Here is a 144,179-nt window from a genome sequence, read left to right as displayed (position 1 = left end):
CTCTTTCCCCCACCATGTTGGTGTTCTGGGAGACTCTTCGAGGGAAAAGGAGCAGTGCAGAGCCTCATATTCAGAGAGCTCCATGCTGAGCCCTTCTGCCCAGAGACAGCAGTCAAGGGAAAACAAGTCCCCAATCTGGGAAGGCAATGAGTGCTCGATAGATTTGCACTGTGAAGAGCTGAAGCCTACAGGACTGACCCTCTGCTAAACTGTGCAGCTTCTGAGACCCTCAGCTTTGTCCTATAAAAGGAAAGGAATGGGCAGGATGGCTTCCTAAGCCCCTTTCAGCGTGACTCTTTGCCTTGGGGTGTCCCCACCCCACACTCCTGCCTGGGAGGAGAGGGCAGCAGATTTCCAGAAGGACCATCGGCCCTCCGATTCCTCCTCAGCTGATGAGTTCAGGGCTCCCCCAGACCCTAGAGACTGGCCCCCCTGCCAGCATTATCTTGCACCTGTTTCTAATCTCCTTTCCTGGCTTAACAGAGTTATCAAGTTGGTAGGGTGAGGAAGTGCCCTGCCAAGTCTTTCTCTGGGCCTGAAGGCTGATGGAGATGTCCCCAAACTTTGCTTGCATGAAAGGAGACCAAGTGCCTAGGATTGGGCTCAGGAGTCCAGAAGCGGGAAGGGAGCCCCCACTCCCTACTATTCTTCTTATTCTTCTTCATTTTTCTCAATTCGTTTTCTCTCACCTACGTGGTAAAAACAACACAAACCTTGTAACGGATCTGCAGTTGGGTGATAGCATGCCCGTGTTGGCCACAATAAATACCGTCAAACCCTATTTTTACTTCCTCCATCTCATTAGTCCCTCAGCATAATGGTGCCAGTCTGTGCAGGATGCCCTTGATCACACCCATTTGATGGGTATGGCAAGTGAAAGCTGGACAGACTTTTCCTTGATCACATGGCTACAAGGTTCTGGCACCAAGACTTGGACCAAATGGAGCTCTTTATACCCTGTTACACTGCCTCTGCTTCCCAACTGGGCAAGTCACCAGTAGATGGAACAGTGGACTTGTAATCAGAAAGCCCTGAGTTCAGTTCCTGCCTCCAAGGCTCTACACCCTGAGCAAACCATTCATTTCCCTCAGTCTGGATTTCCTAGGAAAGCAGCAGGGGCCCAGGCCTCTGGCAGTGGAAGTCATTGGTAGCAGGCGAGCCTAAATTGTTGAATTCAAAGATTAGAAGAGATCCGGCTCTCTGAAGAGGGAGCAGCTGTGGAATGAACCGAGGCTGGAGCAGTGGTAGATGTGAAATATGGCACGTCCCTCCTGGAAGCCATTTCTCCATTCCATGCCATGGAACCAAAAAGAAGGATTGAGGCTCCGTGGAAGAATCTGCAGAGCACTCGTGCTCCTTTAAGGAATGATGCTTCCCTCAAGGGAGTGTCTTACACGAGGGATGCACAGAGAGCTGCCTGTGAGTGAGGCGGCAGAGGGTAATGGAAATCACCAGCACTACAGTCACTGGAGAATCCCCCTGCAGCTCTCCTAGGAGGGGCCATATGCGAGGCTGTCAGTACCCTGAGACAGAAAACTTATTGATCACCGAGGCCCATTAGCACTAACAAGGCTGCTCACTCCAGTGGAGGATCTGGGCAGAAGAATTAGAGAACTTGAGAATCTCAGAGCAAGAAGGGATCTGAGACTACAAAGTCTGACCTAAAGTGAAACAAGAATGTTCTCAGCAGCATTCTAGGCAAGTGAGCATCCAGTCTTTCTTAGAATCCCTCCAGTGATGGGGACCTCACTACTTTGCCTTGAGGAAGTTCTCATCCTATGTGCCTTTTCTTTCTGAGATCAGGGTTTTTTCAGTCACCTGGCTGGCAACAAAGGTTAACTCCTCCACATGCCTCCAGAGGCTCAGGGATATCTGAAGAACAAGAGGAAAGAAACTGGCAGAGAAATTAAACTGTACAAAGCCAGAGAGAGCTTCTGGCATACTGAGCTGTCTTCCTCTTAGTACCATGGTATACTGCATGCCATGGTCCAGGCAGGAGAACTGCTGAGCATTGTTGGCTCAGCTTTTCACCCTCCCTCTCCCCTCTTGAGCTTAGGAAGGCGAGGGCATGTGGGCAAATGACTGCCCTTTGTGCAAAACACGCAATGCTGGTTCTGTGAGTATTTTGGAAAGAACACTGACTCTACAGTCAGCAGATCTGAAATCCAATCCAGCCTCTTTCACTAATCACACATATGACAAGAGACACATCTCTTAATATTTCTGCCCTTAATATCCTTCTCTATAAAAGAATAGTCTTGGGCTAGATTGCCTTGTTGATCCCTTCCAGCTCTGAATCAAGGATCTTGTGATTCTGGAGAGGAATTCATTCCTCTGGTTTATTTTGCAGCTGAGGAGACCACAGTCCAGGGGCCGGATATGTCTTGATCTAGTCCCATCACTGACTATGGGCAGAGCCAGGACTAGAACCATGGCTTCCTGAATGCTAAGCCAGGACATCTACCTAAGGGGGTCCTTCCACATCCTGACACCCTTAGCTACAGTTTATCAATGTCCTTCCTACACAAAGTGCCAGAACAGAACGCAGTCCTCCAGATGAGATCTGACCACAGATGAATCTAGAGGGACAGTGACCTCCCCATTCATGGAAGCCGTGCCTCTCCTAATACCATCAAAGTGGCTTTCACTTCTATGACTGTTACACCACTCAGTAGAAACTCCTTGAGCATGTAATAGTTTCTTTGTCTTTTTCCCAGAACTACACATGGATCCTGGAACTTAGTAGGTGCTCAATAAATGTATGTTGCTTAATGGTTGCTTGGATCATGACACAATTTATTTTAAACAATATTTTACTTTCCCCAATTACTTGTAAATCAATTTTAATGTTAGCTTTTCTTTTTTTTTTGAAATCCAAATTATTTCCCTCTTTCCTACCCTCCCTTCTTCACTTCCTCTCATCCTTCCTCCTTCCCTGAAATGGCAAACAATCTGATATATATTTTATGTGTGTAATCATGTAAAACAGTTTTTCCATATTAGCCATTTTGTGAAAGAGATCTTAAGAAAAAAAGGGAAAAAAGAAGAAAGTGAAATATTGGATGTTGTGGTCTGCATTCAGACTCCATCAGTTCTTTCTCTGAAGGCAAATGGCATTTTTCATCCTAAGTCCCTGGGATTCTTAGATTACTGTGTTGCTGAAAATAACTAGGTCATTCACAGTTGCCTGTGAAAAAACTGTCATTACTGTGTCCAATATTCTTCAGGGTCTGCTCACTTCTCTTTGCATTAGTTCATGGAAAGTCTTCCAGATTTTCCCAAAATCATCCTGCTCATCATTTCTTATAAAACCAACATATCCCACAACTTGTTCAGCCTTTCCCCAATTGATAGACGGCTCCTCAATTTCCAATTCTTTGCTACCACAAAAAGAGCTACAATGACTACTTTTGTATAAATATGTCCTTCTTCCTTTCTTTCTCTCTGGGATACTGACCTAGTAGTGGTAGTGTTGGGTCAAAGGGCAGGTTCAGTTTTAGAGCCCTTTGGGCATAGTTCCAACTTGCTCTCCAGAATGGTTGGATTAGATCACAAATCCACCAACAATGGTTTGGTGCTCCAATTTTCCCACCTTCCTTCCAACATTTAATTTTCCTTCTCTGTCATATTGGCCAATCTGATAGGTATGAAGTGGTACCTCAGGTTTTTAATTTGCATTTATCTAATTGAGAGTGATTTATAGCATTTTCCATAACTATAGATGGCTTTGATTTCTTCTTCTGAAAACTTCCTATTCATATCATTTAACCATTTATCAATTATGGAATGACCTTTTTATGAATTTGATTTAGTTGAGAAAGAAAACCTTTTTCAGAGATATTTCAGGTAAATTTTCCTCCAGATTTTTGCTTTCCTTCTCATCTTGCTTGCATTGGTTTCATTTGTACAAAAACTTCTTAATTTAATGTCATCAAAATTATCCACTTTGCATCCTATAATCATCTCTAGAGTGATGACATTATTGATTTCGTTTGAATTTGCAATCCACTGACCATTCTCCCAACCAGATCATTTTCTAATACAAGATGCTGAATATCCATGCCTTCACGAGGTTAGCTTCATGCTATATAACAGCAGGTTCAGATGACAGAGCTCAGGATTTGTGGACCTAGTTCAGAAGATCTTTGAATCCTGGCTCTGCCGCTTCCTGCCTGGGATATCCTAGGCCGATCATTCATCTCCAATAAGCTTGGGAGGGGGAAGGGGGAGTAAAAGTGAACACGCATTTATTAACTGCTTACTGTATGCCAAGTATTGTGCTAAGCATTTTACAAATGTGATTCAGTTTCCTTATAAGGTGTTGGTGAGGGAGCTTTAGATGGCATCTAAAGTTCTTTATATCTTAAATCTAAGGGGATGACCATCAATAAATGCATCCTGTCAATGAATAAATGAATGTCAATGACATATAAATAAAACAGAATACCACTATTGAGCTGAAAGAAATGAAAAGATGTTTTCAGAGAAACCTCAGAAGATTTAGAGGAGTAAGAATTTATACAATGACAATATCACTGTAAAAGAATTCTGATTATTGTATCAAACAAGCACAATCCCAGAAGATGAGGATGAAATAGACATCCACCTCCTGTCAGAGAGGGGATGGATGACCTCCTTTTGCACAATGAGATGCATATTTTTGGATATGGTCAATATGGGAATATGTTTTGTTTCTTATTTGTTAAAAAGTTCCCCTCTTTAATTGTGGTTGGACTCTGAATATTTAATTTTGTGGTCACCAGGGATTTAATTTATAAATCCCAAAATGATTTACTAAAGTAAAATGAATTTAGGGTAGTTTTATTTACAGTAGAGAGAAGATATTAAGGAGAGAGAGAGAGAGAGAGAGAGAGAGAGAGAGAGAGAGAGAGAGAGAGAGAGAGAGAGAGAGAGAGAGAGAGAGGAAACTCCAGCTTCCTCTGAGCCAGGTAGAAATACTAAGACCCAAATCAGGGAAAAGAGTCTCAAGATGATGGCCCTTTCCTAGAGGTTTTATGCCTCCAGAAAGGCGGGATCACTAAGTCAGCCTTTCACTCACCAACGATGACCCATCTAAAAGGAAAGAAGTCTGGGTGTCTGGCTTCCGGTTGCTCCTCAAGTGTCTGTCTTCCAGTCTCTCCTCCAACTCAGAGAGCTCTTCAATCTCCTCGAATTGAATATGAATATATCTTCTTCTGGTCTCTCATCCTCTTTTTAAAGATCTTTTTCTCTTGTGTCACCTCCCCTAAATTTCACGTCTACCAATCACAGCAGATGCTTTTCTCCAGGAATGCCCACTCTTTAGTTCACACTTTCTTTGGTTAAATTATAACTTTTGGGGTTACTTAACACCCTTTTCAGTTAGTTCACCTTTTATAGTTACTTAATACCTTTTTGAAGTTAAAATGGGCAGATCTACTTAAAATACTGAGTTATCACCTTTTTGTAGATTAAAATCTAAAATAGACTGTGGATTACAATTCAATCTTCCCAATAAAGTACACTCATTACAATCAGGAGATTACAATTTAATCATCACAATAAAGGAAGAGCTAAGTATCTTCATTGTTACAATCAGGAGATAGCTAAATCCAATCTTCACAAAGGAAAGTGGGAAGGAGAGACAAAATGCTTTTTAATAAAAAAATATGTAATTCAATCAAAAATATATCATCCAATTTAAAAAATGTCTCAACAAATGTAACACTGATAGTCAAAGCTGGAAGGGGTCAATGGAAGACATCCAGTCTGTTACTGAAATGGAATCCTACTGTATTCCATTGGGACTGTGGAAGAAAGAGCATTGAGCCTAAGCCCAGACAAGTCATTAACCTTTATTTAGCTTTGAGGGTGGCATGTTAACTTGTGACTATGCCTCATTGAAACAAGAAATCCATTCTTAGGTTGGCTGCATAAAACATTTCTATTTGAAAAAAGCCACAAGACAGTTAAGCTTGGAGTATGAGGAGCTTGTTTGAATTTCACCTCAGTTATTCACTATCCCTGTGATTTGTGGCAAGTCACTCCCTTTCTCTGGGCTTCAGTTACCTCATTTGCAAATAGGAGAGGGAGGTTCTTGCTTGCATTGGTTTTATTTGTACAGACCCTGACTAGCTCTTGTTCTCTGATATGTTTTCAAATCATATCAATCCATATATAAGCATGAACCCAATGCCTCCCCCAAATTGGTCATCTCAGTTTCACGTGAAGTCTTTCAAAGGGGGAAACCCACCACTTCTTGAGGCATCTCATTCTGCTTTGGAAAATCTCTCCTTATTAGGAAGGGAGTTTGTTTCTTTGTTCGTTTACTCCCTGACATAAAGCTTACATGTATGTCTTTGCAATTCCAATCCCTTGGTCAGCAGTCCAACAGAAGAGAAACTTTGATTTGACGAGTGGGCAGCATTGCCAGCTCCCCAAACATGAAGACGAAAACAGAGAGGTTGAGGATGAGGATGATAGTTCCTAACTAAGCTCTGGGGAATCAAAGATGAAAGGAATGCCAATAATGACTTCAACTCAGTCACTAATATATTGGCAAAGAGTTGTCAAATAAATAACTCAGTGAGGCACATTTGTGTGTCTGGATAAATAATGAGGGTTAGAAGCCAAGTCAGGACTAGGTCCCTGCCTCAATAAGCTGCAGGAGGGTTGTTTTTAAGGAGTCTGTTCTTAATAATTGGAACAAGGAAATAGTAGAAATTATGCAACACATTGCTGCAGACTGCAAACATTTAGCATCTACTGAATACATATGGGAAATGTGGCCGGGCACCTATAATCTGGCATCAGAAGTTCAAAGTCTTCCATGTGTGAATGACCGACAAATCCCTACACTACAAATACAGATTTCAAAATATTTTGGAGACAAGAACCAAGAAACTGTCCTGGGAACTGACTGTGATCAAAGGCTGACCATCCACAGTCATCCAAACATAACACCATCGATTCACACATGCACAGATACACAAAACAAAGGATAGTATTCTTAAAAATGTCACCATCCAAAGCACTCCTAATCTCTAGAGTTCATAGAACTAAAAGCTTTCACAGTCTATTGATGAATCCAAGGAGACCAAACCAATGAAGGAACAGAATGAGTCACACCCTATCCCTGGTGCCCTGTCTAATACTAAGGAGGGCCTGTCTGTCTCTAGGTGCCTATAGAGCATGAGCGTACTTCTATGCTTTTATCTGGCTACAAAAAACTTGCATTTTATCTACCTGAGCACCAGCAACCAGAACATGAAACAAAAGAATAACCCCAGGTTAGTGACTTATCCCTTCACTGTATCTGAACATCATTAAAAGATTGAAGGAAAAGGAAAATACCAGCTGCCATGTCTATAGTGCTTATGATTTCCAAAGTCCTTTCCTTGGGGTGCTGCCACTTTTTAGGCACCCAGACGACTCTGCCAGAACTCACCTTCGAAGTGTTCTCTCAGTGGCCCTCGTCTAGGGCCTCCCTTGCCCACAAGGGCCATGTCCAGCTCAGGGTCACACAGTTCTGTGAGGGCAGGAGGACTAAAACCCAGGTTCCTGATTTCCCATGCCCGACGTCTTCCTGGTATCCACTTGGCTTCTCGGGAACAGTAGTTTTCAATTAGTTATGTAAAAGTCACAGTTGACTGGAATTTTTCATCTGGGTGAAAATGCCCAAGTTAATTGGCTTATCACAACAGAGATAAGCTTCCCTTGCCTGGGGCCTGAAGTTTGTACAATCTAATCAGGCTGTGGGTTCAGCACCTGTAACGGAACAGCGACCTTGCACACAATCTCTAATGAGCCCTGCGCAGACATCACGTGATAGAATATCCTTTCCCCCAGTAATAGGTGAAGACCTTACCTCATCTTATGGTACAGAGCAAAATGGATGTTCACCATCATCTTCTCTTCTCCACTTTTAATCCTTCCATCCCCTTAGCATTGCCCTTCTTAGCATCTCTCCTCTGCTGATGTGGTAGACAGAGCCTTGGCTCTAGAATAAGGAACATTGGGCTCATATCCACCTCCAACACTACCTGTGTGACTCTTTGGGTCTCAATTTGAAGGAAGAAGAGAGGGAGTCAGCATGAATCATATAACTTTGGAACACTTTTGTGGAAATTTGTTATTAAAATTAAATAAATATAAAACATTAAAAATTGAGAGAGGGAGAGAATGTGAGAGAAAAAGAGAGAGAGAGGATAGAGAGGGAGAGGGAGAGGGAGAGGGGGGAGAGAGGGAGAGGGAGAGAGAGGGAGAGAACGAGAGACAGAGAGAGATACAGAGAGACAGACAGACAGAGACATAGAGAGAGGGAGAGAGAGGGAGAGAGACAGTCAGAGACATAGAGAGAGGGAGAGAGAGGGAGAGACAGAGACAGAGAGAGAACGAGAGACAGAGAGAGAGACACAGAGAGAGAAAGAGAGAGAGAGAGAATAGTAAGGAGAGAGGGGGAAGAGGGAGAGAAACAGAGAGAGGGAGAGAGACAGACAGAGACATAGAGAGACAGAGAGAGAAGAGAGAGAGAGGGAGAGAGAGAGGGAGAGAGGGAGAAAGAGAGGAAGAAAGAGAGAGACAGAGACAGAGAGAGAACGAGAGACACAGAGAGAGACACAGAGAGAGAAAGAGAGAGAGAGAGAGAATAGTAAGGAGAGAGGGGGAAGAGGGAGAGAAACAGAGAGAGGGAGAGAGACAGACAGACAAAGACATAGAGAGACAGAGAGAGAAGAGAGAGAGAGAGAGAGAGAGAGAGAGAGAGAGAGAGAGAGAGAGAGAGAGAGAGAGGGAGAGGGAGAGAGAGAGAGAGAGAGAGAGAGAGAGAGAGAGAGAGAGAGAGAGAGAGAGAGGAGAGAGAGAGAGAGAGACAGAGAGAGACAGAGAGAGACAGAGAGAGACAGAGAGAGACAGAGAGAGAGAGGGAGAGGGAGAGACAGAGAGAGAGAGAGGGAGAGGGAGAGAGAGAGAGAGAGAGAGAGAGAGAGAGAGAGAGAGAGAGAGAGAGAGAGGGAGAGAGAGAGAGGGAGAGAGATCAGATGCTACCAAAGGAAAATGATGTCCCTAGTGTGCTCTGCTAGGCCTTGATAAGACCCAATATGGAGTGTGTGTGTGTGTGTGTGTGTGTGTTTATTTTTAGCTCAATTCAGCAAGCACGGGTACACAGGAACGTGTGTCGCTATTTGGGGCCCCGCCAGGGGCTGAAGGGCAGGTCCGCTTCGGGCAGAGGGCTCGGGGATCTTTCGGAGAGATCCAGGTCGCCAGTGGCTGTCATTTCGGGCGGAGCCTGTCTTCCTGGGGATTCCTGAGAATTGGGCCGGGATGAGCCGCATCTCGAGGGGCCTCGGGCTCTCTGGGCAGCTCCTCCCTGCCTCCAAGCCCCCTTTGAAGCGTGCACCATTAGTCTCGGACGGGGGCTCTCCTGGTCTAAGCCCGGTCCTGTTCCTGGGAGTTTCTAAGCCAGCTGGCTCCCTCCAGGTCTGGAGCTCCCGAGCCAGTCAAGGCGTTCATCCCTTCCAAAGAGAGAGGCCCTTCCTCAAGACTGCGGAGCCTGCTGCCGCTGCCGCCGCCGCCCACAGGTCCCGGCTTGGCTTCCGTCCGCTCTTCTCTGGAGCTTCCCGGCCCTGGTTGGAGCCCCTCCGGCCTCCGTGGAAGCCGGCGGCCGCTCCACCCGCTATTTTTAGGACTCGATTGATTCAAGCATCTTCCAAGCTTTGGAGGAAAGACTCAAGCGGGGATGCCATCAATCATGGCGCGGTTTGCCTGCTTATTTAGTCGGTTAGTAATTAAAGGCGGCTAAAAATACCGGCAGGCTCGGGTGGTGGCTTTCTACGTGCTCCTTCCCAGGGAAGACCCGGGGCCCATCAATCAAGCTCTTGGTAGCGGGAGTCATTATCGCTGGAATAAAGGCAATTATACACAAATGAATATTAATGAGGCATCCCGGCAGAGTGAGGGTCAGCTCTTAACACTGACGGGGAAATTGGGGGAAGCGCTCAGCCTCCGCGCCTCCGGACCCGCCTCCAGTTAGGCGGCTGCCGCGGACAAAGGCCACGATTTCGGCGGGCTTCCTGGCCTCCCTGCTCTGGCCCGACTCCCCTGAGAGGCCTTCCGGGAAGGCGGGGGCTGGCGCGGCTTTTAATTTAAAAACAATGTTTGCTAATTGAAAGAATGTTTTCAAGCAATTGGAAGAGCCAGGCGGGCCACCAGGTGATGAGGACCGCAGGGCTCTGCTCATGCTGGGGGCCACCCTGTCTTGCTCTGCAAACCCGTCGGCAGGGACAGTCTTAGTCCCAAATGGTTTGGGTGGCTTATCTAGCTGTAAAAGGGGGCGGGTGGGGGAGGAGCTAGAGAAATGGCTGTTTGTCGTGGGAAGAGGACCAGTTTTGGTATCAAAAAGCCCCAAGTTCAAGTCCTGCTTCTAAAATCTATTGGAGTAATCATGGGTGAAATATGTAACTTTTTTTTTTTTTTTATTAAAACCCTTACCTTCCGTCTTGGAGTCAATACTGTATATTGGCTCCAAGGCAGAAGAGTGGTAAGGGCTAGGCAATGGGGGTCAAGTGACTTGCCCAGGGTCACCCAGCTAGGAAGTGGCTGAGACCAGATTTGAACCTAGGACCTCCCGTCTCTAGGCCCGGCTATTGATCCACTGAGCTACCCAGCTGCCCCCTTAACTTCTTAAAAAACAACAAACCTCCAAGTCTGTCCGTTGCTATGGTTTGCTATGTGTTTTGGTGGAGACTTTCCAGAGGGGTTCCTAGAACAGTCACAGCACCGGAATGGACACAAGGCTAAAATGGCGCTATTCCTTTCTTCCTCGGGAAGTTTGGAGAAAAGGGCTGTCTAAAACCCGAAGGGCTCCACTCATCCGAAGGATTACTCTCACCCCAGGGCTGAGTGGCTGCATGGTCTTAGGGAAGGCCTGAAGACCCTTTAAACCTCAGTTTCTTCACTTGTAAAATGGGACAATCTGACACACTTGCACCAGCGACCACTCGACAAGCTCCAGATATTTGCCGTGTCCCCTCCATGCATCCACGGGCTCCCTCATGCCGGATGTGGAGAAAAGCATTGCTTGGACGTTGGCAGTCCAGCCCCCCTCCGTCTAAGTGGCTCTTTTTGCTATTTGGAGATGGCGTCAGAGCATGGCTCAGCTCCCCTCCCTGTCCTACACCTGGGCAACTAGCCCAGAAGGTTCTGCCGGCCCGCCCATTCCACATGGAATCAGCGCAGGTGATCCGAGGCAGGAGGTGAGCAGGGCGTCTGGACTCCACTCAGCCCTCTACCTCATGCACGGGGTCTCGATAACTTAGAGGAAATGCAGAAGCTCGGAGGCAGCTCGGGACTGGCGTTGGCCATGGTCACCAGAGGAGATTCGCCTCTGCACAATAGAACGCAGACTCCTAAAGGCCAGCGACTGCCCCCTGGGCCTTGCACAGTGTCCAGCACGCTGGAGTGACTCATCACACTTCTGCTGACAGATGGATGGATGGACCAAGAGCCAATGAAGAGCAGGAGGGCAGGCTTGGCTACCGCTGTGGGAAAGCAGACATGCAAACCCCACGTCCTTGGAGGGAGAGACGCCCATTGGGACACCCTCCCAGCCCCAGCTTCTCCCTCTCACGCAGACGGACTGATGCCCCAGTGCAGAAGCTGGCTGATGGCTTCTCTCTGCTTGAGTGGGAATTGACTGCCCAGAGAGGGTTCTCGAGTAGATCAGGAATGGAGGAATCAACCTCATCCTCTAGAGCTTGTGCACAGCCCTCAGGCCCTGCTTGTTCGTTCTGGACCGATTTTGTCCGTCTCCATCTTGACCTCCTCCCAGCAGCAGCAGCAGCAGCCAGCCAGCCCTCTGTGAGTGAAGAGACGATGGCACCCTCCACCAGAGGCCCTTCGTTGTCCAGCACTGACAAGAAGCACCCAGACAGGTCTGGGGATGCCTGTGTCTCCCCAGTAAGAGGGGGGACTCCGTGGAAGGGCGGCTCTCCAAACGGAAATGTTATGGATGGCTTTTGCGATTCGCTCACCAGGTTTGGATCGTCAAGCTGGCACAAACTCAGGAAGAAGGTTTACCGGAATTGAGCTTTGGAGGATGCTGCCGAGACAGCCCCAATCAATGGGAATCTTTCTTTCCACAAGCCCGTTTCTCTGTCCTTTGTGCCATTGACTACTCTGCGTGAAGACCCTACAGGGATAATCCATTGGACTCCTGAGACCTGCCCACCATCCCCAAACTCCAGGTGGGTGGAGAGAAGATTCCTGCTCTCCAGTTTGGCCCCCAAAGTCTCTCCTAACTCACACTGAGGAATTCTGGGAAGGGCAGCTTGCTCTGGGGGGAGCCGACCGCTTCAAGAGCTGGGCTCCACTGGACCAGAGAACTTGGGCAAAGGCACTGTGGCCCTTGTCAGGAGTCTAGTCCTGTTGAATGCGGGATAGAGTCTTGCCCAGGCATGGCTTAGGATGGTGGACTTTGAGGTCCCTTCCAACTCGGAGAGTTTTACCAGGGAGGAGAGGCTTCGCCTGGGCCAGGCTGGGCTAGGCTCTGCCCTCAAGAGACTGCTTCTCTTGAAGAGGAAGTGGATACAGATGAGGAGATTCGAGGAAGGGGAGAGCACAGACAATTCAGGGGACCAGAGAAGGCTCCTAGGGAAGGAAGAGACAGAGTAGAGGTCCACAAGGAGATAGCAGATGCAGAAAGAGACAGAGAGATCGAGACAAAGAAAAGAAAGTTTCTGCCTGCTAAGCTCAGAGAAGCGAGGGAGAAGAAATGATCCAGAAACATCTAGTTGGGTCTTTGAATGCCCTGCAAGCCCCTACGAGGGCAGAGCTGCGTCTTTTAGGAAGAGCAACGATCTAACAGGTGAAGCTGAGGGGGACGGGGAGGACATTCACATATGAGCCAAAGCCTGCCTGGATAACGACACCTAAACAGGGGGGAGGGAGGGGTGGCATTGGGTGGATGGCCAGGAGGCCAGGAGGCCAGGAGTTGGGCGGGGGACAGAGGCACAAAAGAATGTGGGCAGTGTGGGGCGGTGAGTCCAGCTGGTGTGCCTGGAACTGCTCTGTGAAACAAGCAGATTGTCCTGTGGCCCCGAGGGAGCCTGGCCACCCAAAGTGCCTGACAAAAGCCCAAGTGAGCTGCTTAATAAGATTCCAGATCTGGACAGAACTTTGGAGGATATACCTGTTTCCCACCGTTCCTGAGAATGACGATGGTCAGAAGCCCCTGGTCCTTTGATTCCACTTGGTAAACCACAGAGCCTGGATCTTTACTGAGAGATCAGACACTGGGCAATGCCTGACTTCCCTCCCATGTGCAAGTGAGGAAGTGTTTGGGAAACTCAGATGCAAGTTCGTAGGAAGGCGCGCTCGCTTCCAGGGCCAGCATCCATGGTACGCTCAGGGCCTCTGCCCATCTCAGTCCTCCTCACTCCCGACACCTGAAGCACCATCCCTCCCCCATCTGTTGGAATTCTGCCCATCCTACAAAGCCATTCGGATGCTACGTGCTTCTGGCATCAGCTCAGACCCACGATAGGTCTATCAGTGTCTTCCATGAACCTTGGATCACCCTCATGCCAGCCTCGGGCTCTGGCACATTAAGTGGCTGGCAAACATTTGTGCACAAAATGATAGTGATGGGCCCAGTGAAGGAGTTCTCAGGTTACCTCGGGATATAACTAGAAGAGGCATGCTGGCTCCCTGATTTCTCTGGGATTAGCAGCTAGATACTTTTTTCTGTTTCTAGCTGTCTTTATCTCTATTTCCGCCTCTTTATCTGCCTCTTTCTACATCTGTTGCCTCTGTCTAACTATATGTTTTCTGCCTCTCTCTGTTTTTGTCCTCTTTGCTGTCTTCCTTTTTGTCTCTTTCTCCACCTCTGTATCACCACGTCTCTATCTCTGTCAGTCTCTGTGTCTCCCGTCGTCTCTTTGACTTTGAATTGCTGTCCCCCCTTCTCCCCCCTTCTCCCTCTGCCTCTCTCTTTCTCCTCCCTTTCTATACCTTCATATTCCTGTGTCTCTCTCTGTCTCTCTTTCTGTACCTTTATCTCTCTCTCTCTCTGTTCTCTGTCTCTGCCTGTCTGTCTTTCTATCTCTCTTTCTCTGTCTCTGAGCCCTCCCTCTCTGTTTCCCCACCTTTCCCTGTGTGTCTCTGCCTGCTTGCCTCTATCTTAATGTCTCTCCATCTCTCTCTCTCTCACCTGGGCTCACAATTCCAGCCTTTAGTCTTTCCTTCTTCCATGTTCACAACGTAGACATCAATTGGCCTTTAGGTATTACAGCATCAACGGGACCATCCATAGGGGACGTCTTGTTGTGTGGGCTGGGGAGATCAGACCACAGTGTTTTCTGCCGAGGGGAGAGCTCTCTTTTCAGCTGTGAGGCTTCATGATGTGGAGGAGAGAGTAAAGCATCTGGAGCCGGATGACCTGGAGAGCTAGGAGAAGGGCAGCCTCTTCCCGCACTATGGCTCGCTACCTACATGCTCTCCGAGTCTGAAAATTAAGTGATTGAGCAGAACCCCCTGGAGTCCTTTTCAGCTCCAAATCTGTGATTCTAGAACCTGGGCTCCCAGTCCCACAGCCGCTTCTATTTACCTCCTCACCAAGCCTCTCCTGAAATAGAAAGAGAGGGGCGCCATGTATCCCTGGGTCCACTAGAAACTGAGCTGGTCCTCATAAACGTATTTCCTGGAACCCTGAAATCCTGCTCCTTTTGGCACCTTGCCTTGCTTCATCAATCTCTCTGAGATCTATCTACTGCCCCTGCTGGCTCCTCTCACAGAGGACAGTGGACACAATGTGACCTCTGGTGATGACTCAGAGGCAGGCCACCACTATAAACATTAATGATGGCACTGAGCTGCCATCCCATTACGCCCTCGTGGCCATTAAGCTGTCGAGGACCCAGACTTCTTGGGTTTTATGGCTCTTTGTCTCTGTTCACATATTCTTCTGTCTCCTTCCTGGCTGCCAGACTAGCAGCTTTCTCCTGGCCTTATTGCTGGTGTCTGTCTCCCTCAGTCACTCTCTCTTGTCTAATGTTGTGCCTCTAATATACTTTGGACCAGGCAGGGGGGAGCAAATACCCAGCTTGTTAGAGGGATGTCAAATGTAAGGCTAAAACACGCTGCTTCTCCTGGGCAGTAAAGTATGTGGGTCTGGGGGGGGGGCAGTGGCTGATACTCCCATCCTGAAGCCTTGTCCACTTACTCACAGAGCCGTAGACACATGTCAGAAGGGTGACGTTGACTAAAGCTTTACCTGAACATGGGGGGAGTGTTGGAATAATACACCGATCTGTTGGGGCTCCGTGAGCTTTCTGATGTGAGCTCCTCCCTCAAACACGATCTGCCACACTCCCTGTCTTCTGTATATATAATCCTGACCCATGCCTACCACGATTTGCCGAGAGACAGAGAGACAGAGAGAGACGGAGAGACAGAGACACATAGAGACAGAGACAGAGATAGAAACACACACAGAGAGAGAAAGAGACAGAGACATAGTGAGAGACAGAGACAGACAGACAGATAGTGAGAGAGAGACAGAGACAGAGAGACACAGTAAGAGAGAGACAGAGACGGAAAGACAGACAGATAGAGACAGAGAGACAGTGAGAGACAGAGAGACATAGTAAGAGAGAGACAGAGACAGAGAGACAGTGAGAGAGAGACAGAGACATAGTGAGAGAGAGACAGAGACAGAAAGACAGACAGATAGACAGAGACAGAGAGACAGTGAGAGAGAGACAGTGAGAGAGAGACAGAGACACATAGCAAGAGAGAGACAGAGACAGAAACATAGGCAGATAGAGACAGAGAGACAGTGAGAGAGAGACAGAGACAGAGAGACATAGTAAGAGAGAGACAGAAAGACAGACAGATAGACAGAGACAGAGAGATAGTGAGAGAGAGACAGAGACAGAGAGACATAGTAAGAGAGACAGACAGAAAGACAGATACAGAGACAGAGAGACAGTGAGGGAGAAACAGAGAGACATAGTGAGAGAGAAACAGAGACAGAAAGACAGACAGAGAGACAGAGACAGAGAGACAGTGAGAGACAGAAATACAGAGAGAGACAGAGAGAGAGGGAGAGAGGGAGGGAGACAGAGACAGAGACAGAGACAGAGAGACATAGTAAGAGAGAGACAGAGACAGAAACACAGAGACAGACAGACAGAGAGGTACACGTTGGAGCCCTCCCTTGGAGTGGGGAAAACTTGGACTACTCGTCTTCATGGACAGAACATGGTATGGATCCATCATGCTGAAAGATGAAGGGAAGGCAGTTGGGCTCATGAGTTGCTCTCCTAATAAGCTCTTGGTGAAGCTTTACTAAGCCTTTCTACATTTCAAGACCTCTTCGTAGATGTCATCCCATTTGATCTTTGAAATGACTCTGAAGGAGATACCAAAGTTACTATTCAGTGCTTTACAGTTGAGGAATTAATGGGCAGAGAGGCTAAGCTATATGCCCAGGACCAAGAAACCAGCAGAGGCAGAGCCAAAACGGATTCTTTCCCCTCCTTCTACTTTCGCTCCACTTAGCCCTTTTGGTGGTTACCTGGTTGACTATTTAAACTAAAGGAGGAAAGAGTGGAGAAGAAACGAGAGCATCTCTGAGGCGAGTCACTCATTTACTTCAGGAAGAGGACCATCATGTCCAGAGAAGGTGGAGGGCTCAGCCTCATGGGGACAGCCCACATCTGGGTCCTTAGCATGGTGTTGGGATCTTTGGAAGGAGAGTGACCTGCACTCCCATAAGCGCATCACTCCCTCCCTATTCTCAAGGATCTCCCATATCCTCTTAACCAGAGCCCATATGCCTGAGGGGGTCATTCTCCTCATCTCCATTGGAAAAGGGACCCCCCCTCCACTCTTCTCTCTGAGCACCTGGTTCAGAGCACTCGTGGGAGAGAACTGCACCCAGCCTTGTTCTGTTTGTCTGGGCATCAGCTTTATCTCCTCTACTGGGCTCAGGTCTCCTAGATGTTTGCACCTCTCTCAGAGCTTAGTGCCGTTGTTTGAGCAGACTTGTCTTTTAGTGTTGTGGTTGAAGAGGGAGAGAGGGAGGGAGGGACAAATGAATGAACAAATAAAAGAAAGAAGGAAGGAAGGGAGGGGAGGAGGGAGGAAAGAGAGGGAGGGAGAAGGGAAGGAAGGAAGAAGGTATATAATAGACTGTAAACCTCCTCATGGCTTTGTGCCTTGGACAGCTCCCTGCCTAACAGGTGCTCAATAAATGATTGCTGGATCAATGACTCTAACAACTGACATGTGACTTAGTGAGAAAATCAATGCCTTTGAGGGGGGCGGAACACGGCTGCGAGACAGGACTTCACACCAGCCTAAGGGCCAGTAACTAATGAGAATCCTGGCTCCGACTGGAGGCCAAGGTCTTCAGAAGGCCAATGCCACAGGCCAGCCCCAGCCCAGGGCAGTTAGACCTTGGCAACAGTGTCCGATAGAAGGAGCCGGAGATGAATTATCCACACTTGCACATTCATCTCTGACAAACTGCAGGGTTTCCATTTATCTTTCCAAGTCCACAATTAGTTTCCCAGAACATCCTTGGGGGAGAGAACCCAAAGCTGACAAGCCAATGATCCCTTCACAGGCACCACTCAAGGTAAAGCATACATCATTGATTTTCAAAGAGGGAACGACAGGAAGTTCCCACATACTCCACCGCCGTTCTGCTTGTGGCTCTTTTCTCTCCAGTCCCCACAGGGGCAGAGAAGGTCAGATCTCACAGGAAGCTTAGCCTGCCCCGGTCCACCCAGCTGAAGCCAAGGAGGAGAGAGAACAAACCCAGGTCAATAGGGCCCAGGAGAGGAGACCGTTCTTCAGGATTGGTTTACAGATGCCTTCTGTTGGGGGAAAGAAGGAAAAATGTAATGGGAAAAGTTCTGGCTGGGGAGCTGCAGGTCCTGGGTTCCAATCCTGCCTCAGATGTGTCCTATCTGCAACACCTTGGCCTCATCTGTTACTCTCACCAGGCCACAGTTGCTTCATCTATCAAATGGCTCAGTTGGGCTGGAGGACCTCTGAGGTCACTGCCATGGAGAACCGCTGAGATCCGATGATGGTGAAAACAGAAAAGGGAGGGCAGTAGAGAGAGATGAGCTGCCACAGATGACCTGTGGAGTGGGGGGGGGGGGGGAGGGTCAAAGGAAGGACGGGGAACAGATGGAGTTCAGGGGGAGGGGACCTTTGCTCTACTGTCCCCCTCCTCTCTTCCTCCGGCCTTCCCAGCTAGCACGCCGTCTTCTGCAGGAAGCCATTCTTGCCTCTGCTTTTTCTAGGGCTTTTGTTTTTCAGCCACTTCAGTCGTTCTGACTCTTCCTGATCCCACCTGGGCTTTTGGCAGAGATACTGGGATGGTCGGCCATTTCTTTCTCCAGCTCCTTTTACCGATGAAGAAACTGAGGCAAAAAAGCCACATTGACTTGCCCGGGATGCCACACTCTTAGTGGTTGCTTGTTTATCCTGTATATGTCGTGTGGCCTGCTTGGCTCTTCCATTCCAATGGGGGCTCCTCTAGGGCCCACCGCCACGCGCTAGCACACAAGAGGCGCTTCATAGGCGTCTCTGGGGAAGAAGGTGGAGAATTTCATTGGAAGCCCCGTGAAGGCACTGACCAGAAGTGTGGGCTGGACGTTCCCCAATCCTGAGTCCAGCTGGCTGGACCCGAGGGCTGAAGGGTCAGTCACTGAGCACGGGCTAAGCACCAGCTCTGTGTCGGCCTCTGAGCCGTGTGGAAGCCTGTTGCACTCAGGTGTTCAGGGCCATCATTTGTTTAGCTGGCCCCTTCTAGAAGTTCAGGGCCTTGAGAGGGACCGATCCCCAGGGAGGCCCCGGGGAGGCCCCAGAGAGGCTGTGGAGAGGCCCAGCTCACTTCGCCCACCTCCCGTTTCTTGCCAGAGGTGGAACGTTGAACCTGGTGCCAGGGGCTGCCCTGCCAGGAGGGGGCCTCTGGGAAGGGCTTCTCCAGGCTCCTCAGAGGAGGAGGAGGGTTTGTAGAGGCGCTTCTCCTCCAGGTGACCCCAGATAAAACAGCGAGCAGGAGCAGAGGCATTTGGAGAAGAGCCTCGGGGAGAGAAAGGGGCCGCTCAGCAGGCAAGCCTGAGCTACCAGTGCCGAGGAGGAAGCAGGTGCTAAAAATCGGGAAAATGAGAGAAAACGAAGACCAACAACTTGGGCTCCTCCTGGGTGGGGGGAGGGGTCTTTGGTCCCTTTATTAGTGCGCTCCCCAAAGGCACAGCATCTCCAGTGGAACTTCAGAGACCTTCGGGCCAACCTTATCTGAAAGAGCCGCCCAAGGGGGAGTCGAAGCTCTGGATGGAGCCCCGAGCAAGAAGAGCCACCCCCAAAGCAGCCCTTCCTAAGGGCCAAGCGGAGGCTCCTTTCCCTTCTCGGAAGCCCAGAGGGCCTCCTTAGGCCTCCTCGTCGCTCCTGACTCTGCCCTCCTCACAGAAGGGCCCTTCAAACGGCTCAGGGAACCCTCGGCTCTCCCAGCCACCTTCTGCTCCAAACTCGGCTCCCCCAGAGCATGCTCCAGGCCCTCCCGGCCCCGCGGTCACCTCTGGGCCCTCGATGACGTCCATTGGACTCCTTCGGCCTCAGATGCTGAGGGAGGGGCTCCCGACGTGCTCTGGAAGGGACAAATGCGCTCAGCTCTGGGGGAGACCCGCCGGGTGTGCCGGAGCTCAGGCAGGGAGGTGGCTGCCTTGAGGGCCCCGAGTTCGAATTCACGCCTCCATACCGCCCTTCTCACTCCTTTCCTGGGGTCAGACTGAGCCAAGGCCGTCCCTCTTCTGCAAGCCCTCCCAGGCTTCTCTACGTCTGCCCGCTGACAGCCCCCTTCCAGCCGCTGGCGCCCAGCACGGACACGTGACGGCAGGTGGAGGAGGAGGAGGAGGGACCCGGTGCTGGATGAGGGCGTGGCCGGGGGCCGGAGAGCTGCCGCGGAGCCTCGGACGCCTCCTCCAGGGGGCTGCCCGACGCCGCGGCCCCTCCGTGCTCCTCCCTTTGGCTGTGCTCGCTCTTCCTTGTCGTCTCTGGGCCGGAATCAGGATGGCTTCCTCGGCCCAGCTGCTGCTGCTGCTGCTGCTGGCCCCAGACCTGGCCGCTGGGAATGGCTCCCGGAGGCTTTCTTGGGCTCCAGAGCGGCTGGCCGAGGCCTGGGTCCTGTCTGTCCACAGCCACCCCGCAGACTCCCTGCCGAGACGGCTGACGTCCAGCCAAGCCCCGCCCTGTGGCCTGGACGGCTTTACGGAGCCGGAGCCGCCCACCCCCGCCCCCGCTCAGCGGCAGCCTCGTTCCGAGGGTCTTGTCAGGGGCGGGCTGTGATCAGGCTGCAGCCCCAGCCCGGAGGCTCAGCACAAATGAACCGCTGAGCTCAGCTTAAAGTGTTAATTACCCAAATCCAGAACGCGGGTGGGGGGGGGCGGGGGGGGCAGAAATTACAAATTAATGAGGGGATTTAGGAGGAAAGCAGGAGACGTTCCCCTCCTCCCTCCACCAGCTGCCCACTGGCCTGAGCACCCGCTCCTGCCCCCAGGCGCCCTCCTGCCCTCAGCCCCTCCGGAGCTCCTTTAGGTGCACCCTTCAAGGCCCGCCCCAGCCATCCCAGTGTCACAAGGGCAACGCTCGGCTCAGAGCGACCTTCGGACGTCTAATTTGCAGTGAAAAGATACACAGTTTAGAAGGAATCCCCAGCCCGCCCTGTTCTGGCCCTTCTGAAGGGCCCTCCAACCCTGGTCAGCGCCAGAAGTCCTCCGTGGGTGAGCTTCCGGCTCAGCCCCTCGGCGGCTCCCTCCCACCCTCCTGTCCAGCCCTGCCCCTGAAGGCCAGCTAAGCGCCCCAGGGGCCTCCCCGGCCGCCCCTTTCCTCAGTCTCTGGTCCTGGCGCCAATCAAGGCGCAGCCCAGGCACCACTTCATCCTCGGAGCCCCCCCCCCCCCTCGTCTCTTCCCTATCCCTGCCCTCTGTGCCTGCAGCCTACATTGTGCAGTGGAAATAGTGGACCGACTGTGTGCCCAGGCCGTGCCTCTTAGACTCCCCAAGGAGCCTCCCATCTGCCCCCACCTGAGTCCAGAAGCTCCAGAGCCCCGAGATGACTCCACCAGGGACCTTCGAGGCGAATTTAAATCTCCTGATGAAGAAACCGAGGCACAGTGAGGCGGGTGATGGGCCAAGATCAAGAGGAGCGGCAGAAGGATGCCCCGTGGGTGGGCCTCCGACTCACTCGCTTCTTCCCATCACTCCAAGGCCTTCTCCAGCCACCACAGACTGGGAAAGAGGGGAGGGACGCCGGGGCCATGTAGCCAGCCCTCCCTGTGGGCCAGGCAGATGGGAAAGAGCTCCAGCCAAGGCTGCGGTGGGGGCCTCACCCAACTCCCCCCTCATGGCTCCTCCCTTCGGAGGAAACGGGGCCTCCAAATGCCCTGCCATGGGGGGTGATGTGGGCAGAGCAGGGAGCTCCGGGGCCTGAGCCAGAGCCCCTCGGTCCCCTCCAGCCACCGAGCAGGGGCCGAGAGAAGGTTTGCCCACGGTCAGGACCACAACCCGGGCTGCCTTTCTCTGAAGTGGCCCCTGAGCAGTGGAGCCTCCTCTGGACCAGGGCGGAAGAAACGGCACTTTTCGCCCTCTGCCATGGCTTCCAGGCAGCAACCCCAGCAGCTCCCGCTCCCGTGCCAGTGAGCCGGGCTCCTTCTCATTCCGCCTGCCGGGCCGGGCCGCAAACCACGGAGAAGCCAGAAGAGCCCGGCACTGGGTCCCGCTGCTTTGTGCCTCCAGTGCCTGCTGGCTGCTGGGACTCAAGTAGGTCCCTTCTAGTCACCATGGCAATGAGGCAGGAAACTGGGAGGGGCAAGCTGCCTTCTAGGAGGGGGAGGGGCCGGAAAGAGGCCAGAAAAGCCTGACCCCCCACCCCCCACCCCAGCTTCTCAGTGTTGCTCTTCATGTTTCGGTCCTGCCCAGCTATGACCCCATGTGAGGTTTGGCCTGGAGGGGTTGGCCATCTCCTTCTCCAGCTCATTTTACAGATAAAGAAACTGAGGCAGAATGAAGTGACTAGAGCAGGGCTGCGTGTCTAGTGGGTGTCCAGGTCAGACTTGAACTCAAAAAGAGGAGTCTTCCCAGAGCGTGTGCACACCCACGACTGCTCGCTCACTAGTGCTCTTGCACTAGCACGCTCCCTCCTATGTCACGTCCACGAGGGCGTCAGATCACTCCCTCCAGCGACTCCCGGGTACCTCCAGAAACAAGCCCAGCCTTCCTAGCCTGGTCCCTGCCTTCCTTCGATCCACAAGCCCTCCCGAGGCCCTGCTTCGGGTCTAGCATGTGAGCCCGACCTCGTTGCCGCCCCCTCTCGTGCTCCCCCTGCGGAAGGCTCTCCCTCCCCCTCGGTGCAGTGCGGTGCGGCTGGGGGCGCCTGGCGAGCAGGGCCTGGCTCACTGGTGCTGCTGGAGCTTTTATTGGGCATCACCAGAGCCTAGCCGAGGCCCAGCCCAAGAGGCACTGAAGAAACCGGACTGGAGCTGAGTCCAATGTATGCGGGCATCAGCTCAACCTCCGCCCCTTCCGTGGGGAGGGAGCTGCCACCACGGGAAGACGTCCAGGGCAAACAAAGGCTCTTCTTTGTTGCCCATCAAGACCAAGTGGAGTCCAAGGGCAATGGAGGAGTCCTGGGCCTGAGGCAGAGGCCAGCTCCTCCTCCCCAGCGCGGTGTGATCTTGGATAAGTCCTTTACCGCCTCTTCCTCTGCCCACCACGCGGGGTTTCACCCCACGTTCTCTGACGCTCGCCCTCCGCCGTTCTCTGGTTCTGGCCTCCCCTCTGCAGACTCGGGATTCTTTACTGAGCTGCAGCAGCCTCCCAGCCTCTTCCTGGGGACGCCTCCCTCCTAAGAGGCAGCCAGATGCTGATGGGGCACAGCCTCGAACTCGGGCTGGAAACTTGCAGGAAGGGGGTTTTACCTCCTCCAAACGCTTCTCCATCCTTTAGCTGTCCGTCTACACTCCCGCGTGGGACCGGAGCCCTGGGTCCCAGGGCTGGATCACGAGCTCCTGGCCCGAGTCAGGGGTCTCACGTGGCCCCTTCTTCCCTGTGGCCCTTCCCACAGCAGCTTGGCTTAATGAACAATGAGCTAACGGGCCTCTCCGCAGAGCAGTCATCTCTGCTCAGGCAGCTTTGCCCGAGGAGAGGAATGGAGGGGGGGAGGGGCAGGCCTCGGACTCTGGAGAGCCAAGTCTGGGAATGAGAAGCAGGTCGGCTTGGCAGGAAGAACATCATTTCCTGCCTCCCACACCGGGACCTCTTCGAGCCTCAGCGCCACCAATCCAGAATCTGAGAAGCGCCACTTGAACTCGCTCCATCCCAGGTCGGCAATGAGGAAAGGCCTCTAAGCACTGAGAGGTGAGGCTTAGTCCTGGGGTACCAGCACCCCATGGGCCAGGAAGCCCGGATTCCCCACGGCCTGGAAGCAGCGCCTCGGCCATCTCTACCCTCTACCGGCCCCTTTCCCTGCCGGGGCAGCCTTGAAAACTTGGCTGAAGTGGAGGCTGACTGGCCACGTGACTCTCCTTCTCTGTATTAGGCCCCTCCCAGGAAGCCGCAGCAGCGCCGCCGGGCTGCCATCATCAGCCTCCTTCGTCTCCTCCAGTCTAGCCTGCCGGAGCGTTCGCAGTTGGCTAATGACTAAAGAATCAACCCAGTGAACCCCCCCAGCTGCCTACTGAAGGCAGCAAGAACCCGAGTTGTGTGTGGAAGCCCGGAAGTGACACTGGGCGGCGGAGGAGCCCCGGCACGGCGCGCTGCCAGGGATTGCCCCAGCCGGCACGTGGGAAGGCTATACTCAGCCTCTCAGGAAGGGGGTGGGGCTTCGAGTCCTCTGGCAGCTCCAAGGGCCGAAGTCGGGGCTGTCCATGGAGCGATGGGGCCTGGGCCACCGCTCCGCGTTCTCGCTCTTCTCCTACTAACAGCCAAGCCAACTGGCATTGGGCCTGGAGCAAACGCCCCGTCTGCCTGGCAAGGATCTCCGAGGACATACTCGGCCGGGGTGGGGTGCCAAGGATCCTGGGACCCAGACCGGGCCAGGGCGGATGCCCGCTTAGATCCAGGTCGCCAGGCTGAAGGTCCCAGAAAAAAGGACAGTCCTGTCTAGTGGGAAGCTTTCAAAGCGGAGGCCAAGAGTAAGAAAGGACGCCAATAGCTTGCGTTTCCACCCCATCAACCCAAAGGAAGGCTTCAAAAGGGAATGGATTCTGACCGCCTAAAGCCTGCGCTTTGGCCCCAGGGCAGACGGGAAGGGGGGCTTCCTCCCTACGCTTAAAGGACTGGTGAAGGGGGGCACCCACCACCCACCCACACATACCCCAGACAGTCTTTAATGATTTCGCTCCTTGGTTTTCTCTTGTGCCCGGGGCATGGGTGCTTCGCTAGCTTCTCCCTGGAGTTCCTGTACGTGTGAGGGAAAGGGAGGGGGCAGACAATCCCCACCCTTCTTCCTTCCCCCTCAGCCCCGGCAGCCTTAGCAGCTGCTCTTACGCCATTGGGAGCCCAGATGTGGACCAGGGTAGACTGAGCCTTGGGTGCTTTCTACTTCTTTCCCTGAGCACGGGTGACAGAATAAGAACCATGAGATGGGCTTTCCCCAGTGACTGCCTTCCCAGAGGTGAAAGGCAAGTTAGCCTCTCGGGTGGAGTCCGCAGCCAAACCTGCCTCCAGTGCCTGCAGAGGCGGAGGCAGGGCTGTAAAATAGAATGGAAACAGCTGAGGACCAGGACCTGCACTTTCTGCTCACCGCCAAGGCTCCTGGCGCCTCTTCAGCTCTGACGTTCCCTTCTGGGCTCTTTCCTGGAGGTTATATGAGGATAAATGCGCTCTGGATGAAGGACAAAGTCCGATGGCAGAATTAAACTCTGCCTCCTGATCGAGGTAGGGAAAAGAAAGCCGAGTCCAAAAAGGAAGGGCCGCAGGACACGCCATCTGCTCTCTCGTCTTCAGGGAAGGATTCAATTAGGTACAAGAAGTTATTATGGAGCACATCCCGTGTGCCAAGACAAAAACACATTAGCCCTGCCTACGAGGAGAAGCCATTCTCATGGAGGATTCCATCGATCGGCACAGAAACGAAACCCATTTGCAGAGGGGGAAAGCATTACTGACTAACATGATCGGGGAACATTTCCCATCACAAGGGTGACCTGCACCAGTCCAGGAAGAAGGTTTAGGACGCTCCAAGGAAGAGTGAGAAGGAAGTGCGTCTCAGACCCGGAGAGCGGACCGTCTTCCAAAGGCATGGAGGTGAGAAACGGGATGCTGAGCAAGCCGCAGAGTGAGAGCTAGAAGACGGGCTTGGCAGAAACAGAGAGCACATCCGCAAGAAGAATGCAAATGAAAGTGAGGGGGGAGGCTTCCCGGGGAAGTGGATTGTGATGGACCCAAGAGTTCTCTCCATATCCTAGGCACATAGGGAGGCCCTGGAGAGTTCTGAGTAGGGAGATGACAAGGTCAGCCCCATGTATGCCTTAGTTAGGTGCTTTTGGCAGCTGGATGGAGGTGGCCAGGAGAGAGAAAATGATGAAAGCTGGGACATAAATGAGGAGAAGAAGCATCTGCCCCTGAAATCAGCTTCACTCCCTCAACTCTCCCTGGCTGGCCTCACCACTCCTGGCTGCCTTCACAGGACAAAGAGAGCCAAACCCCGCCTTCCACCACGAAGTCACCCAGAGGAGAGTCTGGGTCTGCCACAAATCTGAAAAGGCCACTCGCAATGTCCTCTCTGTATCTCCAGTACTTAATACAGTCCCCGGTATGTACATTAGAGATTGTTAATTGGCCAGTATAGGATCAAGGTAGGGCTAGAGGGGAGAACAGCGAGCTTAAGAAGTATCCCCTTGTCAATACGTTAGAGATCTCGATGTGCACTGGTGTGAGAAGTCTCTGCACCAGCCCAGGTGCCAGTGAGGATGATGATGATGATGATGATGCCGATGATGATGATGATGATGATGATGCCGATGATGATGATGATGATGATGATGCCGATGATGATGATGATGATGATGCCGATGATGATGATGTCACCATTTATATAGCTCTGACTATGTTGATGATGATGATGATGCCGATGATGATGATGATGATGATGCCGATGATGATGATGTCACCATTTATATAGCTCTGACTATGTGCCAGGCTAGGCTAAACATTTTACAAATATGATCTCATTGATCCTCACAATAACCCTGGAAGGGAAATGCTATTATTATTACCATTTTATAGATGAGGAAACCAAGAGAAGCAGAGGCTAAATGACTTGCCCAGGGTCACAAAGAAAGTAAGGGTCTGAGATCAAATTTGAACTCAGGTCTTTCTGATTTCTGGTCCAATGTTCTTTCCACTGAGCTACCTCACTGTTCCAGACTACTGTACATGCACATTATAAAAGATAAGTCTTAGCCTCAGAGAGGTGACGCTATGGGTACATTTATACACAAAACTATTAGATGGTACAGCAGCATTTGAACCCAGGCTCTCCTGACCTCATTTCTGCATCATTCTTCCCTCTGAATTGTGCTGCCTCTCTGTGGTCTGTCACATTCCAGAACAGATGCCAAACACCCTCATGTGTGAATACCTCCTACTTGTTTTCCTCCAACTTTAACCACCTGTGAAAGTCATTTCTGGTGGCCAAAACAACAATGTGCTAATGCTCAGCATCTCATCCTATCCAAAAGAGAAGTTTGTTCTATTCCCCCCAATCTGTCACTCCCCTGACTTTTCCTGTTTTGAGTGAGGGGACCACCACGCTTGTCCCCTACCAGGTGTAGAGCATCAGAGCCATGCTTGCCTTTTCCCTGCTCCTCAGTAACACCCCCTTACACACACACACACACACCCCTTCACAGACACAGTCACATATACTCACACACCTAAGGACATGCATACAAACATGCACTGTGCCATACATACACCTACACTCACACATCCAGCTTAGTGCTGAACGGCTCAATTCTATCTCCATAGCGTCCTCTGGATCTATCTCATCCTAGTTTAGCCCCCGCTTTCAGTTCTCCTTCTCCCCAGGATGCCCCTTCAAATATCTGAAGATGGCTTTTGTGCACCCCTCAAGCCTTCTCTTGACTTAGCACGTCTCCCTCTCCTTCAGTCACTCTTCATATATCATGAGCTCAACCATTCTCTTCCCTCGTTGTCTTCCCAGACAAGCTCCAAAATTTCCCATGTGCAGACCCAGGACTGGATCCTCAAGAGAGATTTGATGAGGGTGCAGTGAATCAGGGCTCTCCCATCTCTGTCCCTGACAGCTCTGTCTCTCATCAGGTATCCAAGGCCACCTAAGCTCTGGGCATCACACGGCTGATTCATATTGAGCTTGTGGTCCACTCAGACCCTAAGATCCTGACCTGTCCCTCCACTTGTATATCTAAATGCCAGCTAGACAAGAGCCGAACACAAGACTTGTCTTCCCCATAGACTGTCCTGTGGGAAGGAGGAGGAAGATGGGGAGGAAGAAGAGGAAGGGGGAGGGGAGAGAGAGGAAGAGGAGGGATAGCTTATATGTTATCTCCCCAGGAGTGTATTGGCTTGTCTACAGCATAGCACAGGCTGCCTCCTTTTGGTCTCCAGAGCCAGAACACCTGGTGAATAGTGAGATCTGAATAAATGTTTGCTCATTGATCAATTGATTGCCAGGAAGGGCTTCTGGGAAATAGGGCTAGAAGTGAGCTAGCTTGCAGAGAAGGCACCCAGCTTGCAGGGTTTTCTCTTCAGGGTCAGACTGCAGGTATGTCCTCAGTGGGATTTCCTTCCCAGCAGGAAATCAGGAAGGCAGCTCTCATGCTTTCCCCTGCTAACAGCCCATCCTAGCCAAGTCAGGCTCTCCAAGGGCCAAAAGGACCAGGCCATCACCTCCTGCTGAAAAAAGCACCTTCTTTAAGCCAACATCCTGAGAAGGGGAACAAGTGCTGGGAGATTTGCCTCCTATTTATGAAGTATGCTAGAAATGTGGGTTAAGTCAGGATTGTAGGAGATCCATTGACCGCAGGGGACTGCAGATAGCAGCCCCCCTGCCTCTTAAGTCTTCCACAAATCTTCATCCCTAATTGCCTCTTCTTTCAAAGCCGAGCCCCCTCTCCTTGCTGGCTATTCAAGGAGAGAGCCCCATTGCCCGCTGCTTAATTCCCTTTCAGAGAGAAAAGCAAAATGATTCTCAGCATTTGTTTGTCAGGTTGTCTCCAAGAGAGGACAATTTACAGACCCTCAACATGTCACAAATAAGATGTGATGTCACTGGGGAACTGGCTTCCCTCATTTCAGAAAAGTAGATGGTCCAGAGCCCTGATCTTTGGGGCCTTCTCTGAAGTCCCTGCCAGCCCTCTATATGCGCACTCACACGGGCACTGGCACCCCTAGAAAAACGCCTTCTTTGTCTACCTTCAGCATCCCGCCAACTCCTATTCCCATTCTCTTTGTCTTTCTGAATATCTGCGAGCTGACTGGCCAGGTCTCTGTGATATTGAAATCACTTTAAAAGACTGATACATATTAATTTAAAGTCACCAAGGAATGCATTTATGTAATTCCTAAATGAAACACTCAAGTCAGCTGCCAAACTTTTATGGTGTTTTAATTACAAACAGGAGGAAGAAAATATGAGGAGAGAGAGAGAGAGAGAGAGAGAGAGAGAGAGAGAGAGAGAGAGAGAGAGAGAGAGAGAGAGAGAAGGATAACAGAGAGAAGGAAATAAGTTTCATCCAGACCCACTCTGGCTCAGGCTGAGCCAAAGTGGGCTTTAAGGCCTTGGATAGCCAAGGCAAGGAAAGGGATTAGTCCACATGACCAATCTGAAAGAAAGCAGTCTGCAGGGCTCCTCCAACTCCCAGCACCAGCCTCGAACTGACTAGCCCTCCTCACAGGAAGTCCCGAGAAATCCAGAGGCTATTCTCTACCTCACTTCCTGTGTCCCACATGTGCCAATGGTGGCTCTAGTTTGACCTAGGACCACCCAGAGGTCTGTTATTTTTTTACACATGTCTGTTGAAGGCCATATTCTCAAATAATTAAATCTTGAGTTTGCTGCAGCCCTTCCTAATCTTGTTACACTGAGTAGGGTGGAAAATGTAGTTTCTAAGATCTGATTCTGTTATTCCAAGTATCTCTATTGTTATTGATCAGGAAAAAGCTAAATCTGATCTTCTAAAGAATGGTCTGAATAGGGTGGAGTAGTTTTGAAATTCACGATTTCCCCCTGAGGCCCGAGGAAGACTAGTCTCTCAGAGGGGTCTTGTAAACATAGCAGCTATGAAATTACAATATTTAGAGATAAGGGGAAAATAGGAGAGATAGATAGAGAGAGAGACAAACCAATGTTTTGCTGGGCACATTGACAAAAGGCAATTAGGGGGCAGTCCCCTTTGGCAGGATTCTGTACATTCAAAATAAATTCAATCAACCTTCAGTTCAATCAACCACACCCCAAGGTTCATTCTTGATCTTGATGTAATGTAGGTTTTCTGGCATCTTTCTGCAACAGTTCTTTCTCTGGATTTAGTAGTTAGCAAACTTCTTCCTTGAAGATCTTTCTCAAACAAAAAAAAAAACTTTTCAAAATCTTGGATTTTTACTAAAATACAACCCCCCCTTGAAGTGGGTGTTAAAAAAATCCACTTCAGCTCAGGATGCATTGTTCCATTATGGGGTGTATTCGTCACTTATTAAAAGAATTCAAAAACAATAAAAACAAAACAAACAAAAAACAAAACAAAATATATAAAGGGAAAAATATGGAAGAAAGTTAAACTTTTGGGAGAAAGGGAAGAAAAAAATTCAAAATCAGAATCAAAATACCAACATCTATGTATAAAATGTTGAGTAAACAAGAATAACTTCATAATGGGCTCTTTTAAGGTCCAATTTAAAGTAATTTTGATCCCACAAGTCTGTAGGACAGAATGCAGTAATATTTCACTTACCCATCAGCAGCCAAACTACAGGAAGTTGCCATACTATAAGAAGGAAAGGGAACTAGAATTCTATTTTGATAGGGAAGCATCATTCCCTGGTCTGACTTTTTTCATTCTCAGGGATATACGGAGCCAGCATGATAGTCAAATTTTGGTACTTGTATGAGTACTTCATAAAGAGTGTAGATACGAGGAAGTCCTACAACTTAACATATGTCATGCGTCGCAACCTCGAGTCCACATTAGTATTTCCTGTGTGCTCTTTTGGCACTATTCAGGTTAAGTCTGTGCTCCTTGTTTTTATCCCATTTCCTGGAATCAGACACAAACATTAATCATAGTCCCATAACATTTTATCAATAAATGGCAGGTTTCCACAGTCTAAAGCTTTTTGGGTACGTATTAATAATATAGCAAGTATGTATATTTAAACTTATATTACTGCAGAGAGATAGAAAAAAAATTTAATTGTATGTACCTTTTGTATAAGAAGGGGGGAAATCAAATATTCAAAAGAAAAACAATAATAAAAAAATAAGGGAAAGAGAAGAAAAAAATCAGGAATTCAATGTGTTTTTGAAAAACAACATCCACTTGTCAATGGATTATTATCTTCAATGCATGTGATAGGATACAGTCAATCAGTGTCAACAGAAGATGCTCTCTTTACATGTGAGCAATGAATTCAAGAGTCCTTCTCTCCAACCTTTATAGATGTTGGATTAGTTAGCAATATTTGCAATGGTCCCTCCCAGGAAGGCTGAGTTGCTCCAGTTCGCTTGAAATTCTTAATAGACACCTTGTCTCCTGGGTTCAGGTCGTGAAGGTCAAAGTCTAGTGGCCCGGCTTGTACTGCAGTTCCGCATTCATGGAGTTCATGCATTTTTTGCTGTAATTCCTGTATATAGGAAGCAATAATAGTATCCCCACCCCCAATAGTGATGTATATGCCGGGGATAGGCTGATGTCCAAAAAGCATCTCAAATGGTGAAATATATAAGTCTCCTCTAGGCCTGCTTCTAAGATAAGATAGGGCCAGAGGGAGAATTTCAGGCCATTTTAAATGGGTCTCAGTGCATAATTTGCCAATCATAGTCTTAAGTTCTTTGTTCATCCTCTCAACTTGGCCTGAGCTCTGGGGATGATATGGAACATGGAATTTGGTAGTTATCCCCAAGCAAGAATATATTTGGTTTAAGACAGAATCAGTAAAATGACTTCTATCTGAATCAATATGTGCTGGCAGGCCAAAACGAGGAATAATTTCTTTTAAAAGTGCCTTAGCAACAAAAGCCATTGTGGCTCAGGTCACAGGAAATGCTTCTGGTCATCTGGTCAGTTGATCTACTATGACTACACAAAATTTATAATATCTGGGCTTTGACATTGTTATGAAATCTATCTGTAGGTGCTCAAAAGGTGTGTAAGCCAGAGGACGCCCACCAAAAGCTTTGCCACGATATGCATGTTGGTTATATGCCTGGCAGGTAGAACAAGATGAACACACTTTAGAGGCTATGGTAGTTATACCAGGGGCTATCCATACTCTCTTGACAGAGTCCACGATGCCCTGGGTACCAAAGGGACCACTTTTGTGAACAGATTGGCAAATTTGGTGATAGAAACTTCTAGGGAGCAGGGGTTTCCCTTCAGACGACACCCATACTCCATTAATTTGTTTTGCTTTGAATTTTTGTTTCCATTTTCCACTTCCTTTTCATTATAGGAAAGTGATAAATTTAAATCATCAGTGGTTGTTAATGTTAAAATTAATTCAGGCCCTTCTGTGGCTGCTAGTTTTGTAGCAGCATCTGCTCGGGCATTTCCCCTAGAGACAGGGTCAGAGCCACCTGTCTGGTGGCTAGTTTTGTAGCAGCATCTGCTCGGGCATTTCCCCTAGAGACAGGGCAGAGCAATGAACTACAGCTAGGGCTTCAGGCAGTTTAAGAGCAGAAAGAACTTCATTAATAATTTCTGCATTAGCTATGGATTTTCCAGCTGAGGTTAAAAATCCTCTCTGGAGCCACAGCATCCCGACTGAGTGACAAATGCCAAAAGCATATCTAGAATCCGTATAAATTGTTGCCTTTTTATCCTTGGCAATTATTCAGGCATGTTTCAGAGCTATGAGTTCTACTCCTTGAGCGCTAATATTAGAGGGCAGCGAAGCTGACCACTCAGTGGCAAATTCTGTGACTACAGCAACTCCAGTGTAGTGTATGCCATCTCTTATAAAAGAAGAACCATCAGTAAATAAGACCAGATCTGAGTTGTTTAATGGAGTGTCCAAGAGATCATCTCAAGGTTTTTCTGCCATGGACACTAGTGTTTCACAACTATGTAATGGTTCTCCTGAAGTTGGTAAATCTGGAAGCAACGTGGCAGAGTTAAAAGTTGAACAGCTCTTCAAGGTAATGTTTTCATTGTTTAACAAGGTTATTTCATACCTTGTAATTCGCTGATCAGAAAGTGCCTGTGTTCCATGTCTTAGCAACAATGCTTCTACCTCATTTGGGCATATAATTGTTAATGGGCATCCCGATACTAGATCAACAGTTTTTTTCACTAGTAAGGCTGTAGCAGCTACTCCTCTAAGACATGGTGGTGCTCCTGATGCTACTGGGTCCAGTTGGGCAGAATAATAAGCAATTGAGCACTGAGAAGGTCACAAAGTCTGAGGTAAAACACCTGAAGCTACCCCTCTTCACTCATGTACATACAAAGTAAATGTCTTGTTGTAATCTGGGATGCCTAGATAGAGCTGACAGGTGTTCTGGTTATAATTTGAGGGGTTCAGGGACTGAATCCCTTGTTAGTGCTATAAGGGGTTTAGTAATTTCCCCATAGCAAGGAATCTATTGTCTACAAAAAAAACTGTTGCTCCCAGAATTGCTCTTAACTGTTTTTTAGTGGCAGGAGCACTCAATTTTTGAATATTTTCAATTCCCTTGGGAGAAATAGAATGGGCACCAGCTATCAGAATCAACCCCAAATATTCTACATTGGAGAGGCACCAATGAAGCTTATCCTTCAAGATCTTATGCTCTCTTTTGTGAAATTCCAAAAGAAGGTGTTTACTATCTTCATGACATGTGTCTGCATCTGTTGAAGCCAAGAATAGATGATCTACATATTTGATTAATTGTCTGGTTTTTAAAATTTTATATTATCTGTATATTGGCTCAAAATTTGTGCAAATATACTCAGGCTTTCTATGAAACCCTGTGGCAGCCAACTCCAGGAGTTCTTGCAGCCCTTCCAGGTGAAAGCAAAGATATGCCTGGAGTTCTCATGTATGGGTATGGAAAATAATGCTGAGCACAAGTCCACTACTGTAAAGTATGTAGCTGTGCTAGGAATAGAAGAAATAATAGTATTGATGTTGGAAACTATGGAGTGTCTCCTTATAATGTGATTGTTCACAGCCCTGGAGTAATTCCCTCAATTGCTTCTTTTGAGAGGGGATACTGAGGAATGGAAGGAGGTGGGCTAGATTTAGTTTTTATCTGCACAGGAACAGCCGACTTAAGTAAGCCTACATCGGAAGAAGATGTGGCCCAAAGAGACTCTGGTATATCTTCAGGTATTGCAAAGGTGGAATGCTCTTTTTCCTCCTGACTCTCTGAGAGAATTACAGGGAGTAAATTTAAAGATTCCTCCAGTACTTCTAATGATAAGGAACCATCTGGGGAACAAGTTATTGTGGCTCTGAGTTTGCATAGAATGTCCCTCCCCAGCAAATTTAAAGGGGAGTCAGGCATCAAAAGGAAGGAATTTTGTACCTCTAGGGGCCCTACAGACACCATTCTAGGGGGAAGTCTTTTAACTCTTTGGGGTATTCCTGATACTCCCATTACATTCCCTGAGCCAACAGAATAACATTGTAAATCAGGTGTTCTCTTTAATACAGACCAAGAAGCTCCAGTGTCTAATAGACAATCATAATAGGCTTTACACACCTTTAAAGTGACATGGGATTCATTAGTATTGGGGGATAGTGGATAGGGACAAAGGGTAGTAGGACATCAGGGTCCAGAAAATCAAAGGTTGTATCCTCTGTGCCCCAGCCCCCCCCCAACACCTTCATTGTGTTTGGGAAGTTCCTTGGGCACCCCTCTGAAAGGTGCCCCCTGAAGGGTACCCCCAAGGTGCATTAGCACCTCAAGTATTTTTTGGACGAGCACCATTTTTTATATATTGTTGTGGAGTCGTTTGATTTGAGTTATCATTTTCCCAATATCTATTCTTATACTCATCATTCCTAAAGTTGTGGTTTGCATTGTCATAATTATATTTATTTCTATAAATATCACTTCTGTAGTTGTTATTAAACTGTGTATTCCTTCCTATAAACTTGAGAAAGGCTCTACACTCTACTGTATTGTAGCCCTTCTTACCACAGAAGTGACAGGTAATGGACTGATAATTAGATTTCTGGAGAGGGGCAAGTGTCATTGGTTCATTATCATGCCCACTTTCTGGTTTAGCTATCTTATCTTTTAAACATCTCATTTCTCTCTTTATTTCCTCCATGGCATCATTATTTTCTTCCTCCTTTTCTTTGTTTCCCTTTAAAACATATATAGTTGTTTTTCGCAGTTCTTCAAGGTTCATCTTTGACCATCTTGGACAATGTGTTCTAAAATAATTCTTAATCATTTTGCACGAGTTATTGACAAAGACCCTTCTAACTTGTCTTAAGCTATTCTCTTTAGTTAGGCCTGAATCTGGAGGGTGTTTCTTCCTCCTTTTGCTTAATTTTTTCAAGTTCCATCCACTTATCTGTACTGTCTGCACATTCCCTCATTGCTGTAAGGATGGGCTCTCTACAACAATATAGTTGTAGATAATCCTCAGGGTTGTTATAGTCCCATTCAGGATCCTGAGATGGCCAATGTGCTGCATTGCACCCCCAAGTTTTGTTGACATGAGCAATTATTTTACTTTTTCACATTCACTTAAAAAAGCCTGTAGCAAGTTCTCAACGTCCTTGTAAGATGGATTATACTGAAAAAAATATGTCTCCCATCTTTTTTGTTACTAGAAAGGGATCTTGTTCATATGTGGGGATATTTTGTGTAAATTCATTTATTTCTTGGGGAGTAAACCATATCCTGTGTCTTAAAGTCACCACATCCCCATTCCTTCCTATTTCAGGTACTTCTCTTAGAGGAAACAGGCCTCTAGTTGAATTTCGTACCTGTGGGCCAGTTTGACTAGGACAAGTTTCTCTAGGACGAGATCTTCTTTGGGCTGGATTTTGGTTTTCTGTAGGAGAGGGAACATGAGAAACTGGGATTGCAGGGAAAGGGTTTGGGGGATTAAATTCAGTCAAAATTTGCACTACACGAGAGAAGCAATCTGTTAACTGAGCTATAGGGAAGGTGTTTTCCATCTCTATTTCAGGAAAGGAAATTTCCTCATTCAAAGGTTCTGAAACAGGTCTGTTTCTGGTAGAGTGGGTGTTTGTCATTTGATCCTGTAAGAAACATTTTAAGGTTTCAAACTGGGCTTGTCTGTTCTCTTGCATCTTTTTTATGTCCTCAATTTTTGAGTGTTTTTCTGAATTTCAGCTTCAATTAATTTTTTTATGTTAGCATCTCTAAACACAGTGCTGAGGAGTACAAAAATGATATTACCTATTAATATAAAAAATTGGAGGTATGCTGTATTCCTCAATGTCCCTAATTCTTCAACCACCATATAAATGTCAAGGAATGCAGTATTCATTTTTATATATATATAAATTATTTTCTAACAGTCTTCACAAAACATTTGGGGAGCAGGACAAAGCCAAAACTTTCCACAGGTTTTTTTTTTCTACTCCTAATCTAGGCAGTTGTTCCATAAGGGAAAGAAGATTTAGAAACAGCTCTCCCAGCCAGGACCTTAAGGTTGCTAAAATTTAAAACAGCTGTGTTCTATCTTATTTAAGGAGAAAAGCCCTAAAGCAGGAAAATGGGCTTTGTACTCTGGTGGTCTAGCTGTTTTTGTTGCGAGAGATCAAAGCAAGGGCTCCATTTTCCAGAGTTTCCTCACTGCTAATCAACTAGGGTCAGCTAACTATATTTAGCTATCTATATAGCTATCAGACTCACACAGTTTGGAAGTATCTGAGGTCAGATTTGAATCTAGGACCTTCTGTCTCTAGGCCTGGATCTCAATCCACTGAGCCACCCAGCTGCCCCTTAAGATTAAAAGGAAAAAAAACTGCTGATTCCAATTTAACTTAAGGAGAAAAGAGAAGAGAGAAGAAGTTTTTTATACTCACCTGTTCTAGCAGCTGTGTCTCTAAGCCTAGTTAGCTGTTAAAAAGGACTGACTGAGTGAAGAGAAAGCAGAGTGAAAGGCAAGGAAATTCAGGAAATTTATTGAGGGGACTCATTAGACTTTCGTGGTCAGCCAAACTGTGATATTGAAATCACTTTAAAAGACTGATATATATTAATTTAAGGTCACCAAGGAATTCAATTATGTAATTCCTAAATGAAACACTCAAGTCAGCTGCCAAATTTTTATGGTGTTTTAATTACAAACAGGAGAAAGAAAATATGAGGGGGAGAGAGAGAGAGAGAGAGAAGGATAAGAAGGAGAGAAGTAAATTAGTTTAACCCAGACCCACTCTGGCTCAGGCTGAGCCAAAGTGGGCTTTAAGGCCTTGGATAGCCAAGGCAAGGAAAGGGATTAGTCCACATGACCAATCTGAAGGAAAGCAGTCTGCAGGGCTCCTCCAACTCCAAGCACCAGCCTCGAACTGACTCTAGCCCTCCTTACAGGAAGTCCCGAGAACTCCAGAGGCTGTTCTCTACCTCACTTTCTGCATCTCACATGTGCCAATGGTGGCTCTAGCTTTACCTAGGTCCACCCAGAGGTCTGTCTTTTTTTTTACACATGTCTGTTGAAGGCCATATTCTCAAATAATTAAATCTTGAGTTTGCTGCAGCCCTTCTTAATCTTGTTACACTGAGTAGGGTGGAAAATGTAGTTTCCAAGACCTGATTCTGTTATTCCAAATATCTCTATTGTTATTGATCGGGAAGTAGCTAAATCTGATCTTCTAAAGAATGGTCTGAATAGGGTGGAGTAGTTTTGAAATTCACACCTCCTGGGATTGGGGGAAAGGGATGAGGGATGGAAGATGCCTTGGACATTAGCTAGTCTAAGAGTACAGGGATATCATGACCAGAGAGAGCTCTGTGAACCCTAAAGTACCATGGAAGTGGGAACTGTTATCATCAATTTGGTCCCTGGTTTGTACAGGAAGACCTGTGAGGCCCAATGAGATCTGGAGGAACTTGCCCATAGCCAAGTAGTCGGGAGGATGCCAAAGCAGGATTCGAATTTTGGTTCTTGACTCCCAGGTGCATCCTTTTTCATTCTTCTGCTCCAGGGAGGGTCCACTCTTGGTCTTCGACTCTGTTGCCATGACATGAATCTGAAAGGCTGGGATCTGAATATTTGGGATGTGAAAGCCTCTTAGGGCACAGGCACACCCAGAATGTTTCCTTGAACAGAATCTGTGCCCCTAGGTCCATCGTTCTGTGGCTACTGAAGCTCCTCTGGCTTCACATTCCATAAATGTTTGATGAATCCCTTATTGTCTACAAAGGCTTCTCCACTGTTCCCTCTAAGTGTAATTCTTCTAGCTTCCCAGGTGATAATAACAATTTTTAAGAGTTACCAGTGACCTCTTTTCTTATGGGGATACATACCATTTTAACTTATTGCGTCTCTTTAAAAAGTTTTTTGTTTTGTTTTGTTTTTCTTTTTTCCTTCTTTTTTAAATTACCTTTTAATGATTCTCTTGAGTTCTGTGTTTGGGCATCAAATTTTCTGTTCAGGTCTGGTCTTTTCTTTACAAATACTTGGAATTCTTCTATTTTGTTAAATGTCCATACTTTCCCCCGTAAGAATATACTCAGTTTTGCTGGGTAGTTCATTCTTGGTTGCAGACCCAGTTCCCTTGCTTTCCAGAATCTCATATTCCATGCCTTTTGTTCCTTCAGTGTAGATGCAGCCAGATCCTGTGTTATCCTCACTGTGGTTCCATGGTATCTGAATGACTTCTTCTTAGCAGCTTGTAATATTTTTCCTTGGTCTGATAGTTCTTGAATTTGGCTATAACATTCCTGGGTGTTGTCAATAGGGGATTAAGTACAACAGGTGATCTGATTCTTTCAATCTCCACTTTTCCCTCTTGTTCTAGAATATCAGGGTAGTTTTCTTGAATAATTTCCTGTAGTATGGTATCCAGGCTTTTTCTTTTGTCATGGTCTTAAGTTGTCTCTCCTGGAATGATTTTCTAAATCTTCCGTTTTGTGAATGAGGTGCTTCATACTTTCCTCAATTTTTTCATTCTTTTGATTTTGCTTTATAGTGTCCTGCTGCCTTGTGAAGTCACTTGATTCTAGTTGTTTTATTCTGGTTCTTAAAGACTGGATTTCATCCCTGGTTTTTGGTCATCTTTTTCCTTCTGGTCTGATTTTCTTTGGAGGTTATCTTTCATCTTCTTTGCCTCATCTTTCATCTTCTTTGCTTCATCTTTAATCTCCTTTGCCTCATTTTCAATCTGGTTGATTTTGGCTTTCAAGACACTATTTTCTTGTTTTAGTTCAAGTGCCTCTGTTTCCAGATGACTCATCTTAGTTTTTAAGTTCTTTTCCCAGTTGTCTTCAGTCTCTCTTAATTGTGTTTTGAATTGTATTTTGAGGTCTTCCAGAGGCTGTATCCAATTCACTGGTGTTAAGGTCCGAGTGGCAGACCACCCCAAGGAACACATGGAAACAATGCAATTCAGGCAAGGGGAAGTTTATTACTAGCATGCTAGGGGAAGCTCAGCAAGTGAGTTCCGAAGAGGCAGAGGCAGAGTGGAGTTTATATTGGTTAAAGCAGTCATATTTAGGGACCTTGCATGGAATGTTCTGTCATCTCAGACATACCATAGTGGAGGTTTGTTTATTTATTTTTTACAGCATAACAGCTGGGTTTTCTGCTTCTTTGTTTGGTGTTCCCTCATCCTTCTCAGTTCCATTTGCTCTTTGTTCATTGTCTGTATAGAAGCCATAGTTTGTAATTTCTTTTTTCTTTTTTTGTTGTTTGCTCATATTTAGCCCTTCTTTACTCCATGCAGTTGCCTGAGCTCTTGCTCCTCTCATTTTTTTTGTGTGAGTTCTTGGGCTTTTCTTTGTGCCTTCACCCTTGGAGTTTTGTCAGTAAGTTTCTCACTGCAGTCTGTGGAGGAGGGGTGTTGGAGCTTGAGCTTCCCTGCCCTCTGAAGGCTTTGATGGGATTAAGACCAGCTGGGTTGCTGGATGTGCCCTGAAGCCAAAACCTCAGGAAGGGGGTGGCAATATGGAGTGTCTCTGCTGCTGCAACTATGCCTCCTGCTCTGGGCTCTGTATTTCTCCTCTATCTGCTTCCCCACTGCCTGTGTTAGATGCTCTGACCCTGGCACAGATCTGCCCACAAGGTACTCCCTCTAGACTGGCATCTTTGCCCACCCAGAGGTTCCAGCTGCTGCTAGATGCTTAGCATTCTAGGTGGGGGAGGGGTCCAGGGACCTTCCTTCTTCCTTTCCCTTAAACTGGAGTGTTCTTGAATTCTGGCTTTGGGGGGCATACCTTTTAAGTTGAGTCTAGCAGGAGGGTTCCTTGGCTCTGTCTTGTTGTTAGGTTTGATTTTCAGTCTCCTAGAAGCATTTAGTTTGCAATCAGTAAGCAAGGGTTTTCAGAGGTCTGAACTTTCGCTGCCTCTATGCTGACATCTTGACTCCACCTCTCTAATTATTCAAAGGTTTATCCAAAGGGCAAACCCACTAGACTAAAAAACTACCCAAGTCAAAGCTGCCAGCTCTGTCCTATGCTCAGGTAGGGCATCAGACCCAGGGACCATTCAATGTGCTATTAAGTTCTGAGCTCGGCACTGGGAAATTGTAGCAAGTCACAAAGTCTGGGAGCAGGATAGAGAGGTTGGCCAAAATAGGAGAGCAGCACTTGGGAACAGAGACAGTTAACCTGGAGTGGGGGAGTGATGGAAAAGGATATCTTTTGTCATCATGTAGGACTATGTCTCCTTTCCCTACCCAGCACCTATGATTTGGATTTTCCGGAGCCTGGCATACACTGGGTGCTTTGTAAGTGCTTTTGGAGTGACCAACATTCCCTGCCATTGATAGGTAGCAACTATTGGCAAATCTAGCTGGGCAGAACCACCTTTGGAAGCAAAAAGGCAGGCAGAAATCTGGCTTAGTTCTACTGTGCACATGACACAAAAGGCATCCTGACCCTGCCTCAGAATTCAATGGCTCCTCATCCCCCCCGGACAGAGAGGCCTTGCCCAGGACAGGGTCCTGCCAGATTTACCGCACCCTCTCCACTGTCTTTCTCTTCTTGGGCCATCTTCTGGTTGCCCTAATTCCTTGGTTTTCTCAGGCAGTTATCATCCTACCCCCATGTTTCTGGGACTATCCTGGGATTTCTGCCCCAGAAAAGAGATATTCCAGGAAGACCTGAAATCCCAGGTATAACTCTGAGAGTCTGGAGCCTGGAGTCCAGAAGCCATCATTGTCTATTGCAGTCAAGTGTAGGTCTTACTCTTGTCTACCCCGCTTGACTTTTCCCTCTGGGCACCATACTAAGCTCTTGAACTGCCTGGAATGTAATTTACTTCAAAATGCAAGTCAGTTTTTTGTCTCTCTGACTCTGCTTTTGTCTCTGTGTCTCTATCTTTGTCTGTTTCTCTGTCTCTCTCTCCCCTTCTCTACTTCCACTCTCCTCTCTCCCTCTCCTCCTCCCTCCTCCTTTCTCTCTCCTTCCCCCTTCCTCCCTCTCCTCTCTCTCTCTCCCCCCTCTCTTTTTCTCTCTCCCTCTCTCTGTCTTTCTCCCCCTCCTTCTCCCTCCCTCTCCACTTCTCCCCCTCCTCTCTCTCTCTCTCTCCCTCTCCTCTCTCTCCCTCTCTTCCTCCCTCTTTCCCTCTCTCTCTCTTCTTCTCCCTCCCACCATTCTCCATTAAATAAATCTGTTCACCAAAGCTAAATATACAGAACTCTGAACATGACAATGAAGCTATTTTTAATTCATCCTTTCATTTGAATGATGCTCCGCACTGTGCAGACATTTAATCACATTGTTGCTGCCATCTACAGGACAGCCCAGGGACCAGCCTGCTATCTGGAGAAGGTTCTGCTGCCTGTTGGGTGCCAGTAGGCAGGGGTGGCAGCTGCTGTCGAATGGGGCTAGGAGGGGGTTCACTGCGAAGGGCTCCTCCAAACAATACCCACCTAGTTATTTATGGCACAGAAATAAAAATATCTGCAAAGTCCCCATAAAGACAGTAAATTCCCCAGCCCTCGTAAACAGGAAATTCGCTCGGGGATTCTGCGGGAGAAATCTGACACAAATGCTTTTTTAATCGTTTCTATAAGTAATAAAATCAGCATGTTTATGAAAAACCTAAATACATAATTGATCAAAGCAATTTTCACAGTTTAAAATGTATTAGCAAGGAGAATAACTGATGCCAAAGAAGGTTGGGGGAGGATCTTCGACCTCTGCCAAGGAAGGTTTGCTCATCCTGCCGGGGCGCCCAAGTGCCCAGAGAAGGTCTTCAGAGGAAGGTGCCCCTCGCCTGGAGAGCAGAGGAAGGGGAGCTTTGGCCCCGACCACACGCTCTCTCCATCCTCCATCCCGGCTCACCTTCCACCTCTTCTGCAGATGGGGAGCAACTTGGGAGCAAGGATGCTTTTTCACGACCTTGAACTCTACGAGCCTTCCAAGAAGGGGGCATTTCTAGTGCATGAGGGAGTCCTGGGGGAAAAGAAGTCTCCCGTGGCTGCTCTCATGCTTGGGACTAGCACCGAGTTCAAGTTTAGCACCAATGCTCACCTCAAGATGCTCCCACTTCAGTCTACTCTGTTCAGCTGCTAAAGTGATTTTCCTAAAACGCTGGTTTCTTCCACTTAAGAGCTCCAGTGACTCCCCATTGCCTCCAGGAGCAATTACAAAGCACTCTGTTTGGCATTCAAAGCCCTTCTTAGGCTAACTTCCTTCAACCTTTCCAGGTGTCTCACATGGGACTCCCCAACGTATACCATTCACTGACCTCCAGGCCAGCCCACAGACAGCACCCGCCATCCCTCCCTCTGCCATTCTCTCTGCCCATCGCAACTTCCTTTAAGTAAAACCTCCCCTTGGAGAGGAAGCCTTTCCCGAGCCGTCCCCCAGTGCGGTGCCGTCTTCCCTTTATCCCGCAGCTACTCTGTGTACACATTTGTTGGCCGGGGCTGCCCTTTGCCCTCTTCTAGCCCCAGGGCTTAGCACAGTGCCTGGCACACAGGAGCTTATGTTTATTGAGCATGAGGCCAAGTGCAAGCATGCCAGCGCCGGCAAGACCTTGGGCTTTGTTGTCTTCAGCGCTCTTTTCTCATGGAAAGGGAAGAAAAGCTTGAGAGCTGCTGCCGACGCTGTCCAATTCTCTGTGATCGCCTCCCATCGGCACGCTCTGGGGTCGTGTGGAGGAGACCAGAAAGGTGGGAAGCCTCGTGTCCTCATTCTGTGCAAAAGGAGCTCAAAATGGCCCCTTCTCCAGGGAAATGGCAGGCACTTCGGTTAGGGAGGGGCCAGAAAAGAGCAGAAATCGCAAAACGAAGACGCTGCGTTTAGAGCACGTGCCGTGGCCCAGGCAGACATCTAGGCAATTTAAACTATAATCGCAAACCCTCCCAGTGACCCTGAGAAATAGGGCCTATTATGGTCCTCAGTTTGCAGATGAGGAAACTGAGGCAGACAGAGTTTAAGGGACTTGTCCAAGGCCCCCAGTCTTCCTGACTCCAGGCCCACAGCTTCATCTACATGGCTGCTTAGCAGTCTTCATGGTACAGCAGTCAGAGCCACCAACGTAAGGTCTTCAGGACCCGAAATCAAATTCTCTCCGACACTAAATTTGCTCTTTGAGTCTAGGTATGTCATTAAGCCTTAGTTTTACCATCTATAAAATGGGAATAATAATAGAGCCTCCCTCCCCAGGTGGCGATGAGGATTAAATATATGAAAAGCGCTTTGCAAACTTTAAAGAGCTACCTCAGTGCTGTGATCATATTATTATTGGTCCACATCCGTTGTAGGCTTGGAGCATCCCACGCTTTGAAGCTCAGAGAGCATCCAGAGGAGGATAGCCAAAATATGGAAGAGCCTTGAATTCATGCCACATAAGGGCCATTTTAGGAAATTAGGGGAAATGAACCAGGAGGGGCTCGCTGGCAGCCATTTTCTGGGATATTCTGGGCAGTCACAGGGACAAGGGAGTTGGTCGTGGAACTTGCTTACTGCTCTGGTTTTCTCATACCGGGATGGACCTCCTCAGAAGACGGTGGTGTTCCTCTCGGATGACTTCAAATAGGGACTGAATAACCTTTTCTGGGAAGGATGGAGGAGCTTCTCTTTCCGCCAAGAGTCAGGCGAGATGGATGCTAGATTACCCTTCAGTTCTGCTGGGCTGGGAATCAAGAGCTGGAAAATGTCCCGAAGAGTATGGGCTCTCCCAGCCACCAGGGACCAAGCAGCCCCCTCGTCTGTTCTCCTTCCTCTAACGTTGGGGGAGTCTTCTAGACATCCAGGGAGGCCATCCTTGCTGAAGACATCCTAGACTACTGCAGAGGATTATCTGGCCTGGGTCCCCCCACAGCGGACCCCATGCTTTTCCCAGACTAAATTTAGTTAGATTGAATTGGGTTGGCTGTAGTATATGGCAGACATCCCTCCCCAAGACTCATAATTCCTCAAACAAGATCGGCACAGAGTCCCACGCACAGGCAAGTGGAGGAGAAGTTCACCTTGCTTGGGCTGCCATTGGGATGGCCTTTGAACAGAGTCAGTTGGTCCATTCATATACAGGTGTGTGGAACCACGCAGAACCTCTGGGTGGATCTTGGGTGAAATGTTGAACAGGATGCATGAACTGGGCTGGATGACCCTCAGCTGTGGGATGCTCAGCTGCTCCCTTCAGCCTCACAAAGTTCTCTCTGTCAAAACAGCGTTTACCCAGAGCTGCTCTGGGTCAGGAAGTCGTGGAACCCCGAGATCTCAGAGGAATCTGCCTCAAGCCTCAAGGCGTCTGTTCCTGTCCCCAAACGTTCAGAGCTGAGACTAGCCTTGGGTTCAGAATTGGAGAGAACTCCTAGAAGGACATGGGGAGGGGCTACATGGGAGGAGAATGTGGGTCCAAGTTGCTCCTGGCTTGGTGCTAACTAAGGTATGATGCTTGGTCGCCCATCTCCCTGGAGCAATGGAGGAAATGAAGCACGGCAGCGCCATGTCCTGAATGAGAGAGCTGGGCTTACCCAAAGCCGACGGCCAAGGCCCACTGTTCCCATTCCTGGTCAGTGGAAAAGGTCACACGAATAAGGCCTTGCTCAGGCTGGACTCCTGGGAGAACAGTGGAATCCTTCACAGGAATGGTGGTCCCTGGAGGGCGCTTGGTTTAGTGTTTTCTGCATCTCTTTGATCTGAATTCACTGCAATGCACCCTTCCCAGGGATGCAACAAGGAAAAGTGTTTTTAGTAAATCTAATTTGCCCATCGCCTGCTCGGAGGCTTAAGGTCTCCGAAGGACCAATGGCTCCCTCCAGAAACTGCTGTCTCCGGCACACGGGTCCAAGGGGAGGCTCTAAGTATAGCTCTTGGGCGGGTCTCTATAATCAGACTCAGCTGAGGCCCTGGAAGAGGTCATTGACTGGCAGGAAGATAATGTGTGAAAGTGGCTCCTTTTGGACACCCAGGGCTCGGACTGCCAGGTTCGGAAGTGGCTGCTGCTGGGGATGTACGCGTGTCATGTGGCCAGAAGGAGCAGAGGCCAGAGATGCTGCCAAAGCTTAGAGCTCCTGCCCAGCTGCTGGGCTGTCAAGATTTGGTTTGACAAGCCACCGGAAGAGCAAGCCATTTGTCGACTTCCTCGGGAAAGGGGCCTCATCAGCCGTTGTCGCCCAGTCAGCAGAGCCCCGGGGTGACTTGGGTGCCCTGCTCTGCTCACCCGTAGTTTCTGAGTCCTGCAGCTCCTTCCTGCTTGCTGTTCGAGGCAGCGGGGAGCCTTCCCCAAAACGTGCATAGGAATGAGCCATTGATAAGGGCTTCTGAAGTGCCAGAGTGCCAAGTTCTAGATTTAGGCTCCCCACATCAGCTGGATGAGTATGAGCCAGCGACAGCTGCTTATAAAGCTAAGACAAAGCCCTCTCGATGGGTCTGCAAGCTGCAAAGGAGGCCATGATGGGGCCTGGCAGCCAAAACAGTCAAGGCGTCTGAATGAATGTCGGGGAGGTGTGGCACCCCAGTGGGCACCTCCCTCATTCCTCTGCCTCACCAGAATCCCAAGTTCTGGAAGGACAGGGCCTGGATGCGATTGAAAAGCAATTCTATTAACAAGAAAATGGGGTTTCTAAAGCAATGTTTAGAACAATAAAACTGCCACTAGAAAATAGAGGGGGGCCACCGGATAGGCTAGAAGGCTTCCTGGTAAGAGACCCCAAATGGGTTGGGGAACAAAGTCACCAGCCACAGTTCGTTGCTATCCCCCCTTCGAGGAGGCTCCAGTGGGAGGCTAGGTAGCCCCTGAAAAGAGTCCTGGGTCTCAAATCAGGAAGACTTGAGTTCAAATCCAGCCTCAGACACCACTCTGGGCAAGTCACTTAAGCTCTGTGTGCCTCGGTTTCCTTCTCTCTAAAACGGAGGTGATTAGAGCCCTTCCTTCCCGGGATTGTTGTAGGGATCCAATGAGAGAACCCTTCGATAGGACGCAGCCCAGAGTCTGGCTCATAGTAAAGGCAGCTCTCTGCAGTCTCTTTGTATTGGGAAAGACAGAACAGGCGTGGGGAGGATGGGAGAAGAGAGACAAGCACGGAGAAGAACGTGCAGACTGCAGAGCGTCTTTCTAGAATGCCTCTAGAATGAGGTTAAGAGTGGGAAGAGCTCCGAGGCTCCAGACTGACGCAAAGGGGTGGCCCCGACTGTTCAAGTCTCGCCGCTCCCCCACCCCCAAGCAGTGCACACGGCGCTCGCCCACTGCACACAGGCCGACTGCTTTGAACTGGGGTCTAAGGCGCGGGAAGTGCGGCGTGTACAGATGTGCGGCCAGGACTGGCAGCCGGATCCCCGGGGAAAGTTCACCCTGTCTTTCTGTCAGAGGAGCCGCAGAGACACAGCGGGGTTAAACGACAAGGAGGGGTCTGAGGCCGGATTTGAACCCAAGTCCTCCTGACTCCATCCGTCATGCCTCCCCGCCGCCCGATCACTGGGGAAACGAGAGGAACCCAGGAAATGGCTGGTCTGTGACTATCCCAAAGTGGGCAGCCCTTCCCAGAGTCTGGATTAGGTCAGTCGGAACCAGTGAAGCCAACTTCCTGAGTAGGCAATCAGGTTAGTAGAGGCGGAGCCAAATAGCCTACAGGGACACATTGTTGTTCTCGATCCTTTGGCGGACTGAAAAGGAACGGTCCAACATGGGGCGTTGGCCAGTGAAGCGCACCTGGTGAATGTCTAGTGCTTCTCGGCCTCATGGGATGCAATGGAGCTGAGAGGCGAGTGATGGGCGTGGAAGTGCGATGAATGGAGGGGAACCGCCCGCTCCAGCTCAGCAGACGGAGAGCTGTCCAGGGCCCTCACCTCGCCATCCCGGATCAATGCCTATGCGAGAAGCCCGGTCTCTAGGCTCTCTCCCGGGGGTTGCTCAGGCCCTTGTACGTGGCCCCTGCTGGCCCAGATTAGCCCATCCTCCGCACTTCCCTCAGGGGCCCTCCTCGGAGATGGTTTGAACCTAGCCAAGTGTTTCAGTGGATCCTGGGAAGTTCCTAGAATCGTGGCATCCTACACGGAATAATAGAACGTAGAGGAACCCCAGAGCCAGGAGCCAGTCCAAACCCACTATCATCATCAATGCTGCAGTGGAATCTTAGAGAGGCCGAATGACTTAGCTGAGGTCACATCGCCAAGATGGTCCTTCTACGAGTTTTTATCTTTCATCTCTGATTAAGAGGCCAAATGCTCCTAAGAAGCCACATACAGAGTGGACACCATACTCAGTGAAGGCAGGGAAGCCTATCCAGATGCGGGCTCTGAACCCTAATAGTTGTTTGAGCATGAACAGGTGCTGAGCCTTCCATTTCCTCCATCTCCTCCCATAGAAAGGAGTTCTACAGTTATTGCATCATGGTGTAGGGGCTCCCCCCATGCTCCCTCCAGGCCCCTTTTTCTCTTTCCTGGAAACCTTTCCTCTTGGCCCTCCTGAATCCTTAGCATTTTCTTACTTGCCCTAGTACATCACTGCTTCCTGTGTCCTTGTCTGCTTCCCTCCTTCTCCCTGATTGCAGGCCCCATCACAACAAATCTCTGTGCCTTGGGGAAAATGAAAGAGCTGAAGACTTCAGAGGTCTTCTGGTCCCACACATTTCCCATCGAGATTTCCCACATCTACAGCATCTACACAAAGCCGTCATCTAGCTCAGTTTGTTTTACTCCGGGGAGGGGGAGGGGGAAATCCCCAAGCTGAACACATGCTATTCTACTTGGGGACACAGCAAGCCTTGGGAAGTATTGGCCTGTATCTTCAGATTGGTTGATAGATAGATGGATTTCTTTTGATCCTGAATCCTTCTCTTTTTAGCTTCTAACCACAGCTCTGAATTCTCATGTATTAGACCAAAAAGAACCAATCTAAACCTTCTTCTGTGAAAGAGGCCTTCAAATGACGCCAGTCTCCATGTTCCCCGCCCCAGATCTTCCCTTCCCAGTTCGTTTGACCAATCCTGTAGAGTAGAGTCTGACCTGGTGGCCTGCCTCTTTTTACCACAGACGAGCTCTTCTAAAAAGGTGCTTCCCAGAAATGAATGCAATAATTTACGTGTGACCAACCAGGGCAGAAGAAATGAATATTGTCCCAGAATCATTAGGGTTGAGTCTTAGAGACTCTCAGTGACTCATCTAGTCCAACTCCCATCACCAAAAGAATCCTTACTCCAGTGTACCATCATAATAGATGGTCATCCGCCCTCTGCAGGCAGCAGCTGATGAGGTGCACTTCCTCTCCATCGAGTGACGTTCCACATTGGATCATCTACAAAACCTTCTTCGTTCTAGTTCATTTAAAGTAAGCTAAGTTAGCTTTCCCATTGGGGCTTCCCTGTTACGCTGTTGCCACACATTCTATCCCGGTGAAAAAATGTTTAGATGTTGATACTGATATATCAGTATTTTTAAGCTTGTAAAATTTGCTCACTCTCTCCCCCACGTTGCATTCTTTTTATAGATGGGCTTCCTTTGTCTTCACTGAAGTGGTTCACAGGAATATGGAACAGCACGTTGAAAAGGCCAGGTCTCTAGCGAAGTAGAACAGAGACCTCCAAGCTGAGAGAAAGATGGTGCTAATGGTTGCTGATTTCAGACCTTCACTGTAAAAAAAAAATCATTATTTAAATTGCAAAGTTTAAATTCCTTTTGAGAAGAATTTTAGGTAAAAAAGAAGCTACCTCTCTGAATCCAGAACTGAACTGTTGGAGAAGCCACCATGAAGAAGTCTCCAGACCACAAGTTGCACAAAATTGAACTTTGGGTGTGGTTGATTGAACATTTATTTGTATGTATACTTTTATGCCAAAGGGGACTGCCCCCTAATGGCTTTTTGTCAATGTGTTCAGCAATTATTGGTTTTATTCTTTTTTCTCTTATCCTCACACTATTGTAATCTTTTAAGTTTATTATGTTTTTATGATCCTTTTGGGGAAAAATTAATTTTTCCAAAATGATCACACGAGGAAATGTAAAAAATAGACTCGAATACAGGACTACAATCCCCATGAGCCTTTGCTCCACTTCCCCAGAATGCCTTGTAATCTCACCTGGGCCGAGATTGAGAAGGGATTTAAACTGAGGAAAAGGCTCTTGGGTTTTTTTTTTTTGGACTTCCCTTTGGAGCAGACATGGCTCTTTCCATAATGTAGGTGAGGTCTAGGCCTCTGGCCTAGACACGTGTTTTTTCTTATCCTGTATTTTCTTTTAATCCTTAACCTTTAATAAACCTCTAAAAAATATAATACTCCTTGCAGAGAGAAACTAATTTCTACCTGCCTCAGTCTCCCCATCTCCCCTAAATTTTAATCTTTACATCACCAAGGTCAGATTCCACACAATGGTCTTGGGCTCCAGCCCACATCACTCCATCTTGTCCACCAGAATAGCCCATTGCTCCCAAATAGGGAGTGGCTACCTTCCCAGAGAAGCCTCAGAACTCTCTGCATGAGCCTGCCCATGATCACTGTCATGGACATGGTGCCGGTCCCCTTGGCTTTGTTGTCATTGGATATGTCTAACTATTAGAGCATCTGGACTTTCCTCTTCCATCCTGGTCTTGGAAGGGGGAGGGAATGCCTCTATCTCTTCCCGAGAAGATAGAATAGAGGATTAAAATAATGCTTTTTTAAAGAAAAATATATTGCACAAAAGTCAATGGCTGTGGTTCAAATCTGGCCCCAGACACTTCAGCTGTGTGACCCAGGGCAAGTCACTTAAGCCCAATTGTCTAGCCTTTGTCACTCTTCTGCCTTAGAACTAGTATTGACTCTAAGTCAGAAGGTAAGAGTTTTGTTTAATCAATTGCTGCACCTTAATGAATTTGCTTAAAAGTGGGTAAGGGTTAACATGAAACGCCATGTTTTGTTTTGCTTTTCTCACAGAACTCTAGAATGTTAGAATGAGACATGACCAAAAAACAGAGTCCATCCTCTTCATTTTATAGATTAGAAAACTGAGGTCAAAAGAGGGGCAATTTGTTGGCCAAGAGTTCCTGGGAAAGCAAGGGCAGACAAATAATAAACACTCATTAAGCTCCTACTATGTGCCAGGTACTTGCTAGGTGATGTCAGAGTCAGAGTAAGAACCCAAGCCTCCTCTCTCCCAGTCCAGGCTCATCCCCAGCACTAGAATCCCTGCCTTTGAATTTTATAATAATAGAGAAACTTAATAGATTCCATTCTTTTATTGATTCTATTGTGTATTCCCTCACAGTTGAAAGGAACAATTCAAAACATTTGAATGAATAGATTTTTTTTGTCTAATTCTTTAACAGCCCTCCCCACCCCCAACTCCTGGCCTCCTTATTCTCTTTGAAACCTTCCCTTGACCCTAGACAGAGGAAAAAGGCCAGAGCTAAGAATGTCCACTGCCCCTCCCTCCCACTTCTCTGGGGGGGCCTCCTTGGTCACCAAAGTACTCATATGACCCCTGTCTGGAAAGCATGACACGGATCTTTCTGTGAAGATCTGATGGGCATTAATCAATCTGGGAAATGCCTCAGCCCTCCCTTACTTGGCGATCAATTGCAAAAGGAAAGAATAAAGGAGGAAAAGAGAACTGGAGCAACTACCCCCTCACTCCACCCACCCTGTATTAAGACAAAATCAATGGTAATAAAGCACAGTGGAGAGAAGAGAAGTCTTAGAGTTGGTTCTATTGAGCCAATCATTCAGTGGGCACAAGATGTGCCCTTGACACGTGCTGACTAGGGACATAAGTAAGCCATGGAAGCTCCTAGGCAACTCTCTAAGGGAGTAGCGAGGCAATGTCAGGGCCTTTTAAGGAGGTCCTCATCCCAACAAAGTCATAGGTCATGTGTGCATGTGTATGTGAGTCTGTACATGTGCATCTATTCAGAAATGCACTGGGGTGGATTTCTTTGTATAGACTTTCATTATCTCCCACATTAACCACCCAGAAACTTAGAATGGCATTTATTTATTCTTTTCCAGTCCATGATTGGTTTGAACACTTTGCCATTTCCCTATTCATTCTCCTTTGGCATCTGTCCTGTTCTGTCCAATATCTCCAGGGTCAGAAACAGTAGGTGAGCAATGGCACCCCACTGGCTTTTTGTTTTACCTTGGACTCAACTGGATTCACAACCAATCATTTGAACTCATTGAACATAGACAAATGACCCATATATGACTCTCTTTTAGTTATAGCAAATGCATTTGATATCATTCCAGTCTGATATTGCCAATGATGATGTGTACAAGAAGAGCAGAGTACACCACCAAGGACACGCATGCTCAGGAAAGGAGGGCGCTCAGTCATGATCAGGAGGGCCTTCTGTCATAACTTCTGAGATTCAGACAACAGAGGAAGATCTCAGCTGCCTGTATGTTCCAACAGTGTCCTTGAGGTATCAAAAGAACTCAGAGGGGACTGAGGATGGATTGGTTGTTGCCTTCTTGGAGGATCCTTGGGAAGACAGGAGAAAGACTGACGTGTAGTAGAGAAGTTGAGTATCGTAAGAAGAGGATTAAACTTGAATATTCAAAAAATCCAAAGATGATATTCCATTGTATGGCCTTGGGCACGTCCCTTTCCCTCTTTAGGCTATAGATTTCTCTTTTGTAAAATGAGGGGGTTAGATCGTGTGCCTCTATTCTCTCTTCCCTCCCTAAAATGCTGGAGCTTAGCAGTACTGTCCTTGGAGAAGGTTATTATACAGCCCCAAAAGAAGAACCAAGACCAGAAATATTTACTATAACATTCATATGGACATGGGAATTGATCTTCATTTGGGGGCTACCAAGTTCACAGTATCCTAGGCCTATAGCTGAAAGAGACAGAAGAAGCTACCAAATCCAATCTCCCCACCCCCCCCCCCCATGCATTCACTATTTCTCCACAGATTCCACATTCTTTATGGGTGGGAGCAATGCCTTATCTTAAACTCTACAAACATTTCGTGGCCACCTACCTTGGATTGCCCTGTGCTACATTCTATGATTGATGCAAATATGTGTGTGTGTGTGTGTGTGTGTGTGTGTGTGTGTGTGTGCGTGTGTGGTTAGTGTAACGCTTTCTCACTCTGGAAGATCACTCAACCCCATAAGCCATCTCCTCTGACTGGTCAGTTCCTCCTGGAACTTCTGTTTTCAGGAAAGTTCCCAGGTCAGTCATTTTCTCTCCTCTCTCTGTTCCTCTCTGAGCTCCACTTGTAACTCTTCAGCCTTCTTTCATTTCCATGCTCCCAATCAAGTGCCTTCTCCTACCCACAACCTCTCCTTTGCATCTTCCTTTTATAGATTATCTTCCTCATTAGAATGGATGGTGCTTGATTGTAGCGACTGTTTTTCTTTTTGTTTGCATTTATTTGTATTCCTAGTGCTTAATATGGTTATTGGAACATAGCAAGTGCTTAATTGAATTGATATTGAATTTATTGAACTGACGATATAACAAAAGTTATATCATGCTGGGACTGAAGAATTATTGAGACCCTTCAAAGCAAGACTAACTGGTTCTCTTTTCAGCCAGCCAGTCAGTCAAAACGCATTTATTAAGTGCCTGCCAAATGCCAGACACTAGTATGTGATAGAGATAAAAAAGAAGCAAAAGGCAGTCCCTGCCCTCAAGGAGCTTGCAATCCAATAGGAGAGATAACAGACAAACCAATGTGTACAAACTAGATACAAGTTAAATAGGCCATGATTAAAAGAAGAAAACATTAGGACTGAGAGGAGTTCAGAGGGGCTTTCAGTAGAAGATGGGATTTTAGTTAGCATTTGAAGGAATGACAATTAATTGCCTCTTTGGATTGACTATTTCTCCATCCTTTTCTGCTCTGGTAAGAGCTGAATATTTCTCATCATCAGCTCTTTATGAAGCACTGTGCACATTATTGCATTTGATGTGTCACAACAACTTTGTGGGATAAACCCTCCTGGCATTATTTCCATTTTACATATGAGAAAACTGAGGCTTTCAGAAGTTAGTGTCTTGGCTGCCACCAAGTTAGTTGCCTCTAGTTATTAGTTGTAAGTAGTAAGTTCTGAAGACTCACATTCTTCTCTGAATCCCAATTTATCACTCTTCCCATCATGTCCCATTGCCTCTTTAACTCTTATAATTACAAACTCAACAAAGGACCCTAACAGCAGGAGGCCCAGCTCAGCAGACCTAAGGAAAGACTTAGACAGCTGGGACAAGCATATGGGTTTTCAGGTAGATGAGTACAGCCCTGAAGAACAGTCAAATGGGAAATTCACCTCCAGTCCAGCTGGGCCTTCACAGAGGTTCTTTTTTCCTGAAATCCCAGGATACATGCTGCTATTCTAGCAAGGTGCTTCAGCTGTCAGACTCATTTTGGTCAGAGGGCATTTCTTTGAGCAAATAAGAAAGGAAACTGCATCTCAGTTTGGCTCAAGAACACTCAACACATAATCTCAAAACTGCTTCCTGCTTTCTGAGTTTAATTATTTCCCATGAAGATGCACTCTGGGGAAAGTTTGAAGATGAGACCAGTCAAACCTCAATCTACCCCAGGGGCAAGTGTTGTTGATGTTAATCCAAATAATAGGCATGTGAGATTGAATTTGATAGGAGTGTGCTGTTTCTACTGCACACCCATCTTCCATTATGAGAGTGAGTCCGGGACCATGTGCCCAAGGCTTAGGAGAAATCAGGCAGAGCTAAACAGAAAGTAGACACCAGAAATGCAGTGCAATGTTTCCACCTGTTCCTTAGGCCCCTCATTTGAATTATCTATGATGGACTTCATAAGATTGCAGAGGGTTTCTTATTGGCTGAGGTACTCCTAAACTAGTGCTTGGGATTGGGGGAGGAGTCAAGGAAAGGTACACCTGGCTGGCATACAAACTCTGGTTCTGCAACTAAAATCTCCATTTTTCTCCTCTATTAACAAAAGGTTTGGATTCATTGTTTTCTTGTGTTCCTTTTGGCCAAAGGCTGAGGGTCCTCTAAATATGTAGGGGTGGCCAGACATATCTAACACAAGGACTTTAAAATTCTATGTTCAGTGTGTGTGTGTGTGTGTGTGTGTGTGTGTGTGTGTGTGTGTGTGTGTGTGTAGAAGGAAAATGGATTTGAAGCCAGACACCATTTTCCTCCTCTACCTCTGTGGCCCTGACAAGTCACGAAGTCTCTGTTCTACAACGAATTAAATGAGAGGGTTGGGTTAGGTGACCCTGGGCTTCCTTCCAGCTCTAAATCTTTGTTTCCTATAAACCTAATGGGTGATTAGTCAGTCTCTGAAAGAAGGGAGGTATTGTAAGGTGGAAGTCTATTCAGGACCAAGGACAGTACCATCGATTAAGGGATCTGAATTTAGACAATTTCCCATCAGCTGTTCCTTCTGTTTGGTTTTGACTGTCTCCTCCTCTGAGGCTGTGAACCTCATGCCTCCACGCTGGGTGTGCTCTGACACCTCTAACTCTATTTTTCATCCCTCTTTTATGCATCGTCTCCCCTATTAGGTTGTCAGTCCCTGGAAGGAAGAGATTGTCTTTCTCGTTGGTGTTTGGGTCCCCAGCACTGAGTGTAGTACCTAGCACATAGGTCAAGCTTAATCAATATGCATTGACTATTAGGTCATCTCCCTTCTAGTGGTTTGAGGTAATAGTTCTCTTTCACTCTGCATCTTCACTGTCAGTGCCATGGCCCACATTGTAGCTAGAGAAGCACAGTTGGTGGGGAGTCTGAGAGTCAGTCCAACTGACAAGCTCTGGCCTTAGGAACAGTTTCTTTCAAGACTCAAGGGAAAAGGAAGTTATTTATATTTAGAGCCAGTTAGGTAGCATAATGGATAGAATGCTGGACTTGTTACCAGGAATACTTGAGTTAAAATCTTACCTCAGTTATGTCCTAGCTGTGTCACCCTGGATAAGTCACTTAAATTCTGTCTATTTCAATTTCCTCATCTATAAAATGGAGAAAATAGCAAAACCTTTTTCGAAGGTCAACTAATATAATGTAGGTATAGTAGTTTGAGAATACGAAAGGACTCTATTAACACCAGCTATTATGACAACTAAAAAGATAACTGGTAAGAACCAATTTATTTCACAACATAACAAATCCCTAAAATAAAAGAAGGCATCTATGACTAGTCATTTCCTCTCTACTGGAAACTGAAGACTTGGCTAAGACCCTTGGCACCATGTCCCTGGGCTCCTGACTGAATCTCTGACATGCTTCTAGAAGCCTCTGACTTTATGATTCTATGAAAGATGACCTTGTTAGCACCTACAGTCTTCCCCCAAAGGACCACACAGAAACTGGACCCAATGCCTTGTTTACTGCAGGGTGCCGAATGCTAAATAAGCATGTTCCCAGGGAGGTCCCAGGCATGAAATCCTCCACAAGCATCTGTGTCCTCCCATTTGGACAAATTGTTTCCCCAAATTACCATTCATGAGGACTCCTATGACAAACGGGGTTACTTTGTGCCCCAGCTATAAACATAAATCAGGAAGATATCATCAAGCAAACGGCTTTCTTTTTGTCCTCCTTGTTTACAGAGCTCCTTTTGAACAGTGCGGAAATACTTGGAGTCCAATGTGAGAAGCGTGGCCCTCATCTTATTAGCTTTTACTGGCACAGAAAGCACTGGCTCCCTTTCTTCCCTGACAGTGTTTACCTTCCACAAAAGGATCTTATTGATCACACGTTTTCTTTCTCTTCAAAGGCTGCCCAACCCATGATTACCTAGCATCACTTCAATTGAAGTCACATGCCACTCTCAGAACAGGATGAGAATGTCCAGCAATCAAAGAAAATACATTTCGTGGACAACATGGCTTGAAATAAGGAGGGGGCAGGAAGCATAGGCCATGGTTATCGCAGGACATAGACAAGTTTATGTTTGAACATTAGTCATTAACGCGGAAAGATGAAAGGTCTGAGTTCATTGGGCAAGCTCCAAATCCTTGAACCTGGACACATTTGCAGTTTACTTCCTGTGTTGTCTGGAGCCCCAGATGGCTTATGAGTGGAGGGGGAGCCTGGAGTCTTTCTGTGGCTAGTGTTCACTGTCAGCCAATGCTTTCTCTTATCTAATGGCAGCATCTGTTCTAATACAGTTTGACAATTCAATAAGCAACCATTAAGGGTCTGCTGTGTGCATGGCCAGGTACTAGATACTGGAATCTTTGGGTAACAAACAAGAATCCTCTGCCTCCAGGGAGCTTATGTTCTCCCAGGGATACAACCTGTGCACACATGAGGAAATATGAAGTCATCTGCTTAGAGAGTGTGAACAAATGGTAAGGGAGGAAACAGGGTGAAGGAAGACTTCACCAAGAATGTGATGATTGGGCAAACCTTGGAGAAAGAGAAAAAGTCTGAGAAAATGGTGGGGAGCAGTATGGGGTGGTCTTTTATGGGTGGGATTCTGAGTCTGGGTTGAATTAGATGCTTCTTCAGTCCCTTCCCACTCTGGGATGCTGCAATACTGAGAAATATAAATAAGCAAGAAGAACATTCCAGGAATTGGGTGATGCTCTCTATTAAGGTGGATAGCATGTCAAGTCTAAGGAAAATCCTCATTTGCTTCAACCATAGAATGTAGGAAGAGGGATGATATGGAAAGAAACATAAAAAGATAGATGAAAGCCGGAATGCGCAGGGTCTTCAATTTCAGGAGGATTGTGGGTTGATTCCAGAGGCTATAGGGATCCATTGGCTGTTTTTGAGCAATAAAATGAAACAGCAAGATCTGTGACTCAGGAAAATTCTTTTGGCACCAAGGTGGAGGATATATTGGCAAGTGGAGAGAGAAAGAGCCTAGAAGCAGGAGACAAATTGTCTCTGCTAAAATAACAGAGAGAGGTGATGAGGACAGGAACTTGGATAATGGCCATAAGAATGGAAAGAAGGGAATCAATAGAAAAATAATATGGAGTTCAAAGTGATATGACAACATGGAATACTAAATTGGACTGGTCTTCAAGTTAAGAAGAACTGGACTTAAATCGCACTTCTTCCTACATCTGTGTAAACATGTACAACTCATTTAATCTCAGTAAGCCTTAGCTCCACATTGTGAAATAAGGGAAATAGTGCTCATCATTGCTACCTCACTGGGTCACTTAGCCCCTATTGCCTAGCCCTTGCCACTCTTCTGCCTTGGAAAGAATTCACAGTATTGATCCTAAGATGGAAAGTAAGGAGTTTGTACAAAATCCATATCAGGCTGAGGGTTTAGGAATGCCTACACTCCAAGAAAAAATAATTAGATCACTTTTTTATAGAATTAGCAAGAACATGATGTGGTCACAGGCCAGGTCCATCCCATTGGCCTTGGCTATAAATATTGGCAGCTTCAGAGGGTCATTTTTGCATATTGAGAACTGCTTATTCTGGCAGTGGATGTCCTGATGATCACTGACAAGTTCACACCTACTCCAACACTCTCCCATCAACCTGAATGCTCTTATCATCAGTGTTCTTCCAATCCTGGGTAACTATGCCTTCTAGGACACCTTTGATTAAAATAAGAGAGCAATAGACACTGCGAACTAGAAGGAAGTCATGTTTCCTTCCTGGGTTAGGGTAAAACCCTCTCTGGAGGCTTCAATCCTGTCTTTCTGTTTTGCCTAGTAAAAAGCTGCTTTGTGAGGATCTGCCCACAAGCTCAGACCTGAGGGACAGAACCCTTGGCTCCCCTCAGCCAGCAAGGAGAACAGAAGAAAGATGCTAGAGAGTACTATCTTCTACTGTCTATCTCCTGTGCTCTGCTCCTGTCTATATAGATCCAATAATGTGTTCTCACTCCTCAGCCTCTTGGAATCCTCTAATGCTGTGGATGGTGCCATTCTCCTTGACACTCTCTTCTCTTGAAGTTTTGGAAATTTCACTTTTTTCTAGTTCACCTTCTACCTCTCAGACTGCTCCTTCTCAATGCCTCTCTAACTGTACATCTCTTCACTGGGTTCTGTCCTGGGTCCTCTTTTCTTCTCCCTTGAGACAGTTTCACTTGATGATCTTATGAGGTTCCATGTGTTTAATGACCACTTTTCTGCTGGTGATTCTCAGATCTACCTTTCCTGCCCTGATCTCTTTGCTGACTTCCAATCTTGCATTTCCAATTGCCTTGCAAACATCTTGACTGGATGTCCAGTAGACATCTTACACTCAGCGTGTTCAAAATAGAACTCATTCTCCTTCACCTAACCTCAACTGCCCTCCTTACATCCCTATTCCTATCATGAGGTTCACTACCTGGGAGTCATCCTGTACTCTTCATTCTTTCTCTCCACCCTCAGAGTCAAGCTGTTGCCAAGGTCTTTCAATTCCAACTTTGCAGCATCTTTCCAATACACGTTCTTCTCTCCTCTGAGCCTACCTCCATCCAGGCACAGACTCTCACTGTCTCTTATCAGGACCTTTGTAATAGCCTTCAGGCAGGTTTCCTGCCTCATGGCTCTCCCCACTCAGCCATCCTCCTTTCAGCCACAAGTGATCAGCTAAAGTGATTTTCCTAAATGCTGGTCCAAACACCCCCCACCCACCCACTGGCAATGCATTCCACTTTTGTCTGGCTCTACTTATTAGACTGTTTCCCCTCAGAATCAAAGCTGAAGCTGACTCTTCAGTTCACACTCAATACTCTTCATTAGGCTTTCTGGGATCCCACAAAAAAGGTTATGCCTCCTACATAGGACTGTACTTCAGTTACTTCAAGACCTCCTGAAAGTGCCTTCTCTAGATTTCCTCTCCCCAGTGCTTTCTGTCCATCTGGGTTCCAGTCACACTGTCCTTGCTGTTCATCACCCACAAGATTCCACTTTCCATCTCCAGGCCTTTACAAAGTAGGTCTATAATTCATGCCCTCATAGCTGACCTCTTGGAATTCTTAGATCCCTTCAACGTTTAAGTCACCTCCTCCATACCACTACCCATGTCACTTCCTGAATTTCACCAAGAGGCTGGTCTTATTTCCTGCAAAATATTTTGAATTTCTCGATCTGTTCCCAGGCTGTGTATCCCAATAGAATCTCAGCTGATAATGGTATGGACTATTTTCCCTTTGCCATCTGTTCTTAGCACCTAGAACACTAATAGGCACAGAGGAAATGTATACTAAATGCATGCCTCAGTTGTACCTTCAACCCTCCTGCCTAAGAAAGAAAGCTCAGCCAGGGATCACCTTGCCTTTCTGACCCACGTCCTCCTAGTTGTGTGTGTTTGTGCAGGTTGTTTTTCTGGAGGACATCTTCTCTTGTGCCCTCAGCAGAGGACAGAGGCTCTGAGAACATGGCTGCCTTTGAACTTTGCAGAAAGCTACTGTGTACACAAGCCGCAATGCTTGTTTCTGTGCTGGTCAAGTGATCCTGTTAATGACTCCCCAAAAGTTTACCAATCAATCATTTCTTCAGCACTTCCTTTGGGCCCATATGTGTCTCTCTGCTGTTTACAGGTTCCTTTTCTACTTTTATGTGCTCCCAATGTGGTCCTCCCCTACCCACCAGCAGAGTCCACTCATTCTGGCCACCAGTTCCTCATTCAATCCACGTTTTTCTGGGAAATGACTTCTAGTCAGAGGGGGAAGTGGCTTGAACATGAGGCCAAGCTCTGTGCTTCCAGGAGTATCTGCCCTTCCTTCTTTGGAAACTTCAGAAATGGAATTGAATATCAAAGAACAATGAACAAAGTCATGGATCAGGGACTCATGCCAGACCTGGAATCTAATATGGACTCTGGTGATGATCTATGGTGATCTTGGGCAAGAACTTTCCCTTCTGGGCCTCAGTTTCCTCACCAATAAAAGGCAATGTTGTACGCACTGGCCCCTCAAGTCCCTCCTGCCTCAAGGACCTTTGATCTCTAAGAGCCCTCTTAGATAAGACATTGCATCTTGCGTGATCAGTGGTCCAATCACCAGTCCTTGGATTAGATCTCTAGACCTGCTCTGCCCCAGGACACAGACTTCTGCTTCAGTGCCTTCAGCAGGTCTCGGTGTTTCCATCTGAAAGCAGCTCATTCACAGATGCTGTCCTTCCAAAGGACAAAGGAGGAGACTGATCCACTGAAGGCACTGATGCAGAGCTCACTCTAGACCCGAGCTGGCCTCCTCTCAATGACGACACAGCCAATTGTAGCCAAAGAAGACTTGATTCGGTAACGATTTTCCAGAGGAAATTACGCTCGCCCATCACAGCCCTCGAAGCTGTGCTTTCCAGGCATCCATGACCTTGCCTGAAGAGGCTGCGCCCTGGCCCGCAGTGGCCTTGAAAAGAGCATACGGTTGACCTGGGCCGGGCTGCAAAATAGTCCTGAAAATGGAATTTAAGTCAACAAACCTATGCAGTTCCCGCGCTGTGCAAGACTGTGGGGCTGGCACTGGAGCTGTGGAGACAGGAGGGTCCCTGCCCTCAAACAGGAGCTGCTGAGCACAAACAAATAAACACATTGCAAGGAAAATGAAGGATGGCTCACTCGTATCTGGAAGGTCAAAGGCTCTGAGAGGCCTCTCTCCCTGCGTCCTCCCGTCCCCAGCAGGAAAAACCCAGCTGTTCCTTCATCATTGCTCTTGAAGCAATGACCACCACCAATGGCTCATTCTAACGGCCTAGCCCTGACCCATTCATCCCTTTTCAGCAGAGATCACCTCCTTTTCTAAACCCTTACCTTCTGTCTTAGAATTGACACTAACTGTCAGTTCCAAGGCTGAAGAGTGGTACGAGCTAAACAACTGAGGTTAAGTGACTTAGCCAGGGTCACAACACTAGGATGCATCGGAGGTCAGATTTGAAAACCTAGAATCTCCTACCTCCAGGCCTGGCAAAGAGATCACTCTAAAGCCCAGCTAAATCCAGCACCACCGGGCTGCAGTAATTGTACTTGAATTTCTCCTTTAAAAAGAATGTTGCTACAATGAATACTTTCAGAACAACAATAACAATGCACTTTCCCATTGCTTTAGTTAAGTCCTGACTCATTCTCCTTTCCCTCAAGGCCTTCTACAAATAGGCTCCAAATTATCTATGCAGCTGTTAAACAAATAGCTCTCTCACACAAGATATGTGGCCCCAAGTTCACTTCCAAATGCTGGGCAGAGCCCCTGTAGGAGTCTGAGTCTCAGCTACTACTGGCTTGGATCTTTCCTGAAGACCATTTCTTGGAGCCTTGATGGTTACCCCAAAAAGGATGGAGTCCAACTCACAGACAGATGGTGGTTGGTTCTCCAAGATCTCATAAAGTCATCATCATCTCTTTCACCTAGACGCAAGACAGAATGAACAGAGCAGAGACAGAAACAGCAGCAAGGTCGTGTTCTCTGGATTTCATCCCATCTTCAGCTGAATGGTGGCTTCAGGTACCCCCTCTCCAAGCCCACAGCCCTCAGTATCTCCTGTGCCAGAAAGCCCAGAAGAAAACTCCACTCCTGCCAAGAGTAGCCCTGATAGATGAATTCCCTTTTGAATTAACCCCACAGCTGGATAAACAGTAATTCTAAAAGACCATTACAAACCCTCCCCCACCAAAAAAGAGAAATACTGTCAATAAACTATTTTATTTGACACACAACAGAAGGCAGGTCAGAGGTGGGCACAAGAGACACAAGGAGGATATTTGGAACTATCCAATTGAATTTGTAGTATTTTTTTTTTCAGAAAAAGTCTATCTATATGCAATGGACATCCAAGGTTTCAAATATTTTCCTCTTTTTCTTCTAGTCTTTGTATATGAGAACATTTCAGTCTTTTGTTGTTTTTTCAAGTTTTATATAACAAAGAGCCAAAATCCACTCCTATTTTAAAACAAATAAATATTTATTGGATTGAGGGAAGGAAGAATGGAGAGATGGAAGGATGAAGGAAAATATACAGAGGGAGGGAGGGATTGAAAGATAAGAGAGAGATGGAGTACAGCGAGGAGCTTGTAGACCATCCTCATGAGAATAATCAATTAAAGCAAGTTGGGATCTAGTCTTCCTAGCTCAGGCTCCACTTTCTCTACATATATGCATGGTGAAGAGTTCCTCTTCTTTCTATGCTCGCCCCCAAGTGACTGTAACTCCTTGAGGGCAGGGATTATCCTGTTTCTATTACATTTAGTACTGTACATGGGCTCTAGTAGGCACTTAACGAAATGATTCTTGCAGGTTATTGTATTATATTCCACCACGCTGCAGCATAGAGATTTGGCCTGGAGAAAGTGAGGCTAAGGAGGAGCCATTTTCAAGTATTTCAAGAGTTTCAGGTGAAGGAAGGTTTTGGTTTCGACAGAGAGAGCAGAACTATGAGCAGAATGTACGTGATGGAGATAATAAGTTGGATTTCATGTAAGGAGACACTTCCTCCCAATCAGAGCTGTCCAAAAGTGAAATGGGCGCTTCCGGAGGCAGACATTCCCTTCAGTGGATATCTTCAGGAGCTGACTGTCGGCTTCCTCAGCTGTTGGGAGAGGGTAACTTTCCTCTCGAGGGGCTGGCCTGGGTGCCTCTGAAAAGCATTTCCAGGATCATTAAGGACAGGACTCACATGCCCAAGAATATCGATCAAATATCAAATTGGGCCAAAGTAGTGACTGCCTTACACTCTCTGCATTATGTCTCCCAGATTTCCAGCAAGTCCTTATCTCTGTCTCATATGTAACTTTCCATTCATCCCAGGACTGACAATGCTGCCCATTCCTAAGCAGAATCCCCAAATGCAAAAGTTGGGAAGACCTTGGTGGCTCTGGAGTCCTGCCATTACACAATCACATGACCATTGAGTGGATACCCAGTCTGTGCTCAAAGTTCCCCAGGAAGGAGAACTCAGCTCTCCTGAAGCAAACTAGTGCACTCTGGGAAAGCTCACGTTGAATCCTCTGACCTTCCTCCCTTGCTCTTGTTCCAATACATAGAGTTGGGAAGCTTCCTTGCTGAGATTCCCTTGTATGTATGAAACTGCCAATCTGTCCTAAAGTGGGTCAGGCCCACATCGTACTACTTGCTGGAGAAACAAAGACAGCAATGACACAACGTCTACCCTCAAGGAACATATATTTAATCAGTTCTGTGGGGGCTGGGTAAATCGATCAATGAACAAGCATTTATTAAGCACTTACTGTATTCCACCCACAATATGAAGGACATGAAGAAATGGTGAAAACAGTGCCTGCCCTCCAAAAGCTCGTGTCTCAATGGGGAAGACCACAAGTACACATCAAATGAAATACAGAATATATACAAAAGGGAGTTGGGGTTAGCTGGTTCCTTCTCCTACTTGGTGGTCAAGGTGCCATCTAATAGAATCTTTGGATCTGACCTCCACTCACTTATTTCCTAAGACAGTCATTCAAAAACATCAAGGAAGCTAGGAGCACTCCTGAGTCTTCTTCTGTTCCTAAGCTGGTCCTCTACTGGCATGATGTTGGCTCCTCTCCTTTCCTGGTTATCGTTCTCTTTTTTCTCCTCTTTTTAAATGTCATGAGTGTGAACAGGTGGTCCCACTAGCACTATTTGTCTATTGACTGTAGGAGTGAACTCAGGGAGAGCTCCCTGTCACTTGTTATCATATTTTAAGTGTTCTGTGACTGCAAAATAACCATAGGTTTGGCCTGAGGCAAGTGCCTAAAGGATTGCAATGCTGCCATTTGCTGTCCATGTCATGGCATCTGACATATGTCAACATCAACAAGGATCATAAAATATCAGAGCTAGAAGAGACCTCAGGAGCTGACACAGGCTCGACAAGAATCCTGTCTACAATAGCTCCCAATAAGTGGTCATACAGTCTCTATCTGAAGAACTCCAAAAGGGAGAACCCCACACCCTTGTCAGCTCTGGACCTCAGAATGGATACTTCCTTCTGAACAGCTCAGATTTTAATGTGCCAGATGAACAGAAATAACATAATTAGTAAATTCACTGTGGTTCTTATGTTCCCAGATATTGCCTCATGCCGTGATCTGATATCTAAGATCTGGACTAAGTAATATGACACTTTCTTTCCACTCTCACTATGTAAGATTTTCTTTGATAATTAACCTGCTAAGGGGCAGCTTGGTGGCCCAGTGGATTGAGAGTCAGGTCTAGAGATGGGGAAGTCCTGGGTTCAAATCTGACCTCACATATTTCCTAACTCTGTGACCCTGGGCAAGTCATTTAACCCCCATTGCTTAGTCCTTACTGCTCTTCTGTCTTGGAACCAATACACAGTAAGGACTTAAAAAATTAAAATGAACCTGTTCCATGGACTTATGTTGAGAATTAAATGGTCATTAAACAGAGCATAATGTTGCCTTCTCTAGAGAGGCTTCTAACACTCTTTGACCATGTAGAATATGTAGGAGAAACTAGGAATACATTAATAAAGTATCTGAGAAGTTAACAAAAACCAACAAGACATTTCAGAAAATCTCATTTTTCTTATTGGGGAAAAAGCTAGAGAACTGTGAGCTAGATGAGAGCATTATTCAGTGGATCATAAACTGGTTGAATTGCCATACTCTAAGAGTAGTAGTCTTTAAAGGCCCAGCATCAATGTGACAAGACAACACCAGTGATTTCATGGTGTCCGATGATCCATCAAAGAAACTGGGAACCTTTAATCTGGAGGAAAGAAGAACCAAGAAGACTGTGGTCGCCACTTTCAAGTACATGAAGGACTGTCACACAGTAGAAATATTAGGCTTCTTTTTCTGCTTAACTTCAGACAGCAGAATTAGCAGTATTAGATGGAAGTTGAAGAGAGGCTGATTTGGGTTTAAGGTGAAGAAAAGTATTCAATATCCCATAAACATTTATTAAGCATATGCTCTGTGCCAGGCACTGGACTAAATGCTGGGGAAACAGATGAGAGGAAGAAACACAATCCTTGCCCTTAAGGAGTTTATAATCTAAAGGAAGAAAACAATGCACAAACCAAAACTTGAAAGAGATGGGGGACTCCAAAGAGTGCCCTACCAGGGTCATATTGTTACAGGAATTGAAAGCAAGCAGAGCTGCAGATGGAGAGAAGAGTGAGCTATAAAGTCTAGGTTCTACTTTCTACAAAGGAAGGCTTTGAATACAGTGTAGTGCTAACCCTTCAGCCCTCCAATCAGAGTGGAGAGGAGGAGATGGAAGCTTATGAGAATCCAAGGATTCAGTTAGCAGCATAGTGATAAGATCTGAAGTGTCCCGTTTACCCTGGGAGGGGTGTCAGTCCATGAAGCTGAGACCAAGTAGTGCTGCAGATGAAAAGAGAAGTGAGCAAGTGTCCCAATGTGGGAAGTCCTTCTTCCAGAAGTTATGTGTTCCCTCTCCTTGGAAGTCTTCATGTGGAGATTTGCCATCTGCCAGCTTTTCATAAGGAGAAATTAGCAGATATGTGATGCTAGCAGCTGTCTCTTCATACCAGTGTCATATCACACACTTTTGTGCCAGCTGTGATTTCTGTTGGAAACTCATCATCCATGTCTTACCCCTGGCTAGGTGGCTTGTGTTATATAAGCACCACACTAATAGTTCTATTTCTACGTTCTTTAATAATCACTGAAATAGTCTCCACCATACTCTCCACTTCACGACCATGCATTTTCCACATATATATGCCCTTTTGAGTACAGGGTGGTCCTCCTATCCACTCCTTTTATTGGATCAGATTCATTTCTTTTTAAAATGTGTGTTTTGATCATAAAAGGCACTAACTCTTCACTAAATAAGGATATTCTTTTATCAAATGTACTTCCCATGAGTAAGTGGGAAAAGTAGTTGGAATTGTTTCATTTTGTTTCATTTTTGCTTATTGCTAAGAGATAAAGAAATTCTGTTCTGACGATATGTCCATGGCTCTATAATTGATGGACACAATCAGTGAGTCAGTCTGTTCTAGTATTTAGCAGAGACAATAGCACATAGTAGGTGCTTAACAAATGCTTATTGACTGACTGACTAGTTTCCACATAGTTTCTCTTTTCTCCTATATTTTTAAAAAAGATTTTTCATTAATATCATGTTTGTATACACACACACACACACACACACACACACACACACACACACACTATTCCCACACAGAAAGTCATCATCCCTGTTATCTCCCTGCCTGGAGCCACCCTCAGCTTTTCTGTACCAGCTTTGCCTCAATTTTTCACTGTTCCAGACATCCACTATACTTCCTGACCACCTTCAGCCATTGCAGCATACATATGGCCCCTTTTTCCTGTTCCCCAACTCCCTTTTTCATTCTGCCTTGAGTCCCTAAAGGCTTTGAAGTCAGGAACTCTCACCTTGTATTTTATTTGTACCCCTATACTTAGCACAGTACATGCATATACTTAATAAATGTTCTATCTATCCATCTATCACTCTGTCTTGGAGTGATTCATTTACAAAGCAGAGTCAGAGTAGCACCCTCTAAAGTCTCTTCTGAGCATAAGATTCTATGAAATTTCTTCTTGATATTCTAGAAAAGAATATTAGACTTAAGCTTTTTCTTCACCACTGCAAATTTTTTAAGAAAAGGAAATTGTTTATGACCAACTGCTGATCTAATTAGTGACAGTCTGACCTGGAACAATCACTGCCAGAGATGCCCTGAGTAGAGCCATCTTTGCTTCAAGGACAATCAGGGAAAAGTCATTTCACCCAGCCTATGCCAACTTACTTCACAATGACTGAAAATTTAAATGATCACAAAAACATTCACAACATTCTCATCAAATCACCCATCTGAAACACCAAGTTCATCTCACATTCAACTCAGGTTCGTTTCTAACTTTCTTCATCTCACAATTCTTAGTTGGCCAGATCCAGGGTAACTCTGGTACATAATAAATATTAAAATGAGCAGGTGACAGACTCCAAGGTGTTGCACAAGCTCTATGTGAAGCACTTGTGGCCAGACTTCTGGTTAAGATGGTAGGATGAAAAGCCATAGAGTTCAGATTCCCCACATATACTCCAGAAATGACTGAAAGGGGCACCATGTCAAAGAAAGGTCAGTAAATACAAAGAAAAACATCAGCGATCAAAGAACACCTATTTATTAAGCATCTGCTGTATACTAGGTGCTGCTCTAGAAAACTGGGGTGAAAATACCAAGCTATTCATAATTTGCATTCCCATGGGGAGACAATTATCTGAATGCCATAAATAACAATTTAAGAGATCGAATCAAATCAAATGAATAATGTAATAAAAAGATAAATGCAAAGTGCTTTTGAAAAGCTAACCTGCTACATAAATTTTCACCTACAAATACAATACAATTTACAAAGTAGGTAAATCCAAGCTAAGTATCAGGGAGAAGGCAATATCAGTCAGGGAGGTTAGAAAAGGCTTCCTGCAAAAATGGGGCATGAGCAGCATCTTAGACAAACAAAGGTATTCAGTGAGGCCAAGTTAAAGATGGGCTGTAAAGGGATGGGTCACAGAAGGCCATGGATGGTGAACACAAAGGAGGCAACTTTGACTTGACCTCACTGAAGAGAAGAAGGAGTGATGTCCAATGAAGCTGCACAGGTAGCTCGAGGAGAGCTTGTACCGGGATTTGGAGCTAAACAGAAGAGATTCTACAAGGGATGAAAGAGGAGTCCCACCAGGTTAGCTAGAACAAGCTCAGGTGAATGGGTCAGAAGCTCATAACATCACCCTCAATGAAGAGATACAAAAGATGGCAGTGGAAGCCCTCACAATCCCCTGACCGGACCTCCCTTGTAATGCATACAGGATAATCCCAATATGCTGAGCAGGGACAACAAACCGCAGAACTCAGACCGGAACACTGACTCTTTCCAGGACTTGGAGTACAGATATATTTATAGAGATGGAAGCAAATACTTGCAACCCAGGACATCACAGTCAGAAATAAATAGGGACCAGGCAACCTTTCCAGTAGTCTTAAAGGGGATAGAACCTGTGAATAGCATAGAGCCCCAAATTGGACTTGGGGGAAGTTAGGTGACTCAGTGGATTGAGAGCAGGCCTAGAGATGGTAGGTCCTGGGTTCAAATCTGATATCAGACAGTTCCTAGATTTGTGACCCTGGACAAGTCACTTAAACCCCATTGCCCAGCCCTTACCATTCTTCTGTCTTGGAAACAATACATAATATTGATTCTAAGATAGAAGGAAAGGTGTTTGTTTTTTTTAAGTTGGAAATTGACTGGGAACATAATACATCAAACACTATGAAGAAATATTGTGCACCAAGAGACAACCAAGAGATAAATCCATAAGAAGAGACCAACTTCTACAGAGGAAAAATGTCTTGGTAACAGTGATGAAAATGGCACCTGGGAGATATTAAGCAAGAAATTCAAACTTGAAATAAGAACTCTAGAAGTAAAAATTTTAAAAAGAGTAAATAAATTATAGTATAATGTGGAAAACCCTCTTTTATCACAATAGTAAATTTCAGAAAACCCTAAAGGACAAATAGAGCTTAATGACTATGTAAGGCAACAAAAAATATTGACAAAAATGATTTTAATAGAAGAAAATTTAAGTTTCAATTCAAATTTTAAAATAACTAACCTGGGAAACAGGCCAAGGATAGAATTTAAGAAATACTAGACTCCCTGAAAATAATTTTTAAAAGCTACAATATTTCAAGAAATAATAAATTAAAATTGTCTATATTTATATGATGCAGAAAACTCTAAATGAAAACTCTAAGATATGGCACAGAATATATTTAGAGCTTTAAGTTTATCCTCATATTATTTAGTTTCCAATTAATTTTAAATCTATCTTTCCAAAGCCCATTATTGAATATATGTTTTTATGTTAGAGTCTAAAAAGGTTGCATTTGATATTTTCTTTTTTCCTGACTTCCTTTGTGAAGTTTCTAATTCCCTATTACTTGTTCAATTTTTGTGAAAGTGTCATTTACAGCTGATAAAAAAAGATGTGTTCTTTTCTATTCTCATTCAGTTTTCTCCAGACATCTATCATATCTAAATTTTCTTTATTTTTTTTTCATCTCCTTAACTTTCTTATTTATTTTATGATTAGGTTTATCTAGCTCTGACTTGGGAAAGTTAAGGTCAATAATTAGTATGGTTTTATGGTCTATTTTCTCCTATAATTCATTTAAATTTTTTTATTAAGAACTCAGTGCTATGCGGCTTGATGATTATATGTTTAATATTAAAATTACTTCATTGTCTATAATGCATGTTAGCAAGATGGAGTTTTCCTGCTTATCTCTGTTAGGTCTATTCTTGCTTTTGCTTTATCTGAGATTATGTTTGCTACTACTGACTCTTTAACATTATATGAGGCATAAAGTCTGTCTCAGCTTCTTACTTTAACTCTGCATCTGTCCCTCTGTTTTGTGTGTTTCTTGTAAACAATATATTGTTGGATTCTGTTTTCTAATCCATTCTGCTATTAGTTTCCATTTAATGGGCAAGTTCATCCCATTTACATTCACAGTTAGTATTATTAACTCTGTATTTCCATCCCCCCATTTTTTCCATTTGTCATTATTCCTTTTTATCCTATCTCTTTTCAAAAGTCTGATTTGCTTCTAACCACTGGATTCTTTTATCTGCCCTCACTTTTATTGATCTTCCCTGTCTCTTATCCCTTTCCTCTCCTACTATCTTGATTTCTATACATTCTATACATTTATGTGTAGGTGTGTATTCCTTATTTGAAACAATTTAGAGAAGTGGATGGTGACCTAACCTGGCATCTGGCCAAGTACAGGAAGTGAGTCCAGATCCCAAATCCAAGTGACCCAAGCATAATTGGGCTGCTGCACTGCCTGGAGCTCACAACTCTCAGGGTCATCAGTATGGAGATGGCCATTGAGATTGTCCAGGGCAATGCTGTCCCAGAGGGAACAGTGGGGAGAATGGACTGGTGGACCCTTCTCTAGCAGCCTTTGCGAGTTCTCTCTCACAGGGTCTCCTTGATGGCCCTCTCCCTCCTTTCCTAGCCCTGAGCAGCCCTTCCTGCACCATTCCTCTGCTCCCACCACTCCCTGCAGTCCATGATCTTGGTCCAGGGGCACACTGGAAGCCCCCATAACCTAAAACTTTGGCAGGCCCCATTTCTATGCACCTCCAAAGAAGGAACTGATGAATGCTGAGTGCAAATGGAAGCATTTTTTAAAATTCTTGGCTATTTTCCCCACAGCATGGCTAAAGTGGAAACATATTTTGAAAAACTTCATATGTATAATGGTTATTATATTTCTCACTTCTCTTAGTGTTGGGTGGAGGGGGTAGAGGTAGGAAGAGTATTTGGAACTGAAAATAAGAATTTTTTAAATTGTGGTAAAAGAGAACATTTTGGTATTTTTAAAGCAAAATATAAAGTCCTTCAACTAAAGATGATGTACCCAGTTAGATTAATTATAATCCTCTGAAAGAAAGTTGACTTTTAATGGAATAGAAGATTTTCAATAATTGCTGATAAAAATATTAGTACTTAGGAGAATTTTGAAATAGGAATATAATATAAAAAACCAAAATTAACAAAATGGAAAAGAAGAAATTAAAACAACTCAATCTCACAAAAAGTAAGTTGAACAGACCATAAACAAATTCCCAAAGGGATAAAAAAGAACAAAATTGTATTTATAACTGGATTTTTTAAACATTAAAAGGAAAAAGACTTTGAATAACACAGAAACTGCTCACAAAATTGGGGAGGGGGAAGGTGAAGGAAGAATCCTACCAAATTATTTCAAAAGAAACATGATCTAAACACTAAATAATTAAGAAGCAGAGAAAGAAAACAAGCAAATATTGCTAATAAGTATCAATGTGAAATCTTAACAAAAAGGCTATAGCAAAATAATGAATAGATTACAGACTGACTATATTGAAGATGTTCCCATAAAGAAAAAGGTTTTTTAATATTGGGAAAATAAATGAAGTAGACATTATCAAAATCAACACATCTTAAGCCTATTCAATGTTGTCAGTAATTGAAAAAACATTTTTGATAAAATAAAATGCCAATTTCTATTTTCAAACATCAAAAAATACAGGAGCTAGGGTTTTCATTAACAAGATAGTTAGTAAAAATGGGGCTTTCCTAATATGATAAATAGTATCTACCTAAATCAAAGAATGCCTGCAGGATGAAATATAAAATCCTCTAGCATTCAAAGCTCTCTATAGTTCACCTCTTCCTACCTTTCTAGTCTTTTGTACATCCCTCCATACCATATACTCTATGTCAGTGACTCTGGCCTCCTTACTGCTTTTTGTACAATATACTCTACCTCCCAATTACTTGAATTTTAATTGAACGACTCCCATATCTGGAATATTCTCCCTACTTGTTTTCATCTCTGAGCTTCCTTGATTTACTTCCAAGTACCAACCAAAATATCACCTTTACAAGAATCCTTTCCAAGTCCTGTCTTCCATCTGAGATTATCACCAAATTATCCTGTCTATTTTTTTTGTACATAGCCATTTTCATGTTGCCTCTCTCAATATACTGTGAGCTTCTTGAGAAGGGAACTATTTTTCTTAACCTTTCTTTGTATGCTAGAACTTATCATGATTCCTGGCATGTTAACAGATGTTTGTTGACTTAGCTTGACATTGTATTATCTAAAATGGAAAAAAGTAGAGATTTTCCCAACAAAATCAAGGAGAAAGCAAAGATGTGCATTATCATCACTACGATTTGATATACAAAATAATACAAGAAGGAGAAATTTATAGAATAAAATGTAGGTAAATAGGGAAGAAAATCATCATTTTTGCAGATGACATGGTGGTTTCCTCAGACAACCCTGGAGATTCAACTAAAATTAATTGAAACAATTGCTATCTTTGGCAAAGTAGTAAGATATCAAATAAATTCATGAAAATCATCAGCTTTTCTATATATGGCCAATAAACGCAGAAGGAAGGGATAGAAAAATCCCATTCAAATCAGTGCAAAATATATAAAATATTTGGAGATCAACCCTGCCACAACATAGAGAGGAGTTATATGTCTACAGTTAAAAAATGCTCTTCAGAAATACAGATCTCATTTCAAATTCACTCTCATATCTACTCTACCTCCCACTGGAGGCAATGCCCCCTAGAGGATGCCTCATTCCTGACACCTACCCATTCATTAGTGACTTTCTGCTTGGAATCACCATATCATGAGAGCCCTAGTCGTACTATTCACTTCAATTCTAGGACACTCTCCAGTCTGCTCTGCCTCCATGCCAGATGCCTTGTCCCCATGCAGATCTCCTCCTTAGCACAATACCTCCTCTCTAGCTCCCCTTTATCCTTGATCTTATCCTATATGAATGTAAGCTCCTTTAGAGTAAGAGCTATCTTCTTTTGCTATGCTAGCATTTAGCACAGAGCCTGAAAGATCTACCTACCTACCTAAATACCTACAAAAATCATCTGAAAATATTTATTGCTTATGATTGGGTTGTATTGAAAATAACATTACATAAGTTACCTTTCTTATTTAGTACCATACAAATCAAATGACCAAGGGGTTATATTAAAAAGGTAGAAAATCATTAACAAAATCCATCAAGAGGGAAAAAGACAGTAATCTCAAGAGGAAAGATGAAAAAGAATAGAAGGGGGCTATCGCTACCATATCTCAAACGATACTACAATACAGTAAACATCAAAGCTATTTGCTGTTGACTAAAATGCTAAAGTTGATCAGGAATAGAAGATTCAGTTGTGAACAAATATAATAAGCTAGTGCTCAATAAACCCCAATATCCCAAATACTAGAATAAAGACTTGCTACCTGACAAAAACTGTTGGTAAAACTGGAAACCAGACTGGAAAAAATTACATTTATATCAACATCTCACACCATGTACCATATGGCAAGCTTCAAATGGATACAGGACCTAGAATAGATATAAATGCTCACATCATAAATACAAATAGAGAAACATAAAAGAAGCACTTTTCCCAACTCTGAATGAAGGGACAGTATTTGACTAAACTAATAAATGAGAAAGTAGATTCTTTTGAGTCTATAATATCCAAAATATATTGGACAAACATAGCCAATAGAGGTAAAACGAGAAGAAAAGCAAGAAACTGGGGGGAAATCTTTGTAGTGAATTTCTCTGATAAAGTTTTGATATCTACAGTATATGTAGAAGTGATTTAAATATATGTTAAAAAATTATTCTCCCCAAAAGGGAAATGACCAGAGGATATAAACAGGCAATTTATAAGGGAAGACATTCAAGTCATCAACAACCATGCAAAAATTCTAAATTGCTAATAATAAGAGAAATGCAAAATAAAACAACTTTTATGTTCTACCTTGATCCATCCGATTTTGGAAAATAGCCAAAAACCCAAATAACGTTGGCCTTTTTTTGTGTTCCCACTACAGTGACAATCCAGTAGCTACGATAGCATGGAAGAAGTAGGTGCTAATAAAGCCGTCCTTTTGTCCCACAAGCCCAAGAGACATCATTTCTGGAAGCCCCTCGTGTCTTTTTCCTTGTGCCTGGTCTCCTTGCCCTGTGAGAGAGGGCTGCTAGCTCAGCGTGGCTTTGCTTTCTGGATGTGTTTGAGTTTTGTAAATACCTTTCTAATTCGGCCAGTTGCTAGCTAGGTGACCTTGGTGAAGTGACCTAATCACAGAGCTCAGAGGGGACCCGAGAGGCTATCTAGCTCCAACCCTACTTGACTCAGCATCCTTTCTCAAGTATCACCGACAAGTGGCTTACTCAGCCTTACTTCATTCAAAGATTACCCCAGAGGGAGAGCTCCCTCAAGATAATGACTGACTTTCAGAAAGCTCTTTAAAGTTTACAAAACACTTAGCTAACATGATGCTATTTAAGCCTCACCACAGGTATTAATAGCCAAGGCTTACAGATGAAGAAAATAAAGCTGAGTGAGTGCATTCAAATGAGATAACCTATGTAGAGTGCTTTGCAAACTTTATAACACTGTAAATGGTAACTATTATCACAATGATTAATAAATCCCACATCCACAGTCCCCAAAAGCAATATCCCTGTGCATAGGTTTATGCATCACCCCACACTGGCTCTCAAGGCCACACATTCTACCGTGGGATAGGTGTCATTGCTAGCAAAGTTTTCCTTACGTTGAACCTCCATAGAGTTCTCTGAAACTTCCTCCTTTGACTACTTTTTCTGGCGGGGGTGGGGGGGTGGGGGGGGCACAAGGAGAGCAAGACTAAGTCCTCCTGCTGCACAGGCCAGCTCTTCAAATACTTGGAACTGGCTTTCCTTCCCCCGCTAAATTGCTTTAGTTTGGCATGGCTCACTCCCCCTCTCTGAGTCTGCACTTCTTTATCCTTAACGGGAGGAAGACACTTCCGCAGAAGGGGGCTAATCAGCCCAAAGGAGTAGGACTCACTTGGGAATGATAATAATCGTGGCAGAGATTTCCATTAGACTCTAAGCCTTCCAAAGTGCTTCCTCTATACAATCTTCTTTGAGCCTCACACCGGCCTCTTTAGGCTGCTGCCATCATTCTCTTCATTTTATAGATGAGGGCACTGAAGCGAAGGGAAAGGAAGTTACTTTCCCTCATTCACCAAGTTGGAAAGAGTCCGAAAGAGGATCCAAACTCAGATCTTCCTGACTCCAAGCCCAGGGACTCTGCTCCATATGCCCATGGAGTGCTAGGAGGAGGCTAGCAAGTCATCTCCATCACAAGAGCCAGAACACATCACAAGGACAAGAAGGAGGAGGAGGAGGAGGAGGAGGAGGAGGAGGAGGAAAAGACAAGGACAGCGATAACAAAGAAGAAGCAGCTCAACTGTAGCACTTGATTATATGGCCATTATATAATGGCTTCTATGTATCAGCCACTGTGTTAGGCACTTGGCTTGTGAAAATAAAAGAATCCCTATGTTTGAAGGGTTTAAACTGGGCCTATTATAGACTCTGCCCTCTCCCACCCAACACACACACACATATACTCATCCGATTCCCAGAGGTAGGCTAGCTCCACCTCCCCTCCCATGTGAGATATGAGGGGATCTTCTGAAATGCTCTGGGCTAAAGTCCCCATTCTGGCAAGTCCCCCACTATAAAATGCCAGTCATTAATGCCTGAGTTTCCCTCGACTAATTAACATAAATTATCTTTTGCATAAGGCTGTATGAATATATAACAAGAATAGAAGCTGCAAAGCACTTCTTCCCTCCCCTCAGGGGCATCTTGTCCCTATAACATCTTGGGGAATCGAGACTCAAATTAAACAGTTTCTTCAAAGCCTTGTTCGGTCCAAATTCACCATAGCCAGTGGATGAATCCCTCTAAACCCCTTTAATCTATTCGGGGTCAAAGAGATCACCGAGCACTTCACTCCTCACCATTTGGCTTCCAGCAAATCTCTCCCTGCTGGGCTTCCCGTGGCATTTTGACCTCTTGAAGTTGGCAGATTTGCAACCATCCTCCATGTGGCTTCTTCACCTCCCCGTAGGAAGAGCAGGTGCCATCAAGAGAGGAGCCGCAGCAAGGCCCACGAAGCCCTCGGGTATCTCGGCCACGTTGGCGGGTTACATCCTTCCCTGCCCCAACCCCCAAGGGCAGCCAACCAGAGAAGAGGCAAGCCCGGGGCTCATGGTTGGCGGGCGGGCGGGGTGCTCTGCTCCCACCTCAGCTCCCTCTGTCCAACCACCCTGGAGTTCAGCTCTTTGGCAGACGGTGAGCAGAGCAGACCAGAACTAGTTCCAGAGTGGGTGGCTCGCTCCAGACCCGAGATCAGGGCTCAGATTGGCCAGACCCACCGGCACGGCTCCTCTGCCCTCCCCTCCCTGACCCAGACGGGAGGAAGACATTTCTGACTGGAGGCAGGAGAGCCGCGGCACCCGACTCTTCCAAACTCAGGTTCTTCTTCTGGGAAATGGAGAGAGTCGTTGGAAAGCTGCAAGTCTACGAATCCCGCAGAGCCTCGCTGCGTTTGGGTTTTGCTTTCGCACTCTGGACCTCTTGCTCGGAGACTCCGCGTGACTTACCGGGCCAGCGCAGGAGAGCCTCCGAAGTGAGATGAGCCATGGATCACTGCCACACTGTGTTCAGAGCCAGGTGCCCAGCCCTGGTTTAGCAGCGACAGGGATGCAGAGTGCGGGCCTCCTTGTGCCAGGCAATGGAGCACAGGCGCGTTATTAATGCCCGGGAGGAATTTATTTATTCTATTCCATTAGCGTATTTTAACAAACATTGCTCTGGGACAGTAGGCCTGCCAATTTATGTTTATGAGGCTGTCAACATAATTTACATGCTGACAAAAATATGATACAATATTGCCAGTGCTGGGCTGCCTTGTCAAATGATCTTGTCAGGAAGAAATGAAACATCCCCCAGCCAAGGAGCAAAGCCGATTCATTACCGGCGGCAGCCCGGCTTCGGCACTGACACGCTGAAATACACTTAATGCCTTTTTTCATGCATCATGTGAATAAAAAGGGGCTGAATGAGCCACCTCTGAGCACAATACCCTGAGCCACAGGAAATGGATGTCTGGTTTCTATGGAATAGGAATCACAGGCAGGCGAGGCCCCAGAAACACTGGCGCGGAAGATGAAAGAGCTCATTCTTCGGGAAACTCGGGGATGCGGGACGAACCTTGGACAGCTCCAAAGGGCAGCTTCAGCCAGCTATCGGCCGGAGGAGGCGGCTTGACATGTGCGAATGCAGGAAATGGGCCAGGGAAGGGCACTCAACTGCCTGGGGGGGGGGGGGGGAGCGGTAAAGCTTCAGGCCACCCGCTGGTATCTCTGGGGTCCCGGATGCCAGAGGCAGGCAAGACAAACCTTTTTCCATCCTCGGTTTCCAGCGGCAGAGAGGAATCAGAAGCCCAAGGCTCGGGGTCTGGAAACTAAAGGATGAGGATTCTACCTGTCTTGGGAATCAGCTTAGGATGATGTCGCCCTTCCTGCATCAGTGGCTGAATCCAGGTAATTATTCCCTCCATTGAGGCTAGTCGTGTGTCTGCTTCCTCCCGTAAGTTCACCACGTGGGCTCACCCTGCATGACGAAGGTCTTCCTGGGGGAAATCACAGATTCCCGTTGAACGATCAAGCTGCCCACCAGGTGTACTTTGCTCTAACCATAGGGCAAGCCCATCTTCTTTGGATCTACTGGCCTGCAGGGCAGGCTTCATCCCAGTCCTTTGTGAGAGCCCTTCATGGATTATAGGCTGATGCCCCTTGTCAGTGCCTTTCAGGGAGTACTCAGTTTAATGCCTTAGAGACTGTGCCATACAGAGGCTGCCGTGGACGGGTGATACTTGGAAGAAAGGGTTTGTTTCTAGGGGCTTTCAGTCTTCAGAGGCACGCTGCGATCCAGCCCATCCTATTAATTATTATTATTATCTAGTGTTCTACTTCAAATCTGGCCCAAATCACGGCCCTCCATAGCTGACCAGGTGGAGGAGCTCTGGAGGCAATACATGGAACTGTGCGTCCTTATTGGACAAGAGCTATTCTTCATCCACTTGGTTTCTCCTGCCTGGATGGCCGATTCAAATAATGTGGGATGGTGACGGTCCTCTTCCAGGACACCCTGAAGTTTTCTGTGTCTTGATTTGACCAACATGTTGTCATTTTCTAAGAGGACCCTATTTGGATCTTCACTCAGAAATCCAGCAAGCATTTATCAAGCACCTCCTCTGTGCCAAACACTGCACAGTGTGAAAGATAGGATAAATATGAAGCTATTCATGTCCTCAAGAGACTTACACCAGCCCATAGAAGTCAGGCCCTGACAGTGTTAGAAAACGCCTCTTCAAAGTGGACTTTGCAACGTGTATCATCCATAACTGTGGCAAAATCTGTATGTCAGCACACATTTTTGTTACATGCTTGTTCTAATAGTAACGTGCAGAGGGTTGGCCCCGAAAGGTTCCCCAGCATTGTCAGATCTTTCTGAGGAACATCTTATTGCCGATGAGACTCAATCAAAAGGCTTTTCGTCAGCATAATCGACAAACAGTAAACACAGAAGGGCCTCGTGTCCTCCACATTTTTCAGAATGTGAGTGATATTAGAGATGGGACTTTCTTTGGAACATCTGCACATGTACAGATTAGTCAAAAAGATTTAATAGAGGAGGAAAAGAAGGGATCTTGGCCATTATTGGCGGCTATTTCCCCAATAGCTTTCTTTCATCATTACCAAACACCAAATTGTTTCCATACTTTCATTATCTTCCCTTCAGATAACTTCAGAATTAGTCCCTAAATGGCCTTCCAACTGGGTTGGATCTAGCACAGATCTCCTCTAACTACATTCAGTCTAATCCAGATGTCTTTCCTGTCTTTGCACACTTGAGAATCGTTTAAACCTCCCCTACAAGTATGCACATCTGGGACTGTGATGTTGGATTCAAGTGTGGATGGCTCCACCCTTCTTAACAATGAAATGATGTCATTGTCAACCCCATGAAGATCTCGATTTTCATACTGCAGTTTTTATTTCATTTTCATTCTTCAATGCATTCAGGATGATTTTCCTAGTTAGGTCTCCCATCTCCCATCCCAAGCTTTCTTCCACAATCTGCTTTTACTCTTCTCCTCAGTTTAGTAGGCAATTTAGCTCATAATTTTCCATTATCCTCTAGATTCTAGCTGTCAAGTAGAGTTGAGTTTTTGAGTAGAATGGGATAGAGTCATACTTCTATTTTAACCTAGTGCTTTCCTTTTCTTCCAAAGCTTTCTACACACCTGGCAAATAAAGATTTTTTAATGAAGTATTCAGTTGGGGGAGGGGCTCTCCTTAGTATACTAATTAATTCTTAGTCATTAAAATTCTGCCTGAAATTGTTATTGCCTAGATCTGTGTGCTTTCCTCCATCTATTTCCCATTTTTCAACATCAGTACTCAGAGCTAGAACTTTAGCTGGGTGGCAGAGGGGAAGGAGAGTGACTGCCTGTGTGGACATGTGTATACATATTTGTGTTTGAATTAGGGCCATTCCAACTTCCTTTGAAGACATGGTCAGGATGATAATCCTCGGATCTACAAAGGGAAATTTCATGGGGGGAGAATTTGTTGAAAGAAAGACTAATATCAATTAAGTAATATTAGTAACTTATTTAAATAGGTCCTGATGGGGCATTTTAATTGTACTCCAGATCTTCTTTTGTTCCTTTTGCCTATGTTTGTCTTGATTTTGATCTTCATTCTAATAAGTTTGTGCTCTGTCTATATACATTTGATGCAAGAATAACTACTGCATGAGTAACAAATCATTCCCTAACTATCAAATGCAATTGATTTCATTTTCTTCCAATCAAACCTGAATCTGCCTCTCTGTAATATCTCCCCATCCTTCCTGGTTCTGCCTTCTAGGTCTAATCAGTGTAAGTCTAAGTATTAAGTATCTCCACATGGCAGCCTTTCAAATACTTTCATTCATTTCTTACTCACCAAGACTTCTCTTCTCCAGGTTACATTTCCCTTGATCTTTCAAAGAATCCTCATGTAGCATGGGCTCTCCTACCTTTATTAGTCTAGTCAGTCTCTTCTAGGCTATCTCCAGCTTGTTAATGGTCTTCCTACATGGTGTCTTAGTGGGCTTTTCATTCATATAAGGGCTGGACTACATGTTCTCTGGGGGTCTTTTCCAACTCTCAAATTCAAAGAATTTATGGTTCTATGAGTCTCTTGGCCTTTAGAAGTGGAACAAACCCCCTTGATCTGGATCCTGAATCTCTTAATACTGCTTAAAGAGTTTTTTTTCCTTTTTAACTACCATGTCTAGGTATGGCCTCAGTGACAGTAACATGTATGCAATGTTATAATGAGAAAATAAGATAATGTTTTCCTTGGAGATGATCAAATATAAAAGAGAATAATGGATGAAAACCCAGTAACACCAGGTTATTTTCCTGGCACTGCCTTTGACTTCCTCCCCAGCTCCTATAACCAAGATCCAGGTGCCTTCTGCACAGGGAGAGGTGCTAACCTGAAGAAGAAATGGGCTGGCACAGAATCAGTTCCTTCCTGGGGAGCCCTTGACCTAACCAATGCTTCTTCGCAGAGAATAGGATTGGTAAGCAAGGCAAGCTCCCAAGCATTCCACCTCCTGGCCTCTCAAAGCTGAGGAACCTCAGTTCTGCCTCATCTCTCCTCCTGCTCCTCTCTGGCAGGTCCTAGCAAGCTGGGGATGCTTTGTGACTTGAGACCTTAATCCCAAGATCTGGAGCTTTGCATAACCAAGCCCTGTGGTGGCCCACAGCTGAGCTGCTGAATGGATGCCTTTTCCTGGTCCCTCTCCTATTACTCTTCATGAGGCTGAAGGCTGTTCAGTGAGGACTCCAGTGAAATATTTCAGAAATATCCCACAGCATGTGAGAAGAGCACAAATCAACCTTCCTGTAGCTTTCTCAGGCACATATACAGTATTTTAATGTCCCCATTTATCCTGATCTGTAATACATCTTCATGGTGTGGCCTTAATCACAAATGACAAGTGTTGAAAATGTAATAAAGGCAGGGGCACATTAATCCACTTTGAATGAAAATGAGGAAAGATAATCCAATTCTGAACAGCCTGCTCCACACACAAACATGCACACATGTGTGCACACACACACATGCTGAATTTCATCAGGTTTTATGTTAAAGGCACCATTGGAAACCCCGGTGTGAAAAGAGCTTTCGAGATTCAGGCAGGGGGAGGCTGTGTGAGGAGAGCGGGCCCGGGGAGGGTCAGATTCTTCCCCTCTCTTTCTATTACAGAATATTTGGGAAGCTGTTGTGTGAAAGAGGTAAGGCCAAAAGACAGAGGTAGGCCTGGAGGATGCCAGCTCCAGGGAGGCAGATAGGAGGGACCTGCTCACAAGAATGGCTACCACACTTGGAGGTGCTAAAAGTCCTGGGCTAATTGACTAAGGTGGCACTAAACAGGGCAAAAGGTAGAGCCATGCCCTTGAGTTCCAAACCAGCAGCTTGGCCAGGATGGCACAAGGTGGGGGGAGGGTGGCTAAAAATCAGCTTGTTTGGAAAAAATCCAGGTGTCTGGATGGATTGCAAGCTCTAGACATCTCAGCAGTGTGGAAGAGCAATGAAGAAAGTCACTGGGAACCTGGGCTAGAGAAGCTGAGGGTTCCAGACAAGGGAAGTGATCATCCCTGTGTTCTCTGCCCCGACAGTCCTCATCTGGTACTGACTGTGTTCACTTTGGGATGTCAGAGCTTAGGAAGGACAGTACTTTGCTAAGGAATATCCAGAGAAGGCAGCCATGATGAGGAATGGCCCGGGGTTCCTGCCATGTCAGGAGTGGCTAGAAGAACTGGGGATATTTAGACTGGAGGAGAAATAGTTCAGAGGAAACAGGATGGCTGCCTTCCAGTATCTAAAGGGCTGTCAGTACTGGGGAGGATGGATTGGTCTTGTTTGGCTTTGTCCCTTGGGGCACAAAAAGGAGAAATGGAGCTGAGGAAGGATTTGCCAAAAGACAAATTTCAACTTGACATTCAGAAAATCTTCCTCACATGAAAAATGGAATAGGCCATCTCTAGGATCATTGTAGATCTTACAGCCTGCAATGCATTTCCACTCAGCAAGTATATCATAAAGGTACAAGGGACCAATGGCCACCACGGAGCCTTCTACCTCTTCCATGCCTTCAGGCTATGATGAAACCTCATGGGTGAGTGGAGCCTCTCCATAAGCTGGCTGACTGAGCCTGCATCAAGTCCTTCACTGGCTTGGAAGTTGAACCAGAAGATCTCAAAGGCTGCCTCCACCCAAAAGCCCAGGCATCTTCCAGTTATTTCAGTAGTAGATCGCTTCCTCCAAGTTTGAATTCCATCTAACTCTGGGGGACCGCAATCACCCCAGGCCACAGATAGGATAGATACTCTCCCATTTGAGACTCATTAAATGTTTCAATAACAATAACTGTTATTGTTGTTATTGGATTAATAATATTGTTCTCTCTGCCTCATGGAGGGCTGTGAAGTTTCAAATGACTTGGTGCCTGTGAAAGGGCTCTGTTCCTCTGGCCAGCAACACAGAAATCCTTTCATCACCAGGATTTTGAGGTCCTTCCCCCAATAAGTTGGCAAAGCAGCCACAGTTTCTTTGGAGGACTAACCTCCAGATCTGCAAATCTCTGACTATGAATATGGGATGAGATCAGAAATAAGCAACAGCCCTTCTACCAAGTCCATGGAGCAAGGCAGGCAGGGAGAGCAGCTGGCGTTGGTCACATAGGAAGGGAAAGGGCTGATGAAGCAAGTTTTGTGATGTGACTGACATAAATTTGTTCAGAAGGACCTCGATCTGGCTCTGGCCCTGGACCTGCGTAGAGCCACAACTTAAGGGAAGGTATGGGTAATAAACTCTTTTTTCCATTTCTTTGTGTCCCCACCACTGAACATCCATCGTATCTAAGTACTTAATAAATTCTCAATGATGATGGTGGTGGTAGAATAGTCATGCTGGTGATGATGATGATGATGATGATGATGATGATGGTGATGATGATGATGGTGATGATGATGATGATGATGATGGTGGTGGTGATGATGATGGTGATGATGATGATGGTGATGGTGATGATGGTGATGATGGTGATGATGATGGGGGGAGGTGAACTTATATCTAAGACAAAGGATGGTAGAATTAGGATCCTAACAAATCTTGGTAAGCTAAAACATTGGACTGGATCAAATGACCTGAAATGTAATAAAGATAACAGATAAAGGTCTGCACTGCTTGTGTCTAAGAAACAAATATGAGTTTAGGAAAGGGAGATGAGAGAAAAGTTTCAGAATTCTTCTGGAAGGAAAGCCTGCCAGGGGTCCATCGTGAGGCTTGACAATCCCCAAAGCAAGCAGTCTTTGACTATATTGGCATAAGTGCAGTGTGCTGAATGAGAGAGGCTCAGTTGGCAGGCAGAAAGGGGTATTCAGTTCTGGCCTTCACATTTTAATTGGTTTTTCCTCTTTTAATTTAGACTATTTTTCCATGGTTACATGATTCATGATTCTCCCCCACCCCACCCCACCCTGCTCTTTTCTTCCCCCTCCTGAATGGCCTTCACATTTTAGAAAGAGGATGACCAAGCAAGAGAGTGTCAAGAAGAGGACGTGAAATCCTGATCTGGGGATCTCAGCTGAAGGAGCTGGGGAGCTTGGTTTGGAGAAGAAAAGGCTTCCGGGGGACAGGATAGCCTAGCTTTGATTTCACAAGGCAGCTGAATTGGACTTGTTCTTCTTGGCCCTCTGGGGCATAACTAAGAGCAGTGGGCAAAGGACAGGGAGACAACTTTTAACTTGTCTGGAAGAGGCCCTTTCCAATGGTGAGAGTTCTCCTAGGGTCCAAAAGGCCACTTTGGCTGGTGCCAACTTTCACGTATCAGGAGATATCCCAGAGTCTGGACCTCTGCTGGTTGGGAAATTCTAAAAGGACTTCCTAACGGATGCTCCCCGAGCTCCCTTCTCATGCTCAGAGCAGATAGGAGGCTCCGTCTTTCCGTGGCATCCTGGGCGGATGTCGGTCCTCTTCTTCCTAGATGAGACTTCTGGTAGAAACGATGGAGACGCACTACAAGATGTCTGTAGGAGACTTCAGATTCCAGTGGAAACAGGACCCTTAGAGGGCTGCGGGGGACATGCATGGAACCCACAGGAGGAGCCTCAGGATCTTCTCAGAGCAGAATCAAAGCCTGGAACCGCTTCACAAGAAACCCTGCTGCGCAATCAGTGAGTTTCATTACTTTCAGGCAATGGCTGGGCATTCCACAGAACTGAAGCGACCCATGGAGCCCAGAATGAGTTCAGAGCTCTGTTCAGCCTTTGGGTAAGGCCATCATGGAGAGAGCATGGCTTCTGGGCCCCCTTGAATAAAGCTCAAGGTTAGAAATTAAAATCATGAGCAGTCAGACCTTCTGTGCATGTCAATGGCTGGGAGCTCTCCCAGTTCCAGGGCTGGGTGCTCCTCTAGGCTGCGCTGCTCCAGGGAAGTTTCCAGAAAGGATCCAGGATGCCAGGGCTCGTCTCCCTGGATTCTGCAGGCTGGCTGATTCCAGGGAGCCTTCCATGATGGCTCCTTATAAGGGCCTAGAAGCAGGACGATGGAAGTCGAGGCCACTGAGCCTCCCTTCAGTTGGGAAGTAAAGATGTAATGGACAGCCTGGAGGTCGCTGGAGGGCAGTTGCCATTAGATGTGATCATCTATGAGCCGTCCTAGATGGATGGCAGCCATTGTTATAAATGAATTCGTTAACGTACTAATAAACAAGAGCATCTGAATTTATTGATGATGTCAGCGATGATGTTAGTGCTGTGGTTGAAGATCACGAGAATAAAAGACGTCATTAGGGCCTTCCAGGTGGGCAAACCCCAGAACATCCTGTCCTCCTCCCGGGAACAGTCTGCCCTGGACAGAGGTCATTCTAGGATAACGATCCCTGTTTTCCAAATGAGGAATGCTGAGAAGGTTTTTGCCCGGGTCCCAAACCGAAGATGTGTCCGCGAGCAGATGGGAACCCAGGACTCCCCAATTCCAGCATTTTAGCCCCTCCAATCATGTCATGGTATGATTTCAGGGCAGCTCCCTCCCCACTCAGTGCTTGCAGGTTGCTGAAATGCTACCCTAGAAGGAGAACAGGGTCTTCTCATTTCCTCCTTAGCCCAGGGCGAGGCAGTAAAGGCTTCCTAAATGTTTGTCACAGAATGAGGAGCCAGAATGTCCGAATCCAGTCTCAGCCTTGTCCCATTCCTCTAGCTGGGGGCTCTTAGGCATGTCTCCTTCCCTCCCTGAGTCCAAAATCGAGCCACTTGAACTAAGTGAACTTTAAAATTCTATTCATCTCGGATATATGAAGACGAAACATTCTGGCTCCGAGGCTCTGCTCCTAACCACGTAAAATGAGACTAGAAAACTCGGTTTTCCAAATATCGCTTCTTGCTCAAAGATTCAGACTATAAACCCCGGGTTAGAACGTAGGTGCGACCGCCAATGGGAGAAAATATGATCCAAATCTCCTAGAAATGAGACCGTGTAAACATGTAGTAAGCATCTACTACGGGCTTTCTGGAAGGCACCACTGTGACGAGTGCTGGAGCTTTAAAAAGGAGCCCAGAACCAGCTCCTACCTTCAAGGAGTCTAAAATCTACTGGAGGAACCAGCATGCCAGCAAATATCCACAAAGCAAGCTCTAGATGGAAGAAGTAGGCAATAATGACGAGAAGAAAGGAGTGGGGAAGCTTTCTGCAGGAGGCACAATTTTAGCAGAGAAGTCAGTAGTCAGAGCAGAAGAGGGAGAGCATTTCAGGCATGGGAGATAGCCAGGGAAAATGCCACGAGTCAAGATAGAGGGTCTTGTTCAAGGAAACCAATGTCGAGGAATTGGAGGGCACAGCAGGGGAAGTAAGACTTAAGATGATTGGCTACAGGGCTGGGGCTGACAGATAGCTTTATGACTGGAATGTTCTCCATCCTCATCAGACACTTCCATAATTGGGGACTAGAGGAAAGCACAGGAACCAGTAAAAAGCAGAAATGAAGAGAGGAAAAAAGAAGAAAGGGGCATTTCCAAATACAGGAGACAACTGGCAGATGGAAAACATTGAGCAGGCAGAGAATTTCCGTTGCATCTATTTGGTCACTCTTCAGTGAGTTGCTGAGGACAAGAACTAGTAATTCACTGGACGCTGGGCATCTGAGAGAACCTGGAATCAGAATGGCATGGCTGATCCAAAATTTTCTCCTACTTGGTACTCTGGATATGGTTTAAAACAGCCTCTCTGAATGGAATGCCAGCTAATGTCAAATGGAGTTTGGGAGAAACAAGTCAATGCTAGTTCTGGCCAGGGGCTACCGTCAAAATGGTGTCAGAAGCTACTCACAAGAGCAAACAAAGCCAACACTCTTTTTAGAGGACATGGCGACAGACTTAGAAAATGAATTTTAAAAACCGTGGAATAATTAACAACATTAGCAAAAGTTGCAGAATATAAAATAAACCCACATAAATCATCAGCATTTCTGTGTATTATCAGCAAAGTTCAGCCACTAGAGATGGAAAGATAAATTCCATTTAAAATCACTGCAAATAGATTGGCCAGCATGGCAGCAAAGGAAAATGATAAATGCTGGAAGGGATGTGGCAAAACTGGAATGCTAATAATGCATTGCTGGTGGAGTTGTGAATAGATTGAACCATTCTGGAAGGCAATTTGGAATTATGTGCAAAGGACTTTAAAAGCCTGCCTGCCCTTTGATCCAGCCATACCCCTGCTGGGTTTCCAAAGAGATAACAAGGAAAAAGACTTGTACAAGAACATTCATAGCTGCACTCTTTGTGGTAGCAAAAAACTGGAAAATGAGGGGATGCCCTTCAATTGGGGAATGGCTGAACACATTGTGGTATATGTTGGGGATGGAAGGCTATTGTGCTAAACATAATAATAAAGTGGAGGAATTCCATGGAGACTGGAACGACCTCTAGGAAGTGATGCAGAGTGAGAGGAGCAGAACCAGGAAAACATTGTACAGAGACGGATGATACACTGTGGTACAATCAAATGTAATGGACTTCTCCAGTAGTAGCAATGCAGTGATCCTGAACAACTTGGAGGGATTTATGAGAAAGAATACTATCCACATTCAGAGGAAAAACTGTGGGAGCAGAAACCCAGAAGAAAAACAACTGCTTGAATACATGGGTCTAGGGGATATGATTGGGGATGTAGATTCTAAATGATCACACTAATGCATATATTAATAATATGGAAATATGTCTTGATCAATGACATATGTAAAACCCAATGGAATTGTGCATCAGATATAGGAGGGGGGTGGGAGGAGAGGAGGGAAAGACGATGAATCACGTAACCATGGAAAAATACTCTAAATCAATTAATTTAATAAACGTTTTCAAATTTAAAAAAAAACTGTGCTCAAAGGGCTATAAAATTGTGTAACCCAGAAATACCACTACTAGGTCTGTATGCCAGAGATAAGAGAAGACAAGATGAGAGGAGGAGGGGAGACGAGAGGAGAGGAGAGGAGAGGAGAGGAGAGGAAAGGAGAGGAGAGGAGAGGAGAGGAGAGGAGAGGAGAGGAGAGGAGAGGAGAGGAGAGGACAGGAGAGGACAGGAGAGGACAGGAGAGGACAGGAGAGAACAGGAGAGGACAGGAGAGGACAGGAGAGGACAGGAGAGAACAGGAGAGGACAGGAGAGGACAGGAGAGGACAGGAGAGGAGAGGACAGGAGAGGACAAGAGAGGAGAGGAGAGGGGAATAGATGAGAGGAGAGGAGAGGGGAATAGAGGAGAGGAGAGGACAGGAGAGGACAGGAGAGGACAGGAGAGGACAGGAGAGGAGAGGACAGGAGAGGATGTATTATACAAAAAAATATTTATAGCAACTCTTTTTGTGGTGGCAAAGAATTGAAAATTGAGTGAATGCTCATCAGTTGGGGAATGCCTGAACAAGTTGTGATATGGAATTGTAATGGGGAAACTGTTGTGCTATAAGAAATGGTGAAGAGGATGATTTCAGAAAATCCTAAAAAGACTTATATAAACTGATGCAAAGTGAAGTGAGCAGTACTAAGAGGACATTGAATACATTATTAGTAATATTGTATAATGATCAACTATGAGTAACTCAATTCTCAACAATACAATGACCCAAGACAATTCCAAAGGATTCATAATGAAAATGCTATCCACCTCCCAAAAAAGTAACTTATGGATTATGCATGCAGATCAAAACATATTTTTTCTACTTTTTTTTGTGTTTGGGGAGGGGTCTGTTTTCTTTCACAACATGAGTAAATGCACCATTGCATAGGTGTAACCTATATTGAATTGCTTGCTATATCAGAGTGGGAAAAGGGAAGGGAAGGAGGAAGATAATTTTGAATTCAATTTTTAAAATAAATATTTACATTGTTTTTACATATAATTGGGAAAATTTAAATATTACTTTGATTTCTTTATTTTTAGATATTTTATCTTTATTTTATTTCAATAACAAATTTCCACATAAGTTTCCAAAGTTATATGATTCATGTTGTCTCCCTCCCTTCTTCCCTCCTCCCTCCCAGAGATATCAAACAATTCAGCCTGGGTTATACATATATTAAATATTATTTTCAAAAAACCAAATGAAAAAGAGAAGGTACACGTTACTATCTCTTTGGAGGAGGAGGAGGAGACAGCTGGGAAGGAATCCCCCAGCCTCTCTTTTCTCTCAAACAAGCCAGTTCTATAATTCTTACACACATTATTGAACTAGAATCACCAACTATGCCATGTGCAGCAGGGCTTGATTTGGCTTGAGCAAGCCACATAATGATATGGAAGGGTTGGGGGGAGGGAGAGGAAGTGGGAAGAGAATAAAGAACAAATGGAGGAAAGGGATAAAGGGGGGGGGTGTGGGAGAAGCCCAGAAAGTGCACTAAGAAAAAACTGGATTAAGAGTCATGATTCATATCATACTCACTGTGTGACTCTGGAACAATCAATTCATCTCTCTGATCTCCATGGCCTCTTCTTTAAAATACAGGTTAACAGTTCCTTTGTTTCCTTCTTCCCAGAGGTCTAGGGAAAAACATGCCCTGGAACCCATTATTTAAAATGTCTGAGTAGGATCTGATTGATTCAAGAACAAAACCAATGCCCTTCCCACCAAGAGCTATTTCCAAGTTTTTATTTTTCCTATTACGTTTCCAGCAGACCCAAGTGAGCAGTGAGAGAGCTGAGTTTCTGTGTTTTGGCTGTTTTCAGAAGCAACTGTAGTTGCTGTCCCAGCTCAGAGGCTGCCTGTTCTCTTAATTGACACAGTTACCCTGGGCTGGTGCCTCTCTCATCAGCACATCATCATCATCACTTTCCACAGCATGGCAACAGTTCCATTTCATTAACTTTTTTAGAAAACCATTCCCTGCCTGTCTATTTATAGATTTTAATGGTCTGTGTCTTTGGCCACAGCCGGGCTTGTTTCTGAGAGCTCCTTGCCTTTGATCTCTAATTTTTCTTTGTTCAGAATCAATATTTTTCTTCAGTTCATCTTTTGATATCCACCCCCTCTGTTGGCTGCCATAATAATTGGCTAATGCTGATATTTCAACTTTATCTAGCATATTTTTGCCAGATGGAGCTATTCATTGATGGTCAACTTTTGGCTTGGTCTTGAAATGGAGTCCAATGGAGTGCTACTCTCTCTGATATGACAGATGTTTATTTTCTTTAATACATGAGCCAGATGTTGGCATTCTTCTTCTTGCTATGTTCCAGATGTTGCCACTGCTTGAGTGGTTTTTTTCTTCTCTAGCATGGGTTGCTCATGTGTCTTCATTTTTCCCCCTTTCAGAGAATGTTTTGATTCTTTAGGTTTCTACTGCCTCTTTGTGTGTGTGTGTGTGTGTGTGTGTGTGTGTGTGTTTGCTATGGGATCCAGATAAAAAGTTGCCAACTCTTAACATGTGAGTCCTGAGTAGGTAAAAAGTTGATCTTGGAGTCAGGAAGGCTTGGGTTTGAGTCCTTCATTCAAAATATTCTTGACATGTGACTCCAGGCAATTCACTTCACCTCTTTTTCCCCATAGGAAGCTCTCTAAGGTAGAAAATACAGGTGGCTCACCTCTCTCCACCACACCTGTGAACTCACCAGTTCAGTCTCCCATTCCTCCTCCTCTCCCTTCAAATAAAAGCTCTTGAAATGGTTTTCTCTCTATACCACTGAGAGAATGGGGACTGAAAGCAAGTTCCTCTCTCTCCCTCTCCCTCTCCCTCTCCCTCTCTCCTCTCTCTCTCTCTCTCTCTCTCTCTCTCTCTCTCTCTCTCTCTCTCTCTCTCTCTCTCTCTCTCTCTGACCTCTGCCTCCCTTCACCACAATCATTCCCATGTGAAACTAGAAGTGTGAATGCTTAATAGGAGAGCTGAAATCTCTGGCACTGATGACTAGTGACCTGCCCATCCACTGGCACAAGTAGAGCAAAAAGAAAACACTCAGCACTAACCTCCTTGGATACTCTCCAGTTTATTGGTGTTGTTTTTAAGTTGTAAAAGCCATGAAAGGGTTCCTCTAATGATCTGGGCTCAGAGATCATATTGTAAGCATCCTCAGTACCCCAAAATTCATGTGATCGACTATCCTGCCAAACCATCTATCCATGGGGCAATGGCTTATTTCTCCTCATCCTTCAACCAAGGTCACTCGCATCAGTGGCCAGGGTCCTGAGGCCACCAGGGCTGTGTTGACCATGCCCTTCCAAGCTATGCTTCATGATGGATCCTGAGATCTAGGGACATGAGGAGGAAGTGTGGACTCTTCCAAGTTCTCTATTTTGGAGGCTTCACTAACTATTTTTGAAAGCTTTGATGGAGTTTGAGGTTGCTGTTAACATGAGATAGTCTGTCAGGGTCTGAGGACAAGGCCTCTCAGCAGAAGGAAATGACCAACTCAGAAGGGATCTTCTCTTGATGAAAGTCATTTCTTCAGAGGATTCGGTTTAATTCTTCCTAGACTGACCTCCCCATGGCTAATCCATCAACTTCAGAGCATGAGGAAGCTAAAAGACAGAGGAAGCAAAGAACCCTCAGCCAGGCCCCTGGAAATCTAAAGAGGAAGGCATTGTAATAATAAAACCAGAATTTCCCAGCAACTAGAGTTGTTCCAAAGTGAGGTAGGCTGCCATAGGAGACCCTGAAATATTAGGGAGAAGGTAGATTCATATTTTTGTACGAGATAGACTAGATGCCTCTGAAGAACCTTCTTCAAATGAGTCGTTGATTCTATGTAGTAATCCTCTCCCTTAATAATGACCCATTCTAAAAAAAAAAACTCATTTTGCTAGGTAGTGAGCTCTCTATCACCAGAGTTATTCAAGTAAAGGCTGAATGACTATCTTCCAGGAATATCATTGAGAGGATTCCTTGTGTAGCAGGCTGACCAACATAAACTCTAAGAATAAATTTACAATCAGAGCCATAAACTCTAAGTTTTCAATTCTATGATCCTCTACTCCAGAGATCTTCCTAAGAGTAGGTGATTAATCAGTGCTAATTGACTGACTATGTGCCAAAAAACCCTTGCTATAACTTCCTGACAAGGGTCCTTCCAACATTAGGTTCACTTGAGTATTGAGTAAACATCACTCTGATAGAGGCTGCCTTGTGAAAGGGGTTCCCATGGAATGGTTAGACCCCATGAATGGATGTTATCTTGCTGGTCGCATCAATCCCCAGAATAACACATAATTTCCCAAACAAGATTAGGAGCCATTTAAGAAACCCGGCTTGAACTCCATCCATGAAGAACAAAAGGAGAAGCGTGTCAGGGCCCCAAGTTTTGGCCTTCAGCTAGATAGGCAGCTTCCTGAGTAGGTAAAACACAAGGCAATTTAAGACCAGCCCAACAGATGGCTTGTGTCAGGCTCAGAAGGAAGTAGATGAGGAGAGTGGGCAGGGTGGCCCTGAGGAACTTGTTCCAGGCTTTTGATGAACACAAGCAAGGTCTTTTCATGATACAGACTCACCTTCTTAAAGCCAAGATTAGTCTTGGGGGACCGTGGTTGTTAACCAAGGGAACACTACAATCGCCAAGGAGTTAATAAAGCAGACCCTCCAATGAGAAACATAAGGACGCTGCAATAGGAGCAGTGATGGCAGCTGAGGGGCCCCACAAGAAGGGCATGAGAGCCCTCACCCAGGGTAGGCTGGGTACCAGGGGGCAGAGTTCTCAAGTTTTCCCATTTGTCCCTCTACATGAATCACTTGTTTCATTTAAACGTCGCCAATAGCGTCGGCCAGTCAACAAATCAGTGCTCAAACATTTATCAGTCCCTACTACACACGTGCACAGTAGGAACAAGATAAAAATAAGCAATGTTGGGACAGGGCACTGGGATATGGGGGAGGGGACAGGGAGGCTCTGGATGACATCAGGGTTATGGTTGGATGGGAGCCTGGATGTTCTAATAAGAAATCAATAAAGGTGGAAAGTACACAATCTAATCTGTACAAGTTCATCTCTCATTTCCTCCTGGCAGCCCTCAAGGGATATTGTCCTCAGAATGGACGTCCACAGGGAGCTTTCTCAAGGGAGACAGCAAGGATCTGGCAAGATGGAGAGTTCAGACAGGTTGAAGCAGACTCTCTAGTGTCCCCTAGAAAACAAACAGCCTTTGCTTCTCGGTTCTGTTCATCAGCCCAGAGATGTAGAGACCCGTGAGCTCTGCCTCAACCAAGGGAATGAGTGGAAAAACCCCCTGAGCCCTCTGGGAGCCTACCATTCCCAATCAGGTAATAAAAAGTATTAAGTCCATGAGCTCCTGGTCCTGTGCTAGGTGTGGATGATAGCAGCAGTAGCCTCAACAATGACAAAAGAATAATAAATATCTAGCACTTCTATAGCACCTACTATGTGCCAGGCACTGTGCTAAGCACTTTCCAAACATTAACATATTAGATTCTTAAAAGAACTCTGAGAGGTAAACAGTCTTATTATCCCCATTTATCATTAAGGAAATGAAGGCAGGCAGAGGTTAAGTGACTTTTCCAAGGTCACATAGCTAGTAAGTGTCTAAGGCAGGATTTTAACTCAGATCTTCTTCATTGCTAGTCTTTGCACTGTGCCATCTGGCTGCTTGTACCTGTCTGTATCAAGCTGGAGATGAGGAAGGGCCCATTCATAAGGATGGTAGGGTGAGGAGAACCCCTCACAGAACCCTGGATGTGCCCCTCTCCGATGCCCTTATCTGCTCACTTTGCTATGAATCTCTTTATTGGTGCCTTCTCCCCTTGCCAGACTGTGAGTCTCATGAGGGCCAGAACTATGTCCTACCAACAGTAATCTGTAGAAATGACCGATATGAAAAGATGCTTTACAAGCCGGTGCGTGTAGCATCTGAATCGGATCGCTCACCATGACAGGGAGCAGGGAAGAGCAGGAGAGGAGGGGGAGAGGAGAAGAAGAAGGTGCCCTCAGAGAGCTGTAAATGAATGTTAAAAATGGGTTTTACATGGAATTGTGGGAAATAAACGTTATTGAAAATCTTTGTTTTAAAGCTTAAGCTGCATATTGCACCCGGCCCTACATCTAGGGTTCAACGCACAGGAAGTCCTCAATAAACGGTACTTAAGTGAATAAATGATTCCAAACAGCTGGATTCTGACCCAGCACTACCACTAACTCACCAGGGGATCCCAGGCAGCACATTTAGCTTCCCCTGGGCCTCAGTTTCCCCAACCATAGCTCAGGCTCACTATGAGGGTCCAGGAAGTGTAAACCATAGAGTCATATGCAGTGTGAAATGGTCACTGTGGCTGGGCCTCCTTCCCCATCACTGCAAAAGCTAGTCGCCTCCCGACACTCCCCAGCAGAGCAGGGTTGGCTCCGTGTTACTGAGGCTGCCTTCATGGCTTCTGTCCGCGCCTGAACTCGCCGGCCCTATTTCTCCCCCATGGAACTTCCAGCCGTTTTATCCTGCCTTCTCCATAGACAGCCGGGATGCGCTTCCATCATTCCATCTTCCTCTACTGCCCGCTCCAAGCCCGCGGGATTACCGAACCTCCTGACCGCGGGGACTCCGTGAAGGGTACACGGCGCATTGTCGCCTCCAAATGGATTCCGCTTGCCACATTCACCTCATTCCGCAGCGCCGCGAGGGCAGGTGCTAAATGCTCCAGGGAGGGAGGCCGGGGTGGATGGAGAGAGGAAACAAAAGGGGAGCAGCCAGAGCTGCCAGGAGAATGGAAAGACCGCCCAAGAGCATCTCTATCGTCCCGTCTCCTCAGCGGAGCCCTCGCCTCCCAAAGACATAAGCAGAGGGCCTAAGGACAGTCCAGGCACGTGCTCCAGGGTCATGGTACCGCACCTGGTACATTGTAGGTGCTTAATTAATGCTTGTTCCTTCCCTCACTCTCTTTCTTCCTGGCCCCACCCTTCTGCATTTCCTTCCCCCAAGTTGCCCAGAAGCCCAGCCTGCCCAGGTGGCTTGGAGGAAGGAGAACCTCCCAGGGACACAGATCCGGAGTTGGAAGGGGCCTACGGGAGCCTTCTGACCCAACTCCTGCATCGTTCACAAAAGAAGCCCTTCGCGTTGACTTCACGTGCCCGATTGTCCAGCTAGTAAGCCTCAGGGGCAGTCCTGGAACTCAGCCCCGACTTCCGAGCCAGCCTGGCTCCCCTTGAATCATGTTGCCGTTTGGCCTCAGCCCGGATTGGCTTTTCCTCCCTGAGGAGGGCTCCCTGAGCCCCCCTAGACACCCCTTCGGCAGCCCCATTTCCCCTGCTTCTCACCTCCAGCCACTGCCTCTTGAGATCTATGGGCTGTCTGACCAATACTTCTGTCTCCTTGAACAGGATGTGCATGTGGCAGTCCCTGCCCTGGGGGAACTGGGGGCTACAGAAAGCAGAAGCCTCTGCGGTGAGGGCCCCATCCAGGCTGGGTGACTTCAGGCAAAGCCTCCGTCCTCTGTGGGCCTCACATTTCCTCTGTAAATGAGGGATGGACTCTGTTCCTGTCCATCAGATCAGAGTCCCCTCAGCTGCGGGGCCAAGCCAAAGCCTTGCTCCAGAAGCCCTCTGACTGGCAGGCATCTCCCAGGCTCCAGTCCCCGAAAGAAGGCCTTCCAGGACTTGGTGTTGCTTATTGTTTCCTAATTGTTGGGGGATTTCTTAGTGCTCCCATCAGCTAGTGTTTAAAAGGATTATTTACTGGGAGTAATGAAAATGTTTGAGGTGCTCTCCGAAAACTCTGCTTGCGAAATATCAATAAAATAATTGCCTGATTCAGAACCTTGGATAGCTCTAATTAATTCTGCCTGGGCCTTTTTCAGCTCCCAAGATTGCTTGCCTTGTATTGCGTAACAAAATAATGGCATAATTAGGAATAAACGTGTCACTTTTATAAGTAATTTCTTTCTATAATGTGTTTGGAAGCCAAGCACAAGTATGATTAAAGCCCCCTTTAAAAGGTTTTATTAATTATGATCATTATTATGGATCATCAGAGTCCATACATGCTGCCTGAGGGGCCTCCGGGCTGAGCATGCCAGCAGAAAGCTGGGAGGCCAGGATGCCCCAGGGCTTCCACGTAGCCCCTGTGTCCATGAAGAAAGCGTTGGGCTCCCTCCTTGGGACAAGTTTGACTGGAGACTTCATCCCTGCCCCGACCAGTCTACCCTGGATACTTCTAAATGGTCTGAAAACAAACTCCCCTCCATGAGGGATAAGAGGTTCAAGGATGAGCCAGGAGAAGAAGGGAATGAAGGGTTTGTGCACTTGCAAAACAGAGCTAGCTGGAGGGTATGTACATGCTGTACTGCCCTCCTTTCTCCCTTCTCCCTTCTCCCTTCTTTTCCCTTCTCCTCCCTTCTCCCTTCTCCTCCCTTCTCCCTTCTCTTTCTCCCTTCTCCCTTCTCCTCCCTTCTCCCTTCTCCCTTTCTCCCTTCTCCTCCCTTCTCCCTTCTCCCTTCTCCTTCTCCCTTCTCTCTTCTCCTTCTCCCTTTCTCCTTTCTCCCTTCTTCTCCCTTCTCCTCCCTTCTCCCTTCTCTCTTCTCCTTCTCCCTTTCTCCTTTCTCCCTTCTTCTCCCTTCTCCTCCCTTCTCCCTTTCTCCCTTCTCCTCCCTTCTCCCTTCTCCCTTCTCCTTCTCCCTTCTCTCTTCTCCTTCTCCCTTTCTCCTTTCTCCCTTCTTCTCCCTTCTCCTCCCTTCTCCCTTCTCCCTTCTCCTTCTCCATTCTCCCTTCTCCCTCCCCCCCCCAGCAATGGTTCCTTCAGGTTTAGAATTTCCTTGTTGGGTGGAATAACTTTCACTGTGTGATTCAGAGAGCTGAATTGGGATCCAACATGGACCTGAGCAAAAATGCCACATCTAAGCCAGTGAACTTAATAAGCTCACATGAGCAGGTCGCTGAGCCTCCACTCAAAAATGGGAATTATGGGATCATTGCACCAGGCTTGTCAAGCCCCTTGGAAGCTCTGCCACCTCCTCCAGGGACTGTTGGGCAGATCTAAGGAGATGGTGGCTGTTCGGTGCTTTCTACAGATTGAAGCATTATAGACATGTCAGCAATTGTAAGTCATTTGGGTTGGTTCAGTAAGCACACATTAAACACCTACTATGTGCCAGGAACTCAGCCAGGTTCTTGAGCTACAAAGACAGTCCCTACCCTCAAAGATCTTGGATTCTACTGAAGGGAAAGACAATGTGCCCAGAAAAGTCAATGCCAAATGACTATAAAGCAAATATACAAAGAATCTCAGGGAGAGAAAGAACAAGCAAGGAAAGAGATATGGGAAGGCATTGTGTGGGGCCCTGAAGGGAGAAGAAGGAAGCCTAGGAAGTGGTTCAGAAGTGGGAGATGGGAAGGCCTTGCGTTCTTAGAGGGGTGGCTCAAATCAGTGAAATCACATGTCCATTGGAGTTGTCTGAAGAGGAAGAAGTGGATTGTGAGGGACTTACTCTTCCAATGTCCCATGAGTACTGCTATTGAAGGGGTGTATGGGGTGCTCAGGGAGAGGTAGTATCTCTGGTATGAAGGGCCTGTCATGCCCTCCTAGGGCAGCTCTCCAGCCTCTGACCCCCACCTGACACCCAGCTCTCACTGGTGGCTCCCAGTAGCTACTCGCATGTGGCAGTGGCCACACCTCGGGCAACGGCTTCGACAGGCCGGCCAAACCTTGTGAGGGTAGCCATTGGGTTGTTGACCCCTGGCGAACCAGGGCTTTGCTCACCCACCATGTGAAGACTGTTTCAGCGGAACAGGCGGAAGAAACCAACAAGAAGGTTCAACGGCTGAGAGGGCGACGCAGCGAAGCACTGTGGAGTGCTCAGGGCATGTTGGAGCACAAAGGACAACACGGCCATCCAATGCAGCTGAGGAAGTCTCCAGGTGTAATGACTTCGTGACAATGGACCCAGGCTTCCAACGCCAAGAGAGCGGGACTGTCTCTGTGCATTGGTTTTTCCACTTAAATCTTCATGCACAGGTGTCTTTGTACACAAAAACGCACAAAGACAATCATCATCCTTGGTTCGAGAGACAACCAACAACTGCTATTGAAGAGTTCCAGCCCTCCCTGCACCGCAGCACATGTCTTCCTAGACATTCTTTTCTGAATGTTTGTTGACTGAATACATTCCTAGAGCTTTTGTATTGGTGAACACCTTTGAGACCATCAGATACAGCTAATTCCTTTTAGGAATCAGAAACCTGAGGCTATAACAAATGGAGTTGACTTGTGCCAAGTTAGAGTGCTACTGGCAGAGCTAGGAAGGCAAATGTCTAGACTTCCTAACTGCCAGGGAGACTTTCTCTATGTTTTGGTAAGAAGACTCGGGCTGTTAGGTAGACTCAAGTTGTTCCCAAGCTCCCTACGTGCCAGGGAGGGAAAGAACGAGGGGAAACGGGGGGATGAGGAAACACTGCAGACAAGTGTATCCTTCTAGAAGGGTTCCCAACCTGATTTGCCCTCCACAATTCACTCTCACTCCTTCTTTCCTATATGCAATCAGATGCCCGAAATCTGACTGATCCTGGCTCCAATCCATCCACCTACCCTTTGAGGTGCCCACTCATCCATCCATCTATTCTTGTCCATATTTTTTCCACTTGCACAACCATCCTCCTAGTTCAGGTTCATGATCTCTCTAACCTGAACTGCTGCACTAGCCTCCTAATTGACGCCAGAGCTTTCACCCTCACAACTGCAGTAATATTTCGAGACTAGAAGGCTGACTGTGTCACTTCCATTCTCAAGAACCTTCCAGGTCTCCCCAGTACCTAGAGCCGGGCTTCTTCACTCTTGGTGCCCTTTGGCGTCACTGTGTGATAAAGCCTGTGGACCGATTCCCTTGCGAATCACATGTTTTAAAATTCCTAAATACAGGATTATATGACTATATATGATTAATGATTATAAAGGAAACCAGTTCTACTAAAATAGTGATTATCAATGAAAAGGACAAGATCCTGGACTCTGGGCTAAAAACTCCTGTTCTCCGACACCAGCCTCTTGGCCTGGCATGGAAGCCTTTCCTCGTCTGCCTTCTGTCCACATGTCCGGGCTCTCTGGACATCATTCTCCTTAGCAACTTGTGTGTTCCATCCAATGGCTTATTGACTACTCTCTGAACTCAGAACTCCATCTTCCACTGCCATGCCTTGTGGCAGGCAATCCTCCATACCCCACAGGCTCTCCCTCTTCATTTCTCATCCTTAGAATCCAGATCGTCCTTCAAGGCTCAGCTCCAGGGCCTCCTCAAACAGAAAGCCTTTCTTAGCCATCTTCCCCCACCTCTTCCCCACCTGCCTGGGCTCACTCCTTCCTCCTTCTCCTCTATGAGTCTATTTGTCAACATAGGGTATTTTTCCTATAGACTGCAAACTCCTCAAGAGCAGTGACTCCTTTTTATCTCTGTCTCTAGTACCTAGCAAAACCTTCCACACAATAAGCCCTTAAGCTATGTTTGTCAGATTGGATTGAATTATTCTGCTGGGGGCCTCCAGAGTTTCAAAGTCACTTTCAGAAGGTGTTGAGGCCATATGCATTCCTGCTGCTTTATCCCCTCCATCCCCTGCCCACAGGACCATCCCTCCTTTCTCTCCTTAATCCCCTTCCCCTTCTTCTCCTTCTCATAAGGTTGGGGAAGAAGAAAGGTGGATCTGTGTCAAGAACACTGAATCCTGACACAGGCTTGATTCCCATGGAAACCACAAAGGCTTGAAAAGAAAATGATGGCTCCACTGGCGACACAGAAAAGAGGAGCTCTCTTCAGTCTAATTCCTGCCTGGTTCTATGGATTCCTGTCCACTGGGGCCTTCTAAAGTCTGGCCCCTGGTCCTGTGAGCCCAAGGCCACTTAAGAATGTTTACTGATGATCAGGAGATGTTTGGACTTATCTGTTTCAATAAATGCCCCTCCAGGCCTTAGGAGACAGAACACATCCAGAGAAAGAACCGTGGGAGCGGAAACCCAGAAGAGAGGCATAGGACTGATCACACGGTTCACTGGGACATGCCCAGGGACTCGGCTTTAAATGATCCCTCCACTGCAAATATTAATAATATCGAAATAGGTTTTGAACAGTGATCCCTGTAAAACCCAGTGAAATTGTTCATCAGCTCCGGGAGGGGGGAAGAGGAGGGGAGGGTAAGAACACGAATCATGTAACTGTGGGAAAATATACTCATTCATTCATTCATTTAAAAATAAGCAGCTTGCTCTGCTCTGAGAACCACTGATGAGCCACAGTACACGTAGGGGCAGCACAGGCTCATTGCAGGTTAAGGACCAGGCAGGACATGGACCATATTGAGGAAGCTAATCTAAACATCCAGAGTGATAGGGAACCCCCAGACCAGGTGACCTCCCTCTGGCCAGTTTCCGTCCTGCTGCTGCTCCCCAGGAGTTCCCATGAGTGGCTCTGGTGCTCTCACTGTGGGGAGCAGGTCAAATTTGGAAGACTGGAATCCTCGGGGTTTCTCATTTCCTACTTGTCCCCTGACCAAACAGCCTTTCAAAGGGAATTGTTATCAAATAGACAAATATCATTGCTCGTCACTTTCTTAATTACCTTCCTGGGACACCCTCTCCTCACGGTATGCCCCTCCCCATAAGACTCTTTAAAAATAACTTTATTTTCCACATTTATTTTAAAACAATTTCTAATACTTTAGAAAGAAGTTTGAGTCTTCCCTCCCTGCTCCCTCCAACACCAAGATGGTTACATTTGCAATCATGAACATAATTTTTTCCCATATTAATCCTTTTGTGGGAGGAAAGTCAAAGGAAAAAAAACAAGAAAGAAAATGAGAAAAGTTTGCTTTGGATGGAATCGGATTCCATCAGTTATTTCTCCAGAAGCAAATAGCATTTTTATCATGAGTCCTTTGGGATTGCTTTGGATCACTGTATTGTTGAGAATCGTTAAATTGTTCATTGTACCATATTGCTGTCACTGGGTACAACGTTCTCATGGTTCTGCTTATTTCATTCTTCTTCCATTTGTGCAAAATTTTCCAGGATTTTCTGAACTTCTTCTGCTCATCATTTATTATAGAACAATAGTATTCCATTGCAATCATATACCATAACTTATTCAGCCATTCCCAACAGATGGACATCCCTCCAATTATTTGCCCCCACAAGTAGAGCTGTTTCTTTAACCCTTAACCTTCTGTCTTAGAATCAATACTTGAGGTAGAGGAGTGGTAAAGGTTTGATAATGTGGGTCAAGTGACTTGTCCAGGGTCACACAGCTGGGAAGTGTCTGAGGTCAGATTTGGACCCAAGACCAATATCTCTAGGCCTGGCTCTCAATCTGCTAAGATACCCAGCTACCCCAGAAGAGCTGTTTTAAATATTCGTGTACTATATGTATATGCATGTATATATATATATTTATATTTATATATATCCTTCCCCTATTAATTTTTTTTGTTGTTTTTTGGATACAAACCTAGTAATTGTATTACTGAGTCAAAGGGTACGTACTGTCCTATAGGCTTTGGGTATAGTTCCAAATTGTTCTCCAGAACAGTTGAATCAGTTCACAATTCCTCCAGCAGTGCATTAGTGTCTCAATTTCCCCACATACCCTCCAAGTTTTGTCATTTTCCTTTTCTGTCATAATAGCCAATCTGAGAGGTATAAGGGGGTGCCTCAGAGTTGTTTGATTGGAATTCCACTAATTAATAGTGATTTAGAGCATCTTTACATGACTATAGGGAGCCTTAATTACTTTTTCAGAGTACTTCCTTTTCATATCCTTTGACCATTTGTCAATTAGGAAATAACTTATATTCTTATACAGTTGATTCATTTCTGTGTGTATTTGAGAAATGTGGCCTTTATTAGAGAGACTTGTAAAAAAATTACACCACTATAATTAGTGTTACTGTCTATCCTATTTTCCCCTGTTTAGTTTCTGAGCACCACCTCCCACAATTTGTCCTCTTTTCTATCAGCCCCGTCCCCCTTCTCTTATCCCCTTCCCCTCCTACTTTCCTGTAGGGTAAGACAGCTTTCTATAGACAATTGATTGCATATGTTCTTTTCTCATTGAGCCAGTTTCAACGAGAGTAAGGTTCACACATCCCCCCCCTTCCCTCCCCCATCTTCACCTCCACTCTTTTTAAAAAAAGATTTACTCTTTTAGGCATAATTTGCTTCATTCTGTTTTTTTCACTTTTCCCTTCTCTTAAAGCATTCCTCTTCCAAGCCCCTTAATCTTATTTCATTTTTATATATAATCTCATCATATTCAACTCACAACCTGCCCTCTGTCTATGGATATTCCTTCAAACTGCTCCAGTAATGACAAAGTTCTTAGGAGTTACAAGGATCTGCTTCCCATGTAAATATGTAAAAAGATTACCCTTACCAAATGTCTTTTGATTTCTTTTTCTTCTTTATCTTTACATCCATCTCTTGAGATTTATATTTGTCAATCAAATTTTCCATTCAGCTCTGGACATTCATCAGGAATATTTGAAAGTCCTCTAATTCATTCAATACCCATTTTTCCCCTGAAGGATTATGCCCCATTTTGCTGGGTAAGTGATTCTTGGTTGAAGTCCTAGATCCCTTGCCCTCTGGAATATCATATTCTAGACCCTCCTATACTTTAATGTAGAAAATGCTAAATCTTCTGTTATCCTGACTGTGGCTCCATGATATTTGAACTGTTTCCTTTTGGCTACTTGCAATATTTTTTCCTTGGCATTGGAGTTATGGAGACTGGCTATAATATTCCTGGGAGTTATATTTTTAGGATCTCTTTCAAGAGGTAATTGGTGAATGCTTTCTGTTTCTATTTTACCTTCTGCTTCTAAAATATCAGGAAAGTTTTCCTTGAAAATCTCTTGAAAGATGATGTCTAAACACTTTAAAAAAATATTAGCTTTCAAATAATTCTTAGATAATCTCTCCTGGGTTTATTTTCCAGGTCAGTTGATATTTCCATTGGGATAATTTCACATTTTCTTCTATTTTTTTTTATTCTGAGGTCTTTATTTCATCATTTCTAGATGACTTATGGAGGCATTAGCTTCTACTTGCCCAATTCTAAATTTTAAGCCATAATTTCTTTTTTCTTTTTTTTTTCATTAAAACCCTTACCTTCCATTTTAGAACCAATACCGTGTATTGGCTCCAAGGCAGAAGAGTAGTAAAGGCTAGGCAATAGGGGTTAAGTGACTTGCCCAGGGTCACACAGCTAGGAAGTGTCTGAGATAAGATTTGAACCCAGGACCTCCTGTCTCTGGGCCTGACTCTCAATCCACTAAGCCATCCAGCTGCCCCCCCCCATGATTTTCTTGAGTAAGATTGTGTTCCTCCTTTGTCATTTAGACAATCCTAATTTTTCATGATTTCCTTTCCTCAGTGAATTTTTATGCCTCTTTTATCAATTGGCATGTTCTATTTTTTAAGATATTAATTTCTTCAGGTTTTTTGTACTTCTCTTACCAAGCCATGGACCCTTTTTTCATGATTTTCCTGTATTGCTCTCACTTCTTTTCTTATATGTCCAACAACACCACCATCCTTCTAGTCACCCAGGTTCACAATCTTGGTGTCATCCTTGGTCCTAACTTTACCAAACCATAACATTTCTACCTTGACACCATCTTTCTCATTAACTCCCTTCTCTCCACTCATACAGCCATCACTATAGTTCAAATTCTCACTACCTACAACTTGGTCTATGTCAGTCACCTTCTAATTGCATTCCCTGGCTCTAGACTCAGTTCCTTATTTGTTTCCTATGCTGGACCCTCATCCAGATCACTTAAGTAGGTGTCCCTCAGGGTCCTAGGTCTCATCCTTTACCTCTATATAGCTTAACTTGGAGATCTCCTTAGCTCCCATGGAATTCGTGACCATCTCTTTGCTGATTCTCAAATCTATCTTTCCTGTCTCCTTCTCTCTGATGTCTTCCAATCTCACATCTCCAACTACCTTTCCGACATCCAGTAGATATCTTCAACTCAATGTGTCTAAAAACTCCTTATATTTTCTCCTAAGACCTTCGCCCTCCTAAATTCCCTTCCCTATTATTGTGGAGGACCACACTATCACCTCAGTCTCACAAGCCAGGAGGCATCTCCTCACTATCTCTCACCCCACGCCCAGATCCACTTCAGCCATATTTCTCCTATATGCCTCCTTCTCTCTTCTAACCCTGCCCCAACCCTGGCACAGTCTCTCATAAGCTCAAGTTTGGAATATTGCAGTCGTTGTGTGGGGAAAGGTGGAGGGGTCTTCCTTCCTCAAGCTTCTTCTCAGCCCAGTCATCCACCATTTATTCACTAAAGTGGTTTTACTATGGCTTGGATCCAATCATATCATCACCTGAGTTAAGAAGCCCCAGTGCCTTCCTATTGCCTCCATGATCAAACCCAGGATGTTTTTTTGACATTCAAAGCCCTTAATAAACTATCCCCCTCTTGCCTTTCCAATCCTTTTGCCCCTTACCCATTGGCATATATTCTTTGATCCAGTGACACTGGCATCCTAGCTGCCCTAAGAATAAAGCCCTCCATCTCTTGGTTCACTTGACTCTAGCTGCTACCTAATGCTTCAAAAATCAAATATGAACTCCGGCACTGGGCTTCTGAAGCCCCTCACAACTTGGCTGGAACATACTTTTCCAGTCTCACTCTACATTATTTTGTTCTACACATATTGCAGCAATACCAAGCTGGTCTTCTTGCTTTTCCTCAGACACAGGCACTGACTGTTCTCAGGTCTGCATGGAATGCAGTTCCTACTCTCTAAATCTCCACTTCTCCGACTCCCTATTTTCCTTCAATCTTCTTTTCCTGATTCCCCAAGCTTCTGGAGCCTTACAGCTCTTGGTGTGTATCATGATTTAGGGGGTCCACCACAACACACTTTACTAGGTAATTCCTCAGCCTGCTACGTGACTTCTTATTATATGTATTCTCATCATTCCTAGTTCTATAGTAATCTAGAGTTATGTTTGGACATTTCCTCACTCAGGATTAAATTGCAATATCTCTCCAATAAAATATTCAGCTGGGCTCTGATCCTCACCCCAGCTTATTAAACATTATTTTTTACACTGGAGAAATTCTCGTAGTTCCTTATTCATAGCCATTCTATAACATTTTGTGGTTTGTTTTTAGTTAATTTGTTAGTTACATTAAAATCCCCAGGTATTGCCCTCTCTCCCCTCCCCACACAAGAGAAAGTATCATTTGACAAGATATGTATACACATGTATATATACATATATGCATATGTATAAAAACGATGTCATGGATGTTTCTATTTACAAGTTCTTTCTCTGAAGGTAGGCAGTTATAGTTATTCATCAAGTAATATTGCTGTGGCTGTATATAAAGCTCTCTTGCTTTTGCTCATTTCACTTCATAACTTTCCTATTTTTTAATTAACTTGTTCATCTATAGTTATTTAAAAATATTCCAATTACTATTGATTAGGGAAATGCAAATCAAAACAACTCTGAGATCCCACCCCACGCCTATAATATTGGCTAATATGACCCAAAAGGAAAATAAGAAATGTTGGAAGGAATATGGGAAAATTGGGACACTAATACACAGTTGCTGGAGCCATTCTAGAAGGAAAGACTTGCCTTGGGCCATGCCCAAAGGGCTGCAACTATGCACCCTTTTTGACCCAGCAACACCACGATTAGATCTGCGTCTCAAAGAGATAGAAGGAAAATGAAAAGGACATACATGTACAAAAAGTTGAGAGCAGCAATTTTTGTAGTCAAAGAATTGGATGCCCATCAATTGGGGGAAGGTTGAACAGGTTGTGAAGGAATACTAGAGTGGCATTAGAAATGATGAAGAGAACAGTTGCAGAAAAATCGGAAAAGATATGTGAACTGATGCAAAGTGAAATGAGCAGAACTGTGAGAACATTGTCTACAGCAACGGATATATTGTATGATGATCAACTGTACAGACTAAACCGTTATCCACAAAGCGAGCATCCGAGATACCCCAGAGGGTCATATGATGAAAAATACTATCCAAAGTCTCAGAAGGAGCTTTAGGAGTCCAAATAAAATTCAAAGCATGTGATTTTTCTCTTTATTTCCTCCATGAGTTTTTTTTTCATTGTATGTATGATATGCGTCTTTTTTCATGGCATAAGGAATGTGGAACTATGTATTGCATAACAACACTGGTATATGCTGGTATAGTCTCTATCAGACAATTTACTCTCTTAGGGGAATGGGGAGATGAAGATGGGACAGAGAGAATCTGGATCATAAAATGTCAGAAAACAATTGTTAAAAATTGTTTCTATATGAAATAAAAAATGAATGAATGAATGAAAACAAAGTCACCCTCAAGGGTCCCATTCAATGTCGGTCTACTTGAGCAAGAGAAGAATATTTCTCCTTTCCTATCTTGTGTATAATTGAAATCTGTTACCCTAAAAAATAACTACATGTCCCAAGAGCCCACTGACTTCCTGTCATTACATCCTTCCTGTACACAGAGGATAAAGGGCGTGGGCGTTGAGGCTCATCTTCCTCTTTGGGATGATGCAGCAATCAGCAGTGATGGGGTAAGGTGGGGATTTTGAAATGGAAAGGTGTCGACCCTGTCCTCCCCTTCCTTATCTCTCCTCTACTTTTCTTCCTTCTTTTCTCTTGTTATCTCTTCTCAGCCAGCTCCTCTGCCTGTGTTATTGATGTTCACTACTATTTTCCAAGCCAAAATTCACGATACAAACGAAGGAGCTGATGAGAAAATCATTAGACTAGCTGGAGAGACGAAGCCTCAGCCCGGCAGGATGGGCTCCGGGTGGAAGAGACCCTGGAGAGCTCGGTCAGGTGTCCCCCCCCCCTCCTCAGGCCAGACCGGCCTCTGATCTCTTCTTCTGAGTAGGGCTGGGGGAGCCCCTCCTGCCGAGAAGAAATATGGCTGATGGCGACTTTGCCCCGTTGTCGCTGGCAGAGCCTCTTCGGGGCAGAGACCACGGCTGATCCCCTGGGCCTCGGGCTGGTCCCCCCTCACAGCTGTAGGGGCTGCTGAGGCGCCACTCCTGGAAGGGCTCCTGGGGAGGCTGTGCTGCACCGCTGCCCTCATCCCTGGAGGGGAACCACCTGGCAGAAGGCGGGGGCCCAAGAGTGGGAGCCTCCCATGCCGCTTCCCTCTTATACCTAGTCCTGCGGTGAACTGGGCAGAGAAATGAGCTTTGACTGAGCCTCCTTGAAAGGCCTTCTTAGCTCCGAGTCAAGGCCATGTCCCCAGATCCCACGGTTCTGAATGGCAGCCTGAGGGGGAGGGCAGACCGGAAGGAGCTAGCACATGAAGAGCTTTGAACACTAAGGAGAGGATTTGGGTTTGATCCTGAGGGAACTGGGGAGCCACTGAAGCTTGTTGAGCAGGAGGCGACATGGAGGGTTGGCTAGAGGGGGGAGAGGCTGGAGGAAGGAAAGAGCCCCCATGGGATAGGCGTGAGGTGATGAAACTGCACCAGGGTTGGGGAAGAGTCAGAAGAGAGAAGGGAGCATGTTTGGAAGATATTGTCATGGTAAAATGGACAGACCCTGGCGCCAGCCTGGAGATGGGGATGATAGGAGGAGCCCAAGAGGAGAGGAGGGGGTGCCCTCTGCAGGAGAAGGGAACGTGGGAGAGGGGTTGGGGGGAAGATGGCGAGTTCTGTTTGGAATAAATTCCGTTTACAAGACTTCGAGTTTGAGACGTCTGAAAGGCAGACATCTGCCTTTGGGAGGCTGGATGTCAACAGAGAGGTTTAGGCAGGATGGGTAGATTTGTGCATAATCAGTAGGAAAAAAATGGTCATTATCTCAATGGGAGCTGGTGACATCACCAAGTCAGGGAGGAGAGGAGAGGGCCCAGGACGAAACCCAGAGGGACACCTTTGGTTAGAGGGCATGATCTAGAGAGCAATTCAGCACAGGAGGCAAGAAGGAGCTGTCAGAGAGGGGGCTGGCCTGAAGACCTAAAGAAAAGAGAATTGGGGGGGAAGAAAGTGACCAACGGCTGCAGAGAGGCTGAGGAGAATGAGGACAAGGTCGGTGGATTCGCACTAGTGCCTTTGGGGAGAGAAGTTTGGTTTGGATGCTGAAGCCAGAAGTCCGTAAGGGGTTAAGAAGAGGAAGTGGAGGCCCCAGTGGAGACAGCCTTTTGGAGTTTAACCAAAAAGGACAGGAGAGGGAGGGATGCTAGTTAGCAGGAGTGGAGGGATCCAGGGATTTCTCCAGGATGGAGGTGACGTGGGTGTGTGTGTGGGCAGGAGGAAAGGAGTCCATAGAGAGGGAGAAGCAAGATGAGATCAGATAGAGATAAGGGAGGGGGAGCTGTTGGAGGCGATAGGATGGAAAGGATCACTTGGGCAGGTGAAAGGCTCGGCCTTGAAGAAGAGTCGGGCCACCTCATCGTGGGACACTGGAGTGAGGGAGGAGAGAAGGGCAGAAGGCACATGAGTGACGGAGGTGAGGAAAAGGGGAGGAGAGGGAGCTTACTGCAAAGGGCTCCATTTCCCTTGTAAAATATGAGCTGGGGCTCTGCCATGAGAGGGGGACAGGGCAGGGGTGGCACTGCTTTGCTCAATGATTTTCCAGCTTTAGTAAGAGATCCCTAAGCCAGCTGGCTGCCAGGAGGGACACCAGCACCCATGCTTACCCATACTGAGCACACAGACCCAGATATACAGCCTACATATGCCAGAGCCCCCTTACACAGAATTTGAGTCTGGTCCCTCCTCCATGGGCCAGCCCTTTAGATGTGATGTGTAGAGATCGCTCTCTCCCCTTACCAAGGTCTCTTCTCCTCTAGGACAGTCTAGGCTCCTAACAGGCTTCTCTTCTCCAACCCCACCCTAGGCGTGTATCCCCTCCAGCCCCACTTATAACTCACCTCTAAGCCTGAATCCTCAAGCACCAGGATGCTCTCATCTGGGACCTCAGCCAGGAGCAAGTATCTGTCTTGGCCTTGGCCCATGACTCTGCTTGGCTCCATGGATCCAATTCACTCTCCCGATCATGCAGCATTTCTCTCTGCATTCCCTCCTCCCATACCCTTCCTCCCTCCCTCCCTCCCTCCCTCCCTCCCTCTCTCTCTCTCTCTCTCTCTCCTCTCGGTCTCTCGCTCTCTCCTCTCTGTCTCTGTCTCTCTGTCTCTCTGTCTCTCTGTCTCTCTCTCTCCTCTCTGTCTCTCTGTCTCTCTGTCTCTCTCTCTCTCTCTCTGTCTCTCTCTGTCTCTCTGTCTCTCTGTCTCTCTGTCTCTCTCTCTCTCTCTCTCTCTCTCTCTCTCTCTCTCTCTCTCTCTCTCTCCCCCCCCCCCCTGGACTCCACAATGCCCTGGTGATCTCATGAGCTTCCACAGGTTTATTCTTCATCTTTCACTTTGTAAAAGACTTCCAGATCTGCACTCCTAACCCCAGTGTCTCCCCTGAGCTAGTCTGGTCCCCCTCACTGAATGCCACCGGCCAGCTGCATGTGGACGTGCCCCAGACACCCCCGGCTGACTCCATCCAAAGTGAAGCCCCTCATTTCCCCAAACAGGAGCACTAGCTCTGCTCCTCCCAAAGACTTTCCTCATTGCTACAGAGGACACGGGCATCCCTGTAGCCAGCCAGGTCCACAACCTCAGTGCTTGGGCTCCATCGCCACCCCCAGAAACAGACTTTTTGCTTCTCCCTGCAGGCATCTTTGGCATCCACCTCCCTCTCTCCACTCATTTGTATACTACCCTAGTTCAAACCCTAATTACTTCTTGCCACAAGCATTTCAACTGTTGCTAATTAGAATTCCAGCTTAAGGTTTCTGTTCTTATTAATACACACTCCCCAGAGCTAACAAATAGTTATTCTTAAAGCACCAGTCTCACTACTTCAATGGCCTTTGCCAGAAGAATCTCCACTGGCTCCCTATTACCTTTAAATAAACAGAACAAAATCTGGAGAAGCATCTAAGACCTTCCATTATGAACCTTACCTACATTTTCCACCTTATTGTGTTATTTCCAACATATTCACTCTACATTCCAACCAAACCGGTCTGTTTGCTATTCTTCAAATTTGGGATGATGTTCTTGACTCTGTGACTTTGTACAGGTCAAATTCCATGCCTGAAATGTGTTTTTTCCTGCCCTGAGCCTGTTAAAGCTCATCTCATGTGCCACCTCCTGTGGGAAGCCCTCCCTGATTTCCTGACTTTTGTGCTTGCTCCCTTCTCCAATAGTCCTGTATAAGTTTACTGACCTGTTCCCAAGGCTGTTAGCTCTCAATAAAATGGAAGCTCCATGGCAGCTGGAGCTATTCTTGAATCCAGACTCCCTTCTTGCATATCAGCCCCCTTTCTGGCATTCCTGATTTGTCCTTCCCCATTTAAAGATTGCTATCCTTTGAGGAGAAGACAGAGACAAAGTATTGGCCGAGCTTTTCAGCCTCCTCTCTACAGCTATTTTCAGCTCCCCCTTTACTCCTTTCTCCTCCTCTTCTACCCATTGCAGCTTACCTACGCACACACAGTTGGCTTTTGCTTTAGCACCCATCAGCCTATTGAGGACTTATGGCTCCTGACACTCTTGTCATCTGATGGCACCATGCACTTTCCCCCCACCCTTGGCAATGCCTCCTGTATGTTTCATCTTCAAAGTTGCCGTTGATTTAGAAGAACAGGCTCAGTCGGTCCCCAAGTTCCCTGGGCAGGGCGCCATGCCTCCTTTTCATCAGGAGTTCATTAGTGCCTTCCGCAGTTCACTCTTGGCAGCCCCCATCCCTCTGAGCCTGTATTTTCCCAGCCTTTTCCAACCATACTGGTAACCTTGACTCCAAAAGCGAGAGTTCCCATCAGACAATTCCTGGATCTCCTTCTCTCTTCCATCCAGGGTTCTATGAAGGAGTGATCACTTGACCCAAAGCCTCCCATCATTTCCACTGAAGCCATGAATCACTCCTCACTGGGCAACCAAAGCCAGACTGCTTCTCACACTCAGCACTTCCTTCATGTGTTCGAAGCTGAAATGGCCATTTAGGGAAGTCATTCATCCTCAGCTGCTCTGCTTTAGGCCCTAGGAGAGTTCTAGTGTTCCCTTCCCTCTTATAGTAGACAAGCATGGGAGACCTGCAAGTCTTCCCTAAACCCTCACCTAGTTAGGCCCTCTGGCCCCGTGGACATCAGTATATTCTTCTCTTTTTACCTCCACTGATCTTGGCACAAATGGCCCTCTGCCAGGCTTACCCTTGTAAGCTCCTAAAGCCATGTTGGTGAAGTATTGGCATGTGTGCCAGGTCAGCACTGGGGGAGCTGTTCTGTTCCCCCTCTGTCCAGGGCCCAAGGACATATTTGCATCCCCCTCCCCTCTGTCCAGCTGCCCAAAGCAAGCACTTCCTTCTTCCGCTCTCTGGGGTAATGCAATGGGGCTTGCAGGTAGCTCAAAGTTGCAGTTTGGGCATGCGAACTTGAAAACCTTCGCCAACACTGTCCTAGAGTGATGACTAAAGACAGTAACTAACATTTGTGTTCTGCTTTAAGTTTTAAAAAGCCCTTTCCATAGATTATCTTAGTCCTCACAACAACTCTGTTAGGTGGGTACAATTATTATCCCATCCTACAAATAAGGAAATGGAAGCTGAGAAAAGATGTCTAAGGCAGGATTCAAATTCAAGATTTCCTGACTCTATGTCCAGCCTTCTATCCACTGTGCCACCTCAATGAACACGAGCATATAACTTCCACAATACCCCATATTCCCCATGTCCCTGGGTGACCAAAGATTTGAGTTCCGATCTTCCCTCAGAGATTTGCTAGCTATGGGACACTTGGCAAGTCATTTGATCTCCGTTAGTCTCAGTTCCTCACATGTGAGAGGTCCCCTATTTCCCAGATCTGCCTGGTTTCAGTTCCATGGAACAAGATGCCGATCACTTCAGATGTCATCATCACAGAGCTAACTCAGCCTTGGATATTCAGCACTTCCCACGTCTGTCAGCCTCCTCCTTTCTCTGATTGGAAGGCTGGAGGATAGAGTGCCCAAACTCCACTTAAGGGCTTCCTTTAGAGAGGGCAGAATCTGGGCTTTGCATAGCCTCAGGGGTCCCTCTCTCCCTTTCTGCCTACGGCATTAGAGTAGAACCTCCTCGAGGGTAGGATTGTCTTTCTCCCATCTGTTTCCCAAGCCCTTGCACAGCTCCCGACCTAGAGTAGACACTTTAACATGTTGATTTAATGAAAGTGGGAGCATCAGAGTTGTAAAATAGAGTAGGCACCATCTAAATGCGGGCTCCTTTCCTCCTTCCCCAGGGGATGACTGAATGAGAAGTTCTTTGACTTTGGCAATGCATGAAGCTAAGGAAACCCCGGAATGGCCTTGGATGCTGCCTCCATCACTTCCCAGCCCACCTTCTGATTCTTGACTGATGCTGGCAGATGAGCAAAAGGGCAGGTGATGGGCAGCGAGCCAACAAGCATTCATTAAGTGTCTACTGTGTGCCAGGCTCTGGGAGAAGAGCCGGAGATCGCCAAAAAAGACCAAAGACCATCTTCTGGACAAGCCCTGCTTCTCTTATGGGAGGGGGCATGAGAGCAACCAGGCACGAGCCAGACAGAGACAGCATAATGGGAGACCCACGAGTGGCTAGGGAATGGTAAAGCCACTGCCACGTCTCTCTAAGAGGAGAACCTGCGAGGCTCCCTCAGAACAGCCCTTTGTTCCCTCACATGAGTCTTTGGGAGGAATATTCGGGACCTAAAAAGACCCCAATAAAACTGACTTCTCAAATATCTTGGCTTTGCCGTCCTACAACCCAAACTAAGCAGCTGCAGCCTGTCTATTCCCCAGCTTGTGGCACTCAGGCTATGCAGCTGAATGGCCCCACTGGAGACCTCGTCCTGCCTGTGTGGGTCTGTTCGCATGAAAGCCGGACAGCCAGAGAGATGAGATCTTGTTCCACTGCCGAGACCAGAAGGAGAGGGGGCGGGCGCGGGGGCTGGATTCTCGGAGGTCCGGGAAATGAAGAAGTCTTCTCTGGGGCTGGCTGGGGCTCTCTCAGGAATGAGGAGCTCCAGCGTCTGAGCAATTGGCCTCGAGGGTCATCCCGAGGGCTGTGGAGAGGCAGAGAGTGAATGGAGGCAGGAGGTGAGAGCTGTGGCGAGTGGAGAATTACCACAGGAAAGTGGCATCCCAGAAATGCTGGGTGGGATGGTGAGGCTGGGCCCAGGGGCCAAGATGGAGGGTGAGTGATGGCTGGGAGCCCTTGTGGGCTTCTTTGAGGAGAATCCCACTGAAGGGGCAGAAGGAGGCTGCTGAGGCAGCCACTGCACCCATCTCCATACCAGGGAGGCCTCCAAAAAGTGAGGCCTTTCCAGAGCCACAGTCCGGCCAAGTGTCCACATGCTATCAAGTGTGCCTTTTGCAGGAGACTCTCTAGTCCAGCCTGTGTGTACGAATGGCGGAGGTAAGAGGCTGCACAATGGGTCCTGCCTGATCATCAGATCTTCTTCCCTGGGTTCTTAGGCCAGGTGCCAGGCCTGTCGGGTCAGTGGGGGCACTTCCTCCCTCCTTTTCCAGTTTCTCTCAAAGGGCGGCTGAGGGGCTGCTGCCCGTCATGCCTTCTGCTTAAGCACCTCGCCAGAACCTTAATCTCGCCTCATTTCCCGGGGAGGCCCTTCTCTACGGAGTCCCCTCCTTCTCTGATCCGTGATGAAGGCAGCAGCACCTGCCCACGTCCCCAGCGCGCTTTGGCCGAGACTCCCTCAGCCTCTGCCCCGCTTTCTTCCTTCCCGCCTGGGCAGGATCGTTCATCCCCCCAGGAATCTCGGGCACTCGGTGATGGCTAACAGGCTGGAGGCTCGGAGGCTTCCTGGGACGTCCCGCAGAGGGTCCTGGAAACCACGGCTGCCATCCCCGTTAGCTCGGGCCGCAACATGCTTCCGTCCCTCCGGAGCTCCCTGGACGTGTGGCCTTCCTTGTCCTCCCCCGGGCGGCTCTCCATGGGCAGCGCTGAGGGCGGTCTTCCTGGAAGAGCTTCTCCCACGGCACTCACCCAGGAGCCCACTCGGGCTGCTTCTCCGCCTGGCTGAGGGTTCCTGCCCTTCCCTCCCCCCACCGGCCTCCAGCGTCTGGCCGGGACTCCCACCTCCCTCTGCCTCTCAGTGGCCTTCCCGTGTCGGCCGCCCCCTTCAAGCACGCCTGTGCCGCCAGGGGCCACTCTCTGTCCCCAGGGGGAGGCCGGCCCTGGCTCGGCGCTGGGAGAAGCCAAGCCGAGGGGGGCTCAGCCGGCACCTTTGTGCACGCGCCGAGCTCTTCCCGGTCCATCCTAGGGCGAGCGGCGGGGTTCAAATGAGAACGCGCGAGGCAGGGCGACCGACGTTCCGAGGAGCTGTCCTTGGCTCATTCGCCCAACGAGCACTTATTAAGCTCCTCCTGTATTCCAGGCAGGCAGCTGGCGGTGGACAGCCAGGAGCCTCCCAAACCTGAGCGCAGCCCCTTCCACTGAACCCTGACGTTTCCCCCTCTGCCAAACGAGCCGGGGCGGGGCCGGCGAGTCGCTGGGCTCCCTCTGCCCAGGAGGGAGCACCCAGAGCCAGACGTGACTGAAATGAGTGGCCGGCAACAGCAGTGCGAGAGCCGGGGACCGCCCAGCAGAAAGGCGGCCCCCACCGCTCTGCACGCCTCCTCCGGGCGGCTGCCCATTTTCCCGATATGGGCTCTGCCTGCGCCGTTCTCAAGCCTGAGCCTGGGGCTGGGCTAAGACCTGGGCGGCTGCTGAGGTTCGTGACTCCCCCCCCCCCCCCCCCCCGGGTGGGAGGCTGAGAAAGGGAGGCCGCAGAAAGGGCTCCCACGCCGCGGCCCCTGTGCTGGCCACGCTTGGGGCTGAGTGGAGACGCAAAGGAAAGTGCCATCGAGCACGGCCAGGGAGGCACCGGAGATGGGTGCAGGCTGCCCGCTGGGGGCCCAGCCCAGAGAAGGGGGCAGCTTCCAGCCAGGCAGGGAGCTGGTCCCAGGACGGGCCAGGACCGCCTTCCAGCATGGGCAGGCTCAGGCCCATCTCTGCAGGCTGGGGCGGCTCTCTTCCTGGAAGACAGAGCCCAGAGGCAGCCCCCAGGCCAGGGGAGCACCAGACAGCAAAGCCAGCAGGACAGCCTCCGCAGGCTCAAAGGCAGGGCTGGCGGCTTCCCTGCGGCGCGGGCCTCTCCTCCAGTGGCCCTGCACCCCCTGACCTGGCCACCCACTGACCTGCTCCTCTCCTTCTAACTCGGGACAAGGGGAGGCTTCCCAATAGCCAGCTCTTAGACAGCTCAGGCAGGCTTGGCAAGCCATTCCCCTGCTCTCTCTTTTGTCCTCACCATAACTTAGTACCGGCTGTTATCATTCCACTTCTGCCAGGAAAAACCAAGGTGGAGACTTGATCCGTGCTGGAAGCAGGATTCCAACTCAAGACTTTCTTTGCCAGCCGTGTTTGTCAAACAGTGGATTCCTGTCCCCAACGCTGGGCTCTTTGGGCTTATCACAGACGTCTTGCTGAGGTCACTTACCCAAGTCTAGTTAGGACCAAATGGTGTGGATTCCCACTGCTTGTAGTGCAGTTTGAGATCCAGTATGCTGGGCCCCCTTTGCCAAATCCAGTGCTGTCCAGTAGGCCATCCAGCTGCCTTAAAAGGGCCCACATGTTCCTGCAAGAGGTGCCAGGCAAGCAAGCATTGGGACCCCTTGGCAGTCAGCTAGACCTCAGCTGCCACCAAAGATCCTGGGAATTCAGATCTCATCAGGGGAAGAGAATTCTCCAACCCAGAGGGCCAAATGTGGCCTCCATTAGGGGAGGTTGGCCTTCCCTTATCTCCTCTAAGTGCCCTGACTCTGGGGCAGATTCTCATCATCTCACCCCTGGAAATGGAGGCCCAGCAATATGAAATGACTTACCTAATGTCACACAACTCCTAACAGTCTGGGATGGAATGGGAGTCAAATCCTTCCTGACAGCCGCAGCCAAATCAGTCCCCTATCCATTGAGGCACACTCCCTTTACCAGGGACCTGGAAATGCTTAACCTAAAAAAAGAAAAGCTCCTGGGGCAAGGGGGAAACAGGACCTCTTCTTCAGCCACTAAAATAGATTACCACTTGACAGAGGGATGGAGCAGGCTTATTTTTCTCATCCTCTGAGGGAAGAATCAGTGCCAGAGCATGCAACTCTAGGATGACTGATCTGGCCTCCTTCCACATGAGGAAAGATTTCCTAAAAGTTAGACTGGTTCAGATATAACTGGCTGCCTTAGGAAAGTGATAAACTCCTCATCATTAGAAGATTTCAAGGTGGGACTCGTGTCCACCTGCTCTGCCTGCTGTCTTGTAACTAAGATCTCTTCCCTCCTTGGGATCCTCATACTATGCCTCCTTCACTCTTACACACATTTTCTCTCCATCACCAGATAAGAATAGAAAGGATTCCATTTTCTTTTTTTCTAAATAGATTTGTATGCATGTCTTGTTTTTCTATTGTCTATACACCTCCCAGTATATCCTCCTTCCTCTACCTCCAAACTAGTCATCTCACATAAATAAAAATAGAAATAGAAAAAATAATTGAGGAAAATTAACTAATACATCAGATTGTCGGGCATTATTATTCCACACCCATAGTCCCCCACCTCTGCAAAGGAAGGAGGGAGGGATCTTCTCCTATCCCTTCTATAGGGAGAAGCTTGGTCACTATCAATCCCCAGCATTCTATTTCAATGATCTTGCCATCATTTTTGGTATTCCTTTTCCATTTCCATTGTTTTCAACAGTGCTTGTTCCTGGGTCTTCGTCGTTCACTCTGCATCTATTCAGATTCATCTTCACGTGTCACATTTCTCTGCACCAATCTCATTTATCATTTCTTACTACACAGCGATATTCCATTACATCCACATCTCCCAATTCAGTAAGCTTTCCCCAATCAATGGGCAGCTGCTTCATTTATTGCTACCACACCCAAAAAAGTGCTTCTGTGGATATTTTGGCATTTGTGGGGAATTTCTTTTCTCCCTGGAGCATATCCCAAGCACTGACATCTCAGAGTCAAAGGGCCTGAGCATTTTCATTCCTTTCTTTGTATAATTCGCACAATGGCTCTTCAGAAAGTGGACCAATCGAAAGCTCCACCAACAACGCTTTAAAAGGTCTGCCTCAAATAAATAGATAAATAAACAAACAGATAGATAGATAGACAGACAAACAGATAGGTAGATGGATGATTGGATAGACAGACAGACAGACAGACAGACAGACAGACAGACAGACAGACAGATAGATAGATAGATAGATAGATAGATAGATAGATAGATAGATGGATAGATGGATAGTTGGATGGATAGATAGATAGACAGACAGACAGACGGATAGATAGATAGATAGATAGATAGATAGATAGATAGATAGATGATAGATGGATGGATAGATAGATGAATAGATAGATAGTTGGATAGATAGGTCGATAGATACATAGATAGATAGTTGGATAGATAGATAGATAGATAGATAGATAGATAGATAGATAGATAGATAGATGGATGGATGGATGGATGGATGGATAGTTGGATAGATAGGTCGATAGATACATAGATAGATAGACAGACAGACAGGTAGATAGACCGACAGACAGACAGATAGATAGATAGATAGATAGATAGATAGATAGATAGATAGATAGATAGATAGATAGATAGATAGACAGACAGATGGATGGATAGTCAGACAGACAGACAAATAGATAGATAGATAGATAGATAGATAGATAGATAGATAGATAGATAGATAGATAGACAGATAGACAGATAGACGGATGGATAGTCAGTCAGACAGACAGACAGAGACAGACAGATAGATAGATAGATAGATAGATAGACAGACAGACAGACAGACAGACAGATAAACAGTCTGCCTCTCCAGTGCCCTCTACCATGGATCTTTTCCATCAACTATCATCTTTATCCATTTTCTTTGTGTGAGATAACACTTTGGGGTCGTTTTAACTTGTATTTCTCTCATTATTTGGAATCTCATTTCAAATGGTAACTGCTTTGTGATTTTCCTTTTGATGACTATTTCTTTGTATGATTTGACCTCCTCTCGACTGGGAATGCCTATTGACTTTATGTACTTCTGTTAGCTTCTCTGTGTCTTGGAGGTTGTTTGCCTGCATCCCTTGGATGTTCCATTTTCAATGAGCTCGGAGTAAACTTGACGAAAAAGCCTCGGTACAAGAATCGAAAAGGAGCCCGGCTCCTCGGGAAGGAAGAGGAAGTGCCAGGGCTCCCAAGAGACCCAGAATCAAGGCTGACTTGGGTCATCAGAGAGGCCGCAGGGCAGTCAGCTCTTGTGACCTCCCAGGGCAGTACTTTGCTCAGCAGCAGCTACAGCTCTTGGGTTGGGGGCTGCTGGCTGGCTGAACCCTGAAGGCGGGCCTTCCACAAGGTGAGTTGTCTTGAGTTTCTAGAAAACGATTCCAAGCGTTTGCCTCTGGGATTGTAATATCCTCCGTATCAGCTCCCCTGCCTCCTATGTAATTAACCTGTCAACCCACCCAGCAGTAATAAGTGTGATAGACAGAAAAGAGATTAAGAAAGAACTCTGTATGATGGGCCTTCAAACCCCTTCTTTATCCTTCCACTCCCATCCCTTTTAATTGGCACGCGGGTCACCGCGGATGCTAATGAATTGCCGTGTTACTGTTATCAATACCGGCCATCCAGGGGCTAACGTTGTCATTGAGATGAAAGGAAGGAAGCCGGTGCCAGATTCCCGGTGGGGAGAGAGCGCTCCAACACGCAGCCACCTTTTGGCGATGGACACCCAGAGACGACGCCCCGACCTGTTTGCCGACCCCAGAGGGGAAGGGTCTCGGGTGGGAAGGGGCTGCTAAATGGCTAAATAGCAAAGTGACCCAATTACAGTGGGGAGGAAAACCCACGGAAGAAAGTCAAAAGCAAAGAAAGGGCATGGGGGCAGTAGAGGCGAGGCGAGAGCGGGGCAAGAGCCCAGGCTGTGGAGACACGTGTCAATCCTCCCGTTACTCTCCCAGCTCTTCACACTTCATAGCTTTCTTTCTCTGGGCCTCAGTGGCCTCCGGTATAAAAGAAGTCGGGCCAGGAGGCTTCTGATCTGCCTTTCCTTTGGAACTCCCTCCTATACGCCCAGGACTCGGAGCCGTGATTACAGTCCACAAAGTGGGCGCTGAAGTCCCAAAGGCTGGATTGGGGTTTTCCCATCTGTGAATCGGTGCTCACAGTGCTGGACTATTGATCTCTGGGCTGCGGCGCTCTCATCCCGAAGGGGCAGTCATGGCGGAGATCAGAGAGCGCCGGGAAGAGCCCCGTCAGGCAGAGCAGATAGCCAGAGCCCCACCTCGAAGGCAGGAGGAGTCTCACAGCACAGTGGCCGGATGCCCTCCAAGTCTGCGGAGCTGGATGTTCTTCACTGGGCTCCAGAGGGGCCCGTTCTGGGCCAGAGCAGGAAGACCAGGGCTACTTGCTGAGTGAAACTGCACTTCGCTTCCGTTTCCAGGCCCAGCTATTCAAGTTTAGCTAACCAGCAGATCAGACCTTCTTTCCCTATTTGATCCAAGTCAATACTGGGTTTGCTGCTAAAATGAAATTTCCTTGAAATGGAATCTAAATGTATAATTGTATTACACACACATGCCCACGTACATATGTCCATACATACAGGCACATCTATGATGTACAAATGCACGTGTGTGTGCCACACCATGGTTCTGCAGGAGTCAGGTCCGGGAGAGGGTAGAGTGTGGCCTCTCTTTCTGCCAATGCTAATATTTTTCCAGGACACTTGTGAGGGGATTTAGAGTCAGAGGCCCCAGGTTCAAATCCTAGTCCTCCTATCGAATCCTTACAGAATGAATGGCCCAGTCCCTTCTTCCAGGAGGACCACAGTGTACTCATCTTTCAACTGAAGAGGTCCCATTAGATAAGCTGGAAGTCCCAGCTTCCATTTTATGGGACGTTGGCACTCTCCATGGTACTAGACAGTGGCTAGTCTTCAGCTTAAGCCTGGCCCACTTCATATTCATAGACCTGCTCTTTGGCCCCACTCTTTATTTTTTTAAACCCTTACCTTCCATCTTGGAGTCAATACTGTGTATTGGCTCCAAGGCAGAAGAGTGGTCAGGGCTAGGCAATGGGGGTCAAGTGACTTGCCCAGGGTGACACAGCTGGAAAGTGTCTCTGAGGCCAGATTTGAACCTAGGACCTCCCGTCTCTAGGCTTGGCTCTCCATCCACTGAGCCACCCAGCTGCCCCCTTTGGCCCCATTCTCAAGTGCTCCCAGTGTGTAAACATCTGTCATCTTAGCCCTTCCAAATCTGTGACTAATTCCAACTTCTGTCCAGCCGCCTTTTCACTTATGGCCTGATGATTTCAGTCCACTTGACTGTGCTGCCTGTCCTGGATTTCCTTAGATTAGGTCCTGTTGTCCTGCCTAAGGCAGAACTACAAAGCAAGGGGCTGCTTCCCAGCAATGGGAATGTTCCAAGTTCCAGTGTTCAGAGGCATGCAGAGACAAAAGGGTGACAGGAGAGCTCGGACCTGGCTCTCAGTGGCTCGGGCTGCTCCTCCCGAGGAGCCTGTGCTGTGGCCATGTCTTGGGCCTCAGTTCTCTAGAGAGGTACTCCTGGTTGCTGCCAAGATCCCGACCCTTCATCAGCTCCCTCATAGTCCCATTTTGAGGAAGCATTTCCTTTCCTGAAAGCTGCCTTCCTGCTTCTCTGAAGCCATTTCTGAGTCTGGAAAGAGAGCTGCAGCAGCCTCTGGCTGCAGACACTGCTAGGCAGAGCCTGAGCCGCCCTTGCTTCACTCATCATCCCTGCTTTGTCTTCCAGGAGATGAACAAGCCAGCCCTCCTACCACTCAACCCCCAGATGATAAACAATAGCTCTGGGCTCCCTGCTTCCACTCAGTGGTTCTCGCAGAGCCTGCTGAGCTGTCCTTGCTCCCCAGAAAGGAAAACCACAGCTCACAGCTCTGCAGAGCTCCAAGGTTGCGCCAGTACCTTCCTTGCAACAACCCTGTGAGGTAAGATACGCTGATATCATTTCCACCGTTTTACAGACAAGGAAACTAAGGTTCAGAGCGAGCAGATCATGCCAGCCTGGCAGAAAGCATCAGTGTCAGATCTGGACTGGAGCTGAACACCCAAGGGTCACGGTCCAAGAAGATAGCAGAGGTGCACTTCAGTCTCAGATCTGAAATGAATCTGTTTAATGACTACAGAAGCTCAGGACCTGGAAGAGCCCTCAGTGACCATTTAGTGCCACCTATACCTGACCAAGAATTTCCTATTCAGCATCCCCAAGAAGGAGTCATTCAGTCTCTGCCTGAAACCTCCCAAAGAGGGGGAGCCCATCGCTTTCCTCCTCAGGCAACCCCTTCTATTCTCACTTGTTAGGAGGGCTTCCCCCAGACTTTAATTTCCTCCTCTATAAAACAGAGAGAATGAATTAATAAGAGTGTTAGCCTCAGAGTGAGGAGGTGAGTTGAAGTCCTGGGCCTTCTCTTCAATATCTCTGTAAGCTGCCACACACCAGGACTTGCCTCTGCATCTCCTTGATAATCTGGACCTTAGACTCGATGCACGATAACACTGCCATAGGTTAGAGATGGTCAGATTGCATAGTGGTTAGGGCACTGGTCACGATAATCTGAGTTCAAAATCTGCCTCTTATACTAACTGAATGACTCTAGGCAGGGCACTTAACCTCTAGCTGCCCCAGTTTCCTCATCTCTGTGATGGAGATAATAGCACCTCTCTCAGGGGGTCGTTGTGAGGATCATCAGAGACAGTAAATGTACGATACCTTGAAGCTTTAAATGCTCCAGAAAGGCTAGTTATCAGGAATTTATAAAACTAGGAATCAACTCAAAACAAGCACCTCGTCTTCTGCCCTTTGGAAAATCATCTCATCCACATCGTGGTCTGACCTCTTTTTGAGCCTTTCTCAAGGACTGTTGTCATCCTCGAACCAAGTTCTTGACAAATCTCACCTCAAACCATTCTTGTGGACGTCCACTTGAATGTTCAGTTAGTGGGGAAGGCTTAGCCCATGCCCTCACCAAGCATTGACTAAGCATTCATGATACAGGAGGTGGGGGATCCGCCAAGGGGACAGAATGCCAGGCTTTCAAATCTGGCCTCCAACGCTCCCTAGCTGTGTGAACCTGGGCAAATCAACTCACCCCATTTGCCTAGGCCCTCACCATTCTGTCATAGAGTTATTACTAAGGCAGAAAAGAAGAGTTTAAGAAAAATGTTCATTATATAAAGAATAGATGAGGACTCCTTCGTTCTTCTCTGAGATTCCCACTTCTTAAGAAAATCGTTCTTTTCCTCTGGGCTCTACAGTTTCCTCCATCATAAAACGAAGAATCAGACTGACCAATGGATAAGATCCCTTCTGGCTCAAAAACCAATAAAAATAAATCGCTTTTATATATGCAAAATACTTCCCACATATTACCTCATCTTACCCTCACAATACCCTATGAGGTAGATATTATCTCCATTTTACAGATGAGGAAATTGAGGCAGAGAATAAGTGCCTTGCCTAGAGTTTCACAGTTAGCAAGTATTTGAGACCAGATTTGATTCGATTTGATGCCAAGTCTCCCAGAATCTATGTCTCACACTCTTACCCAGTGAGCCATCAGATGCCCAGGATGATGGTGGTGATGATGTCAATGGTAATAACATTAGTAGATTTGTCAAGGCAGCTTGAAAGTGGGTGAAACAGTTTTCAGATCTCATCTCATTTGATCCTCACAAGAGGTCTGGGAAGAAGCAACAGCAATATTATTATAGTTATTAATCACTAATATTTACCAACACATTATGAAGCCCTCTACGTAAATGATCTCACTTGATGGCACATCAGCCTTTGGAGGCAGGTGCTACTAGTGTCCCATTTTACAGATGGGCTCTTGGTGCTCTACTGATGAAATAACTTATGCTGAATGTCACCCCAAGAGCTGTCCAGCGCTGAGATTGAGGTTATCTATTGAGCTTCCCAGAGTCTGTTTTGCAGCCTATGGGTATAAAATTGCATCTGAGACCAGAAGAAAGCCATTAAGGTGGTAAAACGTAACCTTTCACTGAGTATTTACTGACCTTGTGTGTGTGTGTGTGTGTGTGTGTGTGTGTGTGTGGTGGGGGATGGGGGTGCAGAAACACAGTCCAGAGAGATGGGGGCTGCCCCAGGCTTCGGCTGGCAGAAGCTAACCATGGCAAGAACCTTCAATGCACACAATGTTATCACCAAGGCACAGGAGCCAGAATCTGAGGCCTTTGGCATAACAAATTGGGACATGTTTACCAAAGTCCCAGCCCCAACTGAGGGCTCCCCAGCAGGTCTCGAGTTTCACCACAGGGGTGGAGTTGGATGGAGAGTCCCAAAGCCCCAAACTCCAGATTCCAGAAGGCTTAGCCTGTGCTGTGGCCCCTTGGTTCTGAACTGCACATAATGGACTTACAGGCATCAGAGAGGAAGGCAGCTGAGAGACCATCTAGCCCCCAAATACATACACACATCCCCCTCACTGTACAGAGGAAGAAAGTGGGGCATGTGGCTTCAGCTGCCAAATACTGGCTGCCCACCCTTCTGTCTGGCTTTAAAATACCTCCTCCTTCTGTGGAGGATGTGACAAGTGAGAAAAAGGGAAAACAGCTTGATTCAGGAATGTGCTGTGAAGCTTATTTTCTCTTCCTAAATGGAATCCTTCCCCAGCCCTTTGCTTTCCAGCATGTCAGTCTTGTGCTTCTACCCTCCAGGGAGAAGCAGTCCTAACCTGAACTCCTTTGGAATGTCCTCGGCTGCCCTTTCTCATCTCCCATCCCCCATCCCTTCCAGGAAGCCTGCTTTGTGGCAGAGTTTCAGAACAACAAAGTCAGGGTCCCCAAAGATCTTGAAAATCAAGAACATTTGGTTGCAATTCCCTGGGATAAATGGAAAGTCTTACACATTTTCTGAATAAAACTCAGCCTCACAAGTACAAAATGAGAAAGACATAACTTGTCACTCAGTAGTTGTCAGGAAAAATTGGGGGGGGTGTTGGAGTGGACCACAAACTCCATGTGAATCAACAGTAAGATGGGGGGGTCCAAGAAAGATCACGGAATCGATCCTGGACTGCACTGAGACAAGAAGAGCTTCCAAGAGTGAAGAAGAGAAGGTCCCATTGTCTTGGCCAGGTGGGTGAGATCTAAACTAGGGTCTCTCTGTCTGATGGTCACAACTAACTAGGACTTGATTCCATGAAAGGTGCCTAGAGGAGGGCAACTGGGATGATGTAGAGTTTTGAATCCATGTTAATTAAGCATTGGTTGAAGGAACTGGGGATGTGTAGCCAGGAGAGGAAAAGGCTCAAGTAGAACATAACTGACTTCAAGTAAAGAGCTGTCATGTTAGAGATAAGACTCATTCTGCTTGGCTTCAGAAGACCAGGAGGGGGGAGGAGAGGAAGTAAAAATAAGACGACTTTAGGCTTTAGGTGAATACAGACCCAGGAGCAATTCAAATTGTCCCAGAATAGAATGGACCAATCCTATGAGGTGGTAGATTTTCCTCTTGGAAATCTTCAACAGAGGCTGGATGAGCCACTTTGGCAGATATTGTCTTGAGTGTGGGCTGACATAATTGCCCTGAGGTGCCCTTTAACACAGAAATTCCAAGATTGTGGGATTCTTTGATTTGGCATTCTTGAGATCCAACTATTCAACCCATTCTGAATCCCTGTACTTATCTTCCAGTGGAGCCCACATCCATCTTTTCCATGAGAAAAGCTTGTGATGTTTGATGTCATGTTATTCTACAACTGAGATAAATTCCACTGTGCCTTTGTCTTGATCTGCCAATGCAATAACTCTGCCCCCAAAAGGAAATAAAATAATATGGCAAGACCTGTGCTGAACAAAGGGGGGGAGCTCATTCATTGCATCACTGCTTCCTCTTCGAGATACCAACCAACCATTTAATTATCTTGGACTTTTCCAATGACATTGGTCATGATTTTCCTGACTCTCATTCTTCTGGTTTTCACCAGTGAATTCACATCTTCCCAAGCTTCCCTTCCCCAGGGACTTTTTCAAGATCATGGAAAGCAGTTCACCAGTGGCATCTTTCTAGGGCTTTCAGAGCCCTAGCTTTACATTGTTGTTGACCAAGTGACCTGAAATCAAGCTGACATTATGCACAATCAAACATCTCCTTAGATATCTTCAAGAAGAAGCAGTACTTGATAAAGTACCTAGCATGTTCCAAGGCCTACTATGCTGGGTCCTGAGGATATGACAGAATCACCTCTGCATTAACCACAGTCATGCTGCCCCAATCAATTCAAAGATCATTCTTTTTAGGAGAGAACATGCAAGCAAAATAGGAGATCCTTGCAAGCTGATGCCATCTATTACCATCCTGCCATCTACCCAGGGTGGAGGCTCCAGCCTTGAATTTTCCATAGATGATGGATGTATGGATGAGTAGATAGTAGCTATCTAGGTAGTAAATAACAGAAATGACTCTATGGATTATATGCATAATCATAGGTATATGTGTACATATGCACATATGTGTATATGTGTGTGTGTATATATATGTATGTATTCCATATCTTTCATTGGCTACTTCAACTCATTCAGAACCATAGCACTCTTTAGGTCCCTGGCATACTGCTGACTCATCCTTCTTTCCATCTTCTGCCCAGAAACTAGACAGAAAGGTGAGCTATTTTTAAATCTTAATTGTTTGATGTGTTCCTTTTTCATCTTCTCATTTTCATTTTTTTCCTTTGTGTCTCCCACAATTCATTCTGGAACATCTCCCATCCCTCCTGGGCTAACTTCCACTGTTAGGCAATAGGATGCTACCTAGGCTTTCTCTGAACCTTTTGAAATATACTTTGCCAGCATCCCAGATGTTGCTTTAAACTATTCCTGAATTTCTTCTCCTCTCTACCAGACTCCATGATGTAGTAGTTACTGTCTCCAGGGTTCTCAGAATGTTTAGCCCAGGACTAGCTCCTCCTATGCAATGGGAATTAGATATAGAATTTCCTCTGGTTGGTTCTTCCATTTTTTGAAAGAGGAGATTATCACTGAGGCAAAGCAAGAAGATTAGACTAATTCTCTTTGGCTCTTCTTTTGGCAGAGAGCTCTAGCAGATGTGAGTGTGGGTGTGTAAGTGTGTGTCTGTGTAAGCATAGGGGCCAAGTGAGACAATGGCCCATCCCCCTCAAAGTAAAAGATAAGACCCCAGGGCTTGATAGATTTATCAGGTAAAAGCATATCCCAGGTGTTCATTGGGTGGCCTGGATCCCTCTCTGGGAATTCCAGGAAGTCTGCTGATTTGGAAAGTGACTAAGTAATCCTGATTGAAATAAGAGAGCTCCACCTTCTGCAGATCCTTTCTCAATCCCTCTTAGTTCTAATACCTTCCCTCTATTAATTATTTCCTGCTTATCCTGTAGATAGCGTATTAGTATGTAGCTGTCCATATATTGTCTCCTGTCTTAGACCATGAGCTCCTTGGGGACAGGGACCATCTCTTCCCTTTATTTTCATACCCCCAGTGCTAAGAATTAGCAATAAATATAGTGCTTGACTCATTATATTAAGCACTGTGCCTGGCAAATAGTAGGCACTTACTAAATGCGGTTGACATGACTTGCTTAATGATCATCAAACCAGGGGAGGGGGGGAGGGAGATTCCATTAGAAGCAATTGCTTGGGGAAGAGGATCTCACGCCTTCAGCTCAGTGATTATCCCACCCCCACGATGAAGGAGGACTGTGTGGACTTTCTACATTCCCTTTAGCTTCCTAGCACTGGCTATTAACAGCAGTAGCTGGTGGCTGGGTCTCCCTAGGAAACAGAGAGCACACTGGGCATAATGAGTAAAGGCATATTCAAGGCTCTACAGGGGATCCGGTTGGGGGGGGGGGGAATACCTCATTATTAAGAGCAACATCTTGAAGATTCTAATGAAAGGAGTTCTAATAGCTGTGAGGAATCCCCTTTGTCTTCTGTGCTCTAAACCCATTTTCCTCTGGTCTTTATTTGTTTAAGACCCTTAACTTTTATTCTAGAATACTGAGTACTGGTTGCAGAGCAGAAGTGCAGTAAGGGTGAGGCAAGGGGTTGAGTAGCTTGCCAAGGGTCACACAGTTAGGATGTATCTGGGGTCACATTTGAACCCAGAACCTCCTGTCTGCAGGCATGGCTCTCTATCCACTGAATCACCTCGATGTCCCTCCTGAGGACATTATAAGATTGAGAGAATATATCCTAGACTCCAGGGAGAATGTTTTGTGCCAACTCTTCCTACTATATATACCTCCTTAGTGAAACGGCTCTTTCTAAAAGCTAATTAAGTTTGGATGCCATTGATATCGAGTGATATTCCAAGAGGGAGGCCCACAGAGAGGGGCGTGTGAGCTATTGCTCTAGAGAAGACCCCTCCAGCTCTCAAGGCTAGCCTGGTTATGGGGGTCAGAGACTAAGGAAGGTACAGCAGCATCTGATGGTCTGATGAGAGTACAGGTGAAGACCCAGATGGCTTTCAAGCCTGGTAGTTCAGGAGGAAGAGCAGGGAAGCCACTTAGTGAAAGAGCTCACCTCAGCATCCCCTTAAAGTGAAACCACTCCTTTCAGGATAGGAAGGATAGCCATGTCAAGAGGATAAGTAGCTGCGGGTGAGCACGGCGAATCACAGAGATATCCAGGAGATGGGGAAACTTGGGATGCTGTTGAAGCATCATTTATTCAGGATATCCTTCCTTAACCATGGAGAGGAAGGTCAGACTTGAACTGGAAAACTATACATGGGCTCAGGCCTGGTTGATGCAACCAAGAGGTGTTTCACTGAACAACATGAAGCCAAGAAGGAAGGTGAAAGTACCCACATATATATACTGTATATTATATATATGTATATGTATATGTATATGTATATATATGTATATGTATATATATGTATATATATATATATATATATATATATATATATATATATATATATACTGTGTATTGGCTCCAAGGCAGAAGAGTGTAAGGGCTAGGCAATGGGGGTCAAGTGACTTGCCCAGGTTCACACAGCTGGGAAGTGGCTGAAGCCGGATTCGAACCTAGGACCTCCCACCTCTAGGCTTGGCTCTCAATCCACTGAGCTACCCAGCCGCCCAATCCACTGAGCTATAAGAGCTATAAGAGCTGAGCAGAAAAGGTCTCCCTCCATCAGAGCCCAACAGACTTGTGAGCTCCTTACTTTCACTTCAGGACAGAAGAGCCTTATGATCTAAGCCAACCTAGACTGGGGTGGGGGGGAGGGAGGTGGGAAATAACCCTTTGGACAACAAATGTTTAAATGCATTCTGTCTGGCCTTGTATTGAGCTGGTGTTTCTAAGAGGGATGGAGGGATGAAGAGACATCAACCAATGACATCAAGGAAGGGCAGGCTGTAGCCAATAAACCAAAGCCTCATTTCCTTTAATAGGATTCTGGGCATTTTCCCGGAGGCCTCTGTTCCCATCATTGCCCCCCTGAGCCTGAGGAAGAATTGATCACAGAAGTGACCAAGCATCATCACAAGAGAATTGAACTCAGTCACCATCTGGAAAAAAAGCCAGCAGCATTTAAAAATAGACAAGTTTCAGGGGAAAGCTGAAGGGAAAGGGGTGCTTGTTTCCTCTAATGTGTGACTCCTGCAGCTGGGGCAGCACCATGGAGAGGGACAGAGACACACTCTGCAGCCTGGCCCAGATGGGTGCTTTGATCTCCATTTATGACTTCATTTTGTATTCAAAGTAGAATACAATCCAAAGTAGGATGGTCATTTTGGAGGCAGACACAACCAGCGCTCCACTAAAAGGGGAAAATGTGAAAACGAAATCCTGTCCCCTGGACTAACAGGTAAATGGCTGCTGCCAACATGGGCTGTGGCTTTGGGAGGGAAATGTCCTCTTGTAAGTCAGCTGCTTTAGCTAAAAGGCTTAGGGAGCCACCAGGAAGCTCAAGGCTTGTGTGAGGGTCGGAGCTCTAGAGCTCTCAAGAAAAGAACCAAAAGAAAGGAGGGAAAGAAGATCTCCCATCCTGCCCTCACCTTTTTCCCAGTCCTAGATGAAGGGAAAATCGAGAAGTGACCCCATCTTCTCTTTCCAGGCTCCCATACCCAGACAAGTTATTCAAAAGAGCCATGATTCTGGAGAAGACCTGGATTCAATTCACTCAAATTCAAGCTCACTCCTACCTGTGTCATTTTAGGCGATTACAAACCTCACTGTTCCTCAGTTTACTTGTCTATAAAATTAGAACTCCTTCTAAGATCCCTTCCAAGTTGAATCTGTACATTAAATCTCTCCTTTCCTACCCCCTTTCCATAGTCAACATGCATCTTTGAAAGCATGTCTACCTTTTTTGTCCTGGCTAGGAGCCCAGAGCAGACTGGGCCCCCTGCAGGATCACAGAAAAAAAGAGACTAGACTCTACGGACTTAAGAAGCCCTTCATACAGAGAGAACTTGGGCAGAATCCAACCCCCTCTGAGAATGTTATCCCTGTCTCAGCCCAGAAACAGCTTTCTAGGAGCTGGCAGTGGCAAGGCTAGGGGAAAGGGTAGTTCAGAAGAATGGAACAGGTCCTCACAAGTGAACCTGGATTTTGGAATCAGGTCCTGGGCCAACTTCTGACTTATGCTGCTTATTAGCCCTATGACCTTGGGCAGGATGCCTCTCTGAGCCTCAGTTATTCCATCTATAAAATAGATATACTTATACCTCCCACCCACAGCGGATCATTCCTTGGGAAAATGCCTTGGAAATGGTCGTGTGTGTGACAGACAGATGAGCAGCTGCAATCATCCTGGTGTCCTTGGGCTGCCTTCCATACAAGGCAAGCAGACAGGCTCTTCTTTTGGGTCAGTCTTCCAAATCTGTCTGAGGCCTTAGTACTGCAAAGAGATCTTCTCCTGAAAAAATGCATCCAGCAGCGCCCAAACTCTCTGTGTAACAATCAAAAAGTTGTTTCCCTTCATGTGAACTCAGTTTCCCAAAATAAAATGAGGCAGCTGCCAAAGATGCTTTCTGATTTCCCATCCAACTCTAATTTCTTTGGATGAAAGAGGCTGGACCCTCCCACTCACTCTCTGGTCATAGCTCTAGCCCTGTCTGATTTCTGCTCCAAATGCTTCAGCAGCTCTCCATGGCCTATCATCCGATGTTCAAGCAATTTTGCCTGATCTCCACAGCCTTCCAGATGTATTTCCTTTCTCTTCTTCAGCCATCCAGTGTTCCAGCCTGACTAGATTAATATCCACACCAGCCACTGCCCAATACATAACCACATTCTTGCCCAGCTCTGCCTGCAGTTCCTTTTCCCACACTCCTCCTCCAAGAAGCCTTCCCTGAATTTGGGGTTGATCTTTGTGCCCTGGGACCTAGAGATCTGTACTTGCCTCTCTCTCCTGCATGGCTCAAATGTGATCTGTTCCTTTTGTCACTGCCATCAACCACCATCATTATTGACACTGTTATTGATTTCTTCTGTCATTTCAGAGTGGAGTGGCAAGCTACCTTCCTACTAGACTGTGAATACTATGAGGGCAAATAACCTATTTCATCCAGCTTGTGTGACCCTCTCAGTGCCCAGGACAGTACTCTGCGCCCAAGAGGAAAGCAATTGATAAGTATTTCTGGAATTGGACGGAATTTTGCCTCAAAGAAGTCCATACTTCCCTCAGATCTAACTGGTGCTGACACAAGGTTGGCCGGGCATAGCCTATCCCCCTTCTTGTCTCTGGGCATAGGGATGATGATTGTCACTCGATACCTGCCAAGGGCCCTAGCCCAGGCTGATGCTACTCCCCTCATGACTAACACTGTCCAAACCCTGTCAGGGTCCCAGCTATAGACAAAGCCCAGAGGTTTCAGATACACTAGAGAAAACGAGGTTATACTCAAAAGCCTTAGCACAGTACTGGGCACATAGCGTTGGTTGTCTCTCGGTAACCGAGGATGACGATTGTCTTTGAGCGATTTTGTGCACAAAGACACTTGTGCGTGAAGGAGATCTAAGTGGAAAAGTCAATGCACAGAGACAGTCCTGCTCTCTCGGCGTTGGAAGCCTGGGTCCAGTGGCACAAAAAGTCGTTACACCTGGAGACTTCCTCAGCTGCACTGGATGGCCATGTTGTCTTTTGTGCTCCAACACGCCCTGAGCACTCCACAGTGCTTTGCTGCGTCGCCCTCTCAGCCGTTGAACCTTCTTGTTGGTTTCTTCCGCCTGTTCCGCCGAAGCAGTCTTCACATGCTGGGTGAGCAAAGCCTTGGTTCACCAGGGGTCCACGATGACCCGATGGCTACCCTCACAAGGTTTGGCCGGCCTGTCGAAGCAGTTGCCCAGGGTGTGGCCGCTGCCGCATACTAGCAGCTACTGGGAGCCACACGTGAGAGCTGGGTGTCAGGTGGGGGTCAGAGGCTGGAGAGCTGCCCTAGGAGGGCACAACAAGCCCTCCATACCAGAGATACCACCCCTCCCTGAGCACCCCATACACTCATATGGGCACATAGCAGGCACTTAGTAAAGGCTTATTTGCTTCCTTTCTTCCACTGTCCAGTTCTGGGGCAAGACTGAACATCCATATAGATCTGAGGATCTCAGAGTCTGATGTGGGGGCCTCAGGGTTCAGGATGTCAGTCCGTGCTAAAAAAGCATCCCTTCCTCAACATATCCAACAACTGCCCAGCTTAGACCTGAGGGCCTCCAATGAAGAGGGAACTAACTCACTGCTTCCCAGGGTACTTGTGGATGGTTTCATGGGTTCCGGACTTCTCACCTCTTTCCAACGCCTTGCATCTCTCTCTGTTGTTCCTGGATCTGCCTTCTGAGGCCAAACAGAGCCTGTCTAGTCCATCTTCAAAGGCTGGAAGGCAGCTCTCAAGGCTCCCCTGAGTCTTTTCCTCTCCACACTAAAAATGCCCAATTCTTTCATCAAAGTAGCATGATCTTTCGGCCCTTCTCTATTCCCATTATCCCACTCTGAGCCTTTTCCAACTTAAAATATCCTTCTTAAAATGAGGTACCCCAAACACGGATGAACACAGCTCTGCGAACATGGTCTTAGGAAGGCAGACAAAGTAGTGGGTACATCCATCGTCCCTTACTGGCTCTCTTTGAGGTCCGTCCAAGATTTCGTCCTTGGCTTCCGTGACACATTGACTGCTGATCCCTATCGAGTCTTCAGGCCAGAAACCACTTACTTCCCTTCCCCCATCTTTTTCTACATGGACTTTCTTCATGGCTCACTTATTATAGGATGGGTAGGTTGTATTTTTGAACCAAAGCGTATACCAATTAAATAGGCTGCCCAAAGGGCCAACACCTGCCTCTGACTTTGGGGCACGTGTGCTTAGTAAGCAGCCAAGATAACTGACGAGCGCCACATTTTCATCCAATTCCCATGTGGCCAATCAGGTGCCACATACCAACACACACAAGTGTGAGGAGCAAGAGGAGGAGAAGACAAAGCCCCTTCTCTCAAGGAGCTCAAAGTCTGCTCTGGGAAGCTGCCCTTGCATAGGAAAGAGCAGCCGTGAGCCAAGCCAGGGATCCCTTCCCCATCGATACGATATTCAGAATTCTTGAATCTGCTTTAAAACGGGCCCAGAAATGGCACCTCCTTGTTTCTGCTGCTTCTATCAGCTGAACAAAATCAATATCCCAGCACCTCTGTGGATGGGTCCTTAGAGATTGGGGGTGGGGCGGGCGTTTGGTTTTCGTCACCCATAAGGCACTGGGGAGCCCAAATGGACAACAACCCAGCTCTGATCAGTCGGTCTGGGCTTCCAGCCTTGCTAGAACCCTTCTGGGGAACATTTGACACGCCTTCTGATGTCCCCTGAAGTGCTTTGTTCTCACGGCCATTGCCAGTCTTGGCAAACAAGTAGTAATAGCTGGGGAATAAATGAATGAATCCAGGCCCTCCTCCCCAGCCCTCTCTCCCTTCCCGCTGGGCTTTGCGGCAAAGGTTATTGCGCAGGATTGGAGCAGGGCCTGAAGCTTGATTGCTGGATGAAATCAATTCTGTCTGCTCTCTTTTCCGGCTTTGTTTTCTTAATCCACAGAGAAGAGGAAAGCAGAGCACATAGGAAGGTCGCTTGCTCGCTCGCTCCGTAGTTCTCTTGCTAACAGGGACATAAAGCAATTAAGCAAGTCCAGGGCAACCATGAGAAGCAAAACCAAAGCGTCGGCCTCAAGAAGGCCTGGGAAGCCCCAGCCAAAAAGGCACTGGGCTGACTGAGGGTGCCCGTGTACATGCGTGCTGGCTCCAGAGTTGTCTCTACTGAGGCCAAATGCATGTGTGTACATTGTGTGTCTGACAGAGACAGAGACAGAGAGATTCTCCAGCTGACATTCCCGGGCTCTGCCTGGCCACTCTGAGAGCCACAGAAGCGGCCACTGCCCAGCTGCAAGGTGCTCATTCAGGTCTTTCTTTTCCTTTTTAACTGAAGTCACCAGTTTCAAACAGCGAGACGGTTTTTAATTCTCTCAAGAACTCTGGGAGCAGAAATGCAAACAAAGAACATGTGACCTCACTTATCCCATGCATATGTGGGCATGTGACTTGGGGTTGAGGCTTTAAGAGATTGCTCTATAGCAAAAAGGAATAATATGGGAATAGGTCTCAAATGACAACATTCGTACAACCCAGTGGACTTGCTTGGTGGCTCTGGGAAGGGGGAGGGAAGAGGGAGGGAGAGAAAAGGAGTGAATCATGGAAACATGGGAACTATTTTAGAGCTAAAATTTAAAATATATATATATAAATTTTAAAAATTAAAAATTCCCTCAGATTTCCCCACCATTTGCCTAGCCCTTCCCCAGTCGCTGAACACACGCTCTTCTTTTCTGTTCACACGATGCATTTCGGACCTGTGAATGAGGCAAAAGGATTGCCAATTTTTAAGCAAGTTTTTAAGAAATGGAAGGCCTTTTCTTGGCAAGAGTGTCAGCTATTTGAAGGGGAAAGGCCCCTCCCCTGCAGAGTCCCATAAACAAACCCAGCTCCATACCCTATTTTTACTTGAGAAACGAGGGTGCTTACTTCTATCAACTTGATGTGGCCGACAGCCCTCCTGGAGCAGTCCGGCCCCAGCCAATGCCCCCTCCCATCCAATAAGGGAAAGACCACACAATGGCCACGTGCCCACTCAGTTCCAAGGACACCAAGCACTTTCCTTGCAATCGCCCATTTGAGAGGAGCTGGAATTGGGGGAGAGACAGACAAAGTCAGGCAGTGAGTGATCCGGCAAAGCCAAAACTGGAGCCAGAGTCAGAGCTCCTCAAAAGGCCAAAGATTCCCTCTGCCAGATCACCGTCTTCTTCCCCAAAGTGAAGAAATATGATCTGAGTCTTGGTGTGTAAGTCAAGTACGTCAGGGCCCAGACTAAACCCTGCCCAAAGTCCTCTCATTAAGAAAGTACACGATGTCATGAATTGAGTTCTGGGCTTAGAATCAGGAAGTCCTGAATTCAAATCTTGCCTCAGAGGTTTCTTTGCTGTGTAGTTCTGGGCAAGGCAGGTAGCCTCGGTTCCTCTCTTTTCTCATTGTAAAATGTAGCAATTGGGCGAGATGGCCAGATCTAAATCTACACGCTACAAGTTTGAGGATGGGGGGAGGGTTGTTGACATAGCGCAGTCTCCTGAATTGCACTTTGGACTTCTCCTTTGGTAAGTAAGGAAACCGTTTGCTCTTAAACCGGAGTCATTCCCCCCTTTGGGTCTGAATAGGAGGCTCTGTCATCTGATGGAATCTTCAGATTGCACTCTCTATTAGAAGAGGATAGGCGGTGCTGGCCTTGGAATCAGAGGTCTTGGGTTCAAATCCTGGTTGCACACGCACCAGCTGCTCTGTGACCCTGGTGAGAAGGTCTCAGCTCCTCATCGATGAAGTAGAAAAACTCTCATTCCACCTAGCTCCTGGAGTTCCCATGAGGAAAATGCTTTGCCATCATTAAAGGGTTGTGATTCTTAGCAAGAATAATGAATTCTAGCCTGAAAAGCCCAAAGAACCAACAATGGCTAATGAGGAATTAATGCCTAAGACCAATTGGCTGTTGTTCTTTGTGCTCCAAGAGAACCAAAATGGAATCAAGGTCAACTGTGATGGATCAAACCAATAGGAAGCTTGGAAGACTCTACCGCAAGGCAGACCCAAATAGTCCCTCTGGATATTTTGGAATCCCTAAGATTAGTCATAATACTAATGATAATATGCAGCTAGTATTCATAAAGCACTTCAAGGTTTGCAAAGTGCTTTACCAATATTATCTCAGTTCTCCCGACAACCCTAGGAGGTAGGAGTTCCGGAGGAAGCAGGGAGCTGTCCAAGGTATCTGGCACGATTAGAGACACAGGAAACTCATGCTCTAAAAGGACTTGAAGACATATGGTGGCTGAGTCCCATTGCCAGGAGTTGTAAAGGACAGGAGAGGGATCACATGACTCAAGTCAAATCTCAAAGAAAAGAAGATGTTCAAAGCTATTCCCACATGTATAATATTGGTCTTCAGGTATATGTCTGTAAAGGGTAAATGGTCCATACCAGAGACAGGAAATGCTGTAACAAAAACACAGAGAGGGTGTATCACTCCAGAGCAGCTAGAGAAGAAAGCTTCATGATAGTGCATATATGGCACACAACAAATTGCTTAAGATCTCCAAGGAGGGGGAGATGATTTGGATCTTATCATTTTAAAAATCATATGTTGAAAATTATCATTACACAGAATTGAGAAAATAAAACATATTTGAATTTTTTTAAAAGAAAGAGAGCTTCCTCTCCTAAAAGGAAAATATTCTTAGGAGACAATCCAAAAAAGTAAAAGAAATCTTCCACAAATAATGGGGGGAACGTTTTTTTGGATTTGTCCAATGGGCTCCAAAACAGTTTATCACCAAATCGTATTTAAGAAACAACTAAAATCCAAGAATGGGTCTCATAAGGGAATCAAATGGTTGAGATCTGAATGAATTAAGCCAATAAGACGTCACCAAAGAAGGACAAACAGTGGTGGAACTCTATGGATTCATTTGTGGAAAAGAGGGGGAGGGATTAGAAATGGCAATTCAGGACCAGATCTTTGCCACCAAAGAATTCTCCTGAAGGAGTCTGAACTTGGTGATCTGTGTAGATTAAGCAAGAAAATGGGGGGAAATCCAATATGTACAGCTTATCACTTCAGGCAGCAAAAATCTAGTATCTGACAAATACGTAGCAAAATACGACCTGAGAGATGGAATGGCTCCTGGAGGAACTCCTTGTCTTTCGGGGGCTGACACATGACAAATGCCCACACATCCTATAGAACTAAGTCCAGGCCCTCTCCTAGAACTGGACAACTATCTCAGAGCTGTTGCTCTCAATCTCCCTGGTCTGACCTTGGCCCACAGAAAATGAAGAATGCTTCTGGTTTGACTTGGTTTGGATTATGGCTGCCACCAACTAAATATTCAGACTTTGAGATCCATGGAATGCAGATCTTTCAAGATATAGAGATGTGACCAAGAAGAACCAAATCTTAAGGAGGCAGGAGGAGCTGCATGGCACCAGTTTATCCTGACTTTAGTGGAGTTGTATCAAGGAGACAGCCAGTGAGTCTACAGAGGATGAACCTCCACCTTGATACTTTGTTCCCCGACAGAAAATGTTATACCAGACTGTACCAGGAGAATATTGTCTCTAAAGTGATCATAGGATCCAGGGCCATTTCTAGTAAGGTGTCATGAGAAAAATGAAATGATGGTGATAGTGGTGGTGATGCTAGGACTAGCTTGGAGATACCAGAATGAGAAGAGGGTTGATTGGCTCATCTATGGTGGTTTCTAAGAAGACATAGAAGAAAGGATCAGGTCAATCAATCAAACAATAAGCACTTTCTAAGCACTTACTATGTAGCAATATTTGGGCTCACCACTGAGGCTCTAAAAGCAGACCAAGAACAGTCCCTGCCCTCAAGGAGCTTACAATCTAATGGAGGAGACAATATAAAAACAAATATTTACAAAACAAGCTACAGACAGGATCCTTAGGAAATGATTTTAAAAGGGGTTGGGAAGACTTCCTGTAGAAGGTGGGATTTGGTTGAGATGTAAAGGAAGCCAGAGATATCCATAGCTGGTGCAGAGGAGAGAGCATTCTAGGAATGGGGGATTCCCAGAAAAAATGCTTGGAACCTAAGGATGGAGTTACTTGTTTCCAAAAAGGTGGGTGTCACTGATCAAAGGTCTGACACAACCATTCTGGGCAGCAACATGGAACCAGGCCCAAAAGCCATCAAACTATGCGTGCCATTGGACCCAGCAATACCACTCCTGAGTGTATCCCAAAGAGATCACAGATAAGACAAATGGACTTGCCCAAAGATATTTTCGCAGCCCTTTGTTATGGTGGCAAAGAACTGGAAACTGAGGGGCAGCCCATTGCTTCAGGATTGACTGAACCAGTTGTGGTGTGCGGCTGTAATTTCACCACAAGAAATGACAAACAAGAAAAACCCAGGAAGGCTTTTCTGAACTGATGCAACGTGAATGACCTGGGAAACACTGTATACAGTAACAGAAATATTGTATGATGACCAACAGTGCAGGACTAAACTATAGTCAGCAAAGCAGGTCTCCAAGGTAACCCCAGGGGCCTCAGGATGAAGATGCTTTCCATAGCCAAAAAAGGCACTGTGGGATTCTGAGTGCAGATCTAGGGATGCCACAGTCCACTTTATTTACTGCACCTGTGTGTGATATGTCTTATTAAATGACAGCATGTGTATAGTCTCCATCAGACTGCTTACAGCTTAAAGGAAGGGGCAAAAAAAATTAAGTTAAAAAAGAGGATGTCAACATTGGAGAATAAATGTGAGAAGCCTGAAAAGAGAGGAGGGAACCAGGTTAGGGAGGGAGCTGAGTGCCCAACAGAATTTAGGAGGTGCTCTTCATGCACTGGGAGAGCCTTCCCATTGGTCATGAAGTCTGGGGTCCCCCAGGTGACCAAAGTGTTGTTCCAGGCACTAGACACACAGATGCTGCACACCATTTACTGGGAAGACTTGGTTGAAGCCCTTGACTACTCACTAACAGCAGCGAGCTGAGAGGGACGCCTCACATCCTGGATGACAAAGCCAGGATCCTAAAGGACCCAATGTATGATTGCACATCTGTTACCCTAAAAAAGAACTACATATCCCAAGAGCCCACTGACTTCCTATCATTACGTCCTTCCTGTAGACAGAGGATAAAGGGTGGGCTTTAGAGGCATCTCCCTCTCTCTGATGTAGAATCAGCATTGATAGTGGTGAGTGGGGTTGACTAAAAAATGGCTAACCAGCCATGGGCACATGGTCTTTATTTTGTATCTTCTTGATTTCTAATGATCATTAATAAATCTCTTAAAATATAATATAATTATTGAGATTTAATTTTAACTTTTACATTGATGGAAACCACTAGTCGGAGAAGAACCTCTCAATTTTTTAAGATAGCCTAGATAAAATATTTTTAAGCCATATTTCTCCTGCCAAGGCTTTTTGCCCACCCCACCCACTCTCGCAAATTCCAACTCTCTTTCGAGCTGCTGCATTTTTCTTTTCCTACTTTTTGCCTGGTTGCTTGCTCTCCCTACTGGCCAGGCTATTTTTATCAGGAGGACTCTTGTTGAAAAAGAAATAAATCACTTCTCTCTTCCAACTGCTTGAGTCCTTCATTCCTTGTTCCTCCTCACTGCTAACTCTGGCATTGCTGATACTGCTTTTTCCTGATCTTCTGGACCCACCCACCCCAACCCCCAGCCTCCGGAAATCCTCCTCCTGATCTCCAGCTCCAATCCTAAATCAGCCTCCACCAGACCCTTATCACTGTTGCTGCCTCTGCTGGGATGATTGCTGCCCCTGAGAAGCTAGGAGTCCTGGGAGTTGCTCCTCAGGACAGATGGTAAAAAAAAAAACAGGGTGTCTTTTTTCCTTACTCAACAATTAGCCTTCTAACTCCCTCTGGGGAAACTAGCATTTTACCTCAGGGGAGGATGGAGAGAAGAGAAAGACTCTTCCAAACAGGAAATTGATTATAATCATGGCTTATTCTATGAAAGAGAACTGCATTACCTATTTCAAACAGCTTCCAGCTTTAAGATGTTTTTTTTTTCATTCTACCACTGATCCTTTCAATTATCTTGCCTAAGATTCAGGGGAGAAATTCATCCCCCTACAACCCTTTGCCCTTTGGACCTGCCCAGTTTGACATTCCTAAAACCCATGTTCTTCCTCACTATGGGAGATACCACAGTGCTGACAACAGGGATCTGAATTTTAGAAAAAGGAACTTTAAAGGGTCTGGAGGTGAAATTTTAACACTTTCCAGACTCCTTTTTTTTTAATGAAAGTCTCTATATCTTATTGTATTTTGCTGATTGTTTTGTTTAAGATTTATTTTTGTTGGTTTAAGTTCATATATTAAATGTATTTGATACTGTTCTGTTAATCTGCTGTGTTTTAACTATTAGATATATTCTGTTACCTTTCCCTTATGACAACTGAACAAAATATTGTAAAAGCCCACAAACCACCTTTTTTTCCATTTTGCATTTGTTAATTATCACATAGATGACGGATGGACTCAACCTGGCTAACAACCTTTAGAGAATTTAACAAGCTAAGAATTTAATTGTAATGTTAAAGGGTCTTCAGAAATAATTTTCATTAACTAGTGGTTTCTGAATAGATGAGGTTTTCTATATTTATATTTTAAAGATTGTTGTATTAAAGGTAGAGAAACAAAGAAATGTTCCTACCAAGATATTTATATGAAGCAGGAAGCCAAAAGAGCACCTGAAATATTCTTTGGTTTAATTTACTTCCACCAGAACAATCTAGATTTCTTGGTGATGTTCTAGCCCCAAATAAGTTTTAATTTGTTTAAAAATATACTTGCTAAGGTTGAAAGATTTGCTATGTCTGTAAAAATTGTGACAAATATTCATCAGTTCACAGGTTTTGGGTTTTTTTTTTGTCATACAGCAACTTAGATGAAATATGATAGTGGGTTTGTTTGCTATTGTCATTAAATGGGCTATTATAATTTTGGGGATTTTGATACTTTTTGAATGTGCATTACATGTTGTACTATTGTTCTTTATAAAAAAACTTACTTTGTGAAAATCATTTGCTTGTACTCATAGTGGATCATGGTCAGGTTTGAAGAGGAAATGGATCTCATTTTTGGTGAGAAACCTTTGTATTCTACATTTCCTTAGCTGACAATGTCAATGATTGTAAGCTATATATTTTTTGGTTTTTAAAACTCTTTTATTATTGTTTTTGCTTGCATGTGCAATATACTATTTCATTTTTGTTTTTCTCTCCATTTTGTATTTGAAGCAAATATCACCAGCATTGAGATTTTCTTTAACTTTTTTGATTTTACAGTAATATAAGTTTAAAATATATTTGCTATGTCAATGCTTGCCCCAAAAGTTTGAGACCATAAAAATGATGCCACTTGATTGTTTAAAAAAGAACTATGGGACTTTGCTTAATGATTCTGTCTGATTCCAGGACAAGAGAATACAAAAAGAGTCATTGCAAAGTGCCAAAGAATCACAAAGCTACACTGCATAGTGCTTATTGAGCACAAGGTCAAAGAGACCAACTAATCCCAATGGGATTCATGAGAATTTTGAGCCAAGACAAGAGGACTTGCACTTGTTTGGGGTTCAAGGTTGCAGCTGTTTAACATGTGTTAAAGGTAGGTTTTCCTTGTCCCACATTCTACCAAGTATCTCAAATTTGGCTCCTATAATCTAGTCCCTTTTCTGTCTTTCATGGTGTGGCAAACTTTCTATAATCCTGGCTACTGATTGGGTAAATAAATGCATAATTGCTTAAATCATTTTAATTGGGCCCTGATTCAAGGACCTGCTATGGATTTATTTTTCCTTTTCTTAGAATTTTTACACATAAGACTTTGATAGTCTATATTTCATCCAGAACTTATTTTTTATTTGGATTTTTAAAATATTTTTGATTTCTCTTGCCAATTGATTCATATTCCTCATAACTCAGCCGTGCATCCCTAAGTGATCCCTGTGTTTTTCAACACCCTCTTCAGGGGGAATATATTATTATTATTTTAAATTGCAAATTTAAAATTCTTTTGAGAGTAATTTTAGGTTAAGAACTGTGCAACCTCTCCAAATCCAGAAAATGAACCCTTCTTAGAAGGCACCATGAAGATGCCGCCACAGACCACAAGCTACATCAAGAAGATCCAAATGAACTTTGGGTGTGGTTGATTGAACTGAAGGTTGATTGAACATTTAATTTGTATGTACACTCTTATGCCAAAGGGGACTGCCCCTAACTGGCTTTTTTTGTCAATGTGCTTATTAATTATTGGTTTTGTTCTCTCTTCCTCTTATCCTCAAATTATTGCAATTTCAAAGTTGGTATGTTTTCAAGACCCACTGGAGAGACTAGTCTTCCGCAGGTCTCAGGGGGGAATGTATGATTAAAAATCTGTTACCTTAAAAAGAACTACATATCCCAAGAGCCCACTGACTTCCTGTCATTCTGTCCTTCCTGTAGACAGAGGATAAAGGGTGTGGGCTTCGGAGGATCCCTCTCTCTGATGTAGAATCAGCATTGGTGGTGGTGAGTGGGGATGGTTGAAATGACTAACCAGCCATGGGCATGTGGTCTTTATTTTGTATCTTCTTTATTCCTTGATTTCTAATGATCATTAACAAATCTCTTAAAATATAATATTATTATTGAGATTTAATTTTAACTTTTACACCACTGGTTGCAACATTGATCTCTCTGGGATCCTGAGATTACCTGGGGAGTGTCGGACAGGATTTGAACCCAGGTCTTCTGCCCATGGAGCCAGTAGGGGAGGGGAGTTCCCTCACTTTCCTGTCCCACATCCCTAACTTCTTTTCAAGCAACTTCCCATCATTCTCCTGCCTGTCGCTCCTGCTGGTGGTAGCCTGCTAAGGCCGGGTGAGCCCCGCAAGGCGGCAGAAGGGCCCTCTCCTCCCCCCGCTCCCCCTTCTGGACCTGGACAGAGAACTCTTTGGTCCTCCCCACCCTCATGTGGGAAACAGCCTTCTCATCCCCTCCATCGATTCTGCCTCCAGCCTGGCTTGCCTGAATCCTCCCGGAGTTACAGCCTTGGAAGGCCTCCAGTGCCGCCACCATTATCTAGGCGCTAGCCCAGGCCCAGAGGAAAGCTCAGGCCCTCTGCCGGAGATCCACATTGGCCAGGGGATGGCCTCGGAGCCGCCCCAAGTGGCGAGCGCCTCCTGCGGCCTCTCTCCTTGGGGGCCTCCCAGGACGCTCCTTTCCTCTTCCGGGCTCCGCCTCTTCCCACCTGGGAGCTCCAGGCCGCTGGCGCAGTTTGGCCCCAGAGTCGGGCAGTGAAGGGCGGCTGGGCCTGGAAGGCTGGGAGCCTCGGGCTGGGCCTGGAAGGCTGGGAGCCTCGGGCTGGCCCTGGGCGCCCTGCTCTTGGGCCCGATGTGTCGCCCTCCGGCACAGATACTCCTGAGCCAAGGGCAGATGCGCTTGGAAACGCCCTCGAGGACGGAGCTCCTCCGGAATATCTCCCCTAAATGGCAGCGTGGCCACCCTGGGAACCTCGGGCTGCTCTGCCCTACTTGGGGGGACGCCAGCCAGGATCTCCGCCTCGGGCTCCCTTTTGGCGCGGCCAGGCTCTCCTCTCCGCTCCTCTCCCAGCCGCCCTCCTTAATAGGTGGCGATGAAGAGCCAAAGCGGAAGCCGAGGGCGCAGGAAGGTCCCGCCAAGGTCTCTGAGATCGGAAATACGCAGTCCTTCTCGGACGTTGCCCCCCCCCCCCAACGGGCCTCCGACCCCCTCCCTGGAGGGTCCAGACTGGGGCGGGGCGGGGCTTCCCTTGGGTCCGGGATTCCTGGCCCGCTGGGTGAGAGGCACATTCAGTGCCCCGGGGGCCTGGCCTGGTGGTGTGCCGTTGCCAGGAGCCACTTAGGCGGGCCTTCCTACCCTCCTGCGGGGCCCTGAGCAGTTCGGAGCTCGCTCCCCAAGGCCTCCCGATGCCCAGAGGGCAGGGCGCCCCCCTCCCCCCTCCCTCCCACAGACTCGTGGTTCCAGGGCAAGGAGGGCCTCCTCTGGGCTCTCTGGGCCCCCGCCACAGGCACGTGGGCAGCAAAGATGCGGCCAGGAGCAGAGGTCTGGGCTGCGGCGGCGGTTGTCTGCTCCTCCCGGATCACGTGAATGGCGTCGGGCGCCCAGGTTCCAGAAGCTCCGACCACGTGGCTACTCCATTCCTAGGCAGTTCTCGGAGCCTCAACGGAGCGCCTCCTGCAGGGCCCCGCCCTCCAGCAGCGTGCCGCCCCGGGCCGCGGTAAGCGCATGCTCCCTCCCCCTGGGTCCTCCAAAGCCGGCGGTCAGCGGTGGGGCCACCAAGGGCGGCGGTTTCCCTTTCTCCTTCTCTCTGGCCAGCCACGGGCTCCTGCTGTGACCCGGATGGACCCCTCCCGCCGTCCGCCCGGGCTTCTGCAACCACGCTAGCCCTGGAGCGCAGCCCTGGCCGGGATGTGGAGACGCTGCGCTCGCGCACTTCAGAAGGGCGGTGCCTTACGGAGGGGAGGCAGAGGCGGCCGGCCAGGGGGACGGAGGGCCGCAGAGGCGGCCGGCCGGGGCCTTCCATCCCGCTTCGCCCTGAGAAGGGGAAAAGCAAACCAGCCAGCGAGGAGGAAGGGGAGGGGGGGGCTCCTGCCTCTGGGGCTCCCAGCGCCCCGCCTCCTGCCTGGGGCTCCGACTTCCCTCCCCACCCACCAAGACCCCAGCCAGGCGCCTCGGGCCTTTGCCAGCCTCTCTGCTCCTGCCCACATGCCTCTGGTCAAGGGGATCTGGGAGAGGCTGCGTTAGGGCCGAGGCCAGTAGCCAGCTGCCCAGTCGCCCTCGGGACGCCCAAAGGGCTCCTGGAGCTCTGGGGAAAGCAGGCTGCCGGGGGCCCCACTCGCAGCCGGTCTCGCTCTGTGCCAGGCCTTTTGTCTGAGCCCCACAAGGCGAGCTGTTCATACTCACCCGTGAGCAAATGGAAAGGCAGCCGCGGAGAGCGAGCAAGGGATCAAGTCCCATTTCTGATGGCTCTGCGCGCCGGGTGACCCTGGGCAAGTCACTAAACTCCAGGGTGCCCTAGACACTTCTCTGTGACGCTGGCCTGGATCCCGGAAGGGAGCTCTCTGTGCCCCTTCAGCCCCGAGTCTGATGTCCGGCCCTGTATTCAAAGAAGAAATGCAGAAGGAATTCCGAGAAGACTGCTCCCGAGGTGCAGCGGTGGAGGATGCTGGGGACGGCCCTCAGGAAGAAGGGCCGCCTGAGCCGAAAGAAGCTCCAGAGGCTCCAAGGCAGGGGCCCCTGGGACCTAAAGGGGAAGAGCAGGAAGGGCCACAGGAAAGTTCCGGGGAGGGAGGGAGGAGAGTCTGGGGGGAAGAGATCTCCAAGTCCTTCCCTGCTCGGACCCCACCCCGAGTGTCCCCCAGTCGGCCTGGCCATCTTACTTCGTTGGATCCCCCCAGCTCCAACTAGGCAGACGATAGCGGCCTCCTCTCCGCTGCGCTCCCCTTTGTTCTTCCGGTGGGACCCGGCCTATCCAGCCCCCGCACACTCTCCCTACGCCATCCCGAACCTGTTCACAGAAGGGTTTCTGAATCCGGCGGCTTAGTGCAATTTCTACAAGTGATTAAAATATTCCCAGCACATCCCCTTAATCACAACAAGGCCAATTAAGCTCCGACTCCCCATTCCACCTCATTAGCTTTCTGTGCCTAAAATATAACAGATGCTGTTGCCGAGGCCACGAGGTGCAGCCCCAGCGCTCAGCCCAGCCTAGGCAATTCCGCCCAAAGTTGGGGGAGAGTTCATTGCGGAAGGCTACCATGGGGGGCATCCCCCACTCGGCCACAGAGAGGAGAGGAAGACCGGCAGACCGAAGGAGAAATCGAGGCCCAAAAATGGAAGGGAGGAGAGAGAGAGACAGAGAGAGACAGAGAGAGAGAGAGAGAGAGAGAGAGAGAGAGAGAGAGAGAGAGAGAGAGAGAGAGAGAAAGAGGAGAGGGAGAGTGACAGAGAGAGGGGGGAGAAAGAGAGAGGGAGGGAGGGAAGAGAAAGGGAGAAGGGAAGAGAGAGAGAAAGGGAAAGAGGGAGAGAGAAAGGGAGAGGGGAGAGAGAGGGGGAGAGGGAGAGAGAGACAGAGGGAGCAAGAGAGGGAGACAGAGACAGAGGAGACAGGAAGGGGGGAAAGGGGAGAAAGAGACAGAGAGAGAGGGAGGAAGAGAGAGAGGGAGACAAAGAGACAGATAGAGGGGGGAGACAGAGACAGAGGAGACAGGAAGGGGGGAAGAGGGGAGGGAGAGAGGAGACAGAGAGAGGGGGAGAGAAAGGGAAGGAGGGAGAGAGGGAGGAAGGGAGAGGCAGAGAGAAAGAGAGAGACAAATAGAAAGGAGA

Source organism: Monodelphis domestica, chromosome 1, assembly GCF_027887165.1.
Source record: "Monodelphis domestica isolate mMonDom1 chromosome 1, mMonDom1.pri, whole genome shotgun sequence".
Taxonomy (NCBI): Eukaryota; Metazoa; Chordata; class Mammalia; order Didelphimorphia; family Didelphidae; genus Monodelphis; species Monodelphis domestica.
Note: the sequence above shows the minus strand (reverse complement) of the source record.